This window comes from Schistocerca nitens, chromosome 4 (assembly GCF_023898315.1).
Source record: "Schistocerca nitens isolate TAMUIC-IGC-003100 chromosome 4, iqSchNite1.1, whole genome shotgun sequence".
In the NCBI taxonomy this organism is placed as follows: domain Eukaryota; kingdom Metazoa; phylum Arthropoda; class Insecta; order Orthoptera; family Acrididae; genus Schistocerca; species Schistocerca nitens.
This window is the reverse complement of record NC_064617.1, coordinates 283,954,187-284,098,365: the sequence shown is the minus strand read 5'-3', so window position 1 is coordinate 284,098,365 and position 144,179 is coordinate 283,954,187. Positions and strand designations below refer to the sequence as shown.

At 37.7% G+C, this 144,179-nt stretch overlaps 2 protein-coding genes and 1 long non-coding RNA gene across 3 annotated transcripts in view; 1 reads left to right on the top strand and 2 right to left on the bottom strand.

Moving 5' to 3' along the window:
* Positions 1-11,391, bottom strand: part of LOC126252773 (nucleolar GTP-binding protein 1) — a 67,977-nt gene extending 56,586 nt beyond the window's left edge. The window contains exons 1-2 of the mRNA XM_049953702.1: positions 11,223-11,391; positions 10,960-11,130 (exon numbers count right to left, since the gene is read on the bottom strand). Of these exons, the coding sequence (XP_049809659.1) occupies positions 10,960-11,130; positions 11,223-11,270 (219 nt within the window). The 5' untranslated portion in view covers positions 11,271-11,391. The remainder of the gene's footprint in view (positions 1-10,959; positions 11,131-11,222) is intronic.
* A 24,689-nt stretch (positions 11,392-36,080) lies between these two features.
* On the top strand, positions 36,081-109,253 carry LOC126253142 (BUB3-interacting and GLEBS motif-containing protein ZNF207). The gene is made up of 11 exons (XM_049954287.1): positions 36,081-36,231; positions 44,494-44,616; positions 51,078-51,219; positions 72,779-73,022; positions 73,113-73,236; positions 74,755-74,852; positions 75,017-75,146; positions 82,705-82,797; positions 90,621-90,834; positions 98,898-99,011; positions 108,256-109,253. Exons 1-10 carry the CDS (start codon positions 36,187-36,189, stop codon positions 99,005-99,007), a joined length of 1,323 nt encoding a protein of 440 aa, XP_049810244.1. The 5' UTR covers positions 36,081-36,186; the 3' UTR covers positions 99,008-99,011; positions 108,256-109,253.
* Positions 98,654-112,130, bottom strand: LOC126253143 (uncharacterized). The gene is made up of 3 exons (XR_007545910.1): positions 112,001-112,130; positions 102,311-102,359; positions 98,654-99,086 (listed from the first exon to the last, which is right to left on the bottom strand). It is a non-coding gene; the product is annotated as an uncharacterized LOC126253143 (long non-coding RNA).
* Positions 112,131-144,179: the final 32,049 nt, after the last annotated feature.

Genomic DNA, 144,179 nt, shown 5'->3' with positions numbered 1-144,179 from the left:
CCAGGAGTTTGAAGCTCTGGATCTGAAAGAGAAGCGGATCAGTCCACCAATACTGCTGTACCCGTACTCTGAAAAGGGCTTCATAATTACCACAGATGCCAGTCAGATTCCTATTTTGGGGCAGTCTTAGGTAAAAGGAAATATAAGAAGCGACCTACCTGTCCTGTACACCTTGGGGGCACTGAATAAAGCAGAAAGAACGTGCAGTACGACTGAGACAGAGGTGTTAACCATTTGTTGGGTAGTCAAATGCTGTAGACCGTATTTTTTGCAGAATGTTTCTGATATATACTGACCACAATCCCTTGACATCAGTCATTCAGACTAATGAGATTTAAGCCAGAGCTGGAGAAATATGTTTGATGATGTATAAAAGTTACAAAAGAAATCAAGTTACTGATGCACTCTCATGCGGGAGAGAGGTCAGGGTGGCAGGCACACATCCAGGAGGTGACAGTAGCATAGTCAAGAGGCAGCAGAAGAGGAAGGTGTTACGCAGGCAAGCAAAGACAGCGAAACTGTAACATGTGCAAACAGGTGGCAGGTCCTAACACCAAGGATCCACAACAGGAGACAGCTGAAGTGAAATCGGTGGGAGAAAAACTGTGTACAAAAAAGCTGGAATATTGAAACCCTCCAGTGGGAGCCCACCAAGCCATAGAGAGAACCTATGAACAAATAAAAAGGCACTGAGTATGGAGCGGTATGAAAGAGGATATAGAGAAATATAACCAGGAATGTGAGAGGTGTCAGAAGAATAAACTCACTAAGAACCATATAAAGACGCCTTTAAAGATCAGAAATTCTCCTGAACACGTATTTGAGAAGTGTGACATTTATTGAGTAGGTCCTTTGAACCAGATGAGCCAAGGAAACAAGTAAATTAATACGTTTCAGGATGCGCAGACCAAGTTTAGGGCAGCTGAACCTATTGAACAGCACATCAGTGCAGGTGCAAGTCAAGAGAATTACAGTAACATACAAAATATTGTCAGCACTGTTAAGTGACACTGGAAGCAATTTTATAAGCAAAGTCATAAAAAGAATATGCAAATTGTTGTAGACTGAGAAAATACAGACTGACAGCTACCATCCTCAAACAAAAGAAGCATTAGAGAGGTCGCATTGAACATTAACAGAGATGTTACAACATTATGTAAATAAATCAGACTGGGACAGTTGGGTTCTGTATGTCGTTTTTGTGTACAATATGATACCACACATTACAACGGGATACATGCCACGTCAACTATTCTTTGGAAGACTGCGTAACATTCCTGGGATACTACAAAAAGATCCGGCTGGACTGATGTATAATTTTGATCATTATGTGGTACAACTGAAGGAGTGCATGCAAGAGATGCACCAATGCGAGAGAGAACGGAATCTGTAATGCAAAACAAGGAATATTATCATAAAACACAGAATCCTAAGCAATTCTGTTTTGGTAATAAAGTTCTGTTGTTTGATGAAAGCATACAATGTGGCAAATCATGTAAACTACAAAACAACATAGAGGATAGTACACAGTAACATGACTGAAGGAGTCCAACATTATAAAGTGCCAGAAATGAAAGTATCTTAAGCTTCATGCTAACAGACTGAAGAAATTTTTCTAATTCCAGATATTGCCATTCACAAAGACAATGAAATTTCATTAATCACCTGGACTGTATTATGACAGTATAGGCAAAGTTAAAGTTTACAGTGCAGCTTGGAGAACAGCGAGTTATTTCAATTTGATAGAGCAGCATGAACCATGGACCTTGCCGTTGGTGGGGAGGCTTGCGTGCCTCAGCGATACAGATGGCCGTACCGTAGGTGCAACCACAACGGAGGGGTATCTGTTGAGAGGCCAGACAAACATGTGGTTCCTGAAGAGGGGCAGCAGCCTTTTCAGTAGTTGCAGGGGCAACAGTCTGGATGATTGACTGATCTGGCCTTGTAACATTAACCAAAACGGCCTTGCTGTGCTGGTACTGCGAACGGCTGAAAGCAAGGGGAAACTACAGCCGTAATTTTTCCCGAGGACATGCAGCTCTACTGTATGATTAAATGATGATGGCGTCCTCTTGGGTAAAATATTCCGGAGGTAAAATAGTCCCCCATTCGGATCTCCGGGCGCGGACTACTCAAGAGGACGTCGTTATCAGGAGAAAGAAAACTGGCGTTCTACGGATCGGAGCGTGGAATGTCAGATCACTTAATCGGGCAGGTAGGTTAGAAAATTTGAAAAGGGAAATGGATAGGTTAAAGTTAGATATAGTGGGAATTAGTGAATTTCGGTGGCAGGAGGAACAAGACTTTTGGTCAGGTGATTACAGGGTTATAAATACAAAATCAAATAGGGGTAATGCAGGAGTAGGTTTAATAATGAATAAAAAAATAGGAGTGCGGGTTAGCTACTACAAACAGCATAGTGAACGCATTATTGTGGCCAAGATAGACACGAAGCCCATGCCTACTACAGTAGTACAAGTTTATATGCCAACTAGCTCTGCAGATGATGAAGAAATAGATGAAATGTATGACGAGATAAAAGAAATTATTCAGGTAGTGAAGGGAGACGAAAATTTAATAGTCATGGGTGACTGGAATTCGTCAGTAGGAAAAGGGAGAGAAGGAAACATAGTAGGTGAATATGGATTGGGGGGAAGGAATGAAAGAGGAAGCCGCCTTGTAGAATTTTGCACAGAGCATAACTTAATCATAGCTAACACTTGGTTCAAGAATCATGAAAGGAGGCTGTATACATGGAAGAAGCCAGGAGATACTGACAGGTTTCAGATAGATTATATAATGGTAAGACAGAGATTTAGGAACCAGGTTTTAAATTGTAAGACATTTCCTGGGGCAGATGTGGATTCTGACCACAATCTATTGGTTATGAACTGCAGATTGAAACTGAAGAAACTGCAAAAAGGTGGGAATTTAAGGAGATGGGACCTGGATAAACTGAAAGAACCAGAGGTTGTAGAGAGTTTCAGGGAGAGCATAAGGGGACAATTGACAGGAATGGGGGAAAGAAATACAGTAGAAGAAGAATGGGTAGCTCTGAGGGATGAAGTGGTGAAGGCAGCAGACGATCAAGTAGGTAAAAAGACGAGGGCTAATAGAAATCCTTGGGTAACAGAAGAAATATTGAATTTAATTGATGAAAGGAGAAAATATAAAAATGCAGTAAATGAAGCAGGCAAAAAGGAATACAAACGTCTCAAAAATGAAATCGACAGGAAGTGCAAAATGGCTAAGCAGGGATGGCTAGAGGACAAATGTAAGGATGTAGAGGCTTGTCTCACTAGGGGTAAGATAGATACTGCCTACAGGAAAATTAAAGAGACCTTTGGAGAGAAGAGAACCACTTGTATGAATATCAAGAGCTCAGATGGAAACCCAGTTCTAAGCAAAGAAGGGAAGGCAGAAAGGTGGAAGGAGTATATAGAGGGTTTATACAAGGGAGATGTACTCGAGGACAATATTATGGAAATGGAAGAGGATGTAGATGAAGACGAAATGGGAGATAAGATACTGCGTGAAGAGTTTGACAGAGCACTGAAAGACCTGAGTCGAAACAAGGCCCCGGGAGTAGACAACATTCCACTAGAACTACTGATGGCCTCGGGAGAGCCAGTCATGACAAAACTCTACCATCTAGTGAGCACGATGTATGAGACAGGTGAAATACCCTCAGACTTCAAGAAGAATATAATAATTCCAATCCCAAAGAAAGCAGGTGTTGACAGATGTGAAAATTACCGAACTATCAGTTTAATAAGTCACAGCTGCAAAATACTTACGCGAATTCTTTACAGACGAATGGAAAAACTGGTAGAAGCGGACCTCGGGGAAGATCAGTTTGGATTCCGTAGAAATGTTGGAACACGTGAGGCAATACTGACCTTACGACTTATCTTGGAAGAAAGATTAAGAAAAGGCAAACCTACGTTTCTAGCATTTGTAGACTTAGAGAAAGCTTTTGACAATGTTGACTGGAATACTCTTTCAAATTCTGAAGGTGGCAGGGGTAAAATACAGGGAGCGAAAGGCTATTTACAATTTGTACAGAAACCAGATGGCAGTTATAAGAGTCGAGGGGCATGAAAGGGAAGCAGTGGTTGGGAAAGGAGTGAGACAGGGTTGTAGCCTCTCCCCGATGTTATTCAATCTGTATATTGAGCAAGCAGTAAAGGAAACAAAAGAAAAGTTCGGAGTAGGTATTAAAATTCATGGAGAAGAAGTAAAAACTTTGAGGTTCGCCGATGACATTGTAATTCTGTCAGAGACAGCAACTGACTTGGAAGAGCAGTTGAACGGAATGGACAATGTCTTGAAAGGAGGATACAAGATGAACATCAACAAAAGCAAAACGAGGATAATGGAATGTAGTCAAATTAAGTCGGGTGATGCTGAGGGAATTAGATTAGGAAAGGAGACACTTAAAGTAGTAAAGGAGTTTTGCTATTTAGGGAGTAAAATAACCGATGATGGTCGAAGTAGAGAGGATATAAAATGTAGACTGGCAATGGCAAGGAAAGCGTTTCTCAAGAAGAGAAATTTGTTAACATCGAGTATAGATTTAGGTGTCAGGAAGTCGTTTCTGAAAGTATTTGTATGGAGTGTAGCCATGTATGGAAGTGAGACATGGACGATAACTAGTTTGGACAAGAAGAGAATAGAAGCTTTCGAAATGTGGTGCTACAGAAGAATGCTGAAGATAAGGTGGGTAGATCACGTAACTAATGAGGAGGTATTGAATAGGATTGGGGAGAAGAGAAGTTTGTGGCACAACTTGACTAAAAGAAGGGATCGGTTGGTAGGACATGTTTTGAGGCATCAAGGGATCACAAATTTAGCATTGGAGGGCAGCGTGGAGGGTAAAAATCGTAGAGGGAGACCAAGAGATCAATACACTAAGCAGATTCAGAAGGATGTAGGTTGCAGTAGGTACTGGGAGATGAAGAAGCTTGCACAGGATAGAGTAGCATGGAGAGCTGCATCAAACCAGTCTCAGGACTGAAGACCACAACAACAACAACAACAGAGCAGCAGGAGAAATTTGAGCACACGGAGATTCTTGTGAGACAAGCAATCTAACTCTGTAAAGGAAGATTGGTTGTGCTGAATATGAGAGCAGCAGAACGTAGAAGAGTGGAACAGGTATCATATCTGAATGTAGGAAAAATTGAAAAACAACAAGGTGCCAACTGGCATGGTGCACATTTAAACTTTGCGAGAGAAGGAACTAAAATATTGTTCAGAACATTAGGTGAGGATGACACCACTTAATTCAAGGTGAAGGCACATGTAGTAGAAGGGGAATGGAAACAGTTGCTCAGACTTAAAAAGGAGCACATGGCAACATTTAAAGCAACCTTAACTAGTCTTAATCGAATTGTTACCTCCCCAGAAAAAAGTGAGGAAATTTTAATGGGCCGAGTGAAACAGCTGTGCTGACATAGCAGAACATGAAAGCAGCGACAACAGATGGTTGCCGAGAGAAAATTTTTTTTAACACTGTTAATAAACAGCTTATACAACTTACCGGCATTTTCAATGAAGTAGAATGGGAATAAGACACTTTAATATCAGCAACTGTAAATACACAGGAAGGTATTCTAGAACCTTATCTGATCAATCCAGTTAAGATTGTAAAGTACTTAAAACCGATCAAGGATGACATCAAGGATGAAAGGTTCCCTGTCTCCCTTACGCTGGATAGCTGTAAGCAACTGAGCAGAATTATTCACCAGGATTTTTCATTGCTGGGAACATCTAAAGTTGTGTGTTCAATATTCCATTAATCGAAGACTGTGTGAATAACCTGTACAGAATACTAACGTTGCTGTTGGAAGTGGACAGATGGAGGCATTTCTTTATACACATTGCCCATGAAAAGGAGATACTGTTAACTGGTTATGCAAAACAGAAATATGTGAAGCCTAGCAGCGTGCAACTACAGCTAAAAAACAATCAAAATCTCAGAGTCTGTAAGGAAGTATTTATACTATGAAAAGGAAAGTTGCCACGCACCATATAGCAGAGTCGACTCAGCATCTCTGCTATATGGTGAGTGGCAACTTTCCTTTTTCATAATACTGTTACATTCCATCCTGGATTTTCCATTGTTTGACATATTTATACTTGACCATGAGATGTGTGAAGCTAAGATGCTGCAATCAGTCTGAAAAGTTCCAAAGGACTGCACGTAAAAACTAAAGTTACCAGACAGAAGTTTGATAAATTGAACAGAGACCGAGAGAAGTACCACGAGCTCTGGCATAGCGACTACAGTTATTATATATTGTCTCTGTAAATAGCATAAGTGTTGTAGAGAGCACTGCATTCAAGCAGTGTGTGACGTTTATTGTGGGAAAATATCTGCTAGGCATGTGCAAAGCGATGCAAGATATTTGAGAGGTGAGGATAAAACACAACCTTTAAATTTTGTAGCAAAAGTAAGAGTAAAATCATTGTCAATACAATTGTAAATAAAGCATATACTCATCCTTTCCAGGAAACAGAACTGTAATCATGAGAGAAAGTGTACATTTATTGTTTGGTGGATGTCTGTCTCTTCCAGGAAACTGAATCGTAAAGCGATTATGTACTTCTTTTTGTCATCACTGTAAAAGAACTTTTTTTTAAAAAATAACCAAATAAAACTTTTCTAAAAATTTGTAGTCACTGAGGACACCCCCTCAAAAATTTTTTATTTGAGTGAAGGAAGGTATATGGATAATGAAGCACCAGAATGACAAAAGAGCAGGAGGCAGGGCAAGCAGTTTCTGATTGAGAATACAAATGTGCCACCACAGGAAGGTAGCTGGCTACGAATAGGCCAGATGCCAACACGAAACTCTTCTAAGGCCACCATTGGTTTGACCACACATGGTCATACGTGGACTCACTTCAGATGATGCCACTGGGGGCCAGCTGGGCGGAAGGGCACAGCTGCCGCAAGAGAATATAGGACAGCGGCACGCCACCCACACGTCAATGAGGAATTCACAGTCATCCCAAGAGAGATCTTCTAAGGAGGCAGGCCTCGGGTTTGGACTTTTTAAGAGCAATAAGAAGTTAGAGTTAACGGAACTTAGCTGAAGTAGTCAGTAGCCCGAGTAGGCCAGGCCCCAGGGTATGCACTTAGAAGTTTGCTCTGCCTGCATTAATACTTAGTCACATACATCCCCCCAGGAGTATTTACAGTTAGTACAGATAGGAATAGTCTACATTCATTCATTCATTCATTCACTCACTTTGCTCAGAAGAGCAGTAAATGTTGTTTTTGTCCAAGTATTGTATTTTGGTTATATTTCCCGATGAAATTCCACAAAATATTCAATTATCAAACACCGCAAATATCTGAACAGACCTTTCCCAATACACTGTACCATTTAGTGTCTAGACCACTGTTTCTCAACCACCATATCACAACACATTGGTGTGCCATGAGACTGTGTGTGTACTCATCTTCCACAGATAAAATATCCGGAACGTAAAAAATTGACCATCAACTCGTTTCTTGGAGTAGTCCGATTTGCAAGAAGCTTTATCATTATACATGATTATAAACACAATAATAATAAAATGTGTTGTTTGTATTTTATATTTTTGCTTTTTGGTGTCTACGAAAACAAATCAAATGTAAGTGTGCGGCATAATGCACTCTGCTGTGACCCAAAGGAAGGAAAGGTTGAGAAATGCAGGTCCAGACCACTCACTGGATGCAACGATCAGTCTCCTATTCACCTCACAAGATGGAATTAGTGTACCCATCTGTGGCTAGAATAAACTATTTGCAAATGTGAGATTGCTTTCTACATGTTTGCACAGAATGCAAATGTACAGAATGAAGCAGAATGTGAGCACCAGACAGTGGGATGAGGTAAACCGGCTAAAAACCACATCCAGGCCGCCCAGCACACTAGAACTGTGAGCAAAAATGTGTTATAAATATTCATCTGTGAGCTCATTGTCTTCCATAAAGTATCTTCACCAACCATTTCTTTTAAAAATTGAATTGTGTGATTTACTCGTTTAGTTCAACCAAAGATGTAGCATTCACATTTAAAAATTTCCATTTGCTTGAACTACCTTTCACACTCAAAGTGGTAATGGAATCAATTAAAATGGTTTGCAGTGTGATTTATTACATGATCCATTTGAGACACTTTCCATTTTGAAAGTCACTTTTAATGCTGGCATGATTTCATTAAGTAGAATTTCCATCTATTACTATGAATGTCACATGCTAACACATGTAACCCATCCCGTGTCAATTTCCTGCTGATAAGAGGTTAATTATGGATACCAAGAAACAATATCTTCAAAGTAAGTAAGGTTAGTTAATACTTGTTTGTCAGTATTGTGTTCTCAATGCTTCTAATTTTTTTATGTTTATAGAATGTGTTATGCCAGATTGTTGTGAAGAAATGTACACACACTGTAAGGTACAAGGGTGGTGGTGTTCTTAGTGTGCCTGTCCGCTTCAGACATTGGCTCTGAAGAACTGTTACGCATTGCAACTGATAAAGACAGAATAGCCATACTGATGACATCACGGGTCAAAGCAGACAGGTGGAATCAGACGCTTCTGTAATCCCGAAAGTACACACATCACATCACAACCAAACAGGCACCCACACATACTCTCACCATACATATAATGTAATATACGGTAATACTCCTCACTGAGGCAATATTTGATCTGCTGACTTCATTTGTCAACTTGGCCAAAACTAATGGGAAAATGTGTTGAACATTTACATTACGCATTGGAAAAATGAAAACTACTCAATTATTGTACAAGAATGATGTGCATACAGCAGTGATGCAGTATCAATGGCAGTGTGTAAAGTAAAGTGGCAATCCCTAGTAGGGGCCCACTTGGGTTATGTGGCTGGGACTATAAATCGGGCAACAGCATATAAGGATACCATACACACAGTTGTAAAAAAAATAAGCTACAGATCATCCCACAGGTCCTGGAGACACAACAGCCCCATTGTTTGCACATCACCACACATCAGAAAAGCAGCCCCAATTAAGATCCTTGTTGCAGTTTGCGTGACAATGACCTGACTCGGGCCTTCCTGAGAATGTAGGACCCTCACATTTTTCTCAAATTCCTATGAGATTTGAAACAGAAGGTTAAAATGTAAGAAACATGGTAAACATAGTCACACTCAAGTTACTATTTCAAAACCACATATATCATGAAGCATGCTGAATACATTACGCGAAAAGAAATGGAAATTTGAGCATAAGAGAAGTAAGGAAACATCAACATCCCACTCAAAAGAATTGCAACAAACAAGATTTGCAGGATAAGTTAGAAATTTGAAGGTATTCAGTTCATTATAGAGTAATTTAATCAAAGAAAATGTACATATGATACTAAAAGAGCAAACTCATAGGACAACCTGCATCTTTCAAATTATACAGCGTCTCCAAGATGAGTTTAAGAGAAAAATCTGAGGGTCGACAGAAGCGTCCGATCCCACGCGTCGGCTTTGACCCGTGACGTGAGGGTGTTGTCGTGTGTGACGTCATGACGGCGCGGAGTTTGGTTTGAGTGTGGCTGTCTCCAGTTCTGTTTTATTTCATTTACTTTTCTGATCTGTTCGTTCTATCTCGTGAGATTTTTTTTTTTAAATTTAAAAACACTTATTATTTATTTTAATTATCTGTTTCCTCCAATTTCTGTTTTAGTTTATTATATTTATCTTTCTGATCAGTTCGTTCTATCCCGTGAGATTTTTTTTTTTAAAAGACAAAAGACACTAATCAGCTACTGAAGCATCTTTATCTTCTATGGGTTGCGACCCCTGGGGAGGTGGGTGGGTAATCATGCACGGATGTCTTCACTTACACGTTGTAGCTACGCAAGGCGTCTAAATTTGTTTATAATTAGTTTGCCCCCCACCCAAAACACCCCATTTCCCGCGCTTGTCCCATTAGTGTCATTAGGCTTCTTGTGGAAAGTGTGTGTGTTTGTTTTTGTTTCCGCCATATTTGTGACGTCATGGGTCAAAGCAGACGGGTGGGCTCGGACGCTTCCGTATTTCCAAATCTGAAGATGGTCAAAACAATCCAACAGGAGTGAGACTCCTTCCTTGTAAGGATTTAATATTTTATTGACTGATGAAGCACTAATTCAGAGGAACTGACAAGTCTATCCTGACATTTGCCTGAAGTGGACCACAGACATAACATTCCAAATCAGAACACACGGGATTGTGGTTGGTAAATCATTGCAAATTTCAATCACCACTGCAGGTATCAAACAGCAGTGTGGTGCCCTCACACTGTGGGACATCATGTGGTCCAATACAGCCATTTGAAGGTGGGGGAGAAAAGTTCTATAGACAGATTTCATGCAAATGTATTGTCTGGGACATGAAACTGCCCTTGAACTGATAATAAACGAATTATCCAAATTAATTCACAGAGTATTCAACTTTATACCTTCCATCTGAAAACCATCCATGAACTGGCTACCAGTCTGACTTGGAAAATCAACTTTCATTGAAACATCTCTTATTAAATGTGCAACATGTAAATGTGTCGCAACACTGGGCAAGCAACCATTAACGAAAGGGACAAATTGAATATCTGTAAAATACTTAACAAAACTAAAACCTGTGGACGAACTGGATTAATAATAATAAATTAAATGGAATTAAAATGTAGACAATAACAAAACCGAGAGAGGCACTTGACACTAAACTTTTAAGAGAATTTTTAAGTGTCGTCCAAATAACTTCAATTCGAAAAGCCGTGACAAAAACTAGTGTTCAAATTTTTTTCCTTCAACCTACATATGCAAACACACATCACTGAATCTTACATACGAGTCATCATTCAGGCACGTTTTTGTCATAAATTAAAAGTCAAAAATTTTTATTCAGTTCGTCTCACTCTGTAATATAAAATAAAGCAAAAGGAAAAAAAACTTACGTCAAGTTTCGGAAAGTCCTGTATAATCTCGGAGAGCCTATCGTGGAAATTCTGTTGTGTGAATTTCACCTTGCGCATATAAAACTGCCTTATTCTTGATATTTTGTAGTTCTTGTGAATAACAGTTGGCGTCTTCCGTTGTGTTTTTGAGAGGGTAATATCTATAAAATCCTAAAATGCAAAACAGTAGTATATTTCACTGTATGTTTCGACGTAAACAAGTTATCATTTTTGACATTGCACCAATTAAAAATATATTTTACCTTTGCTGGCGGTACGACAGCAATCTTTTTAAAATTATACATCGCCATGTTTAGAGATTTTTGGACAACAGTTCCGATAACTTCCGAAAGTTTACTTTTTATCTACAGATTCCACCACAGTACACTTCACCACATGTTCCACTCATTCCCCCACCCTTTAGAACACATTACCAGAGATCTCTGCAGTGTGTGGAGCAAAGACATGCCACTGCGATTGCAAAACCAGAACTAATACAAAGAACTTTTTCCACAGATATCTGAATAAACATTGCGCAAGCAAAATTTCAAAACTCTAGTGCTTTTAAACCAGGATTCCGCAGACCTGAATTAGCCGGGTTCACAAACGTTATTAAAGTGACACAGTTGCTTGTGTGAGCAACCTGTTTTCAGGGGTATCCCTCAAGAAACGCAACTTCCTTCACGCCACAAGAAGTCCAACTCGATTGTACTTCGTTTTGCAACTAGTCTTCTCCCTACCTCTGAATGTCACCTTTTGACTGTTCGCTGGTCGCTATATCTCGAAATATCACATTCTACCGCAGTTCTCGTGGAATAATTACTGTTGTACATCATCGATTTCAGTGTGTTTTCATTTTCTTACTGTAAAAGAACTTGAAACAGTGGGCTGTAAATACACTTTCGCAGCTTCTGAAAATACAATAATAACAATGTGATATACAGCGTGTTCATTTAAACTGAAGATATTGAAATATCGGATCAGTAAAAGTTATAATTCCAATTTTTTTGTCTCTGGGGGGGGGGGGGGGCATTCAACTATACCACACTCGACCCTCCCCCCGTCCCCCAACCTTGAAGTCTTCAACGGTAACCCCCGTTTTTTATTGCAAATTGCGATACTACAGCAAAATATACACATTTTCGTCTCAAGCATTTTCTTTATTTCGCCACAGATGACGCTATAATCTGAGAAATAGAAATGGGTACACAATCGTAATTTATGACATGCCATTCAATGGCCCTTTAATATCCAATGTCATGTGGTATCCCACCTCCCTGCTGCAAGGGTAGGACAGGCGAGTATTTCAGAACTTCTAATTGGAAACCCCTTTCGCAACGTTGAATTCCACCGACATATCGAACAGGGGACTACTCGACATGCCACTGTGGCCATGTAGCGAGCTACGACGTTTCTTAACAGGCAGTACACTGTAACGGGAGCTCATGTATTGTACAGACGTAGGATAGATAGCAGCTAAACACTGCAAGAATTGCGCAGTCTTTAATGCCTGCACATTTACCTATTATTTTGTGAACAGATGTGCAAATGTACAATGAATGCTGCAACCACAGAAAACAAAACTGAAATGATCCTGATTTGCGAAGAATGCATGAGATATGGCGAGGCTGTCATGCCTCGTATGCAGAATGTTTTCCAGAGAAATCTCTCTCTCGTTCGTTATTTTACAAGATCGTGAACGCTATTATGTTTGATGGGAGTTATAGACTGGAAAAAGGAAACGAAGCAAACACGATGCAGGAGAAGCTAATGAAATAGTTGTACTAGCAGCAGTGCACCATGAATAAGCGATTCCGGTATGTCTGTAGGTAGTGTTATGAGAGTACAGCATCGTCATAAGTAACATCCATACCACATGTCACTGCAACAAGAACATCATGGCGCCGATTTCCATAGCCGGGTAGTGTTTTGTGAATGGGCATGTCAACAACTGCAAACGACCCACACGTTCTTTTCCAGGATACTATTTTCCGATGAGTCTACAGATACCACAAACGACAGTATCGTTAACCGACATAACTAGCGTTTCTTAAGTGTAGACACTCCGCGCTGGTTACAGCAAGTTGACCACCAAAGTCCTTGGTCGGTTAATATATGGTGTGGCATCTTGGAAAACAAATTCAGTGGTCGTATCTTATCGACGTCATGTTGAATGGACGCAAATATCGAACGTTTCTGGAACAGGAACTACCGGTATTACGGCAGGATGTTGCTCTGGACGTTCTACAATGCATGTGGTTTCAGCATGATGGTTGCCCAGAGGATTCCGATACCTAAGCAAGGAAGGTATTAGACCACGTTCACACTGGTCAGTGGATCGGAAGAGATGGCTATATTAACTGGACTGCTAGATCGCCGGATTTCTTGCTGTGGGAATATTAAAAAGATAAGGTGTACCAGCGATTGCTCCAGTGCCAACAAGCTGTAAAGACATCGTCGCAGCATGGAGGTGGGATCCCAAGGATCATTGGCTATTCAAGGGCCACTGAGTGGCATGTCGAAAATTATGATTGTGTACTATTTCTATTCCTCAGATAACAGCATCATCTGTGGTGAAACGAAGAAAATGCTTCAGGCAAAACATACGTATATTTTTTTTTGTAGCATTGTAATCTGCAATAAAAATTGGGGGTTCCCACTGAAGATTTCATAGTTGCCCCTCACTTCCTTCACATGGAATGGGGTGGCAATTCGAGTGTGGTATCATTGGATGTACCCCTCTGAGACAAACGTATTGGAATTATAACTTTTTTTGATCCAAAGTGCAGTTTTGCCCCCATCGGCATGCCTCCAGCACTACCCTTACACACAAGTAAGCAGTCCTTAGAAGTACTTTTTGGGTGACACTCACTTCTCCCCTCGTACAATAGTTGACATGCTTGTGCAGCTTTCAGTCGACGAACTTAAGCCTGGTTTCACAAGTAACAAAAGTGACGCCACTTGGTCACCACTCGAGTGGCGTTAATGAAGTTGAGTATTCCTGTTGTGACATTTGTAGCATTACTACAATAGTCGTTTTAACTTGTAAGGCCACTTTCCTTCTCACACCACTAATCAGCGTCAGAAGCAAATAGAACAGCCACCACCTTCATTTCAGTGTCCACAAAGGAAAACTGTCATATTGTGAAAAATGATGTTTCAATGATACACCACCTTAAAGTTCTCTCCAAAATGCGTTGTATTTAATATGGTTTGCTGTACTACAGAGGAAGGAACTGTGACTTCAGTACGTAAAAACTTCATGGGCACACAATTGTTGATTTATGTGACGGAAATATATTATTTCTACTACAGAATTCATGTATACAAGATTTGTGTGTAAGTAAGCAAGTGTTTCACTGGATAATTAGTGAAAGGAGATTTGCAGTTTTACAGCAGCTAACTTAATTCTACCAGACCTGCTCCGAAATTTCCTTTTGTTTCCTTTACTGCTTGCCCAATATACAGATCGAATAACATCAGGGACAGGCTACAACCCTGTCTCACTCCCTTCCCAACCGCTGCTTCCCTTTCATGCCCCTCGACTCTTATAACTGCCATCTGGTTTCTGTACAGATTGTAAATAGCCTTTCGCTCCCTGTATTTTACCCCTGCCACCCACAGAATTTGAAAAACAGTATTCCAGTCAACACTGCCAAAAGCTTTATCTAAGTCTACAAATGCTAGAAATGTAGGTTTGCCTTTCCTTAATCTATTTTCTTAGATAACTCGTAGGGTCAGTATTGCCTCACGTGTTACAACATTTCTGCGGAATCCAAACTGATCTTCGCCGAGGTCGGCTTCTACCAGTTTTTCGATTCGTCTATAAAGAATTCGCGCTAGTATTTTGCAGCTGTGACTTATTAAACTGATAGTTCGGTAATTTTCACATCTGTCATCACCTGCTTTCTTTGGGATTGGAATTATTATATTCTTCTTGAAGCCTGAGTGTATTTCGCCTGTCTCATACATCTTGCTCACCAGATGGTAGAGTTTTGTCAGGCCTGCCTCTCCCGAGGCCGTCAGTAGTTGCAATGGAATGTTGTCTAATCCCGGGGCCTTGTTTCAACTCAGGTCTTTCAGTGCTCTGTCAGACTCTTCACGCAGTATCGTATCTCCCATTTCATCTTCATCTACATCCTCTTCCATTTCCATAATATTGTCCTCAAGTACATCGCCCTCTATATACTGCATCCACCTTTCTGCTTTCTGAGCTCTTGATATTCAAACAAGTGGCTCTCTTTTCTCGAAAGGTCTCTTGAATTTTCCTGTAGGCAGTATCTATCTTACCCCTAGTGAGATAAGCCTCTACATCCTTACATTTGTCCTCTAGCCATCCCTGCTTAGCCATTTTGCACTTCCTGTCAGTATCATTTTTGAGACGTTTGTATTTCTTCTTGCCTGCTTCATTTACTGCATTTTTATATTTTCTCCTTTCATCAATTAAATTCAGTATCTCTTCTGTTACCCAAGGGTTTCTACTAGCCCTCGTCTTTTTACCTATTTGATCCTCTGCTGCCTTCACTATTTCATCTTTCAAAGCTACCCATTCTTCTTCTACTGTATTTCTTTCCCCCATTCCTGTCAATTGTTCCCTTATGCTCTCTCTGAAACTCTGTACAACCTCTGGTTTAGTCAGTTTATCCAGGTCCCATCTCCTTAAATTCCCACCTTTTTGCAGTTTCTTCAGTTTTAATCTACAGTTTATAACCAATAGATTGTGGTCAGAGTCCACATCTGCCCCTGGAAATGTCTTACAATTTAAAACCTGGTTCCTAAATCTCTGTCTTACCATTATATAATCTATCTGATACCTTCTAGTATCTCCAGGATTCTTCCATGTATACAACCTTCTTTTATGATTCTTGAACCAAGTGTTAGCTATGATTAAGTTATGCTATGTGCAAAATTCTACCAGGCGGGTTCCTCTTTCATTTCTTAGCCCCAATCCATATTCACCTACTATGTTTCCTTCTCTCCCTTTTCCTACTCTTCAATTCCAGTCACCCACGACTATTAAATTTTCGTCTCCCTTCACTACCTGAATAATTTCTTTTATCTCATCAGAGCTAGTTGGCATAGATACTTGTACTACTGTAGTAGGCGTGGGCTTTGTGTCTATTTCAGCCACAATAATGCGTTCACTATGCTGTTTGTAGTAGCTTACCCATACTCCTATTTTTTTATTCATTATTAAACCTACTCCTTCATTGCTCCTATTTGATTTTGTATTTATAACCATGTATTCACCTGACCAAAAGTCTAGTTCCTCCTGCCACCGAACTTCACAAATTCCCACTATATCTAACTTCAACCTTTCCATTTCCCTTTTTCAGTTTTCTAACCTACCTGCCCGATTAAGGGATCTGACATTCCACGTTCCGATACGCAGAACGCCAGTTTTCTTTTTCCTGACAACGACGTCCTCTTGAGTAGTCCCCACCCAGAGATCCGAATGGGGGACTATTTTACCTCTAGAATATTTTACCCAAGAGGTCGCCATCATCATTTAACCATACAGTAAAGCTGCATGCCCTCAGGAAAAATTACGGCTGTAGTTTCCCCTTGCTTTCAGCTGTTCGCAGTACCACAACAGCAAGGCCATTTTGGTTAGTGTTGCAAGGCCAGATCAGTCAATCATCCAGACTGTTGCCCCTACAACTACTGAAAAGCCTGCTACCCCTCTTCAGGAACCACACGTTTGTCTGGCCTCTCAACAGATACCCCTCCGTTGTGGTTGCACGTACGGTATGGCCATCTGTATCGCTGAGGCACGCAAGCCTCCCCACCAACGGCAAGGTCCATGGTTCATGGGGGTAGGAGTTAATGCAATAGTGACGGTATATTCAGATTCTAGTAGCCTTTCTGCCAACTTCAGTGCTCTTTCACACTTGGATTTGCGAAAGAACGTAACTAGGTTTTTGGTGGCAGTACAATTTCAGATTCAGTGTCACTTCTGTAAAAGGAAATAAACTATATTGTTCCATCTTTTAGTGCACGTTTACAAAGATTAGCTCCAAAATCTGAGAATAATGTTTATATTTTGTCTTATTTAAGTGATCTCGGGTGTAAGAGTGAAAATATCATCTTTTAAATGAGTCTTGAGGGTACTGTAAATAGCACCACAAACAAAACACGGTAATTGTAGTGTTGAGTATATGGTATAAATGTTGGTGAGATAACAGATTATCATATCAAAGTGTCACTTGCCATTTCATTCGAGTAACTACTGCATCTCTAATGTGAGTACCAGCTTTTTCTAACCCTAGAAAGGTCAGGCGAAAAATACTTTCAAGAATGGTTGGGCTGGTTTGTGGGACCCAATAAATAAAACACTTATAACCAATGACAAACAGTGTATTTACATCAAATGATGTATTTTTAATTCCTTGACGTAGTATTAAATGTTATAGTGACTTTATTTTTACTTTATGAATTATACAATAATTATAAAAAAACTGAAAACATATTTCTTTGTAGAACTAAATATAAGTGAGCTGGAAATACAAGTAAATTTGATAACAAATAAATTTGATTGAAATACAAATGTAAATAAGATTTGTAACTAAGAAGCAAAAATTCTGAATTCCCATTATGTAAATAGAAATTGTGAATATAATGAATAGTTTGTGAGACATAGTCCTCTAAATTATCAATTTTCAAAACAGTCACTGCGAAAATTATTTCAGCCCAAGCAAAGCATAACCACACCTTGGAAACGATGCAAAACAATTTAGTTGCACTGTCCTTGTATTTGTCGCAACTTCCCCTTTTCCCTGATACTGGATCTTCAACCATTCCTCGGCCTTAGGTGCCTGAGAGCTTAGAGAAAAGCCTGTGAATCTCGTGGGGAAGGTTTGGATGAGTTGCACACATTGTCGAATATGGTGTTATGAGAGACTTTCCTAGAGTTCTGAGGTATTCTCTTCTAACTAAAACGTTTTTGTTTGTTTTGAATACAATGTATCCATTGAGAGCTGCAATGTTCAACAACTGAAAAAGCAGACAGCGGCGGCATTGTCTAGTCCATCTAGCAACAGTATATTCAGCATAGATAGTGTCAACGATAACTTCGCCACTATTTGTTTTGTTATATTGCTTTATTATACTTGTACTTTTCTTTTCGCCTCTGTCGCTGTCTGGTTCATCATCATCATGCACTGACGAAATAAATAGTACTGATTTGTTTCATTTTGGTACATATGAAAGTAATGTCATGTCTTCCTGAAATCCAAACATATTTGAGCACTCTTTTTTCGGTTTTTTTGGGTAAAAACTCAACTGGAATTTTAGGCTTATTTTCTTGACGTACCAACAACAGTAATATACTTTTCTTTTTTTGACGATTCAGCAAGATGTAAACCCATTGTCTATTGTCAGAATTGTTCCAGACTCTTTTCCTGGGTCTACAAGATGCAAAACAACATCGTCTGCTTATTACTGCCTCTGTATGCTCTTTGCGGTTGTGCACCTACATAGACTTTCAAATGCTTTACATAGAACCTTTTTAGCTTAAGCCAGGATGAAAACCTAGATCCCATACTTTGATGTTTTATTTGGGATATACATCCTGTACCTGCATCTGCCTCTGTATGGAACGAGCATTTCGTGCGAAGTAACATTTTCTGACGGAGCAACATGTGCACTGCAGTTGGAGACAAACACATTAAGAATGGATCTTATGGCAGCAAGATTATCTTGTGCTTTTTTTTTCTTCCCTCATATGGATTTTGTCAAATCTGATACAGTGAGTCAAATATCAGAACCTTTTCAATGAATTAAGTTCAACAAGTCAAAGGACAAAGCAATTCCATTTCTGATAGTGACATCATGGCGTTGTGAGTACCTACAACATAGAAAGGGAAACAAAATTGCTCACAAAGTAATCAAGTTTTGAGATAAACGAAAACTAACCTTTCCTTAAACTGTCACGAAACACTGCATCAGTATCACCACAATAAAGAACAAACTGAATTGAGATGGGGAGTAATGAATAGGTCGAAAATGAAGTGTGAGTCGTACATGAAATGCGATTTTGAGGGTGATGACATCAGAACCAATTGAGAAAGTAACCAAGGAAGTGTATTATTATCATTGCTTATATAGGGAATAAAGCTGATAAATATATATGGCACAGCAGCAAAGGTCAGATCTGATTTCCTTTTCAAATTACTTTCATCATTGGTGTAAGAAGTGCCAAATTTTTGTCACTCCCCATGAAAGTGAAATGATGTACATAGAAACTTGATATACAGTAAATAAAAAATACATATTGTTTCTCAACATGGTTGACAAGTGCAACGTAATGTACATTACTATACCTGTGTGTTAGTGCTCACAAGCTATTTCTGTAACATATAGCATTACTGCAACCAGCGTAAGTGTTTCATCTTCAAGCTCATTTGGTTCTGTGTACTTATTTGTCTCCTGAATAGAATTTATTGTAAAGAATTTGTTGGTATTACATGAGACATTGTTTTCTTTAATCAGAGGAACTATACAAAATTGTAGCAATAATATTAATCAAATAATGGGATACTTGGAACTATATATATGCAATTATTTTGTCAAACAGCAAATTGATCCATTTAATTGACAAATAAGGGTAATACTATTAAGTGCTTTATTTTATAGCATGAAAAATTCATAGTTTTTTCATAAATTTATAACACAAAAACGATATACACAACAGAGATATTAGTCATCAATAATATCTTCTTCACTATTAACAATAGTCTGCCAATGCAGGGACTGAGCGAAGTGGCACAGTGGTTAGCACTCTGGGATCACATTCAGAAGAGCGACAGTTCAAACTCGTGTCCAAGCATCCTGATTTAGGTTTTTCCATGATTTCCTTAAATCGCTTCATGTAAATGCCAGGATGTTTCCTATGAAAGGCCATGTCCAACTTCCTTCCCCATCCTTCCCTAATACGGTGGGACCAATGATCTCGCTGTTTGGCCCTCTCCCCCAAATCAACCAACCAATGCAGGGGTAACTATTGGATTGTGCAACTGTAGAAATCGCGTGATTTTGAGGCGAAGAATTTGTCGAGTCATGTTTGGAGCTCATTTTCATCCAGTAAGGAAATTTCTTGAATGTTGTTTGGCAGTAAGCGAAAAAGGCGAAAACCTGAGAGCGCAAGGTCAGGTGAAGAACATGGTGAGGAATGACTTCCCAATCCAACTACCATACAGAGTTTTTTTGTCAGTGTAGCAGCATGCAGCTGGGCATTATCAAGGAGCATCACCGTTCCACAGTTTTCTTGGTCATTGTTTTTGGATTGTGTCTGCAAGATGTCTCAGCTGCTGACAGTAAATGTCAGCAGGGAAGGTTATACCTTGGGGAAGCAATTCGCAGTAATCATCACTGTTCCATCAGATACATAACATTATATTTTTAAGCTGCAAGCAGGTCTTTGTATGGGGAGGTTGCTTCTTTGTTTGGGCTCATCTATATGTTAGCATGAAGACAGCGTTTCTTACCACCAGTAACGATAGGGGTAGAACTGTTCACTGTTGTTCACAAGCCAATTGATAATGTGCAAGCAGATATGCACATAATGTTCCCCTCTAATTTTTGTGATTGTGTCTCAGAGCACGTGGTACCCTTACATCCGATTTTTGAACCTTCCCCACAGCATGAAAATGTCGCACGATGGTGAAACGATCACAGTTCGTCACATTCACTACTTCTCGAGTACACTGAGATGGATCATGGTCAATTAATGCATTTAAATGATCTTCATGACACACCGAAGGTCTTCCTGAAGGTGGAGAGTCACCAATGTCAAAACTGACCCTCCTTTAAATGCGAAAACCATTTTTTGGCATTATCCTATTAGGCGGCGCAAATGTTTCTGACTGACTTCGCTACTGTCACTTCTCAACTGAACTCAAACAGAAAAAAATGTTGAAAATGTTCCAGTGTTACACTTGACTCTCCACTTCCTAGAGTCCAGAGCTCTATTCACTATTTCCAAATGACAAAATGATAACATGTAAACTCAAACAACAACACTGAACTACAAACAAAAAATAACAATAGATAAATAAGATTAGATTAGATTAGTTTTTCGTTCCAAAGATCCATGCTGAGGAGATCCTCTTGGATGTGGAATATGTCAATATCTTTTTTTTCTTTTTTTTAGCTGAAATAACAATGCTAATAGTATTAATATATACAATACATCATTTGTTTCTATTAAGAAATTCGTCAATGGAGTAGAAGGAGTTGGCCACTAGTAAGTCTTTCAAGCTCCTTTTAAAGTGATCTTTATTTGTAACTAAATTTTTTATGTTTGCTGGCAAATTATTGAAGATGAGTGTTCCTGAGTAGTGGACCCCTCTTTGAACGAAAGTAAGTGCTTTTAAGTCCTTGTGCAGATCATTTTTGTTCCTGGTATCGTACTTATGAACTGAGGTGTTTGTTGGAAAATGAGATATATTATTTAGGACAAATGTCATTAAGGAGTAAATATACTGAGAGGCAGTAGTTAGTATACCCAGTTCTTTGAAGAGGTAACCAGAGAACCAAAATGCAAAACAAGAATGATATGAACTTGTGCACCAAGCTAATACAACACTTTCTAGTATCAATCATTACTCAAAGAATCCTACATATGCAATAAATTCCAGATTTTGAGTTCAGCCACTGAGTGGTTCCATTTCTATATAACATAAATATCCATGAGCTGTTTGGGTTGTATCTTTATTTCTGCAATGAATTTGAATCAAAATCTCTACTGACATGTGATCCACTGTACATAACATTTCAACAGAAAATACCTGGATTATGTAAATGGGTCCATTGTCTCTTTCTTAATCTTCTTATGCTTCTAACTCAAGTTTTGGCTATAATGAAGATGTTATAGTAAAAATTTATTTGCTATGAATTGGAACTCCAACAAGCCTACTAAGGGTGAGTGAATACTCTGGGGATGGATATGTGAAGAAACCTGGCTTTAATATTCTCAGTCCATATCCTGTCAAGTAATCACCTTTTGTTGTCAGTTAAGCTCAAAACGTATTGTCAGATCAGCATTGAAATTCCTAGTACCTTACTCCACAGCAATTACATACCATTAAGATTGGTACCAATTTCACAATCTGTCTTGAGTAACCATGTCATTAGATTTTTTCTGTTTGTTTATCTTTTAAGCCAAACTGTTGTAGGAGCTTCATGACATCTTTCACTGATTTCCAGGGTCTGTGATGTGGAATCGTCCTCCAGCCCTCACACAATCACAGCCACATGTTCTGACCACCAGAGTCTTCTTAGTGATAATTTTTCACCAATGTTAAAATTTTTTCATTTCTACTTATAGCTATGGGTTCTTATTTCTTCTCAAATCATCAGTTTATTTCCCTGGACCAAAGATTTTCGACAATACCTTACACTATAAATTAATAGTCTCTAGTCATGATTATTACACACAAGGCGTCAATATGTCTCAGGAACGATGGAAAAATTACTGCATTATATGCACTTCTACTGTTTTACATTCAGCATTGAGATGTTGTGATAGTCGAATTAGATGCCAAGATATCTTAAGTTTTCTATTCAAGAAAATCTCAAATCTCCAAGGCACAGTGGTGCCTTCTGCATTGGTCTTTCAAAAGCATTTGGGATGACTGAAATTCAAATCTCAGTAGGGGGAATTAAAGCTTTTGGTTTTCCGTCATTTGCCTAAATCATTTAAAATAAATATGTGGATGGTTCCTTTGCAAGGATTTGGTTGATTTCCTTCCCCACTCCTCCGCAGTCTGAGCTTGTGTTTCATCTCTAGTGACACTGATATTCTTTCCTTCTAATGACTTCATCATCTAAGGGCTGTTAAACCCTAATTTTCCTTGTTCTCCTGGAAACCAACATTACTTATGTCTTCCAAACATTAATTTTTAGGCTGGCTTTGTTGCTTTTTATGCATATTTCTTGCAGTATCAACCATCTCATCCCCTTAAACTTCAAGGACTGTAATACCTTTTGCACATGTTAACGTATGAGTTCTGCCATCTAGAGTGATTACTTATCAGTTTATCATTATTTATCAGATTATTTTCCAAAGCACTATGTTTTGGTATTTAACTCGTTAGATTTCTTCCCCTATTGATTCACATATATATCTGATCCTATAGCACAGGCTCTCATCATACTCACTAATTTTTTTAGTATAACATGTTCCCTCCTGATCTTGTAGAGGCTTAACACAAGAGAACGTCTTGGTAAAGTTGTCAAAGCCAAACAGCTTTATGTAATTCTAAGTACTTCTCCCAATCCTGACTAAAATATTTTGATGTTCTTGCAAGCATGCAATACAGAAATAATTGATGTTACATTATTAATTGGTTTGAGTATTTACAGTGCTTTTGTTCAAATTACTTGAAATTATATTGAGATGATAAAGCGATTTTGATTTAATTTCAGTACAGTTATACAGTTTATACAGCGAGAGAAAATCCCGACAATTAATATGGACTTGGTGCAGTGTCTTTGCACTTCTGCCATAACCAAATGTGTAACATGATTTTGTTTGCTTTTCCATGCTAGTGCCTCAGTATCGTCACTGTTTTAGGTGATTATGGTTTCCAGTAGTATTGAGGTGTATTTTGCCCAAGAGGTTTGTGTGTTCATATTTCACAGATTCTGTAAGTGAATCCTGATATTTATATGGTAATGGCTTGTTATAATACTAGGAAAACTAATTTTGGCAATGGGGATTCACTGAAAGATCAAGCAGATGAAATTTTATTAGATTATGGTACACATTGTAAGGATAAGGTTTAATGGTGGTTCTTTGACAGCAATCAGTAAAATAATCAAAAAAATGACAGAAGCATTAAATATCTACACAGAGAAGACAAATGGGAGAAGACTGCACATTGAACTTAAAGCCCTGTTCTTGTGACTTTCAGAAAGAGAAAGAAGAGATCGTACCATATAATAAAGATGGACAATTTTGATGAAAATTAAAGTAGGTAGCACATATACACATCATACAGCAGGAAAGAGTGCCCAACACTTTGGAAATTGGTTCATCATTGTCAGAATGGGAGAATGACAAGCAGTGACATACTTTTAAAGAAAATTGGCTCCAGTTGTAAATGTTTTTCAGGGATATAGGGGTTACCTTAGAGAAAGAAACGTCGTTTGCTCCCTGAAATGCTAGCAGAGAATCTGGAAAATATAATATTGATTGCAGTACCATGTGTCATACAGTGTGTACAATCACTTCTGTTAACAGGCAAAACGCGCCATAGAACAAGGAGTATACCAATAGAGAATGTTGAAGAACTGGTTATTTATACATATTACCTCCATGAAGAATTTTCTGACTGATCTATTTTGATTTTTCAGTAAAAATACTATTGATTATCATGAAGAAGTGAGTGCTGGTTAATTTAAAGAAAGTTCATTTCTATGTTGGTTCCGGTCGTCTATATACATAGTGTTTTGGTAACGGATAATTCGTCATATCATTCAGTTCAGCTCAATAAAGCACAACCTGTGGCCACAATGAAGGACAAAATTTTAATCTGACTGAAGCAAAGTAATGAGACTTTGATCAGAACATGCTAAAAACATAATGTTTAGAAGTGATGGATTTATTTAAAAAAACAGCAACTACAGTATGTAACTGATTAATAAGTACAGAACGACAGTCATACAGTTATAAGTCTTTGTCTGTACTGTTACTGCCACATCAGTGACACTCAACGTGTCTGCACTCAGCTATAGCAGATGTTACAAGATGAAAAACATTTCCATTGCAACACATAGAGAAATTCATGAACGAGTTTGAAAAGCCAATAACTCCAGAGAAATGAAAAAAGACTGTGAACCACTGTTGGAATGAAGAGGGTATAAGAGATAAGACATTATTAAATACAGTGGTTTCTTCATCACTCGATGAACACAGCAGCTGTGACTGAGTTGGCACTGTACTCATGGGTGTGCGGAAGACAGTGTGGCAAACAGTGCTAGCACATGAACATTTTATCAATAAACACATAATTTCGGTACTTGCTTCGGCAGTTTACACTTTTTGCTTTATACCTGAAGCGCTGACAGAAGAAGTATAGCGATATTCACAGTCTGCCACTAACCAGATCACACTACAGAAGCAAAGCATTAAACTCATCATTTCGCAACATACCGATATAGACATAAAATTCTTTTGACTTTCTTATCTTATTACTGGGTGGCATATGGTCATATTAGTCCCACCGTTTTTCCTTATTAAATATAAACATTTCGTAACTAGTATGAAGTCATGTGTCCACAACCAACGAAAACTTGTACATGCACCACCCCAACATTGCAGTCAACAAGTGAAAATACCATACAGTCTCACTTTCATGCCATCTGTCATTGCAGTAGAAGGCTTTATTAGCCTCGTGCAACTTTCTCTACTACTGCCAAGATTTTCACCAAGGGCTGGGTGGATCTGTTCTCAACCTCTCATTCCGCATTTGTCCATTCAGTAACACGAGTTCTGAATTGTTAGTGTGATGACCGACAGTTTTTTGACTTACAGGGGTAGTAATCGTAACAGAATTGAACTTATTAATTTTACATATAAAACTGAACCGTTTAAGTATGTTGGAGTTTTATAATTAATAGTTTAACACTGCAAGGAATAAAAAGAAACAACAAAATAATGTCAGTACCAGAGGGAATCACATTCAGGTCCATGAATTGCTATTGTATGCATTAGATTACTCGGCCACTGTGCTGTTATGACAACAGCTAATCATCCACCCCGCATAATCTATGTGTTAATCTTTAGAGAGCGTTTTACGTTTTTCTATGGCCTACTCAGGCGAAATATTCTAGAAACTTGAAAGAGGCATCTACCTGGTTCTATTCACGTAGTTTTACTTTATCTGCAGTGTCTGGCAATGGAATTAATAGCCTTTTGGAAATCAACAAACGTCTTTTGAATTCAGTAATCTGTAGCAAAAGGTTGACTTCATATTAAATATTTTTTTAGATCATGTTCTGCCCTTCCTAAAGCCATCTCGATATTCATGTAAATTACTGTCCAGTGTTCCATCAGCTCTGTTTAGCACAATCTTGTAAAATATGCTATATGCAACTGGTTCCGAAGAAATTCCTCTGTAGTTTGTAAACATTTTATTTATTGACCTTCTTATGTAGTGGATGTATAAAGGCCACCATCCACTCTCCCAGAAAATTTTCTGCTTTCCATGTTTTCTCTAAGATTAATTTTAGCTCATTTTTTTGGTTGGAGATTATTTCAAAAGTTCTGGTATAACAGAGTCTTCTCTGCTAGCTTTATAAGACTTCTTCAATTTATTTGGTAGTTGGTGGTAAATCTTCTTCTAGGTCTTCATGAGTGTTGGAGTATTCTAGTTTACAGATTGGTTCTGGACAATTAAGAAGCTGACCCAAATGTTTTTCAAGTATTTTCGAATTTGAGTCTTATGTAATCTTTCAAATTTGAGTCTTATGTAATCTAAATTGACGAACCTTGTCCCATGCTCCTCTGTTAAATTTACATTTGACGTACATCTACCTAACTCTTTAAATCTTACTTTCCCCTCCAATTATCAACTGAAAAAGGGCCTTTTAGCAAATCATCTATAGGAAACACATTCATACTAAATTTCCTCATATACGGGTACTCGCGTTTTTTTTTCTACAATCTGGCCTGTTGACTTTTGTCTCACAAGGGTAGTAATAATATCTAAAGTGAATATGCTAATTTTATGCATATAAACTGAACTGTTTAAATACATTTAAAATTTAGGATTAGTAGTGTAACACTGCAAAATAAAATGAAAAAATGTTGGTAATGGCAGGAATCGAATTTAGATCCACAAATTACCACTGAGCACATTAAACCACTTTATTGAAAAAAAGTTTGATATTGTAATCCATTAACATCTACAGTTCATATTTCTCACACATTACATACTGGTGTACAATATACAGATGTCAATAACAATTACAACATTTGTAAATGTTTCATTCATCTCATGACAAAAAGTGAACCAAAAATTTAATCTCATTATCAACATCATTCAACAAATTCAAACTGCTTTCCAGTGATTTCTAATCTGGTAGTACGTGACAAACTGAAAACTGCAGAGTAAGGAGCTTTCCCCTAAATAAAATTCCATAGCGTAAGTTTTGGGATTTCGGCATGACTTCATGCAATGTCCAAAAACCAAAATCTTGGCTTTGGGGGGAAAAGATGCACAAAAACACAAATTTCATCTGGTTCAAATGTAATTGTCAACATGTCTGTTCAATTCGTTTTCAGGTCTGGGAATCCTTTCATTTGCCAATAGGCCCTTGGAATGTGATAATGTTGTCATCACCATGTGCATCTGTGCAAAAACTCTGAGTGAGGGCAGGGGAATATGTCAGTGTTGCAGTTGGTTTCTAGGCTTCTTGCAAGGAATGCTATTCTCTTCCTGACTCTTTTGCAGTTCATTAAATATCAACAGTAAGAGAATATATGTTGCAGCATATCCACTTGACCGTATCTGAGGTGTTTGTCAGTGTCACTTAATACATCCCAATAGCTTTTCATTTGTTGCAACTGTGTTGTTCACAATTTTATATAATGTTGAAACTACTCCTGATGGATGAATTGGTAAACTAATTTTGTACCAAACAGTCTTCCATATTATACTTGGGTGCTTCAACTTAATTTGGTTTGGGCTGTCAGTCTTCTTTAGTGCATCAACCAACTCATTATTTGTTAAAATGGTCTTTCGTAACACATTTTCACCTACATAAATTAGTTCAAGGTAAAAACTCCCTGATTAGTTTCAGTTTAATGTTTAACTTTCCTAAATTTTTTGATGGATGCATATCTTGCAGCCTATGCAGTGTTGAATAGCTTTGAACTGATGGTGTCAGTCTCATTGTTAATGATCATGGGTGTTCTTCTTGTGAATAATATGTTTGCCTTCCTTCTGGTGTCTTGATTTTGTGAGCATGACATAGTTTAATTTGAAGATAATGTCTTTCCACCCAGTCCTGCTGGACAGTTGCATTATCCTTTTGGCTTTCATTTTTCAATCGGAAGTATCTGCTTTGCAGAATACAAAGGTGTAAAAATTCTTTATTTTTTTGGATGAGATTCTTGGACCTTCAGACGTTTTCTGTTATGACACCTTGTACGTTGTCTATAGTCTGCTTCCAGTTTTTCATGGCCGTTTTAATAGAAATCAGTCTATTACAATTCCTAATTTTTGTAGTTTTCCTCCATCTTCACTTATGATACACATCAAAGAAGATTACTGTTAATGAAGTAAAAGATCCTCGCAGTGGACACCAAACGAAAAAGCTACTCCTTATGTTTTTGATCTAGACTGCCATAAAAATGCCAAGGAACTGTTAATCAGAACTCAGGGAGAAGTTGTAGTCTAATTCCCAATTGATTTACTGATCTTAAACAAGCCAAAACAACAAAATTATTAAAGAAACATCATACAAAAATATTTATTTAACTAAAGCCTTACAAAAATGGGATCTATGGTGGACAAAGTGATCTGTTGGGGATCGACACACGACACTAATCGCAACACTACTCGCTCTATCTCACTTCATACACGTGAATCCAGGTTATGGCATCAAACGACGCCACCACCAAGCACCTATATTCTACCGTACAAGAAAAAGGAAGAATATGTTTCGAAAGAATGGGATGCTGAGAAATGGATATTATAGCCTCACTTCGCAGTATCGAATACTTTACCATCCTGCTGGTCAAGGCGCCACACTACGATGCGTTTGGCGACTGAAGTCATAGACGGCGGCAATCTGTTATTAAATGCTCGTTCCCGAAAAATGCAAGTACGCGGCCTTGCGTTCGGTTAATTCAGGATGCAGGTACTTCCCTAAGAGCATCTGAAACCCCAACGGATTCCAGTGTGCTGGTGGACCTGATTGCTGGTCTACCAAACTAATTTGACTCCATGCCACGACTGTGCATGTCAGAACACGTCAAATGTTTAGACGGCCGACTCAAAAGAAGTAAGTACACCCACGCTTCACTCGTTGTGACTGTGATGATATAAGCAGTACCTCTGACGGTTCAGAAGGTGACTGACACAGGCTCTAAGTCGCGCCCTAGCAAAGGACACAAGTCTCACCAACTAGGTAGAGACCTACAGTTCTTCACTACCTAAGTGCCAGTACACGAGACTTGTACAAGAGTGGGTGATGATCTCCCTTTCTCTGTGTTGCCTCCTCAGCTCGGTTCCAAAAGCACATTTCTCTTTTTTGACTTCCCCCAATTTCGCACAAGCCAATCACGAGCTGGAGCCCGGCATCCTAAGCTCAGTGAAAGGTCTTTGCACTGCAAACCAATTTGACCAATCAGAGACTTAAAGTTAACTGGCAGAAAACAGATAAAAATTCAGCTTCGTGGCCTCTTTCCCACACGTTTGCCGTGTCTTTTGCTAACACAATACAGGGTGGCAGCACAGACCTCCATAAACAGCTTGTTATCTCCCCTGTTGCGTCCATTTCAAAGTTTGCAAAGAATGGCCATAAACTAGCATTGACAAAACATGTTTTGAAACAGAGTCTGCACGTCTGGGCGCCAGTTTTCCTGTCCCACAGACATTTGCAGAACGTTTACATTTCTTTTGACGGCTTGCTCGCTAACAAGGCCTACAGTGCGCTGTCGGCGACATTTCGGCGCTATGTCGTATGCCTGGACATCTGGCGCCAAAGCTAATGTGTTTTGCACTATACGACCACAGCAGGGGGCCATCTGGAAATGTCTCTTCATCGTTCTCCAGAAAAAACGCGCTTTGTCGCCCCATTTTTACACCTGAGACTGCACTGTATTTGTCAATTTCAGTTTTCAATCTGTGTATGTCACTTTCATGACATAAGAGATTCAGAACATCATTGGTGTCAGTTCTTAAAGTGAGGTTCGCTCCCGAAATGGTCAGTAAAATTTGTTTTACATCCAGTCTCCAGAGAAGTGATCCCAGTGACAGCACAAAAAGCAATGTGGAAAGCAGACTAGCTTATGGTATAGCTCTCTGTATTTTGATGGCCTTTGTCATTTGTCTGTTGATGGTGATCTTCGCCGTGAATGCTGTTATCATATTCTGGATTTCTTGTACAGTCCTTTCTTCGAGTCCTATTTGTTTCATTAATTTTTCTAGATAGTGGTGATTTATTCAGTCAAAAACATTACAGAAGCCTACAAATCGTTACTGAGAATGGTGTCGTGACATAGCATCCCAGAAGGTAGAATTGATGTTTTTTTATAATTTTCTCAAGTAAAGTCCTCATTCTGCTGTTGACTGATTTGGTAATTGTTTTATAATCGAAAGTTAATGAAGTTATCTATTTAGTATTTAGTAGGGTTATCTATTTTCATCTGGCCTTTTCCCTTAGGCACTAGAACAATTCATCTTACTGTGAAATCTCTGGTAATAGTACCATATCTCATTATTTCATTTAAAATGTCACTAAAAGTAGATCTGATGATATTCTAGAATTTAGGATAAAATTCCTTTGGGAGGCCATTCTGTCCAGGTGATTTCCACTGTACTAAAATCAGCTAAATCAAATATTATCATTATTTGTGAGCTCCCCGTTAAAAACTTGTATCATTTCACCTATCTAAGCTGCAATTGTTTCATTAGATAATTGTTCGTAATTTTATAGGTTTTTGCGAACAATTTCGTTTTGGTTTGTGAGTAATCTCCCTCTGCCTGTTTCCAGACCTTCAGAAACTGTTAAACAGAAATTTTTCTGGTACCTGAATAAATGATATACTTATGTCAGTTCATCTTTAATAATTGATTTGGTGTTTTATTGGATCTTGGTACCTTCCATTTTTTTCCATTTAATACTCACCAGTTTAGAATTTATTTGTTATATTTCCTGAATGAGTGTGTCTGTCACACTGAATTTGTCATATAGTCCCTCAGTACGTGCAGTAGAGCACAAATTTCCTCTTCATGTCTCTTGCTTTTTGAGATCTATAATAAATTGAACTTTGTCTTAATTTTTATTTGGCTAAACTGGTGCAGCATTCTGCTTTAGAAGAATATTTGTTTACTAAGTGTAAACAGGCATCCCATGTTTCGCTAACGGGAAGAGGAAATAAGTCTTTAACGTCTCATCAGCAATTAAGTCATTAGAGACAGAACCCAAGCTCAGAATAGGGAAGGATGGGGAAGGAAATCGGCAGTGACCTTTCAAAGGAACCATCCCGGATTCTATCAGAAGCAATTTAGAGGAACCTGAATCAAAATGGCCAGATGTTGGTTTGAACTGACGTAATCCACAATGTTTTGCTATAAATTCGACTACTTTGCTATCTTCCAAATGCGAAATGTTGAGCATCCAGTGGGACTTACACATTTTGGTGGGGCTATTTCTCTAAGTTTGCATTTACTTTTAGATTAGATTAGATTAGATTAGATAAATTAGATTCAGTCTTCGTTCCATAGACCCAAAAATGAGATGATTATCGTGGGTGTGGAACAAGTCAGAAAGTATAACATAAAAAACATAAAACATTTGAATATAATACTCACTATCCGGATTATTTATTATGAGACTGTCAAAATACGTGAATACATTACTGTAAACTGGAACTGTTAATATTTACAGCAATAACTTTAATAAATTTATCATACACAAAATACCTTATCTTCACTGTTGTGACTAAGTGCTCTCAAAACTGAAATCAAAGACATTGCTACTTAAACAGTTCTAACAGTCCGTGTTAAGATAGTCATCTCTAGAGGTAGTAGGTGTTGTCTACCCAAAAGTCTTTCAAACTCTGTTGAAACTGTGCTTTATCTGAAAGTAAACTTTTAATGGTTGCTGTCAGTTTATTGGAAATGTGTGTTCCTGCATACTGAACCCCTTTTTGGACCAAGGTAAGTGATTTTAAGTCTTTATGTAGGTTGTTCTTGTTCCCAGTATTGCCATTATGGACTGCAGAATTGGTTGGAAATAAAGATTTATCACTTGTAACAAATTTCATTCAAGAATAAATATACTGAAAAGCAGTGGTTAGAATACCGAGTTCCTTGAACAGGTTTCTGTATGGTGTCCTTGAATTTACACCACAAATGGATCTTATTACTCACTTTTCCATACTAAATGCTTTTGCTTGGTTTGATGACTTACACCGGAATATGATCCCATATGACGTAATAGAATGAAAGTAAGCAAAGTTTGCAAGGTTTTTTTGTTTTGTATTTCCTACATCTGACATCATTATCATTGCAAATACAGACTTGTTTAGGCTCCCGATGGTTTTAAGTCTCAATGGTCAGAGAAACAAGCTGCAAGGATTCCTTCACACGTAATTTAGAATTCATACATTCTGACTAGCTGGCTGCACGAAGTTGAAGTGAAAAACCTGTATTTCACTAAGGTGAGATGCTTCAAAAACGTGTATTTCACTAAGGTGAGTTGCTTCAGTTCCCAAGTGTCATTCAGTTTCATGTAGGTAACTAGGTGACGCAGCTCCTTGAAAAAGTTTAAGTTCACAGACTGATCCTTTTTGTTTAATACATAGTAAAAATCACTGGCTATTCTCCAAGATAAATAATATCTTCTTTGTAAAAAAGTGAGTTTCTCTAACCTTTTGCTGTTAATAGATGACATGTACATGTTTGTTAAGGGGACATCATAAACAGAACAATCTAACACTCGACCTGAATTTAAAGTCTCGATAATGTATACTGGAACGCCGTCTCTTGATAAGATAACTGTACCTGTGCAGTGTTCAAGTGCTGCATTCGATATTGTTTTAAAACCTAATATTGATAAATGGAAAACAGTAACTTCGTTTAACATAAAACTGTAGTAAACATGCAGTTTTTAATTCTATTAATATTCAGGGAGATTATTTCATAAGCTTGACTCATAGTCACAGAGAAGCTCAGTAATGTTGACTAATCGATCGTTCTCTCAATCCATATCCATTTGAGTTTCAGACTGGAATTTCTCCTGTGAATTGCAGTACTAACATCTTTAGAGTCTTTGTTTTTGTTTTCTTCTGTACTACCTTGACAAGTGGTTGTATTTATTTTACGCCACCCACCACTCGTGAACTTCTCAGCAGGTGGAGGTGTCAGAGGGCATTGACCGATGTCAGAATCCATTTGTTATCGAATATTTTCTTGTGTAATCATCACACATGTATTTTCCTCAACAGGCAATCTGCTTCCACTTTCCCTTTCGTTTCCTTCTTGTTTGTTTTCACTAAATCTTTTGTCATGGTGTTTATGGGTTTGGAAGGGACACTTTTCTATTAGTGCACAAGCACTGATATCTTTGTTTTGCTTCTCTAGGGATCGTACTTGCGGTTGTGCTTTTTTTGATTTGGCGACTTGCAGTTGCATGTGCAGCGTCAAACTGACCTATTATAGCGCAACACCTGCCTGTGGGTTTGTCAGTGTGGTGTCCTGAGCTGTTGCCTCCCTTGTCACTACTGTAGGTTTTGCTCCATTCATTTCATGGACTAGTTTTGGACTCTATTGCTGCATGATGTGTTCTAAATTGGGTAAGTCATTGTCTGTTCTGCTTATGTCATATGCTCGACGCCTCTTGTTTTCAAGCAGTTGTGCATCAGGTATAAAGAGTGGCTTTTTTGCTTCTGGATTTGAGAATAACAGAGGAAAACATGCAGGTGGTAATGTTGGCTCCTGTTGTACTGCTGCACTAGGACTTGACCCTTCCTTATTTACCACTTGGTTCACTATCACGAGATCAGCTAGCGTCAGCATCTTGCATTGCTGTAACGATTTTTTTCTAAAACGAAAACTCGTCTGGGGCAATTCGTTCTTTCATGACCACTTTCATTATAGATAAAACATGTGTCTATTTGTCCTTCATAAGTAAGAAGCACCTTGTATTCACAAGCAAATAGATGACAGTGAACATTTTGCCTGACATGCGCTTCAGCCGACCTGATACCGCCAAAAGTTTGAAATTTATGTTGCCTGTACCAGCATTAATCACAGATTTGTTACATTTCTCCATAATTTGTTAAAACCTCTTTTAAGTATGGTAACTATTCTCAACTATAGGAGGCAGATTAAATGCGTGTACATTTTTGTGCCCTATGTCAGCCTTTGAAATCTTGCTCACAGGGACCTTGCAGTGATGGAATCTTTCCTCCATGTGTTGTGAGCAGAATCCTTTCTAGCAACGCAGGGCTTAAGAGTTTCACGAAAAAACAGTGGAGTGTTGTATCACAGTAAGCATTATGTACTTGATCTGATGTGATTCCAGCAACTTACATGCTCCAGTCGTGGACTTCTAGTAAACTTGGTTGAACATTTCTTGTTGGCTTGTCAAATTCGAAACAGAGTGTGCTGGGAAACATTCTTTATAGCAGGGCCTACTAATTTTTTGAATACTGTTACGTAAGATTGTGTCACAGGACAGTTCTGAGGAAAATTATGCTAGCAATTTCTTTTGCATGTCAGCATAATGACAGAGATTTCAAAATACAAAGCAAGCAGCATTGAGAATTTTGCTTCAGTTATGTATGTGCTGTCACCTCAGTTATAAAGAGATTTCTATCAGTAGCATTGAAAGAGGAATTGTATAAAGCTCTGTGTTGATGTCTGCAGCCATTTCCCTCATCCTTGCTCTTAGTTTCTCATGAACGTGTGACTGCTATCTTCTTCCTCTTCTTCTTCTCCTTATCCATCAATAGAAGATAGCGACGATATGATGCATTCATTTTTATTTATTCTATGAACCACAGTATGTATTAGTCGATCTGCACTTGATAATCCTGTTCACTGCTTTATTCTTTTTTCCTCAATGACCTCGTCTATTATCGACGGCATAAACGTGTATTTGATGTTAAAAAAGGTATGTCGTATGTATACAGTTTTTCTTCTTTTAAATGTTGTTAATATTTCTCTATGTTTGCATTTTCTTTGCAATGCTTTGGTGATGGTTCCTCTTGCTGTCCATGATATTTTAGGTGTTCTGTGGTAAATTCACAAGAAAAGCCTTTATCTGCCTTACCATTATCATATTTAGTGTCGATCCTTCAGAAATACATCGAAGTGCAGTACAGACCAGATGTAGCACCTTACACACTGAAATGTAAGATTTAGGTCAAACTATGTACTTGTAAGAATTTTCTGAAAATTTATTAATGGCTTATGCGTGTTCTCTATGTAACACTTTCTCTCCATTTTTCTGATCTGAAGTCCTCACAGAGCGACGTTCCAGGGTAATTAAACTTGTCTACTCTTTGTATTAAGGAGTCTTTGAATCGCAGATTTGCATTAGTAGAGGAGCCAGGCTGCCGTGTGACATTCACGATATTCGTCTTTTTGGTGGTAATATTGTAACCTATAACTTTGCTGTAGCCCTGATGTCCTACTAGACTAGTTGTTGAAGTTCATTTAAACTATCAGAAACAAATACTATATCGTCAGGATAGCGAATGCTGTTGATGAAGACTCCGTTATCATTTTTCCCTTTTCCTATATCGTCAAATGCTTCTAGAAATATCTCTCTCGGGACAAATTGATTTGTGCTTGTAGGACAGTTCTACAGATATTTATCAAGTCGGTGAGCTGATTATCTAACTTAAACTGTGGCACCTGATTCCAATGTAAGCTCTCTATAAGGCAGATGTCTTTCTGATCTATAAGAATTCAGCTATACAGTTCAATAAATTCAGCTTAAACTCTGTAGAGCAGTGACATGTATCCGCCATTTTAAAATCCACTGCTCACATACAGACAAGTGACGCTAGGCTGGACAAATAACTCACTCGAACGCAACTCGCACACCAGATCTGTGGAGATCTCCTGTCTAAACTTTACGACCTATCAACGTTTATGTGACTGGTATCCACAGTTTTGTGCTGTTTTCCAAGTTTGCACACAACTCGTATATGCGCAAATCTCCTGTTCAAATGCAACAATCTGTCTGCGGAGACGTTATGTACACGAATAGATCGTTGAATGTAATGAGACGCCAGGCAATAAGTCTGGAACAAGTAGTTGTTGCGTATGCATGTGCAAGTTTACAATGCCTGCTGAAACGTTGTGTCAACGTTAAAATCCTTGAGTGTATAATTTTTATCTTTGGACGTTTAGGCATACGTCAAAGATGCGAAATTAAGTATATCCTGGACGCCATGTTACTCAGGAATATTGAGTGCCGTTGTTAACAGATTTAGTGTAATATAGTTTCATAAAGTGTAAAAATTTAACTTTTTTTGATATGGGTCGCAAGAAGAAGAAGCTGTCCAAACCTTGGTGCTGGTATCCTTTAGCATAATTTACACATGTTTATTGTAATTGCGTATTTGTTCCGAATTAGCTCCAATTTTAGTATTAGTAAATAGATTTATGTGTAATCAAGTTGAGGTAGTTTGTAGACTGGGATGTTTCAAAGTAATAATTAATACCTGTGCATCCGTTGCAAAGTTTTTGAGTGCTAACATGTGAAGTTTTGGAGGGTATTATTAACTATCATAGACAGTGTTTATGTTGTATAACTATTTATTTTGAGAGCTAAAGCTGTATTTAAATTTTGTATGTTCACCCCATTGGTTTTGTGGAGCTCAAGCTGTATTAAAGTTGTCTGAGTTCATCTCAGTGGTTTTGTGCTGTCTGGCATACAGTAGACCTAATGGATTCTTACATAGTAGTGGTGTAGAATGTTTGACAGAGGCATTGTTGGTTGATATAAGTGGAATATTGGAGTTATAAAGTGATTCTCTCGAAATTATAATTTTATATCTGCTAATGGGTATTAGTTAATTCTGATGGTTGATGAACTGTAAATATAAGAAACATTTATTATAGAGTTTGTGATTGATGTGATCAAATTTGTTATTGACAAAGAAAGTAGTTATGTTGCACAAACTCTTGTGGATTGAGAGAAGCAATTCGACTATTTTGTTAAGTTGTAAGGCAAATTATGTGTACTATTTTGGTGACACGATGAGTAAAGCAGTTCTTTGTGTGGCATCACTAGATGCTGTTGGCCTGTAGTTAATAGCAGGACCTGTACATACATTGCTCATTCTTTGAGTGATTGGTATTTAGAAGTATAGAATTTTGCTAATATATTTTTAGAGGGAAGTCATTTTTTATTTGAAGGTTGCATAGGATGCAATATGAAATTGTTTTAGTGGATTCTGTCAGAGACATGAGTTTTACGGATCAAGTTTCCATACCTTTCACACTCTAGCCAAAAAATAAATATCTAGGATATTCAAAGAATGCAAACCATTTGACTGAAGTAGAGCAGATTTTCCATTATATTTCACCTATTGACTAAAAGTATTTTTAAGTAGTTCACAACAATTTGCATGAAATATGGGTTGAGGAATGGAGTTTTTTGTTTGTTATACAAATTACCTTTCAACTGTTATTTTTAGCTTTAAGTGTTAGGTATTATTTACTGGGGCAACCAAATTTGAAAAATTAAAACAGTGATTAAATGTCTTTAAAAGGGAGCACTACTTTTTACCTGATAGTTAACAGGAACACCAGAATCTTCTACAGATGGTATCATCGGTTGTGGTATGCACTTGCCTGGAAGTGTCTGATGTGCCCATTTGTGAAAGCTCTGTTGTTTAAAGTGGACTCTGAACCCTGGTTCAACTTTGCATTTTTCATTGTCATGTGTGAAAGAAGCAGTGAGTGACAGGAAACATCCTAGCGTTGACTAGGGATTGAAACTTGGGAGAAGAGGAGTATTCTGTACGAGTTGTTGTTCCTGACCATTGACGTAGGAAACATGCAGCAAATGTCATAAACAATGTGGCGACTAAAACATACCAGTGATGATTTTCCAAATGGGCTAAGCTACATATCAGTCTGCACAGCAACCAGGTTTTTTAGTATCACATTCAGTGGCTTCACTAACACCACCAACAACTTACCAACTTAACCTAGACCTCAAGCAAAGCTACAGATGAGTCTTTCACCAAAACAAGGTTTTTTTTTAATTTCTCATTTGTTTGATTTGCCAACTAATAACAAAACTGCAAATACACACACCAAAATGTGACTTCACAGCAATTGTTAACATTGTCATTAGGCAAAGCTGATGATCCTTTTCTTGTTGTTCTTCGTGGCCCGAAACTTGGCTCTATGTTGCTGAAATCTAACAGTTAACCACTGTGCACACTGGATGAAGTGGTAATATACTAAGTATTTCAGAGGAAAGTATTGTTGTTTTAGATAGTACTTTGTCATGTAACAAATACTTCTCAAATATGTTAAACTGATTTGTAAGTGTGGGTTCAAACATAAGGAAAGTTTATAATGATAAATATTTATTGTCAGTAGGCAGGCCTCTTCTGATATCCAATTTGTGATACATTTTTGGGTGAACTTCACAAAGAGCTCCATTTCTTGGTGGTATCGAGCATATGTTGCTAATGCATCAGGTTGGAGGTAGCCAATCAACATCTGTTAACGATATATGTCTTCATGCCTTGGACATGCAAATTAATCTCATTTTGTGGATAATCTTCCACACTGCTTTTACCCTGTATACAAATGTAAAAAATTAAGATATTCACTTGTTATGTTGAAATATTGTAAATGAACTTGTCTGAAATATGAGAATCTTTGTTGTGGTGACGAAATTATGATTTACTCGCATTGCATGGACAGCCATTCTTTATTTCTGATTTTGCTATATATAGGAGTTCCTTTGATTGATGTATTCAGTACTGCTGCACTGCCTGCATTGAAATAAATAAATGATTTTCTCTCAGAGGTGGAATCTACATTGTTGTGACAATGATCTGTCCCATAGCTAGAGATCTGGGTTATGTTGGGAAGTGAGTGTTTCGCTGTGAGTTGGAGAAGACAACAGATATGATTACCAAATCCATGTTCTGGTGACAGACTGTAACTGGAATAAAATAACTATAATGTATCGTAAACTCCTTGAACATTAAACAGTACCCAGTAAGTGAAAGAAAGCACTGTTCAGACATGTCTACAGCAAGAGTAGCGGAAGTGACCCCTGGAACTACTGTTCTACATCCTTGACATTAATTTGTTGTTGTAGATTCTGAGAACTTGTTCTGAGCTCAAACATGCTGAGGTACGGTATGTCAAACAGAATGACCTCCTCCTGGCGAGCCAACATAGATTCTAAAAACATCAATCATTTGAAACCCAACTCGCACTTTCCTCGCATGCCGTACTGAAAGCCATAGATAAAGACAGTCAGGTAGAGGCAGTATTTCCCTATATCCAAAAAGCATCTGAGTCAATATCACATTTTGGTATGGAGGACGCTACAAGTTATATTGGAGAGCCACCAACAGGCATAGAACAAGGTGTATATGCTCCGGGACAACTGGGAAATCTGAGAAAAATCCCATTCATTTTTTCGTCGGGGAAAGACCTGGGAATTTCTCATTGGTTTGGTTTCCAGTTAAATTTTTGTAATTTTGACTGTAAGAACTGCTACTCTTAACAGTTTTCCTTTAGCCCACTACTGCAGAATAATACTGCAGCAATAAAACACAAATGAGAGAATAACAGCAAAATAAAACTTTCGTTGCAAAGAAAATGCACCATGTACAACAATAAAATGCGGTGGAGATAAAAGTGCCTGCTGACAGCAAAATGTGTAAAATGCTATGCAATACTTTGTAACAACAAACTGCTTTCAGTGCCTCGTTTCAATGAGTGTGATGTCGCAAATGTTTATATTTTCAACAGTTTGCAGGAAAATATTGTAATAGTGGTTTGAGAAGTGTTACTTTCAAAGTAAATTTCCTTTTATGATAGATGAATTATGTTACATTTGAGAATGAATGATTAATTTTTTAAACCACGGAGTGTTAGACTTTCATGCAAAACTAAACACTGGGGGCCAGACATTTAAAAAATTTTGAACCCATAAGACCAGTCATGTACGGCATTACTTAAAATTTTTGGCTTATTTGTGTTTGTTATATCTTAAATAAACAGCTGAATGCAAGGGGAAGCTACAGCTATAATTTTTCCTGAGGACATGCAGCTCTACTGTCTGGTTGAACGATGATGGCATCGTCTAGGGTATAATATTCTGGAGGTAAAATAGTCCCGCATTTGGAGCTTCGAGTGGGGTCTACTCTCGAGGACGTTCTCATCAGGAGAAAGAAAACTGGGATTCTATAAATTGGAAAGTGGAATGTTAGAGCCCTTAATTGGGTAGGTAGGTTAGATAATTTAAAAAGGGAAAGTGATAGGTTTAAAGTTAGATATTGGGGGAATTAATCTGGTGGCAGGAGAAACAGAATTTCTGATCAAGTGAATTCAGGGTTATAAATACAAGATCAAATAGGGATAATGCTGGAGTAGTTTTGATAATGAATAAGAAAACAGGAATGTGGGTAAGCTACTATGAACAGTAGTGACTACGTCATCTTAGCCAAGATATACAGAAAGCCCACACTGACCATAGTGGTATAAGTTTATGTGCCATCTATCTCCACATATGAAGAGATTGAATAAATGTATAATCAGATAAAAGAAGTCATTCAGGTAGTTACGGAAGACAAAAATTTGTGATGGGGGGACTGGAATTCAATAATAGAAAAAGGAAGAGAAGGAAAAATAGGAGATGAAAATGGATTGGGAGAATGGAAAGAAGAGGAAGCCACATGGTAGAATCTTGTACAGAGTATAATTTAATCATTACTACCTCTCGGTTTAGGAGTCATGAAAAACATTGTATACGTGGAAGAGAACAGGAAACTTTCCAGTTCCAAAGAAAGCAGTTACTGACAAGTGTGAGCATTATCGAACTACCAGTTTAATGTCATGGTTGCAAAATACTAACACGAATTCTTTACAGAAGACTGGAAGAACGTGTAGAAGCCAACCTCGGGGAAGATCAGTTTTGATTCGGAGAAATGTAGCAACACGAGGCAGTTCTGACTCTATGGCTTAACTTAGAAGATAGGTTATGGAAAAGCAAATCTGTGTTTATAGCATTTGTAGACTTGGAGAAACCTTTTGTCAGTTGACTTGAATACTCTATTTCAAATTCTGAAGGTAGCAGGAGTAAAATACATAGAACGAAATGCCACTTACAACTTGTACGGAAATCAGACTGCAGAAATGAGACTGGAGAGACATGGAAAGGAAGCAATGATTGATTGAGAAGGGAGTGAGACAGGGTTATAGCTTATCCCAGATGTTATTCAATCTGTGCATTGAGCGAGTACTAAAGGAAACCCAGGAAAAATTTGGAGAAGGAATTAAAGTTCAGAGACAAGAAATAAAAACTTGGAAGTTTGCCGATGACATTGTTATACTGTCAGAGGCAGCAAAGGACTTGTAAGAGCAATTGAACAGAATGGACAGTGTCTGGAAAGGATATAAGATGAACATCAACAAATGCAAAACAAGGATGACAAATGTAACAGAGTTAAATCAGATGACGCTGAGGGAATCAGATTAGGAAATGAGACCCTTATAATAATAGATGAGTTATATTATCTGGGCAGCAGGATAACTGATGATGGCCAAAGTAGGGAGGATATAAAATGTAGATTGGCAGTTGCAAGAAAAATGTTTCTGAAGAAGAGAAATTTGTTAACATCGAATGTAGATTTAAGTGTTAAAAAGTCTTTTGTAAAAGTATTTGTATGGAGTGTAGTCATGTATGGAAGTGAAACATGGACAATAAAAAGTATAGATAAGAAGAGAATAGAAGCCATTGAAATATGGTGCTACAGAAGAATGCTGAATATTAGAAGCGTGAAGTGAGTTTTTGAACAATTTCACACGATTGGCTTTCCCATGGAAAAGTTGAAGTGGTCAACGGAAAATGTATTCTGCCCGGTAACCCATGAAATCCTAAGTGCACTGCAGTGAAATTTATAATCCTGCTTCTCAGAGATTTTCAACTTCAATTGCAGCTGTGCTCTTGGGATACTGCCTATCCACACCCTCAGGGAAAAAAACTAGAAAAAATTTTTGATGATCCATATCATATGTGAAAGCTTAGCTTTTCTTGTAGCTGTGCTGTATGTTTATATATTTAAACCATTAACTTTGCCCATTTAGTGTTTGTGCTGCTTAACAATGATGTTTGCTGCTGGATGGTGAGATCACGTGACATGAGCTATGATTGGCTGACAAAAACATATGGCAATATAGATTACAGTGCCTCGGAAGATATCGTACTGTATTTCATGGAATTGATGTGTATACTTTCATAATTCGAAAATATGCTGTGGAAATGTTGCCACACATCAAAGATCTTTTCCTCGTTTTTTGCTGGGTTTCATTTCCGAAAGTGCCAGGAAGCTCTATGCCAGTGTATAAAATCTTTACAACTCAAAGGATGTGTAAGGTTTACAGCTCTGAGGGGATATTTTCTGTCACTCAACACAGAAAAAAAGTACTTTCCCCAGGGGTATAGTGTATTTTCACCTGGAAAAAAGTATATTTTCATCCGACAAACCGAATGAGGTGGTGCAGTGGTTAGCACACTAGGCTTGCATACGGGAGGATGACAGTTCAAAACCGCGTTCCACCATCCTGATTCAGGTTTTTCATGATTTCTCTAAATCACTTCAGGCAAATGCTGGGGTGGTTCCTTTAAACGGGCATGGCTGATTTCCTTCTTTATATTCCGTAATCCAACGGGACTGATGACTTCACTGTTTGGTCCCCTCCCTCAAACCAACCAGTTGCCTGTCAAAAAGTTTTTTTTTATGTGGGAAATATTTTTTCTTGTTCACTTATACAGACTGTAGAGGTAACATCGGGTGTGCCCCAGGGAAGTGTGTTGGGATGTTTACTGTTCACATTTTATGTTAATGACCTTGTGAACAATATTGATAATCTTGGACACTTCACAGATGATGCAGTTATCTATAATGATGTACTGTCTGAAAGAAACTGCATAAATATTCTGTCATATTTCAAAGAGTTGCAAAAAATTGGCAACTTCCTTAAATGTTCAGAAATATAAAATTGTGCAATTCACAAAATGAAAAGAACGTGGTATCTTAAGACTGTGGAATAGAAAAGTCATGTACCTTAGAATATTGCTTAAAGAAGGGCAGCATGAATTATCACATGTTTGTTTCACCCATAGGAGAGTCACAGAGACTAAAGAAACTGAACTGGCAGACTCTTTGAAGGTAGATGTAACAAATCCTGAGAAAGCCTGCTAACAAAGTTTTCAAGAACTGGCTTTATATTATGACTCTATGAATATACTGCAGCCCCCTATGTATTGCTCCCATAAGGATCATGAGGATGAGATTGGATTAATTACAGCATGCACACAGACATTTAAATAACCATTCTTCCCACACTGCACACACAAATTGCACAGGGGAAATACCTAGTAACTGGTCCAATGGAACATACACCTGCCCTGCACTTAACAGTAGTTTACAGAGTATAAATGTGTATTGTATTGTGGAGGGGGGGGGGGGGTGGCACGATCTGGCATGCATTCAGCCATGCTAGATAATGCTCTTTATGTACAGGCAAAACACAAAGTATGTGGCTCTAGAGAAAGAACAACAATTGGCTCTTACCATTCAGCTCACTGAAAAATTAGCCACAAAATTATTTTTATCGGAGTATAATCGTAGTATAGTTTGAGGTCTAGACCTGATCCGAGCTAGCTGTTCACAGGACATCTACCAGTGCAGCAACCAATCAGAACATGAGTTGGCTAGCTCATTTGTCAATTACTAGTCAGCTGGGGATGACAATTGCAATCTTCAACACAATTTTTCTTTTTGTACTGGCTTAGTTTCTCTTTACAGTATGTTCTGTTTACTGAACGTGCTAAGCTAACTGAAAGTGTTTAGGTATGTGGCACTTCTATTAGTACCATTTGAAGTGAACTTAATATTGCACGTTAACAGGGGACACTTGAACATAATTGGTATAGAAACACACATGTGCTGTTCTGAAGCCATATTAGACTTGTGCATAATGGTGAACAGACCATGAGCTCACTAATGTGCTCAACATACAGTTACTTTGTTGTTCTGTTCCAGGTATAGGTTAGGTTGGAAAGTGACAACTAGGTTGGCTGTTGCCGAAGCCAATGAATGTGAATGTGAAATTGTCGTTGAGGTGATGGACTGATGTATAGTGTAGCCAGAGGTCTTTTTTGTCCGGAAGCTAATAGCTTCATTTTCCAATATTTTCTGTTTACTTGCTCCAGAATCCTGCAGTATATGTGGCAGTGACAGAAATGCCAAGTCATTGCTCGCAGGAAATTAAAACTCAACTAATAATTTATTATGTGCTAGTGTGTATTTGTTTATGCAAATGAAAGGTTTTCCATAAAAGTTCAGTTTGAGCACCTTCTAGCATGTAGGATGTTAAGGTGTTGTATAATAAATACTTAATGCTTACTCTGTGTGGTAAGTACTAGTCCATCCTTCCCATATTATTATTATTATTGTTATTATTATTATTACATGTAGGTTTTATTAATTGTAATGTCACAGTGCTGTCTTCAGCTTAAGAATGTTGTTTTGCTCTGTAAACTTTTTTTATGTTATTTCCTTAATAACTTTGGTATTGTAACCGAGAATTTGATGATGAAAAAATTCTCATCCAGCATCAAAAGGCAAAACATTTTAAATGTCACATTTGTCACAAGAAACTCTATACTGGACCCGGATTATCGATACATTGCATGCAGGTAAGAAATTTTGTGAGCATTTGAAAAGAAAAGAGTACTGTCGCACTCTGTGTGGACACTATCTGTATATTTTTGAGAGATGTATGTGCTTTTACATTATGCTATCAAATTTTATCAGTATCATCATGCAATATGGCAGTAGGCTGTTATGGTAATAAATGTGTTGCATAGTGGACGTTGGAACATACATTGTCAGTTTAAAGTTTAAGATGATTTCCTAGCTTGATTTTTCACAAAGGAAACTGGTTATTGCAGAATTAATTCATTCAATGTGACATTTTGGGTGCAGATTATGTTGGCTTCTCAAATAATTGGCTTTTGTCTAAAGGTGTTTGTACTGCTTAATAGAAATTCACTTATTTTAAAATTTTTGTTCAAAATTTCAAAACAAACTTATAAGAAATGTTGATCAGAGCACACTAGACAAAATTTCTATCTTCTGAGGACAGTCATTTCCTTGGTAGATGTGAAATTCATTTTAATCTTGTTAAATTAAATGTAGACTAGAGAAACAAGGATTATAAACACAAGGTCTTTCGTTAGCAAAAGATTCAGTTATTCATTTGTTTCGTTGAGTTACCTGAAGAGCTGTGTAAATGATATTATACAGATGTAAAGAGGGCAAATGTGTGATAATAGCATCAGTAAACACTATTAAACAATTCTGTAAGCTACTTAATTGAAGATGGTGCTTTGAAAGTTTTGTTCATAGTATGTACAGTGTCATGCCCATGGCATAACAATTGGTTTTGTGTGATAGGCTGTCAGTAGTCCAGAGATACGGAAAGTAATGTTGCAGTTACTGTGTTCCTCAGCGTAACCTTTCAGAGTGGAACGTGATTTGAATAGTTAGAACATTGTCTGAAGTCCTGTAATACTGGTTAGGTTCAAGCTCTACTAGATTATGGGACGATTTAAGATCCTTTTCTTTTTTTCTTTTCACCATTGTACTCAAGAAAGATATTACAGCTGTGTGAATCGTCACCAATTAAATACAATTATAAGGCCTCGCAACAGCATGTAACAAACAAAATAGGTATAAAATGTCTTGCTTTACACCCTGTACCGAAAATACCAGACTGGGGAACCATGAATTTGTACCAACTGCAATTGTAAATTTTACGAAGGTTTACTAATCTGTTGTTAATTACCATTTTATGAGGGGAGTAAGCATTAAGATCTTGTAGAACATTCTAGCTGTGTCACATTTTATTTCTTAATGTTTGCCAATATGTCTCAATTTATTATATCTGAATTCATTGTTTCAAAATGATTGATTGATACCATATTGTGTTCTTTTACACAACATTGCATTGTTTGGTGTATTGTTTAATATCTTTTGTAAACACTTATTCCCTTATCTACTTAACCATTACCTTGAAGAGGATAGATTGCTACTCACCGTACAGCTGACATGTTGAGTTGCAGACAGGCACAAAGAAAAAAATGTTACACATTGGCCTTTTGCCCAAAGCCTTCTTTGGAAACGAAAAAAAAAACACGCACACATTCACAAAAGCATGCACGGATGATCTCCATCTCTGGCCCGAGTAGCTGGTGGCAGCAGTTACTTGTGCATGATGTGTCCTTGCTTGTGTGTGTGTGTGTGTGTGTGTGTGTGTTTTTTTTTTTTTTTTTAAAAAAAAAGAAGGCTTTGGCCGAAAGTTCATTGTGTAATAGTCTTTTCGTTGTGCTTGTCTGTAACTCAACATGTCATTCTTATTGTGAGTAGCAGTCTATACTTTTCATAATAGTGTTGATGTTCCAACATGGACTTTCGTTGGTTAATGATTACCTTTGTACTAGTGTGCACTAATGACCTTGTAAAAGAACATAAACAACATTATAGCTGAGGATGTAGCAAATTTCATCAAATTAGCAGCATTCTCTTAAAGTTGGAGTTCACAAAAGTTTGTGACTAAATGAAATAGTTGTTTTGTTGCTCAATAGTTAGCTACGTTACAGAAACACTCTCTAAAAAATTTGGGGTATTGACAAGGTGGTACAATAATTTTATTTCAGTGATATAAAGAAACATTAAGGTCTTGGAACACTGTTTTAACTCGCTGAAATAGCTACCTGTTGGTATGTTCATATTATATATTTATCATGTAGTAGCAGGCATAGCCTTCTAACACAGTTTCTCAGCTTTCCTGCTATACATTAAAGTGTAGCCTAAATCTGGAAGTGCAAGTGGCTGTGGTTTAAATTTAGAAACCCAGACATTTTATTGTAAAAAATTGTACCAAAAATGGTTTTTCTTGATAATCTGTAACATGCCAGGAGCTCAGAGTAGTATATTTTGCTAGCGTGTAAATGATACAAAAACCTTAAAGTACGATATCATAGTTTTAATTGTGGTATTGTCCAGTATAGTGTGAAAAGTAGTTGTCAACTAGCTTCAGTTGTTCCGGCTGTGAAATCATTCATTACCCCCTGATGTGCATTAGAACAAATTTGACAATTGTCAAAGATTGGTAGTTTAAAAAACCTCTGCTATCATTTAGGAAAAAGATAACATTGTTATGCACACAATCAAAAAAGGTATCTAGATACCGGACACTAATCATGATGGAAACCTCGACTATTATAGAACTTGGTCATGTTGCTGAGAGATTAGTTATTTTTGACCATTCGATAACAGTATTTTAGACTTTTGGGCCACAGCTTTCACCTGTATTTGAGTGTAGAGGCAAACAGTTCTCTAAATAGTCAAAGTTCTCTTTGTTTAATTCTAATGTGTTTTCAGTTTAGTGCTGCTACATTGACATACACTTTTGTAGACATTGTTACAGCCAGGCAGGACAGTGCCAAATCCCCCACATACTATACATAATGGCATTCACTGTAATTGAGTCCTGATTTATCTAATGTGAAGTAGAAGTAATGCAATATGAAAAGATCTAGTTAAGAAATTGTAATAACTATTGTTTATTAGTGTTAGTGGGTTGCATTAACTCTTAGGATCAGTGATAAACACGACAGAAGAAATTAATTTGTAGACAAGACACAATAAAGAAATGACTAAATACATCTGCAAATGAAAAGGTGCCATGAATTGTCTGCAGTCAGTTTGTTGCAGAGAAAGGAATGGCTTTGAGCTCCTGAACTATATTTATGTTCTTGCAAGAACAATTTTATATTTTATAAGTTTAGATGCATCAACATTATTTGCTGATTTTTTCACTTTATACATAACTGAAGAACCCATTCTGGTAATCAGATCCCAGTTTCAGTTCTTGTACTTCAGTTAAATAATAATTGTGATTAAAGATCACAGCTTTCTTTAGATGTCCAGCATGCTTCTTTGGCATACCTCCTTCAAACATTTCCTCAAATCATCAACAGTAATACCCTGCCCAGCAGGTGCACTTAGCTGCTGCTTTTTTGCTCGCCAGGAAAAGGAATTAGGGTTGTAACATTTCTCTTGTGAGTATTGTAGAAAGGCATCTCCTGTAGCATGACGTGCCAACCCTTCATGTTCCTGAAATAGCTTGGAGGCTCTCCTAAAATTTAAATATTTGTTGTTATATGACCAACATTCATTTTAAAATGAAAGACAACCTAGTAAATCAATATTTTCTTACCAACTTTGTCAGGAAAAAAATTATATTTTAAAATGTTACGCAGCAAGACTATCTCATCCCAGGTGGTACTGTTGGTTCTACACTGCAGCCTTTCGTTATTTTGGTGGTAGTTACATACCAAGTTATCTTTCTTTAAACCTGGAGTTACTCACGATTGCCAATATTTTATAGTGTACAGAACATTGAGTTTGTAGTGACCTGAGTGAGATATGCTCTTTTTAATGTTTCCCAGTTGATGCTTTAAACAGGTTTTTTCAGTTGGCAATATGATTATGAATTACTATGAATGAACATTTCATGAAGAATTTCGACTAATTCAATAGGGCAAAGTGTGAATTTGGGGGCAGTAGTGAGTGTACTTTTGGAATATTAAGTACCTGTAGTAGTCCATCCAGGCCTCTTTATCTCCTATTGCATTTTTCTGTAGGAGGCTGCTTGCATGGACTGTGCTCAATTTTTCATTTACTGTGAGTACTCATTAGCTCTACCTGTTCCCATTTTTCAACACAACACAGCCTAGTGCAACCTTGAGAGACAGGAACATACTACTATTTGTTAGGCTGTGCAATCCATAGTAAAGAGGGGGAAAAAATGAAGTGCTCATTTCAGATGTATCATGGGCTGTGGGTGATCAGTGTGCATGCTATTGCAAAGTAACATTTTATGTAACTGGTCTTTATTACCAACAGTCTCCCTTGGATTCTTGCGGTGTTTTCTTTGTGGTTCATTTAATAAGTACTACAAACATTTGCAAAGTCAGTGCCTCAAAAGTTTGCTCCTCTCCCCCCACCCTCATTTTATAATGTGGATTGTCTCATATCATCAGAGTATTTTGTTTACCCTGTATGATTGTACACTGCCTTGTTTACCTGTCCATTGTGGGGTGACAATTATTTGGCATCTGTTGATGTTTTGGAACTGGTTGCTGGGAACATAAAATTTTGATCAGTTATATGTTGGCATCAGCAATTTGTATCAACACTTCATGGGTATATTGTTGCATTTGTAAAGCAGTCGTTTTGGGCATTAGAGTTTGTTGAATGTGTGTGTTGTCATTGAATGTTTGTGGCACAATTTATGTTTATGAAATGTTAATTAATATTGGTTGCAAAGTGCAGCTGTATAAACATCATTTCAAATACTGTGCTAAGTAACTTTTCAGATAATGTTCATTTTGACTAGAATATGTTTTGTTCAGGAAAACATGTGCCTATGTTTTAGAATTACATTGTTTTAGTAGGGGACAAAAGCTCCACTTAATGGAATAAGAGCACATTTAGTAGTGCAGGTTGGTAAAGGTAAGGTATGTGACAATTGAGGGTTCCCTTTCGTGCAAGTTTTTAACCGTTGTTCATCTTCATTGAAAGTAGTTACTGAAAAAATATGGCAAATAATATTAAACACCTTATGCCAAAGTTGAATAAATTCACTTTTGGCCTCTTTTTTACAGGGGTTAGAACGTCATCTAGCACACCACCCAGAATTATCACTCTATAACTTGCTGTTGCCACGCAGGTTTGACGAGAAAGTTCATATTTTTGAGAAACTTCTAGCTATTATTACCAAGAATTTTTAAGCATGATATTAAGAATTTATGTGACTTGTATTGTTTATGGCTTTGTTTGAATCACACCGCTTTTTTGTATTAAGAACATTGTAACATTTTAGGCACTATAGATGTTTTTCTGCTTGGTGGGGTTTACTGTGAGTAAATTAGGGAAATTGGGATTACTTTGATTTAGTGTAATTTTTTTAAAAAAAATTTCTGATTGCCATTTTGGAAAGTAAACTAGCAAATCTTATGGAAACACACAATGTATAGAATTAATATTGCATTTATGTTTATGTCCATTGAATTCAGTGTAATAGATTAGATTACAGGCAAATAATTTGATAATTTTACTGCACAGTCATGAACAGAACATTGTCATAAAATATTTTCTGTGTATATATACTGCCCTTAATTTCAGCAGAGCTGTAGATCACTTTTAGACATATGAATTAATATTATACTTTACATTCAAATTTTATGTTTACTGTTTTGTATCTCATGTGTTACAAATCGTAACTGTGTTGTGCAGTATCATAGTATATGATAAATTTGGCAGTATATGATAACTAAATGGACAAACTGGTTTAATATAAAATATTTGGCTACATTTTTATGTTAAGAATGTTTATTGTTGTCTTGGAATATGGGTTTCTTGGTCACATTTTCCTTTTTGTACCGGTTTTCTTTTTGCTACTCCATTTTTCATAATTCCACCAACTCATTGTACATTTATTGAGTGTATAAATTATGGGAAGAAGAGTTCTTTGTGCATAATGAAATTTAATCAAAACCTGCTATATAACAGAATTTTCTTTGTGTCCACAATAAATGGAAGTAAAATATTGCTCGAACTAAGCAGTTCAAGGTCTTTATAAACAGTATATTCTGTGTGTCCAGCATATTGAAGACCTGTTATACATTATAATAAAATTGTCTCAAACTTCCGGCTGCTCTCAAGTGAACATTGATCCACTTGATCCAGATGGAAGCTCAAATTTTGTTGGTAATATTACCTTGACCCCATGCATTTGTTATACATTTCTTAGTGGTATAAAAATTTGTCATTTATACACGTCTGGAAAGTGTAAACATTTATTTTTGAGCAGAATTCTGTAGAAAATTGTGTATGTTTGGATTTTCTTGGGTGTATAATTTCTTTCTTGGTGTCGCAGTGGGATTAATGTTTGCTAACTTTCAGGGTGTGCCTTAATTGTTTGCATGCGTAATACAGTGTTTCTGAGTAGTGGTTTCTTAACCTCCACTCTTAGGGAGTCCTAATTTACTTCGTGTGCATGTTTGCCAACTGCAATTTTCTGTTGTAGGTCCATAAAGAAACTATTGATAAAGTACCAAATTCATTACCAAATAGATCTAACATAGAAATCGAAATTTATGGTATGGAAGGCATACCACCAGAGGACATAAAAGAACACGAGAGGCAGAAGCAAGGGAAAACATCTGGTGGTAAGTATTTTCGGCTCTATCCACTTTTATTTACCCTAAAATTGTTTTAATAATGTGTATCCTGCAACCCCCCCCCCCTCTCTCTCTCTCTCTCTCTCTCTCTCTCTCTCTCTCTCTCTGTGTCTGTGTGTGTGTGTGTGTGTGTGTGTGTGTGTGAGAGAGAGAGAGGGGGGGGGGATTGCATGCATGAGCATGTTTCCAGTTACCTTTACTGTAATGTGAGTCCGTTCCTAATATAATATTACAATAACTGTAGAAAAGCTTAATTCTCAGATGTATAGTAACATTAATTTTAAAGTTTTGTGGCAAGGACTGTATGTAGACGGCAGCAGATCCTCATGCCTACGTCATGTTATTCCTGCAGATTGAGATCATTTGTGTTTCAGTCTCGCACTAGGTAGCAACATGGATTTGGTGGATAGGGAGATGTATCTATACTTCACAATACTGATTCAGTGGTAGACTTATGGTTGTGTAAGTGTCCTATGTATGTACTTATGACCATTGGTTACAGTTCAGTCTGTAAAAAGTACTAATGACTATATGACTTCATCTTATTCGCTTGTTGTGCATGTTATTTTGTTTTCAGGTATTGACTAACTCATCAATTGATACAAACGAAATGAAAATTCCATTTGTCTTACCTGGAAATTATTATCAGGTAACAAAGAAAGTACACAGGTTTGGCACAAAATGTTTGTACATTGCTGTTTTCTCAGGTGGTAGCAGTAAAAGTTTCTGTGATTATAATGATCAGATATCCTGTCTCTCTTTACCAACCAAAATTATGAGAGTCACACTTCACACAAGCAACAGTACTAAATAAATTGTAAGGGAACACTGTGGAAACAAAAGAAAAGGAAACTGATGTGAATAGAAACATCACACTTCCCTTTTCTGCATTATTAATTTTCATATGCTTTTCGTTTCTTACATTATTCATTTTTGTATGCTTCTTTATTATAGTTGTACAGAATTAATACTCATTGACATTAAAGAGAATTTTTGTGTCCAGTTTTGAAGTAATAAGTGTTATCCCTTTTCCTGAGATGATATGCATCTGTATTTCGTGTGCTACTTGCTGTGGCCAGTTTTTTATGCACCCAAAGTTCTGCTCATTGTTATTTAGTTTTCACATTGTAGGTGAACTATTTGTTTGTGAAACTAGGTAATTGCAAAAGGCATAATGCACACCCTGCTTCTGTTGTAAGGCTGCCACATGACACACTAAAGTGAGTAGCTGCCATTTACTTAATAAGCCAAACTGTGGCTACAGCGAGCTGAGGTGACAAAAGTCTAATATTGGATCACCTATTTTTGCCCGGCACAATTAAACAACTTAATGTGGCGCGTACTTTATAAGTTGTTAGAAGTCTCCTGCAGAAGTATTGAGCCATGCTGCCTCTATAGCTGTCCATACTTGCAAAAGTATTGTGGTTTAGGAGTTTGTGCACAAACTGACCTCTTGATTAAGTTGTATAAATGTTTGGTGGGTGGCCAAATCATTTGCTCGAATTTTCCAGAATGCTCTTCAAACCAATTGTGCACAAGTGTCACTCGGTGACATGACGTAGTGTCAAGGTAACATGAAGTACATGGATGGCTGCTAATGGTCTTCAGGTAGCAGGTCATAACCATTTCCAGTCAATGATTGATTCAGTTGGACCAGAGGACATTGTCCATTCCATGTAAACACAGCCCACACCATTATGGAGCCAACAGCAGCTTCCACAGTGCCTTGTTGACAACTTGAGTCCATGGCATTGTGGGCTCCGCACCACACTCGATCCCTACTATCATCTCTTAACAACTGAAATCGGGCCTCATCAGACCAGGCCACAGTTTTCCTGTCGATTGTCTGTTGCCATAGCACATTAACACCACAGTCTGCTGCGGTGTCCTAATGTATATGTTCGTCATACGTCCCACATTCATTTCTGTGGTTATTTCACTCATTGTTGCTGACTGTTAGCACTGACAACACTATGCAAATACTACTGCTCTTGGTCGTTAAGTGAAGGCTGTCAGCCTCTGCGTTGTCTTTAGTGAGAGGTAATGCCTGAATTGGGTTTTCTTGGCTCACTCTTGACATTGTGGATCTTGGAATATTGAATTCCTTAATGATTTCTGAAATGGAATGTCCCATGCATCTAGCTCCAACTATCATTCCACATTCAAAGCCTGTTAATTCCCATCGTGCAGCCGTAACCACATTGGAAACCTTTTCACATGATTCACCTGAGTACAGTGTTAGCTCTGCCAATGTACTGCTCTTTAATACTTTGTGTACACAATACTACTGTTATTGGTATATGTGGCTATCCCTGACTCTTGTCACCTCAGTTTAGTACTCAATATTTGTTAATCACTTCAGGTCTTCGTATCTGGATCTCCTGCTTTTCACATGAAGGCATTTTGGCAGAGTGTGTAAGTGAAAACTGTAGGGTAGAAATATAGTGGAGGTTGTTTGCCACTGCCTCTACACCAACCTTAAATATCACACTCTTTTATACAAGGTGTTTGTGTTACTAAATTAATCCGGTTTGTCACATGAGCCTTACCGTATTTACTCGAATCTAAGCCGCACTTTTTTTCCGGTTTTTGTAATCCAAAAAACCACCTGTGGCTTAGAATCGAGTGCAAAGTAAGCGGACGTTCTGAAAAATGTTAGTAGGTGTCGCCACAACTAACTTCTGCTGTCAAATATATGTAGCGCAACACAGGTATGCTTTGCAGGCACAAAGATAAATACTGGCGCCAAAACCTCTGCGTCAGTAAATAAATTAAAAGAACAGGTAGAAGAATGTAAACATTATGCCAGGTATTCTTTCGTGTTTGCTGCTGCCTCATTTAAATCCTGTCTGCCTAATAAACTACGAAACTAGACCGAGAACACACGGAAGAATATACATATCATATCATGTCATGTTTATATTCATATTATTCTTATGCTCTATAGTGATACAGTCAGAAATGAAGCACGGCAACTGCCTAAATTTTTAAATCTAAGATGACTCTAATTTCTGTGCAGACTGTAATGTACTAAAGAGGCGTCTGCAAAGATTTTCTAACGGAGAAAAATTTTCGCTAAACTCTCGTTCAGAACATCTTCTATTATACGCAGCTATTATTTGGTTCTTGTTGATCATTATCAAAGAAAGCGGCAGTGTAAGTAACAACAAAAAGCAGTCTCTTGCCATTGTTTCGCTAATGAGATAATTTCTCTCTTTTTTTTATTGTAAGCGGCGGTAGTGCGCACTAAGCAAGCCACGCCGCGAGCGGCGACAGGCCGTAAACACTCGTTATCAGAATGCGACAAACAATGCACGACACAGTACAATAATGCATTTTCAGCTTAGAGTGACGTAAACAACTATAACAAAGAGAACGGCACTTATCAGATCAAAGCAAAATAAGCAATCGATTCAAACCAGACGAAGCACGTGAAAAAGGAAGGGTACCCATATAAACACGGACGGAGCGCCTGACACACAGCAATAGCTACTTGGTAAAGCTTAACTGTTGAGCTTACGACTCGAACCAAACTACTGTAGCTGTATCTTCATCCATTCGACCTCAATTTGTTTCACGTTACAATGGACCAACTTTGTTTCGATTTGGAGGGGCGGTCTAAAACTTTTGTCTCACCTTGAATTTCGAGTCTCAAATTTCAGGAGCGGCTTAGATTCGGGTAAATTTTTTTTCCTTGATTTCGAGTCTTATTTTTTAGGTGCGGCTTAGATTCGAGTGCGGCTTACATTCGAGTAAATACGGTAATAGTGTCTGTCATACGTATTGGTTTCTGTAGTGATGCCTTGAATGCATCTTCAACACCTTTGTTTACACTTCATGGCCTTTATTGGACAGCTTTACTTAATTTATAAAAACAGGTTTTCATTTTCCTTTTGGTCCGGCACATTTTTGTTCTCTTGGATCTCTATTTATTCATCTGAATAATTGTTTGTTTGACTTCCTTATCTTGTCTCTTTTGTTTTTTAAATCTTCATTGTAATTTCTAGTTCTCTCATGTAATTTCTAGTTCTCTCATGTAATTTCTAGTTCTCTCATGTAATTTCTAGTTCTCTCATGTAATTTCTAGTTCTCTCATGTAATTTCTAGTTCTCTCATGTTTACCTTGATTTCCGTAATCCATCCTATGTTGCACTTACTGTCACATAAAATCTGTTATTTTTGTGATGACTCTTTTTTTCTAGTAACCTGATCGGATGTCCAAAGATCAAAATATATTTATTCCTGATTGTGATCATTACCAGTTCCATTTCCTTGTTTTCTTCATTAGAATTTAGTCGCCAGTCCATTTTCTTGGTATCTTTTGTTTATGCGTTAGATTTCTCTGTAAGTGGAGTATTCAGTCTGTTTCTGCAGTGTAAGTTGTTTCACTTGAATATGTTATTTTTGAATGTGTATCTGCTTTGTAGCATTTTAAGTATGTGTATATTGACAGGTCTCTCTTGTTGCATGTGTTCTGTTCTGCTGTTGTCACAGTTTTGATTTCCTGTTATTCTGTTGTGGTTTTGTTTGCAAGTGTTGCATCAGTTAGTATAATTTCTGTATTTGCAAATGACATTGTTGGGTTTATTTTCTGTACTATTTCTTTAGTGATTTAACTTGATTTTCTTGAATGCTGTGGAGGAGAAGAGTAAGGTCAAATAAAATAAAAAGAAACAAACTTTAGGAGGCATGAGATATTCTGGGGCTGCAAGGGGGGAGCGAGTGTATCAGGTAGAACTAATGCCCGAGACCTTGTGTCGGTTTAAGTGAGTTTCACCAGTTTTACTAATTTTGGGTGCAGCTCAGAGTTTTATAAGAAGCCTGCTCTCTCTCTCTCTCTCTCTCTCTCTCTCTCTCTCTTTCTTTCTTTCTTTCTTTCTTTCTTTCCCAGCTTCCTAATTGGTCACTACTAAATGTGTCTACATTGCTGTGTTTAACACCCGGTTTGTGAATCACATAATATTGAAATTCACTGAGTTTCAAAGCCCACCTCATTAGATGACTTGAAGGCTCTTTTATTCGTAGTAGCCATTTTAAAGCTGCATGATCAGTAATCGCTGTGAACTTAAGTCCATAAACATACCATCTAAAATATGAAATACCCTCTAATAATGCTAACATCTCCTTTTCACTGGTAGAATAATTTTGTTCAGCCTTATTAAGCTGACGAGATGCATATGGAACTGGGTGTTCATTCCCATCAGTGATCTTCCCTAAAACCACTCCAAAGCTGTACCACATTTATCACATGACAATATGATGTACCCTATTTATCACATGACAATATGAATTCCTTTGTGAAATCTGGAAAAATCAAAACTTGATCTGAAGTTAATATATTTCTTAAATTTTGAAATGTCTGACACTCAGGTGTCCAGTTAAATGTAATACCTTTCTGCAATGATTTTGTTAGGGGTTGTGCCACTTCAGCAAACCCCCCTTCACGAATTTTCCTTAGTAATTTGCTAATCCAAGGAAATACTGTAATTGTTTAATGGTCTGAGGGACCAGAATGTCATATTTTGCTGAAGTAAGGTGTGGATCTGCCCTTAATCCATCTTGGCTTATTATATGCCCCAGGTAGTTTACTTTTGATCTTGCATAATGACACTTATCAACGGTAAGCATAAGGCAAGCCTGTCTCAACCTGTCTAATACCATCTCCAACCACTAAACATGCTCTTCCAAGGCATTCGTGAATATAATTATATCGTCGTGATACACCATGCATTTGTTTGGTTTTAAACCTCTGAGGACTCCATCTAATAAATTTTGAAATGTAGCTGGTGCATTTTTCAACCCAAAAGCCATCCTACAATTATGGTAGTGACCAGAATTTGTGGTGAGTGCTGTTTTGTATCTATATTTTTGAGGTCTATCCTCGGGGTGTACCTCACTGTGATGATATCCATTTCGTAAATCTAGGGTTGAAAAGAACTTGTATTGACCCAGATTATCTAATGTGTCAATAATACTTGGGATCGGGTACACATCTGTTACTGTTTTTTCAATTAAAAATTTGCAGTCTCAACAAAACTGCTATTTCTTTGTTCCTTTTGATGGTTTCATACCCACAGTCACGATACTTGCTGACCTTGGACTATCACTATGGTCTATAATTCCATTAGATAACTGCTGATTCACCCTTTCCTTTACTGAAGGCTGTAAATGCTTAGGTAGCAGATCCTGTTTTCTAAATACAGGCAGACTATTGTCTGTCGGTATTCTATGTCGTGTGATTGGTGTAGCATGTAACACTCCTTGTGGACTGAACAAACTGTTATACCATAGTACCACTGATTCCATTAATGCCCTGTCTTTACACAAAAGGCATTTAACATTCTCTTGCCATGTAGGTATGTCGACAGTTTTTTCTATTCTACCTTGTACCCTGCAGTCCTCAATTTCTTCATCTTTGAAAACATCAAATGTGGCTGCCATTAATCCTTTTGGAAGACTCACTTCATATCCCCCAAAATTATCCAGGCATATTGGCACCATAACCTGACCATTAATACCCCTTCTGCGTGTTATACATCTATGTAAGAAACAATGTAGCTCATCCAACATGTCATTACTTGTTAGTGGTTCTCCCAAACACACTACACCCTGTGGAATGTTACTGTCTAATACTGGTACCCAGAATAGTGTTCCTGTACCTGCTGGTACTCTTGTCATGTAGAACAACTTGTAATGCACTTATAAACAGTTTATTCAATGCCACCTTTGCAATGGGTCCATCTTGTGAGTTAGAAACATTTGCAACTGTTGTACCCAACAGAAATACTTACCATTGAGTTCAGTCATCCCATCGCCCAAGGTTGATTCTGCGTGATGCCTAACCAGAAAATCTAACTCAAGTATTGCAGTGACATCTTGTCCAACAGTTGGGAACTCTTCCATTTGCTCTTGAAACCCAAGCCATATTGTCCCGTCTAAATCAACTGCATTGCCGCCTATTGCGCACAACCTGTACCTTGGTCCTTGTAGTCTGCTCTTATCCACGAGATCCAGACTAACAACCAATGTGTGTACCCCTGCATCTACCAAAAATTCATATTATTTCCCTTTCAAACAAGCTACAAACGATTTGTCTCCAAGTGTGCATTCAATGCACTTCTATTTAATAGGAATGTTTCTCAATGGAAGGAAGATTCCTGTTATTTAACGATTTCTTCCTCCCATTATGCCCTGTTTCGTGACCAACACTCGTATGCCTTAAGACCAGTACATTGACAATTAAAACAATGCTGTTGAAAACACTGTGCTTTAAAATCATCCTTTCTTCCAAACGATAACATTCTTTGTTCGACACAAATATTTTCTGATCATTCCGAGACTTAGCAGCACTATCTATCTCTTGCAGATAATTGGCTATGTGCAGTGACTCTTCTACATTGCGTGGATTTTCCATTCTCATTGCAAGAAAATTCTGGAGAAATCCCCCTTAGGAAAACATCCAGCCCTATCCTCAGCCTTTCTCAACAAGACTGTGTCAGCATCTGGTTTGTTAGCCAGCTCATAAGTTTGGGTGCTCAACTTGTGTATCCTGTCTGAAAATGCTTACAGTCTCATTTGGCAATTGTCTCAAATTACTTAACTTTTCTCTAAAGAAACGAGTATTATTTATTTTTCTGTACTATTACCTTAAGCCATTTGCCAACTCGGTAAATGTGGTTAATTTGCTTAAAACCTCACGGTACGTGATGTATGTCTTAGCCTCACCCACCAAGTGCAATTTGCCCATCCATAGTGATGTTTGTTCAGACCAGTTGCACAAGCTGGCTGTGGATAACACTTCCTGAATAAAAATAGTGGTATCTTCCGATGTTTCGCCAGAAAAAAGCAAAATAAGACAAGCGGTTACAGAATTCATGGATGCGGAAGGTACTGCCAGTATTGATTTAACTTTACTGGTACCTGATTATGAAGGATCTCCCAGTTGGCTACGTAACTGTTGTGCTATTTACTCTTGTTGTTGTTGTTGTTGTTGTTGTTGTTGTAGTCTTCAGTCCTGCGACTGGTTTGATGCAGCTCTCCATGCTACTCTATCCTGTGCAAGCTTCTTCATCTCCCAGTTCTGTTCTTTTAATAATTTCTTGTGTTCCGTCAAAGCTGACACTGTGTATGCTGCAGAAGCTGCTCGCATTTGTGTCATATCTGTGCAGTTTCCGTGTCTATCACAGTAAGCCTTATACACTACACACAATACACACTATATTGAATGTCAAAATTTACTTATTACTCACTTCATTGGCACTCAGTGACACTTCACAAAGCTCTCTTATGCATGACCATATTGTTAGTGGGATAAACCTGTCACGAGGTGCTCTATGGCAATACAAATTACAAACTTTATAATCCACCGATACAAAATACACTTTACTGCAATTCCCTGAAAAGTAACTCTGAACTCACTGTACCATATTCCGAATGTGACCGCCACCAAAACATACTTCAGAGAGAGAAAAAGCTTCTCAGCGACATGCTCAACAGTTGTAACTGCTGGTGTTCTTTTGTACAAAACGTTTCATACAGCCTCCTGATGTAGATGCTGCAAGCGTCAGAAGCTTGACCACTTTCTGTTACCAATTTTGCAAGAGGTGACTGTTGGGAGGGCATGGTTCTGTGTCAGGAGGCAATCTCCCCGTTCACTCCTTGCCCATTTTCCTCAGAAGGATGATAGTGACCTGTGGTTTCCAGTAGGCACAGTGAAAGAAGATTCAGAATTCTTTATTTATTTCCATAAAAATATGGATAGTGCCTTGACTTATGGTTGGCATTGTCTGTCAATGCCCGCCGAGGAATGACATCATAAGTGGCCTTCAGCCAGATCACGGCAGCTGATGCTGCACCCTTCATTCTAGCTGGTTGCTGCACTGGTGGTGTGCCGTGCTGTTTGCAGTGGCACAGCTCCGTCTGTACCATGACGTTGTGGCATTGAGTGATGGCAATGCGTATATTGAACTTAACACATGCTGACTTGAGAGGTGCTCTGTCCCCTCCCACTCACCACCCTTAGTCATCATTCATTGAACCACAATGGCGGTTGCCATGTAGCCATGCAATTCTGGTGATAATGGCCTGCCGTCCAGTTAGGTCCCATTCAGTCCACTGGAAGGTCAAGAATGCTGATGTTATAATCCTGGTGGGACTGAAAGACCTACAGGTGCTCCCACCTGTGACAAACTTTGGTGCTGAACTCTGTGCCTGGTGACTATGGCGAAGTAGCCCTCTCACCCAGTAGTGGCTGTGTCCATAGCGTGGAAGAAATCTAAAACAGACTTGTGCCAGACGTCACTTTGCTGCAATAATGGAATTGAGTGCGAACATCATTTACCCTCTCGATCCATCTGACTGACTTACTTATGAGCTAAACCACTGCAGTGTTCATGGAGCAAAGTAGTAGCCAGTGTTTACCTGACATCATTCATCATGACCGCATAGGGCTTACTAATATGAAGGTATCAGCAGTTTCTCTTCTGCAGTTCTTGCTTAACGAGTTTGTTATAACATAGAACCGGTTCGTAAGAGCTCTTGGTACTATTTGTTGCAATTGCCTTAGCCTTTCTTTCATCACATAATGAAGGTGACACGACACTGTTTGGCTGCTCTGGTCCACTACATTGCACTGAATTCTGTTGCCTGGCTCGCCAGAAAAGCCGATATTGTGTTTTGCTCTGACCCGGTGTTGGTAGTAAAATGTTTTCTTTGCCACCACCTCATTTTGATATTGCCAGCAGGTGGACATTTTATGAGTCTGCCAAACAAATGTAAATGAAACTTGAATTACTACTGTCGGAAATAGTGTCAATATCTGCAGTTTATTAGTGATGATTGAAATGATTAAAAGCATTTGTTTTTCATCAGACAATGCAAATTTTCAGAAAAACTCTCTCTGCATAACAGTTCGCTCAAAATCCAGTGTGATATTCCTGTCAGTCTTACTATATTTCAAAAACCAAACTTCTGGATGATGTCCTCCATAAGAAACTATCAGGCCAAAATACATTCAGCTGCGGGTCTCAAAAATTAGTGCTACAAAAGATGCCAGTTCTGAAAAAAATACAGCAAAATTGCAGTTAGGAGTGTTTATTTCATGTTTTAAGATAAGTAATTTACAACAAAAAAAAAATAATAAAAGATAAGTAATTTACAACAAGAAAAAATAATAAAAGAAACTGCTACCCGTAAAGCTAAACCTCAAACTTAGTCGTGTTCTTTTTTCATCAGTAATTAAAAACAGAAAAGTCAGTTAAGTAGTAGAACCTTTCTCTGTTCCCTATTTGTTCTACTTGTCAAAGGGGACCTAGTTTTCAGTAAGGGGAAAACCTGTGTGGTTAATCCCCAGCAGTGGTAGAGAGCCTCCTTTCTTATCACCCTAGAAATTAACACTACCAACTTGGGTTCTGCAGAACGAAACAGAAGATTAATGAATTCCCTGGTCCAGTTGTCAAATCCCACATGAAGTATCAGTTTTCGATCTGTTGCTGTAACGAATATGGTAGAAGCATTTCTTATGTGATGAAGGAAGAAGAGGTACGGTAAGCTGGGAAGAATTACCAGTCAAAAACAGCATTTTTCCAAAATGTCGTCCATATACTGTAGTGATACTGCAGTACAAATTTGAAGTGTTAGTTAACAGTACATTCTTGGTTAACATATTAATTTATTTTTAATCCACAATTGCACTCATTATTTTAATTATTGATCGGTTTCGCCTTGCAAAGTGGGGTGCACAAAAATAGAATCAGCTTCCAGTGCAGTGAATCTGATCACTATTTGGAATTTAAATAAAATATATTGGTGCATTTTCAACGGCATATGACATTTGTAACCTAAACACGTTTTTATAGGTGGATTAAATTCCAATATTGCTGCTATACTTGCGTTCAAGAAAGGTGACACAGATTCTGTCAACGTGAAAGATATTTATTCAGTAATCGCAATCATTTACCCATTCAAATATATATTTACCTTGCCTTCCCTTTTCTGGCACGACTTCTTTAATAATTTGAGCTCTTGCTACCTCAGTTGCATCTTCATTTTCCAGAAAGACAAAATAACTATTACAACTGAGAACTTTCTTTCTCATAAATGTTATTTCATAAGTTTTCTTAAAGACTTGTCAGTTTCACCGATAAAAAGCTTGAACCTTTTTTTTATATTAAATTTCTCTAAGGCAAAATAATTTTTATTGAATCCTTCATTTTCATTTGACTCGTGCTGTCCTACATCATTGTTAAGGTGTTCAGGAGACTGAATCAGAATAATAAGGTAGGGACACTCTGCTTTCAGCTGAAGTGTTAGAAAATAGCACTGTACCATCAACTTCACTAACAATCTGTCACTCTAATGGCCTTTGTGATAACTCCTACCTTGATTATTTTCTAATGGTTGCCTTCTAGTTTTTCCTTGACGCAGTGGACCTACTGTGCAGTGCCACTAATTGTACAGTGGGACTTCTTTGCAGCCTGTGGAGGGCTGAGGGCTGTAAGAAGCTTCAAACTATATAAACTAGAACAAAATCATGTAACCACTTCTGCAGCACTTTGTAGTATTGTGTTTCTTGTATTTAACATTTGAAGCATTAGGTGACGAATCTCGTATTAACTCATATGTATGAACAGCATCTCAGTATCGAACGAATCTCGTACTAGAATATTTCAGAGTTATATTGACGTTCTTCGTGAAGTCTCTTCAACTGTTTTATGCCAACGTTTACATTGTCCCTTGTTTACTCTGTCCCTTCCAAAACAGCGTCACCGCTGACACTACAGTATAAATGCCACCTCCGTAGCAGGTGGAGAGTATTAACAGCATCATGCCTTACCAGTGTTCTGTACTCTCATCTGTTTCCCATTGTAACTGCACAAACCAAAATAAAAGCTCATACAGTGAACAATTATCTACCTAAATAATGTTTTTACATGATCATCTTTCATCCAATTGTGAGGTAGAAGTGGAACATGTTACACCACAGGCCTCGCCACTAAGATAAAAGATGTGGTGTAAAATAACTTACTTAACTAATTACAATCCTTTTATAACATCCACCTTTTGATAAATTATGATTACTAAAATTAATGTCTCATGAGACTGAATTCAGTTTTATTTCTCTACACAACAGAACGTGTATGAACACACCTCTTAAGTCAGTCATTTTTAATTAGTAATTGCTTGGTTTACCTAGAGTAAGGTGTAGCTTATGTTTCAATTTTTGGATAGTTGTTTATGGTATTCAGCTTCATTGACAGAAAAAAATATCATGTCATTTTAATATGTCCATTCTTTTTTACCTGAACTTTTTCAGATTAATAGTAAAAACTGATTCAGATGTGTGGTTGTTTTTGTTATTATAATCTAACTAGTGATTATGTCCTTTGTAATTCTACCAAATTATTGTCAACAGCCAATCAGTGCATTCTCATAAAAAAAATTCGTGGTTGATTCTGCTCTATCCTTGGTTCATTATTTTTATTCAAAGGTAATTTCATAGAGGTTATAAAAGGATTGTAATTATTGCAGACAACCTTGTAGGTGGTGCAACCACAGCTATGAGTAGTCACTTTGTGTATCAATAACTGCTTCAGCTGTATTTAGTCCTTTATTATTGGATCACTATTGTTTTCATGGCACTAAAAACCTTATCTTCAGGTGAACATCTGTATAATAATAAATCCAGAAGGAATAACAACCGTGAGACGTACACTGGTATGGCAACTTGTTTCATTGCTTATGTGCACATCTAAGCAACACAATTTAATCATTAACAATGGGTAAATATTTGTTTTGGTCTACGATGTTAATTCTATTTCCTTTATGTCAAAGAAGATCAGACATGTTCTGTTTGTATTTATATTTTCGTATCAATCTAGTGTAGGCCAGGAAGAGATTAATGTAGAATTAAAGACTACAGTATAGTGAAAGTAGTAGAAACAGCTCCAGGGAAAATGGAAAGTGAAATACCGTAACAGTTAACTTGAAAAAGTAGTTACAATAACAGAACATGTAAAAACTTTGCCTAGGTCTCCTGTTCGAGTATAGGCCCAATGCACAGTTTTAATCTAATTTCTGTTTAGGTTCCTGTGGTATTGCACAGAGAACTAAGTGTTACAATGGCAGATTCAGCTTTATGTTGTACTTTCTATTCCATTATGGGGGTGTCCGTTCCTCCAAACTAGTCAAGTATTAGTCTCATTATCTACCCCCCATGAACCATGGACCTTGCCGTTGGTGGGGAGGCTTGCGTGCCTCAGCAATACAGGTAGCCATACCGTATATGCAATCACAACGGAGGGGTATCTGTTGAGAGGCCAGACGAACAGGTGGTTCCTGAAGAGGGGCAGCAGCCTTTTCAGTAGTTGCAGGGGCAACAGTCTGGATTATTGATTAATCTGGCCTTGTAACACTAACCAAAATGGCCTTGCTGTGCTGGTACTGCCAACAGCTGACAGCAAGGGGAAGCTACAGCCGTAATTTTTCCCAAGGGCATGCAGCTTTACTGTATGGTTAAATGATGATGGCGTCCTCTTGGGTAAAATATTCCGGAGGTAAAATAGTCCCCCATTCGAATCTCCAGGTGGGGACTACTCAAGAGGACGTCGTTATCAGGAGAAAGAAAACTGGCGTTCTACGGATTGGAGCGTGGAATGTCAGATCCCTTAATCGGGCAGGTAGGTTAGAAAATTGAAAAAGGGAAATGGATAGGTTAAAGTTAGATATAGTGGGAATTAGTGAAGTTTCGTGGCAGAATGAACAAGACTTCTGCTCTGGTGAATACAGAGTTATAAATAAAAAATTATAATGCGTGAAGAGTTTGACAGAGCACTGAAAGACCTAAGGCGAAACAAGGCCCCAGGAGTAGCCTGACGAAACTCTACCAACTGGTGAACAAGGTGTATGAGACGGGTGAAATACCGTCAGACTTCAAGAAGAATATAATAATTCCAATCCCAAAGACAGCAGGTGATGACAGATGTGAAAATTACCGAACTATCAGTTTAATAAGCCACAGCTGCAAAATATTAACACGAATTCTTTACAGACGAATGGAAAAACTGGTAGAAGCCGACCTTGGGGAAGACCAGTTTGGATTCCGTAGAAATGTTGGAACACATTAGGCAATACTGACCCTACAACTTTCTTAGAAAATAGGTTAAGGAAAGGCAAACCTACATTTCTAGCATTTGTAGACTTAGAGGAAGCCTTTGACAATGTTGACGGGAGTACTCTGTTTCAAATTCTGTAGGTGGCAGGGGTAAAATACAGGGAGTGAAAGGCCATTTACAATTTGTACAGAAAACATATGGCAGTTATAAGAGTCGAGGGGCATGAAAGGGAAGCAGTGGTTGGGAAGGGAGTCCCTGATGTTATTCAATCTGTATATTGAGCAAGCAGTAAAGGAAACAAAAGAAAAATTCGGAGTAGGTATTAAAATCCATGGAGAAGAAATAAAAACTTTGAGGTTCGCCGATGACATTGTAATTCTGTCAGAGACAGCAAAGGCCCTGGAAGAGCAGCTGAACAGAATGGACAGTGTCTTGAAAGGAGGATATAAGATGAACATCAACAAAAGCAAAACGAGAATAATGGAATGTAGTCGAATTAAATCGGGTGATGCAGCGGGAATTAGATTAGGAAATGAGACACTTAAAGTAGTAAAGGAATTTTGCTATTTGGGGAGCAAAATAACTGATGATGGTCGAAGTAGAGAGGATATAAAATGTAGACTGGCAATGGGAAGGAAAGCGTTTCTGAAGAAGAGAAATTTGTTAACATCGAGTATAGATTTAAGTGTCAGGAACTCGTTTCTGAAAGTATTTGTATGGAATGTAGCCTTGTGTGGAAGTGAAATGTGGACGATAAATAGTTTGGACAAGAAGAGAGCAGAAGCTTTTGAAATGTGGTGCTGCAGAAGAATGCTGAAGATTAGATGGGTAGATCACATAACTATTGAGGAGGTATTGTGTAGAATTGGGGAGAAGAGGAGTTTGTGGCATAACTTGACTAGGAGGAGGGATCAGTTGGTAGGACATATTCTGAGGCATCAAGGGATAACCAATTTTAGTATTGGAGTGCAGTGTGGCGGGTAAAAATCGTAGAGGGAGACCAAGAGATGAATACACTAAACAGATTCAGAAGATGTAGGTTGCAGTGGGCACTGGGAGATGAAGAAGCTTGCACAGGATAGAGTAGCATGGAGAGCTGCATCAAACTAGTCTCTGAACTGAGGGCCACAACAACATCTGCTTCACTAAATTCTTTAATATGTTTACACATCCACGTGTACCTGAGATTTGGTTACCGTATTCTTTCGCCCTCCAAGTTGTCTAGCTCAATTTTTAACTTCTTAGGTAAGTTTACTTAGTGTGTTTCTGCATCAGAATTTTTTTTTTATTTCCTCTTTAGAAGAGTGTATTTTAGAAGATACTTCGTGTTCTTGTTCCTTTAAATCAGACATACTTCATTGAAATTATTCTGCTTTTCTTCATGGGAGTGTGTTTGGCTTATAAGATTTATCACACTATTAATCGCTTTGTCTACTTTCTTACTATTTTCTAATAATTCTTCTAATTTCCCTTATTGGTTTTTGTTTTGTTTTTGTAGACCAATCAAATATTTCTCCAGTGTTGCTTCTTAAGAACCTTCCAGTCTACGAGTGGTGAAATATATACACTCAATAATTCTTCACTACTAGGCCTGTGGTTTGACGCAGCTGCACACAAGAAGTTAAATGTGTTTCAACATTTTTTTTTTATGGCATTAACCACTGCACTAACATCTGGAAGAGGCACTTTGTACAGCCCATCAAATTAGTTATACAAACGTGGTTTGAAAAGTTCTTGGAGCGGAATAGAAACTTTTGTATTTTTCAGTGTAGTGCCCTTGTAGATCAATGCACTTGGTCCAACGATGTTCCAGTGCCTTGATACCATCTTGAAAATTAGTTTCCTCCATGCCAGCAAAATAGTTGTCAACTCAGGCTATCAGTTCTTTGTTTGAAGTGAATCTTCATCCAAGAAAAATTTTCAGTTTCAGGAAGAGATGAAAGTCTGATGCAGCCATATCAGGTGAATAAGGCGGGTGTGCAATAATTCATACCTTAATTTGTGTAATTTTGCCATAGCGACGGCAAGTGTGTGGGTGCCTATTGTCTTGTAGCAGCACCCACCTTGCAGATAATTTTTTCATTTCTAATTCTTCAGTTGAAGTGTGATATACTCTTTTAGAAGACATCTGGCAAGTGTGAGCAATTTCATGCACTTTCAGTCGGCAATCCTCCATGACCATTTTGTGCACTTTTGCAAAGATTTCTGGAGTAGTGACACATCTTAGCCGACTGCTGCGTGGATCATCATCTAACCTCTCCTGACAAAATTAAATTAATTTGTCTACTTTGCAACAGTTGAATATGAAGGAGCAGAGGCCCCCAGTGTATTCTGGAAATTGGCATGAATGTTCTTTGTTTTCATACCTTCCTTTACAAAGTACTTATCACTGCTCGAATCTCGATTTATTATTATTATTATTATTTATTTTTTTTACTTTTTTTTAATTCCCCCTCCCCCATCTTCGCAAATCACTACGTGGGAACAACAACAGAGCCACGTCACTGCCACAGCTCTCCCAAGAGCACTAATGTGGCACATGTTTACAGGCAACAGTCCAATGAATAGCACGTGAACAACTTGTTGCGCTAGTGCTGACCTCTCATGGTGATTCTGAGAACTTTTCAAACCACCCTCGTATTAGTAGTTGCACTGCATTGCTATTGTGTTGTTCATGTGCACAGCAATATATCTCTAGTCAACTGACCATCCACTGCGCTCCCAAGTGATGCTGTGCTGCCGTCGTGTTGATTGACTGGCGTCAGAAGTTGCAGTTGCCCTTGTAGACTCGGAATCAGCACACAGAGGTCTTCCATTTTGTCGACGTAATTTTTTTTTTTTTTATACGGCTATTTCAACATACAAATATTTCTTGACCTGATTCCTGAAGTCAACTAATCTCATTTCTCTATTCTGTTGTAATCATTAACACTTACTTGGTTGAATTACTTATTTTTCTTAAATATTTTCACATTGGACTACAGTACAGTGTGTGCTTATTATTGCTGTTTAAATAGGTTGTTCTAGGCTACATCGTATTTTCTTGTGTTACTTTTTTGGAAATTCTGTTGATAACTACAAAACTCTGTCAGCACCTCATCCGTGTCACAGTTGCCAAAATGTAACATTAAAAAAAAAAAAGGCCTCACGTAATGGAACTAAACGAACAACTTCAGTAATGATCTGTCATCCTAATTCTCTCATGAGAACTTTTACTTTGATTGTTTTCTTACAGTCACCTTCTCATGTTTTCTTGATGCAGTGTACTTGCTGTGCTGTGTCGCTAATTGTGCCATGGGACTTCTTCGCTGCCTGCAGTGTGTTGAGGGCTGTAAGAGAGGTTCAAACTATATAAACTAGCTAAGAAATTGTGTAATCACTTCTGTGTCCATGATTTACAATGCTAGGGGACAAATCTATTATTAACTTATATGCCTGAACTGTTTCTCAGTGCGAAACCAGTCTTAGTGACATTTTTTGTTAAGTATCTTCAACTGTCTTTACGTTGTCAGCAGAGGTGCTTGCTCTTGCCTTCCAAAATACTGCCAAACTGTGATGCCAAAGTATAAATGACCATCATCTGCAAAAACAAGTATCAAAACGCCCACAGTGGAAAAATTCTGTACCTGTGAACTATCTAAAAATAGCTTTATATTAGCACTTTCTTCTAATGTGAGGAAGAAATGGAACAACGGGTTTTCACAGCACTGGCACTGCCACTTTGAAAGTCTATGATAACAATACCTTTTCCTGAATTGAACTCTAAGCACTTTGCCCGGCGCCAAAGTCCTTTCGTTTCATTAGAACAAACCTGTTTCAGTTGCATTGTGACGGCTGTTGTCAAAGAAACTTTTGGTGAATTGGTGTTACATGTGTCTGTTCTTTCTGGATAATGTGAAATTACTTTATCAGGGAAGAAAGGAAAACTTCCTACTCTTCTGAACTCAGATATAACATTAATCTAAGTGATAGTTACCTTTTCAAAGGCTGCTTTCAACCACCTAGGAAATTCGGATTTTGCTACAACCCCTCTGTTCTTCCTTTTCCAGTCGTGTAGCACTTTTCTCCAGGTAAGTTTTAGAGGTCTGAAAAAAGCCCACATCAAGTGGCTGACACTGATACATAGTGCTTGTTGTATTGAATGTAATGTTCTTGGCACAGTTCAATTACGTTAACTGATGAATGACTCGAGAGATTGTCCTTTTAAATGTCGGGCATAAGAGATGACTTGATGTGGTGTGTGTACTGTATGACCTTCGGTACACACACCAGCAGATTATTTGACTTGTCGCTCTAACGAAGTAGACGAGTGTCAGCAATATGTCTCGTGGTCTTATCGTGGTGTGTTTATCTTCTGCCATTAGGTCAGACGATAGAAATGCCACTTGCACGCTTAGAGTAGCAGATTGACGGTGACCAACTTCAAACAGAACTTGATTAATTTTCACACACATTTATTAAAATAATAAAAAATGTAGATATTACGTAACTTGAGTCTGGATGCTGTTTACAACTGACAATCCGAAGTTCCTTTGGTCTTGGTACGTTAATCTTACTCTCACATATCTCTGATACATGACAAAGTGTCTATACATTTCTCTTCATGGCTATGTACAGGAATATGATAATCTTATTAGGCGCAGACTGAAACTTGACTATAGACTGGTACAGACAAATGCAGACTGGTACGGACAGGGGCAGACTAAGGCAGACTGACTAATCGGAGGTCTGTACACTCGTTATAATACCTCGCGCGTTCAGGTATCACTGCGTGAGTGTGATCCGCGAGGAGAAAAGGTTCTATGTTAGCGGCAATCTCATTGGCTGCGTTACATATTAATACGCGGATCGGTGGAAGCAGAATTTGGTCCGTCTCTAAGACAGCGCCATCTCGTAGTGCAGAGACAGATGAGCACTGCGCCTGTGCTGTTGTGCTTAGGGGGGCGCACTCTAGGGGGAAAGTTGTGTACGCACTGACTTCGCGAAACTATGTACACAACACTTGAATAAACCAGGCTTCATATGTTATTATGGTAAACCAACAACTTTGATTCCTGTTATAACCTGCACCACCTAACCTCCTTCAGTCCAAGTAACTGTAGAGATATTTTGCCCCATAAACTGTGTGTGGTGGGATGACTGCACCATCACCAGCCACTGTTACGATTACAGTGATGCTTGACTTAAAACTAGCCTCAGTTCTTTTGGAATGTATTGTACCTCACTTTGCTATTACCTTTACTTGTCCAGGACCATTGCAAAAATTGGTCTCATCATACTTTATGATGTTGGAAGGAGGAACACCATTCAAGGACACTTAAAGGTTCTTAAAATAATTACTCGAGGTTTCTCAAGTAACTGCTGCCCCTGGCCTTCTTAAATTTTCAGTTACTCTAACCATTTGTTCCTTATTTCTTTTCAGAAAACTTTATACTCACTTGCAACCACATCAATTGTCACGAAATCTTTTTTCAGTCCACCTTGCTCAATTTAAAGATGCTAATGTGATGTCCCTAACATAATTATTCCTCAAAAGAAACCCCCATTTTACATAACACAATGTGCCTTCAATTAGATTTTTCCTGTGTGTTCTTGAGTTTGTCATGTGATGTTGTATAAGAAATTGAATGTTGGACTAAAGCTTAGTAAGCACTTAATATTCCTGATTTGGCAGACTTTGTAGTATTTAGAAGAAATTCTGGGTTGTTGTTGGATTTCCAGGTAGATTCTTGAACCGTCTTGTATACTCACATTATAAAATTCACCCTACAAAAATGTAATTTTGTAATTCGGCATGAATAGTGTCTAACTTGTATAAAAATAAAATAAAATAAAAATAAATTGAAGCAGGAGCACTTGATGTTCATATGCGAGTAAAAATATTACTGCTTACCAGAACTACATTATGCCAGCAGAAGTTTTCATGCTGATATGTTTACTTCACAAGTGCAGGACATGAATTACATAAATACTGACAGTGCCATTAGTCTGTATCGCATGCCCCAACATGCCATTGTTGTAGACAAATCAGTCAAGAATTCACAACAGTGGTCATTGGTGTTCTTGTTAAGATACCTTACTCAGATACCCAAATCTTGAAAATATCGGATTCGTGCCACCTGATCATATTCACTTTATTTTACCGTACTCTGAGAAAGTATACACTTAATTATAAGGAAAGTGTGACAAAGGGCTGATGAAGTGACATCACTAAATAAACAAATCAGACACAAAACAAGAAAGGGAGCTGAATTATGGTCTAACATATAAATGAAACTGTAGAGTACACTTGGAATAACGAGCACATTTTCTTAAATAGTGGTGTGAGTTGGTCAGTACAATCTTGTTCGGTCGATAATTAGAAATCCCTGAAGGCGAAAGAGCGAGGTTTGAAGCAACTAGTATAAAGCTGTTTTTCAGTATATCTGCGAGTGTGTGTGTGAAATTGTTGGTAAATAATATTCTCAGTTGCTGTTAGTACTCTTAAGGTACCTTAGTTATTTGAATATTTGTATTCCATCTCCCCAAGGTAAAATAAAATGGACTGCTTCATAACTAATTGCACTGAGTACCCTACTGGGTGCCACCAGCTTTCCCCTCCCATCCCTCATAAAAAGGCGAATCTGTGGGTTTGAAACAGTTCTCAGACATGAATGAAGTGTTACTGTGGTTAAAGCAAAGCTATTGTTTTAAAGCATAAGACCTCGATTTTTCCATGTTGTTATTGTGGTATGTGAACATGAATTATCCAACATGTACATTTGCAGCGCACACGTGCTGTGGGCTACTGTTGCAGTCGCATTTTGTGCTAATGAGGTGTTGTTGCCAATGTTCAATGTAATTGATCGGCATTTTCATAATAGCATCCTTCAAGAAATTATGCATCATTATGCTTATATATATCAGCAAAACAGTTATAGATCTCCTTCACTTTCTGCAACAGTCAGTATAAAATATTTAGATGAATGTATTATTTAGACATTTGTCACATATATTAGAATGGTACTTTGTAATTAGTGTCATTCAGCAAAAGGTTTGCCATTGTTTCTAAAAAAACATATTCATGGAAAAATGTGGTGAAAAAATGAATACAGTTCATATTTTTTGTCATCTGAAATAGTTTAATTCCGTTTCAAAACCAAGTTAGCATGAAATATTTATAGGTTTCTTAGGTTTTTGTGTGTGCTGTACACACACACACACACACACAATATATATATAACATGTTAGAAGAGCACCACCATAATTTTTGGCGAAGTTGCAACATTATAGGATCACTTTCATTGTTAAGATACACATCTGTATCAGTTGTTTTGCAGTGATTAGTGGCTGAACCCTCCCCACTTCCCTCAATTTCTCATTCCTTCTTCCAAACACACTAAGCCATATAAAATAAAAAGATTTATGTGCCAAGGAGTGCTTAAATAATTGTTTAGGGAGGACGTCACCAAGCAGCGGTGAGGAAGAACCACCACCAAAGAAGGCAAAGCCAGAAGGCCTGCTTGGTAATGGACCAGGAGCTCTTCCTCCTGGATCTGTAATGCCAGGTATGATGACACCACACCCTCAGGCCCCTATGCCACCACATATGGGACCTATGGGACAATTTGGACCTCCCATGGGACATCATATGATGGGACCTATGGCACCTCATATGGCACCACCATTTATGGGACCAGGGTAAGATGACTATCTTTCTTTTTCTTTCCAATTGATGCTTGTTTTAGTTGTTGGTATTCTATCTACCTTCTTTCATTGTTACATTTTTAGTGGTATGCCAGTGATGGGACCCATGGGTTCCATGGCACCTCCTCCAGTGAACATGGGTATGAATGCATCAGTAACAACTACTCAAGCAGCTCAGAACAAACCACTGTTTCCAAGTACTGCCACTGTAAGTATATTTGTTATTATGTTACTCTGATAGGTATATAACATTTCAGGGAGATAGTTTTAAATGAGAGAAAGGTACCGTAGCGAGTGGGGATGGGTGATCATGGCATTGATATTTACGCCGTTATGAGAGACAGTACAATAAAATCAATAATGGAGGAAGAGGACAAGCTGTGGTAACAAGATAATAAACATATACATATAACACGTCAGCCTCAGTTGCAAATAAAGATAATAATGTTCTAAATAATGTAATGGCAAGGGAGATGTTCCTTTCCATTGAAGCAAAGCCAAAAATATGTAGCTTAAGAATTATTGAATTAAAAGTTGTGAAGTGTTGAAGAGGATTTCTTTCTTCATCAACAGTTCTGAAGCAAGGATTTGTCAAAGGAAATACACTTGTAATGCAAGTGACAGAATGCACTTTTGAGGCATTGCTGTTGTGTTGGTCATGACAGTGTAGTGCTCCTTTGGCTTTCTTGTGTCTTGAAAACTTAGTAATAGACATACTAGTGCAGGTGGCAAAATATTATTTATTTGGCCATGAACCGGCTTTCGGCTTCTTGGGTAACCACAACAGAACATCACAACCACATATCAAATCGTGTGCGACTTATTACAGGTGACAAGATCCGCATAAAACTTTTTTGTTGTAATTGGAAGGTTATGATTTCTGTAATGATTTTTTAAATAATTTCTTTTGGAAACACTCTCTATCTCATTGTTTTATGTATCTTCTGTATCTGTGTAAGTAATACAGCATCTGCATAAGTCACACATCATGTTATGTGTGGTTGTGACATTCAGTTGCCACCTGATGATGGCTTAAGAAGCTGAGAGCTGGTTTGTAACCATATAAATAATAAACAACAGAATCAAGAAAGTGCTACATACTGAGTGACAATAAGAAGAATGGGAATTCTATAAAGATAGGCATTTTATAACTGGTGACACACAAATCAGTACTGCTGATACACATGAATGAACTCAATAGAGAAAATGACTGAATTATTTATTATGTAATTGAGAAAACCCTTTGAGAACAGCAGCTGTGTCGACTTGGTATTTTATTGCTGTAAACTTCATTAGAAAGATAGACAACGATTCCATTGAAGAAAACTTTGTGTATTGCTTTGATGGAAAATGCTTGGATAGAGTATGTTTAATTATGGATAAGCATAATTTTTAACTTATTGATAGTTGTCAGGTAAATTGTATCATTGTATATTGATACAACAAATCATTATATGTATAAATTTGTGTGTTTGATTATAAATATTGGTAACTTTTATTGAATGTGGTTTTTCTTATTCTATATACCTTTACGTTACTCACTATCAAGAATAATATTTTTTTTCCAAAACTTCTGTTAGTGTTCTAAAATATGTTGAATACATATGAAATAATGATTTTTTTTAATATTTATGTTTTTAATCAAACGTTGTCTATAATGACATAACTAATTTCTGGTGCCAGTAAACAACTTGTAAATGTTTTCTTTATAAACCTTCCTCATTAGCCAACAACTTCAGTCAGCACGACTGCTACACCTGGAGGAACTACCACCACAGCTAATGCACCCATAGGCCCTGTGAAACCCACATTTCCAGCCTACAGGTAAACAGTTAATATAAGTTTGTAGTTAGTATCGTGGTACACAAACTATATGATGCAGTTTATAATTGCAAATTGCATCAGTGTGACTGTCTTGGTAATTTGTATTCAGAAATTATCTGCTTGTCATTATTACTGGTAATGTATACAGAATTTTCTCTCTGCAGTACGGCAACAACTCAGAGCAGTCAAACTACGTCTTCACCTGCTGTTAATGAGAGCCCACAAAAGGTTGCTCTTATCAACACAACTGGTGCCTCAAGCAAAATTATCCATCCACAAGAGGATATTTCCCTTGTAAGTAGCACAGTGATTAAGGTGTAATTTGCATTTATGGGTAGTGAAAATTGGGCACGGGATATAGCTGTTCCAGGAAGGGATTAAATCATTATTCTGTGGCTATTTGTGTGATTGTTTTTTGTACATTCTTGCGGAGTGTTTCTGTCCATATTTCAGCTTTGCTTTAGTATGTAACAGTCTCACATAAGTGTGTTGAGCCATTTTTACAGAGACAGAAACTCATACATTATTTGTTGCAACTTCTGTAAGAAGGTTGGGGGCAACCTCAATTCATACATTTGCTTTTGTTGTCCTGTCATGTAAAAGTGTGTGTTCATTCAGATGCTCTAAAGTTATCATGTCATTTTTAAATGTTGGTGGTTACAAATAGAAATTGCATAGACAAGTAAAATTCTGTTCACATTTTCACCATATCCGCATATATGCATCTGGAATAGCATCTGCTAGTCTGTGATCTGTAATTGAAAATATTGTAGTGTAATAGGTTAGAGAACTAGTGAACTGTGACTCTGTTTCACAAAGCTAATGTTTTTCAGATTAGGAGGGAGGGGGCACTTAAATTGGTTTTGCCCAGTCTTCAAGGGAGATATCAGTACATATACACTATGTGATCAAAAGTATCCAGTAATCCCCAAAAACATGTTTTTCATATTAGGTTCATTGTGCTGCCAGGTACTCCATACCAGCGACCTCAGTAGTCATTAGACATCGTGAGAGAGCAGAATGGGGCTTTCCACGGAACTCACCAACCTCGAACGTGGTCAGGTGATTGGGTGTCACTTGTGTCATACGTCTGTACGCGAGATTTCCACACTCCTAAACATCACTAGGTCCACTGTTTTCGATGTGATAGTGAAATAGAAACATGAAGGGACACATACAGCACAAAAGTGTACACGCCGACCTCGTCTGTTGACTGGCAGAGACCACCGACAGGTGAAGAGGGTCATAATGTGTAATAGGCAGACATCTATCCAGACCATCGCACAGGAATTCCAAACTGCATCGGGATCCACTGCAAATACTAAGACAGTTAGGCGGGAGGTGAGTAAACTTGGATTTCATGGTCAAGCGATTGCTCATAAGTCACACATCACGCCTGTAAATGCCAAATGACGCCTCACTTGATGTAAGGAGTGTAAACATTGGACTATTGAAGAGTGGAAAAATGTTATGTAGAGTGACAAATCACGGTACACAATGTGGCGATCCAATGGCAAGGTGTGGGTATGGCGAATGCCCAGTGAACGTCATCTGCCAGCATTTGTAGTGCCAACAATAAAATTTGGAGGCAGTGGTGTTATGTTGTGGTCGTGTTTTTCATGGAGAGGGCTTGCACCCCTTGTTGTTTTGCGTGGCACTATCACAGCACAGGCCTACATTGATGTTTTAAACACCTTTTTGCTTCTCACTGTTGAGTAGTAGTTCGGTGATGGCAATTGCATCTTTCAACATGATTGAGCACATGCTCATAATGCAGGGCCTGTGGTGTAGTTACACGACAATAACATCCCTGTAATGGACTGGCCTGCACGGAGTCCTGACCTGAACCCTATAGAACACCTTTGGGATGTTTTGGAAAGCTGACTTTGTGCCAAGCCTCACTGACAGACATTGACACCTCTCCTCAGTGCAGCACTCGTGAAGAATGGGCTGCCATTCCCCAAGAAACCTTCCAGCACCTGATTGAACAAAGGCTATGGGTATGCCAACACCATATTGAATTCCAGTATTACCAGTGGAGGGCGCCACAAACTTGTAAGTAATTTTCAATCAGGTGTCCGGGTACTTTTGATCACATAGTGCACATGTCTCATCAGCAAGCCATTGTTCAGTGCATGTGTGAGATACTTTGTACCAGTGTTAATGTTGTTTTTCATTTGTGTATTGATGTAGGAAAATTAGTTGTCCCATGTCTCTCTATAAGCCTAATCTTCCTAATCATAATTACATGATCCCTGTGTGAGAAGAGTGATGGTGGCAGCAGAATAGTCACCCAGTCTTCCTCATATACAGGTTTCCTAAATTCATCCAATATGGTTTTGTGAAAACTGTTGGCTTTCTACCAAGGATTCTTGTATAATTTCTCCAAGCATCTCTAATACACTTTCATATCACCTGGCCTGAATTGTTTTTAACCTAGCTGGATGTCTTTGAATGTGTTTGGTATTGGCTGTCGTGCATATTTGATAAGGACTCTAAAATTGATCACACCGGTGTCTTGTTCGTAGTTTCCTATAGAGGTGCACTGCACTTTCCCAGAACCTTTCTAACCATTCTGTCTTCCATTTGCCTTCCACAATTCTGATTTTACCTGAAAACCCATGACATCACTTCTTAGTATTACCCCTTAATATTTGCAAAATATGATGTGCTGAAAATGTTCACCATTTATCTTGTAAGTAGACACTATTGAGTTCCTTGTCTTTGCAGTTGGCTTTATCTTGCATTTATCCATATTTAGAATGCTCCTATTCATTACACGCTAAGTGAAAATTTTGTCCAAATCTTTCTGCATTTCCGTACAATCATATGAGACAGTACTTCCTTAAAGATAGCAACGTCATCACTGAACAGTCTTACAGTGGTGCTGACCATTTCTGAATATTGTGAATGCATATTGAGAAAATTAGAAATCTAGTTACACTTCCGGGGAGAACATCTGATGTTACTTTTACATGTTTAACATTCACCAGCCACTGTCATGTACAGATTCAAATATCCATCACACCAGTCATATATCTATGAAGATACTCCTCATGATTATATCACCATTACTAGTCAACAATGTGGTACAGTGTTGAACACCATATTACAGTCTACCGGTTCATGAGCATTTGATATTGTCTATGAATAAAACAAGTTGTCTCACTCAAAAGTTGTTTTCTGAATCTATGCTGATACTTTAAGAGAAGCTTATTTTTGTTCTGGAACATTGTAGTTTTTGATCTTAGAATAAGCTCTAGGATCCTGCAGCAGGTGGACTTCAGCAATATTGATATATAATTCTGTACATCCAATCTGTTACCCTTTTTGTATTATTTTCCAATGACTCTGCTGCTTAGGAAAATCTTGACGAATATGAGCTAGGAAAAGAACTAATTCTGCAACATCTGTAAATCTAACTGGAATCCTGTCATGACTTGATCATGGGGTTGTTTTGAGTAGTTTTAATTGCTTTTGAGTATGAGGGTGCTAGTATCAATATTTCTCCTTTGTGAGTCAGTGAAGTGCTGAAATATTGGTACAGCAGTATCCTCATACGTAAATACAGTTTCAAATGTGGAATTCAATATTTTTGCTTTTCGTTGACTGCCTTCAGTTTCAACAGCAGATGAAGCCACTACAGATACAATGGACCAGCACTTCTTAGGATTTTCGGATAGATCTTTTGTGAGGCTTATGCAGTGAAAATTATTGTACGTTTCACACACAGCCCCTATTAATTCATGAGCTGCTACTGTGTTTTCTGTATTACCAGTGTCTATCATAGTGAAAGTGTAGCAGTCATGTTCTTACAATTTTCTCCACAATGGTACCATTAAGCTGAGGTGGGTCTTTGCCCTCTTTCATTTCTTTACATGGTGTTTATGTATTGGTAGTGCAGTTTGTAACTTCTCTCAGCTTTAACCACAATGATTTTGTGTTTATGGCTTATCTTTTACAAGGGGGTACCCAGAAAACCTGAATTATTTTTTAAAATCTATATGTTTTCAATTTTTTTTTTTTACAAAACATCCTTATCCACCTCAAAATACTTCTGATTACAACTAATCCATTTGTCCCTTTGATGCTTCCACTGTTCAAAACATTTTTGTATAGTCATATTTAGAAATGGCTGTCAGCTCCTCCCTCATTTTATCTTGACTTCTGCAGTGTTGTCAAATTGGTGTCCTTTCATGCCCCTTTTCATGCATGGGAATAAGAAAAAGTTCCATGGAGGCAGGTCAGGCAAGTAAGGTGCATGGGGCAGCAGAAACATGCAAATTTTTAGCCAGAAACTGTCTAACAGTAATGGTTGTGTGCGCATGTGTGTTGTCATGGCAGAAGAACCAGTCTCCTGTCTGCCACAAATCAGGTCTTGTTTTTATGAACACTGTTGCACGCTCTTCTTAAAATTTACAAATAAAAAGGTTTGATTGATGGGCTGACTGGGAGAACAAACTCTTAATGAACTACGTCCTTGACATAAAAAAAGCAAATAATCATTGTTTTGATATTTGAATGGAATTTTTTTGGACGGGGTGATGATGTTGTCTGTTAGTGGCTTTGACCGTTGCTTTGTTACTGGGTCGTAACCATAGCATCATGGCTCATCACCAGTAATGACCTTTGACAGAAAATCTGGATCAAGCTGTTGTTTTAAAGCATGACATGTTTAAACTCAACATTCCTTTTGATTGTCACTCTGAACCCAAGGAATGAACTTGGCAGCAACCCTTTTCTTTTCCAAATATTCCATTAAAATTTGCTGAACCAAGCTCCAAGATAACCCACTAATCAGCAATGTTTTTTTATCCTCTGATTAATAAGCTATTTGTGCCTGTTGTAAAACCAGTCCTATCCTGGCATTCTTGATGACCCTTTATCTTTTGCGGTCATTGTTCCTGTAATAGCATTGTGAATAATAATCCCTCTCTCAATGGTGACGCTCCCAAAAAGGTTTAAAATATTTCTTTCGTATTTTGTTTGTCTGATTTTAAGTTGCCTGCTACTAATGTCACTGTACGTAGTGCTGATGCCATGGGATCTGAAGCTCTACTGACAGTTTTTAACATTCACTGTTTGATATCAAATCTGGTGATACACTACAAAGTCAAATACGCATGAACTTAGCCAAACAGAAGCACTTAAGGAATAATTAAAGCAAGAACAGTGCACAGCTTTTAAGTCTCCAGTTGCTAGAATTGTGTCGGACATTACAGCTTCTAAGCTATTTAAAGTGGGAGTATTTAATAGCAAATCAAACAATTTCTTACCAAAGTAATCACTGAAATTTTAGATATATCTAGAAAAAATTAATTTGTATATAACTTGTCTCTTTTTCGTGTATTCAACTTTCTGCAGAGATGTGGCTCGACATGTAAGCAAAAATAGCATGCTCTTATAATTAGACTGTTTCAAGAAAAAATGCTCATGTTAAATATCTTTCCAAAGCCTAATTCTTTCTTCTTCTTTGTTTTCTAATTCTTAGATCTGCATCTTGGCTAATTTTTTTTTGTGTTTTTTTGAATAACTACACTATTGAAAGGATGGGGTGCTACTTACCACATATAGGTGGCATTGAATCACAGACAGGCACAACACCTGAACTTACATCGTTTGATTTTGCGTTTGTACGAAAGGTTATTAGTTTTCCGTGGATCCCCAGAATCTATGTTTGGTTCACGTAATTGTATTAACAAGTACATGTTGCATTAAGTGAAAAATGTACCTTCATTGGCACATGCGCACACACACACACACACACACACACACACACACACACACACACTGTTTGTGGAATGTAAAAAAAAAAATATTTATGTAAATATTTGTACTTGACAATGAGAATAAATTATCGAAATGTGTTGTGCTAAGCATGAAAAAATACTTAACTGGTGCAGTGTTTCATTATTTACACCAGAAGCATGTGGATTCTAAAGAGAGCAAAGGTGTCACCTAGTGCTACTAGTGGCCAAACGACAACAAATGCGAAATATACTTTCAAGAAACGCAAAGATGTCTTGACAATCGGGAAGCTGCGTGTACACCGTAGAGACAGGTTGAATTGAAAACGGTTATGAACAGTCTGATAACTTCATTCAACTCCCATCAGCCACCACATCAAGTAGAGCTTACCAGTGGCAGGTGACAAGGCATAAAATCATTCAGACTTTCACCGATTCAGGTATGCTGAGTGGAGTGGCCTGGCAGCAATAAACTTCACCGTATAACATCTGTAAACAAAGCTTGAAGGTCAATGCCATGCTAGTGTTATTTTATGTCAATTTCATCCGTTTTTTCTATAGGGAAATTGTTTCATTAAGCGTAAATCGTGGAAAAAATTATAAACACAAATGCAAAAATAGGTGCAAATTGACATTGTGAACATAAGAAATTTAACAGGTGTGATAAAAAAAGTTGTAAATGGCAGGAAAACGTTAATTCTGGGAATGTGAAAGCAGGGTTATACTGCATTTCATTACTATCAAAAGAGGTCTACAAAGATGGATAGTTTCCATCACAGAAACAAACAGTATCTGAGGTATGTTGACACTTAATTGCTTCCACAGAAAACATGCAAAAGAATCTTTTTTTTTTCCTTTTCTTTTTGTTAGCAAAATAAACAGCAACATACTGAAATATAGCGCAACACTAAGAAACATTTAATGAGTGTTGCTAAATGTTCCTTTAGTAGAAATAGCTTTTAGCTATGCATGTTTACCAAAAGCTGCTTCCAAACTTTATGGCTCTCTTGTCAGAAGCAACAGTCTACTGTCCCAGCTTCTCTCAGGTAATACAGGGTGTACCAAGAGGAACGGTCAACACCCAAGCATATGATAGGAACGCTCATTCAAAGCAAAATAATCTCATAAAACGTGCTCAAAAAAGTATGCCTGAAGAGCTATGAACACTACTACTTCTTTGAAACTGTGAAACAAATCTCTTACTGCAAGCTCTATGTTTTCTATATTTTGGGAGGAAGTAGTATGGACCAAAACAACAAAAAAATGTCTAGTGAAAATGGGCTCTAAAATGCATGCCTTAAGAGCTACGATCACTTGTTCAGTAGAAAAGATTTTTCACAATAGCAATGATGGGCAAGTGCTTGTAACTCTTCAGGGATCTGTTTTAGAGCCCATCATTACTGGACTATTTCGTTTCGAATTAGCGTTCGTATCCCTTCATATTGACCATTGCTCTTGGGAGACACTATATATTACTGCTTCCAGTAACCTGTTTTGATGATTGTGGAATCAAAGTTGAATACATCGGCTGCTTCCAGTAAGGTGTAGACTGAATAGTTTTGAAGAGGTTAAGTATCAAATTAGCAAAAGTAGTTCCTGAAATTGAATGTCTTTTGTAACATTCCATAGAAGTGAAACATTAATCCTCAGAAATCCAAAGAAGAAATTTAAAACATTTGAAATAAAGAATTTTACAAATCCAGTGAACAGATAAAATACAAAATACTGAAAAGAATATGCAAGGAAAGAAATCTGTGTGGAAGACATGTTCCAGAAGAAAAGGCAGTTACTGTGGCATCGGGAATAGTTAACATGTTGCTGGTAGTAGTTAAAGCAGTATTGACACACCAACAGTAGTGTAAGCAGAAAAATTATTGAAGACATTTGATGTAATTATGTGGAGATTATAAGATTCACAGAAGATTGGGAAATATGGAGGAAAGTGTCAGACCATTAGAAAGATTGATAAAAAGAAAGTTTCTGAAATGTATTTTCTGACAGCGTAGCAAATAACTGCAGATTTATGAATAACTATATTATTATGTAAATATCACTTGTTTCACTTTATATGTGTGTATAAATGTTATCTTGCTGTTGGATTGCAGGAGGAATACCGTGCAAGGCTGCCTAAGTATCAACGTCAACCACCACCCAAGACTGTAGATACGTCAACATCTACTCCACAGACAAGTGCAGAGGTAATTGCTACATATAGTTAACACAAAGATTATGATTCTACTATGAAACTTCTTCTTCTTCTTCTCCCCCCCCCCCCCCCCCTTTTTTTAAAAAAGGGCTATAAACTTTAGTTTCAGTGAGGCTATGAGGCTCAGGGGTGGGATCAACTTCAGGAAACCACCTACAGTGTGTGATCAAAAAATATAGTGACTAATTTTATTATAAACAATGTAATGAGCTTACATGGAATTTGAAATTGTCTCCTTCAAAGTACTTTCCTTGGCTGCAAAGCACTTAGCTCAGAGGTGAATCCTTGGTTGGAAGCATTTCTGGAAGGCTTCTTTTGAAAGGGCATTCAGCTGCTCTGTCGTGGCCCTCTTAGTGTCAGGAATGGTGTCAAAACATTTTCCTTCAAATATGCTTTTAATTTTTTGGAAGAGCCAGAAGATGCATGGTGCTAAATTTGATGAGTAAGGTGGATGCGGACAGACAGACAAACAAACAAACACTTTTCCTGGCCAAAAACTCGTGATTCAAAAATAAAGTGTGGCACGGCACGTAATCGTCATAGAGGAGGAATCCATTAACCAATTTTTCAGGTCTCGTACGTTGTACATAGTTTCACATTCACAGATGTTGCATGCACCCTTGTGAAATTTGCCATGTACAGTTGTTACCCTTGAAACGAAATTTGATCGCACTGTGCCGTCAGTATTACAGTATTGGAAAAACAGAGAGAGTATGATTTTTATATTTGATTTTGACCGACATGCCTATACAGGGCAAGGAGATTTGGGGGTTTTCTATTGGGAACTGGAAATTTTTGTCTCAGCGTCACACCCATAGACCCATGTTTCATCTGCTGTTAATGTTTTGGACAGGAGGGCTGGATTTGAATGAAGATGATCCTTCAGCTTCGTGCTTATTAATACACAATTTTCCTTTTGTTCATCACTAAAAAGGCTGGGAACAAATTTTGCGCTCATCACATTCGCAGACTGTTGGTTAAAATGCTTTGCCACGGACCCATGTGAAATGCTAAGTTTTTTGGTAAGGTCTCAAATAGCTGAGAGAGGGGGGGGGGAGAAGCTTTTCTTTCTTTCCCTTCCCCTATTGCACACATTGCATGCACTTCGCTTCCATTGTTATTGCAGGATCTGTGCAGAACAACTAATTTTGATACTCAACCTTTTTTTTTATAGTTGTTTAGTTACTCGCAGGCGGCCTACACCATCACATTGTTTACATTTCATTATTTCCTATATCAGAAATAAGATGCCCACATCAGCAATAACAACTCCACTACAGACAGCATCACTGTTAATATAACATTTACAGGTTTAGGAATCTAGCAGTGTAACCACTATACACTATCAAACAGAAACACTGGAAGCAAACATTTTTCAGTTCTTGTGAGAAATAGTAATGAATTTTCTTTGATTGAAATAAAGGGCATAGCAGCGTACATGATGTCAACTCTGAAATTTAGTATATAGGGGACATTCCTCATTCCAAATACAATAACATATATATCAAAGTACTTAGAACAGGCTGTAGACATTAATAACATTATAGAAAATTGATTTCCCATTATTCACATGTATCCAGTCCTGCTTATTTCTTCGAATTATCTTCTGTACTGTAGCAGTTCTATGTATGGTCCGAGTTTCATCTAAGGTCCAAGTTTCATTGAGCTATGTTATTTGGCAGTGACACATCATGAGAAAGTTACTTCTGTCTCTAATTTTGCACACTATTGTGCATTATGATGGTATCTAACACAGCTATGGGGCCGTGTCAGCTCATCTGTACCTGCGCCAACAAAACAAGGCACTACACAGTTTGCATTACATCGAGTGAAGTTGACTACATTGCAATAGCGATGTTGCAACAGTGGTCTCTACACACATAGCAGACAATAAGTTTTCTGTTCCATCTTGTAATTGTAAGCTATTGAGAAATAACATTATATATAAGAATTCATTTTTGGCTTGCTACCACAATAAGAGCAAATACACGACCATGTAATAATTTGTATATAATTATAACGAAACACGTGCTTTCGATAATGTAGCAAAGAAATACAGAAAATAAGCATTTTGTTATGACCAATATCTTGAAAACCATGCAGTACAAGATTTACAAAATATGTAATAACTGAAACTGTAACTGCTTGCTCTACATCTTATAATGATGATGATGATGCAATAAATAATTGGTATTCCTAGCTTTTCACTCACCATTTTATGGCAACAATGGCACAATTCGATCCAGCTCCCCATTGTTACTATAGATGGAATCAACGCCAAAACCAGCTTCATGATTGTCATCACAAAAACAAATAACGAGCCACGACATCATGCACATTTTCTAACAGGACTTTGCGTTCATGTAGTGATTTGTAAGGGAAACCCGTACTTTTCAGCATTATTTTTAGTGACGTTCCCACCCCTGAGAAGTTCACTTTCTTTTAATGACACTGTCATAGGCTTCTCTTTCCAGCTGTAGTAACCGTAAGTATGCCTCTGAATTGGACCAGTCTTAAAAGAATCCAAGTCGATGACAGTGTGAGACTGCTTTTTCCTCTTTCCAAGAGTCACTAAAAATACATTATCTGATTCATATGGCTCCGAATTGTTAGGGCTCATGTCTGCATCTTTCAACTTTTGCAATAACACTCCCTTGATTACTACTCTTCCAAGAACTTTTTGATGTCCGTTCCACAACTTCATTGGCAGGAACTGATGGCTTTCCATTATTACTTGGGTATTCTTTCTCCTTTTCGTAAGACTTGAGAGTTTTATCAGAATTTGCTGAACCACCATGTATGAAAGCACAGCGCAACACAAGCACATGGTAGAAGCGATACGCAGTGCACATTGTTTATGTTCACACCAAACAAAACCAGCCACATGGGAGCTTTGACATCACGACTGGCAGCGATTACCATGCTGAGATTGGTTCACATGCCACACCTGGTGCCCCTTGCTTCTCGTTCTTCACTTGCCAACCTGTTTCGTTGCCAGCTTGAAACGCATACGTCAAGTGCAAAGTATCAGCAACCTGGGTATAGGCCTCCCTGTTCTGCCATCATGGATTTTGATGAAATTTTGTGTGAACATTCATACATGTCCCCAATGAACATCAGTAAAGTTTAATGTTCATCAAGATAATATTGGCAATGATGTAGTAACTTGTTTGATACCATGTGCAGAGGGAACATGAATTTCTGGCAAATTTGAGCTGTTGTATTTTGGACAATGTTTCATTGAAAGAAATTAAATTTGGCCATTTTGTACAACTTTTTGCGTTCTCTTAGGAATAATACTGGAAAGAATTTTACGAATCATAGTCAGCCAGAAAGTTTTAGACAAATTGTCCAGAAAAATTTGTCCCAAAAAGATTTCAAAGTTTGGCATCTTATACCTCAGCATGTAGTAACCTAACACAAGGCTCTCTGTCTCATTTATGTGTCACATGCCAATAGTGAATACTGTATTTATCCTAGTATAAGACAACCCTGAATTATTCTTACTAATCAAAATTACGAACTTTTATTGACATAAAATATCTTCCTAAAATGTTAACGTTACACATACTCCAAACTTATGCCATGTATTTATTATTTACAATTTGATAATACAAGGAGAAATGAAAGAAACAAAAAGAAGTTGATCACATTAATTTTTATGCTCACTGGCTTTTTCGTTTACTTAGCCTATTGTATGTGGTATCACTATTTTTATCATCCTACCAGGACAGCTGTGAAATTTAAATCTTCATTGTCACAAATATTTGGCTATTTCTTCTGAATGTGTTGTGATTTCTCAGGTGGTGGTTACAGAGGGACCTACTGCTGGTTTTTTTTTTTTTTTTTTTTTTTTTTTTTTTTTTTTTTTTTTTTTTAACACAGCTGATTCCATTTCCATACTGATGTGAGAATGTTAAAATGTCTCTTACTTCCATACTCCCTGTCTGCCTGCCGTGCTGTCATTGGCTGTGTAAAACCAGCAACTGATATAACCCCAACCGTTCCCGTCGTACCTTACGGTGAGCATTGACAAGATTGCTGCAGGAAACATGTAAGTATTCCACTGGCCCCAATCCAAACTTGCAGCATTTCCTGCGGAATATGAGTATTTGTCCAATTTTAAAGTCAATTCAATTCCATGTACAAATCGATTCAGGCAAACTGCAATTTAAATAGTAGACATTCATAAAATCTCAAAGAACACAGTATAAATTCCTGAGGTTGGCAGCATGACAAAATTTCTGCCTGCTCAACACTTGGCTCCCTGCACTCAACTCAATTAAGCTGGTGTCACTGTTTCCCCTTCAATGTTCCGTAATGCTAGGTTTGAGCAACAGTGAAACACAGATGCAACATCTTCTTGGGTGTAGTTCACATGTAACAACAGCAACTAATGCAGAAATGTGAGATTGTAATGACAATTCAGTGCAATTCTCGAACTTTCGATCGTCTCTCGATTTGGTCATGGCTGTTGGTGAAAACTGATTAAAAGCTGGTAACATTTTTCCTCTGTAATCTTGAACCGTGGCAGAATTTCTCATTAGCAATGCACTTGATAAATCATTAGTTTCTCATAACCAAATGAAATACTAACTTTGGTTCAGAATGATGCATTGGTTTTTGAATGACAAGGTTTTCGCCTTTGATGTTACGTTAATGTTTAAAAAAAGCATAAATACAGGTATATGGTGTTCATACATATATGATAACTTTTATTGCAGACCTCTTCAAATAGAACAAAAGCTTATAAGTGGATAGAATTTAATGCTGTTTCCTCCTGTGTTTCACAATATTGTCAGTTTTTAAGCAGAGCATTAGATTGTTGCTGTGGCTAATTCGTAGTTTCTCATGTATCCATCCCGTGCGTTATTGTTGCTAGTCAAGTGTTGTGTGGTTTTTCAAGTGTGGTCAGTACTGGTTCAAGCGAGGTTGATACTGACTCAAGCGCTTCATCATATCGTGAAATCACAAGCCTATTCAGACATAAGTGTTGTTTGCTAAGCCCCACTCTTCACAATTCTTCAAATTAAATTTGTATGAAACCTCATTTCTAAATGTAAGATGACCTGTATCTGGTGAACAGTTTAAAAATGTTGACCTGAGTAGCAGTGATTTAATCTGTGAATATAATATGACCTCATATTTTTTTGAATAACGAATGTCGGAAAAAGCTTTGATTTATAATCGGGTAAATAATGTAAATGAAGTGCAAGGATAGTGATGATGCAAAAAGACAAATTAACCGCATTTTGAAAAAAAAAACTGTTTTATGCAACTTTTCAAACTTGTCTCATTAGAAAGACCATGGTTGTAACTACCAAAAAAATTTCATTGTTCTTCGCAGACTAACAACGCTAAATAATTTGAATCAAAATTGGACGTGAAAATCGTGGAATGAAAAAAGTGCAAATTTGGAATTTTTATATCTCATGAAGTAAACCAATGCTGACCATGAAACTTAATACACAATAGGTCGATAACACAAGTATGGGGAATACAAAATTTTCACTTTTTCACAAAAATCATTACCTTTTTGGCAAATTATTAGATTATTTGGGGAATAGTAGGTGAATGCTCTAAAAAATGTGATGCTGAAGATATGTGAGCTTGTAATTTGCTTCTCGTTTACCTACAATAGCACAAATTAAGTCAACAAACAAGAATCGGTTGTTGGTTTGGTTTATCTTTTGCATGGATTCAGATGTTACAGGAATGGAAACAAGTAAGAAAGCTCCATACCATTATTCAATGTGTAATTCTTTTATAGGTAGAATAGATCTTAAAAGTCATATAGAAAATGGCAGAAAAACTATTTAAATGAATGTTTTGAGGTTTCAATGCATTTTCGATTGGTGGGGAAATAAAATGGCACAATTTTTTATTGGGTCACAGCAAAGGAATTGGTCCAACAATTCATGTACATTTCACTGTAATGCTGGTTTATGAAAAATCCTGCACCTTACCTAAATGAGCGTCAGCAAGCAGTTCGACATTTGAAAGTACCATCAATAGAGGAAAAATTCTATAGTGACAAGTTCAGTAAGAGGGGGGGGGGGGGGCGGTTACAGTTTTTGCTTTTGGATAATTCATTTAAACCTCTACATTGCTGAATGTAGTTTTTAAACTAATTAGTACTATTAGTTGCTCAGGCACAGTAAATATAGTGTTCAAAGGAAGAAGATGATACACCAACATTGCCATTCTATGATTTACTTCTCATTGGCACTATTTTCCTAAAGCTTGTGTCACAACATAAAGATATCTGAGGCCAATATTAATTTATAAGCTTGCAACTAGGCTGTTCTCAAGATATAGAATATTTCTGCTTAGAAGTTATTGTTGAGGCCTTGATGTGCATAGAAAAGTTTGCTCAGTTTACTTTAAATGGGAAATGTTAGTCATACTGATGATAACTTGTGGACCTGAGGATTGCTTCTATCAGAAGAAGGTATGAGGATGGAGGAAAGGGGCAAGTATCATTGTAGGAAAACTCACCCTATACTGCAGAGACTTATTGAGCGAAAGGAGAAGAAATAAAATATTGCTGGTATTGACAAGATTTGAAGAACTGAGAACTTGTTAGTGGAAGAGGTGGGAGCAGGCAAAGAATATATTGTAATGAATCAGAACATGGGGAATTAACAAGATCGTCACACCACAATCAAACTTTTGTAATTTTTTATACTTAGGTATCTGAAGTTCAGAACTCAAATATAAATTTCTCAAAGCAGTTCAATGCAACTCTCAAAAATTCTGCTCAAAATTGACTTCTGAAGTTTTTCAAGCAACCTTAACTCACTAAAGTGAGGATGACTTTTCAATGGGCCTTGTGGTTCAATTGATAGCACTCAAGACTTGTAATCGTTAGAAACCACTGATTTGAGTCACGTTTCAATTATTAGTTTTTATTGTCGTTGCGTGCACCCACCCCATGGAGGGCAGCCTGATTAGTTTTTATGTTTATTTCAGATACCTAAGTCATTTAAATATGAAGTTCGTCAAGTATATGCTAAGTAACACATCTGATTATAATTTTCTTTGTGAAAAAACATGAGAGTTCAAGGGAACAGTACTTGCTATCTGTGTGTGTTTACAAACAGTACAATATGTGCTTTACTATTAGTTGACGATGGTTTCCTTTATTTATACACTTTATGTAGACTTACAGAGTTACAGCACAGTAAGTGAAGGAAATGGCTGTGCAGTGTGTAATTAGAAACAAGAAGACCTCCATTTTTCATAAAAAATGATAATTATGTATCTATTAATTAGCATAATGTTGAGGACTTCCATATTTAAATGAAATAGGTATTTGAATTGAATGGGATAAATTTGAAAAATATATAATGATAATAACCAAAACAAGACTCTAACCAGCGATCTAATGATTGCCCGTCTCAAGTGTTACTGATTGAACCATGCGGTCTGTGATAAAAAATTGTCCTAATTTTAGTGAATTAAAGTTCCTTAGAAAACTTAGAAGTCAGTTTTCTTGAAAAGTTTTGCGAGTTAACATCAAAATACTTTTGAAGATAGATATCTGAGTTTTGAATATCAGAAAAACATACAGAAATCTGATTGCTTCATGATCTCTTTGGAAATGCAGATAAACACTAAACAAGAATTGTCATTTTTAAGTGACTAAATAAAACCCTAAAATCAAATTTTAATTCAAAGAAAGAATCATCTACTTTTAGATGTGAAGTATACAGTATTTAAAATATATGTTAAAACTTACGAATTTATTATAAAATTAAATGTTTGTCATACCTTCATTATTATTAAATTATAACGAGCCCATTCTGTTTTCAGGCTGAACGACCTACAGTTATGCCTCGCTTTCAGCGTCCGCCAATGGCTGTGGCAGCTGTACCTGTATCAATAGCTCCTCCAGTGAGTAGTGTTGCTATAATGTCCCCAATGGCTGGACCACCTATAATGAGGCCCGCTGTGCCCCTAGGTCCCCCAACAATGATTGGAGGTAACATGAACATGATGCGACCACCCCCCATGGGGCTCCCTCCAGGTAATTCATTTTGATTCCATTTTCTTTTCCAAATGTGTTAATTCAGCTTGTTTTCTGTGGATTAATAATTTTGGTAAGGTAAGGAGTGTAATTTTAAATATCTGAAAACAATCGAATGTATTATGGTCAGTTGTGTTATTGTGCTTGTAATGCATGTAGAAAGTGGAACAATTTTTATATTAAAAGTATCTTAGTTCCTTAACCTCCTCACACTACCACAGTTAGGTGGAAATCTGTGTTGAATGTCATTAACCAATGTTATTCTATTAGTAGTGTGAAATGAATAGTTCTGATTGTCCAAGAAAACCATATAGAGTTACAGCGTCAAGTTTTTGTGTTATATACTCTTAAGGTTTTACAAAATTAGCAGTTATGCAAGTTGTCATATTTGCCTGGTTTGTTCCAAGGGGTTGACTGTATTCTGTAGAGAACAATTACTTCATGAGAATTACACTGTATAGAATGGCTAAAGGAGTGGTAATTTGTCTGGGAAATTTGTAGTTAAAAATTGATTTTACCTGGAACAGGCACAAAAAATCTCAGAGACTTCTGAATTACTTTGAGAAATCTCAGTGGCATAAAATATTTGTAAATTCACCAATGATTTCAACTGTTTTTTGACTGAAGCAGAGGTATTTAACGATTTTGTTAAAATTGGTTCTGGAGTCTGTACTTACGATAAGGTGAAGTAGTGCACAAGCTGTTATTGTGTTTGTTGCTAGACTGCTGTTGCCTCTGCTGTGCATGCTTGCCTTGGAAGTAATGGTTATTTGGCAGCCCCATCTGTTGTACATTGTGTAATTGTGTGTGTAACATGCATTACAGAATTTGTCCCGTAGATAATTTCCTCATTTGCATAAAAGTGAAGTTGGAAATGTTATTGATCAGCAGTGGGTATTCAGCAATAAATATTTTAATAACAATATAAACTAGTAATTTGCTGTGTTTCTATTTGTGCCATACTTCAGCCAACCACCGAACAAGGCAGCGCAGTGCTTAACACACTTGACTTGAATTAGTGAGGACATCCAGCTGTGCAGGTTTTGTGTGATTTTGGTATAAATTGCTTAAAGCTGTTGCCTAAATGGTTCCATTGAGAAAGTATGGCTGATTTAGTTCCCCGTCCCTCCCTAATCTTAAATAGTGTTCAATCTTTAATGACCTTCCTTTCAAGTATCCGATGATCACAACATGTCGAACACCTGGTTTTAAAGCATGATCCTGCAGTCTGTTGATGTTGCATTCCAATGACAGCAGTTTGAAGTATGTTTTTCTGAGATTCATCATATGCGTAAGCACAGGACAGTGACAGATAACAGTAGCCAAGGGCTTTTTCTGTAGCTTCGAGAAGCAAGAGCGTATGGTATTTGACCAACCAAAGTGTGTGTTTCGTAACGATTTGTGTGGAGAACTGTTTAGCGTTAGCAAAAGGAGAAGCTACCAATGCACTAAACACAAATGGAAAAAGGCACACGAACAACAATGTTTTATAGTTCCTTTTATTTTTCTTTGCAGAGATTGAATAGAAATTTATATGGGACAAAAGTGACTTGTCTCTATTGAATGCAATAAAGAAAGTAATTCATTGAGGAGTATAAAAAAAACACAGGGTGCATTAAGAAATTAATATGGGACAAAAGTGACTTCTCTCTATTGAATGCAATAAAGAAAGTAATTCATTGAGGAGTATAAAAAAATACAGGGTGCATTATTATTAAAATTGAACGTTTAATTTTAATGCTATGGATCCTGCCAGTCTGCAAACATTTTCATAGAGCTTCCAATTGTATACACCAGATTGTATATGGCATGAATAGCTAAGGTTACCATCACACTCCACTGGGGAGCACCTTGAGTTGATGTTACATGTGTTGATTTGACTCATTTGAGAATAAAATGCTAGGAAGCCCTCTGCGCAGTTGTAGAGGTGGCAGAGTATTCCACAATCTTGTATTTTGTTCTCGAGGCAACAATGCATAACTATTAAACATCTTCCAGGACTTTCTTTGTATTTCAAGTAATAGTATATGAGCACAAAATGTTCCATAATTTAAAAAAAAAAATGTTTGCGGTATAGACCTGTAATTATGTGCCTCTGCCTGACAACCCTTCTTAAGCACCAAGAGAGCCTGCACCTTTCTCCAGTCACACAGAACTCTTGATAACCCATGATTAGGGACCTGAAGATGTAGCATCTGTTTTTTCCAAAGTTAGCACCTATTTTTGGTAAAATTCTAATCTATTTATTTATTGTAAATAATTATATCCATAGATTCAAAGAATAGAATATTTTTATTTGCCTTTCAGTATTTTTCATACAATTGGCTTCGTCAAAGTTTGCAATGGAGTACAGTTAAGCACAATAAACATTTACATACACAGAATTATTTAGCTTATTTAAGAATTGAAAACATCTCTTTATCACCCATTAAAAGCTTATATTATAATGAGTATCTCCGAGAAATTCTTCAACTTTATAGAATTCACTGTATTTTAACCAATTTTGCAATACACTCTTGAATTTATTAAATGGGGCTGTACGGGCTGAGTATGATAACTTATTAAAGGAGATCATGCTACGTGTTCGAGGAGCCAGCCTTATTGTATTGAAATTTACTATCAAAATGAGTGGCGATTGGGAAGCTTTTTGACTGGAATGTTTGCTTTTGCAAAAACTTCAACAGTTTTTTTCAAAAATAGTCGATGCTTTTTCTCTTCTTTTGGCTTTTCTTAAGCTTCCAACAAATGATTGTTCAGGTTGAGAATCAGCAACATTTTCCTGCTGGTGAATGTAGTAATTCTTTGATTTAATGTGTCTCTTGACAGTATTTCTTCTTTTCCACCTAATTTGATAATTATGAAATAGAGAGAATATTATTTCACTTTGTAGCAGTTCATAGCCGTCCGATCTCTACTTGACTACACTGCTTATAGAAGTGGTAAAAGTACTTAGTGTTGAAGTAGGATCAAAATAATTCTGTTTATGTGTCAGAATAAGACTTTCAGCTTGGATAAAATACATTGCAAGGTTTTGTTTTCCAGGCTGTATATTGCAGACTGCGGAAAGTATAAACCGGCAGTTAGTCATGAGTGCAAACAAACTATAATTATGGCAGCCAGAGGGGATTGTCATAGAGGTTACCGATAATTTCTGGTGTTGTGGGGGGCCCTAATCTAACTTTTTGATGGACTAGGAGCAGTTTTTTTAAAATAAGAAATGAAAAAATGAGCATCACACAACACGAAGCATTTGGTAATAGCTACTGCACAGTTGCTTACTTTGGTTGGCAGAGTCTTAACGAGGTAGTTCTGACCCAAACTCTACCATTACCCAGTCCAAGCACACTGCAACACACTGCCATCTAAAACTACTATGTTAGTGTGTCCACATGCACTTTGTTCACATGGGGCTCCAAAAACTGGTTTTATAAACCGATTTCCCAATTCTGCCTCTGGTTATTCATGTAAAAACTCCAATATTGATTCTGGAAATGTTCTAGTTGCCGGATTTCAGCTCCCACAGTTGACTTTTGCTCCCATGCTGGGTTTTTAAACACACAAACATTCTTGAAACATACTTGGTTTGTCAGGTTACTTCTTGTTGATTAAAATTTTCAGCTAATGTGGAGGGAGTGGCTTTTATGCTGTGAAGGAGAAGTAAATATATTAGACTGAGTATAAAGTTGTCTACATCCAATATTTAATTGAAGAGAATCAGCCACTGTGCTAACTAAATCAAAAACTGGAACAGTTGATTTGTGGATGCAATAATTGAATGGTCTGACAAAAACTATTTCAGCCCATAACATGTATACATGACAGTAATAAACGGTTCCCAAAATTCAGTTTTCACCTTCCAGATGTCGCATTCATTGTGCTTGTTGATCATGGATAGTGATTGCACGAACTTTTGAAACTAAACTAGCAGGCAAATATATGTGTTTCTTTGTTCTAAGGTGCTAGGTCCCATGGCTGAGTCCTACATTGCATTACATGGCATGTATAGAGACCAGTGATCATAAGAGACCACTCAGCCACTAGCAACTGACATGATCGAGTGCACTGATAGGTCATGTTCATGCACTTTGTTTTATAAACAAATTCTCATGCGTATTATCTTGTGAAAAGTCCGGTTGTTCTTCCTAGTTTAGTATTTTTATTTTATTTTCAATTCTACAGGCTCATATCTTGACGTCTGTCTTTTGGAATATGTGTAGTGATAGAAAACTTATCATCCATTGTGAAACAATGGGACTGAACTAAGTGTTTTGGCCTTCGTGTTGTTATTATCTGTTTTGTGTCAGTACAATCACTGTTGAGAGTAGTGGAAAGGTGGTGTATGTTAATTTTTATACTGTCTTTACATGATGATGTGTTATCTTATGGTTATCTGTCAAATTGGGAACCAAAAAACTTGCCCTTGAATTCACCTTGCATTCATTTTGAGTTTATTCAGGTTTTATTTGTCATTTCAGTCCATGCCTTGTTGTGAATAAATGTAAAATTCTGAAATGATCATTTCAATTCAGGGTACCTAAAAGCGGAGAGAAATTATTCCATTTCAGTCAGCATGACATAATCATTACAATGCTAATTGAAGACATTATGTTTGGGAGGGAAAAGACACACCAAAGATTCTTTAAGAATAGGAGTTAGATACTAAGGGGATATTTTCAAGCATATATGTTTCAAGTAAATAGTCACTATACTCACTTGTAAGTGGCACAACGAAAATGGCGTAACTGGAGACAGTACTTTCTTGATGAAATGCAGCTTATTTCTTAGATCTGTGTGAAGCCTATTTGCACTGTGGAATTTCATTTTAACTACTGACACAGCGTTACATTTAGGCACTCTTGGTTTCAAATGTTGTATCAGCAATTGTTTCTAATTTTTATGCCTGGTTTGGTGGGTATTCTGTAGAACTTTAAAGTTTGAATAGGGCCACTAGACTGCTGCTTATCTACAGTAAATGTAGAATGCATTCATCAAGAGACCGCAGAGGTTATAGATTGCGGAGATGTTTGATATTTGATGTGTATATACTTTTCAGTTGCTATAGCTGAATGTTCAAATGTTCTCCCCAAGACGCAAGAAATCTTACTGAAGGAGGTTACAGTCCACGTGTTCCAAATATTGATAAGTGGGTGAATAGATGTAACATCCTGTAGAAATACTTGAATATCAGTATTGCTACATTCTGTTAAGTATTCTTAATATAGTGGTGTCTTGTTAATATGTTTTTAAAAAAACCATATACCCTGAATGTCATAAGTGGGAAAACGTACTACAAAAATAATACCTGATTTGGTAACGATTTGATTTTTACGAGACTGAAAATGCGTAATTTGGGGTGATATGCGTTCCCATAACAGCACACTCCCTGACATGCTATATCCATAAATTATAATTTATTATAATTCTAAACACTCTTTATCGATAATATATTTGGAATATCACACCAAGAAACTCAAGCCATTAGTATACAAGAAGCAAAAATATTTTAAATATAGTGACATTGGCGACATTCAAGCTGCCGGACATGTATACTTAAGCCAACAGCCAATCGGGATGCATGTGACTGAGACCATAGCCTCTAGTCTCCAAAATACAAACCTATATTTTAGGAACTTATCTAAAAGACTTATATATCAATATTTAATTTCAATTTGAATTGATTGTTTATATGTGAATATGTATCTGTGTATATATTATATGTGAGTCGATTGTTTATATGTGAATATTTGTCCTTAGTATACAGTAACACATCAACATCCAATTTCAGTTTTACTGTGGATAGTAACACCAATACCTATCTGTGTCTCATAATACATAACACTATGTATAAAAATACCATCACCCAAAGCAGTTTGAATAAATAAATACAAAATATGAATTTATACACAGTCAGGCAGAGTTTACACAGATTTTCTTAACAGAAAGAAAAGTCGTTCATTTACTTGTTTCTTCTGTCCTGATTTTGATATCATATTGTCCATCATTAATGCATTCACCGCTACTTCATCAATTTCAAAGCTTAACTTATGAAGTTTGTGTCCACGGCTTCAATGGCTTTAGACAGTGTAGGAACTGGCGAAGGTTCTGTTTCATATCTGTCTTCACCTTCTCATTTCTCTGCCATCTGCAACTGTAACACTTCATCGTTATGGAATGACAGATGGCAACAGGCTCGCAGTATTTTCTTCTTGCCACGTCATTTGCTGCCACTGTTCAGTTGCAGTTTCATTGTTTTCTGACCTGATGTCTTCTTCTGCGATTTCATTGTTTTATGATGTGATCCCTCCTGTGAGTGCCAGTATCCATTAAAGCTAGCCCTCTGAAAACAGTTCTAGCACGGAATTCTATGTGTTTCTGACAAAATGCTTAGCATCTGAGATTGTCTCTTTTTACTTGTTATTATGAAAATATGCGAGCCTCTTCTGTAGAAGAAGTTTCTGTATTTTTATTTCATGCCTTGGTCGAGTGGCTGAAGGTGTCTTGTGCAATTGGTAGGAAAAAACACTACATTTATATTACAAAGATACAACATATCTTGAGGATGAGCTTCACAGTACTCAATAAAGAGGATGATTTTCCTGTTTTTGACTCCCAACCTTGCATCGCAAAAGCACAAATATCATTCAAATATACTTGTCGTTAACTGAGATTTTGTATTAGATGTATATTTGCATGGGAATGTCAGCATGATACATGGAAGAATATTTCTCCGTGACTCAATAGTTTCAATATTTTCGCTTCCAGCCTCACCTCGAACACATTTACAGGCTCAATTGTGTCGGCTCTTAAACTTTTTGGCCCAACCATTGGATGCCTTGATATGTAGCTTTAGCAAAAACCATACTACCACCAACTGGTATGTTTTGCTGTGCCAGCTTGTTTAAACCACTTCAGAATGGCAATTCCCAGTTCTGGAAACTGATAATTGTGCTCGTTTTCTTTTGTTGTTTCCTCCTTCCGACTATGCAGCTTCAATTATTTTTTGCTTGCTCACTATTTTAGTTTAATGTTGACGGAGGAATATCAACATGCTTCATGTATATAGTTTTGTCCACTTTCTGAATAATGTTCCAGTTCTCTTCATTAATGAATCGCCTCACTATCTTTTTATCCATGATGTATCAGTACACTTTCTGACACAAAAAAGAAAATCGCACACTGAGAGGTAACCAAACATCCATTCACAGTATACCATACATAAACAAAGAACAACCAGCAACTGATTTATATGTAGTTTATCATTTATATATGGCCACTGCAACATCACTCCTGCCTCCGACCTGCACTTGTCGATAGGTTGCAAGTCGTTGGTGCTGCTGCCAGCCTATCTGAACTACAGTACTGCACTACACTTCTATGTGCCAAATTTGTCATGTTTACCATAACTTATGATGTGTACAGTTGCCAACACTGAAAAAAAGAACACTGAATTTCAACATCCTAAATGGGGAGGCTGAACATATAAATGAGTCATATTAACATTTAGTCTGGTCCCTTCAACCTCCGCACAAACCAACCAACCATATTAACATGCATTTAATGTAATTGGGATTGGAACTTCCAAAAATGGACTTACTATGTGGGAAAACATGGTAATGAGGAACGAACTAACCAGACTCCTCTGTAAAAAATTCATTTTGTACAGTCTAATAATGAAATTCACAGAAAGATTGTGCAAAGTAAATGCAACTAATTTTGTGGATTTGTGGTGAAGACTTGAGTAATGATGTATAGTGCTTTAAATTAAGGTTTTGGTATAAAGTAACATTTTTTAAGATCTAATTTGTCAGGAGATTCATTTTTTAAAAATCATGTATCCAGTAACAACAGAATATTTTTAGAAGTACTCATACAGCAAAAGCAGTGTGAATCGTTCATGAGAGCTTATTTAAAGTTTTGCGTATATTATGGTTGTTAAAAGACTTATTTCCAGATTCATTCTCTTGTCACTTTCAGCAGTGTATTTTATTGACTTGAATATGCTTTCTTTAGCACTTTTCTCATTAACAGTGGAAGTAATAGTATTTTCTGTGCACATTTTAAAGGCATCATTGGAGCACTTCCACCAGGAGCAATGCACCCATATGCAACACCACCTATGGCATTTCCTGGTCCACCTATGCTGACTCCGATGATGCATCCACGCTTCAGATGATCAGGTTTGTTGGGGGGGCTCTGGCTTCTGTGGTCTGGTGGCCTTTAGGTTCACCCCTCCCTTCAGCTCATTTGTGTGCCTGTTGAAAGAAACCACCTGTAAGCAGATAACAGCATGCTAGCCACCAGAAATGAAAGGCATAATTATATGCATTTTTTTCTCTTTCCTGTCACGAGTTGTAAATCTTATTGCACATAAGGAATGGACCAATTAATACATTCCATAAACTTGTTGTCCATCTAGGCAAGGTAAATGTAACATGGCACAAGTGTGTGTGTGTGTGTGTGTGTGTGTGTGTGTGTGTGTGTGTGTGTGTGTCCTTTCATTGTGAAATACCATGTAATATATTTTATATTTCCAGGATATGTAGAAGGAAAGTCTGATTTCATTAGCCCATTTTGTGAACTAAAAACATTTGGCAACGCTAGAACATGAACTCACTTTTTTAATCAGTTAATTGCATAATTGTGTCATAGTATATGGTACAAATTGATGATGGGAGCATTTTCACGTACACTATCAGTGTAACAATTTTTTCGAGTTATCTTATTGAATATTGTAAAGAGGAGGTAAGATTATTCTATTGCTGTCACTGAATACTTTGTTGTTCTCATCACCCTCTCCCTGTTGTAGCCAATGATGCTTTAAAACCTGTACAGTGCTTGGTGTATAATTGCCATGATTTCAAAACGTGTGTCTGTTTTATAGCAGTAAATAATGAAATAGACATATGCATTGAAATTTTGAAATTCAATAATTTTGCTTGTAGTTATGCCAGAAAGAGATTCACAAAAACTGCATAAAATGTATAATTCACGAAGTTGCTGATGAAGCCTATAAATCATTTATGATAGCTACAAGGAGAGACTAAGGCTTCGGTGCTGCCATTAAGGTGATTACGGTTTCTAGTCTGTCACATACAGATTTGAGTAACTTCACTTGCATACCTTCCCATGTCGACACTATGTCAAAATCTACCAACGCTCTCTTAATTGTTGTAAGAAGAGAACATACAGTGCAGGCTGTTAAAAATAGCCCAAAAATATTCCATTAAAGTGGTTTGTTTTTCCATCATAATTTGTGGTGGTCTAAAACTTCCCCGTTTCATCATGAGTAGAGCTTCCAGAAAGTTAACTATTCCCATCTGAGCCTCTCTGCATGTTTAATTGAGGGAAAGAAATGGAATTCTTGTAAACTACGTCATTGTTGTTAGGGTAACAGTTTATCCATATGTTTCTGTTGTACCAAAATTTTTATTCACTCACGCATGCGTCATACGCGCGCGCGCGGCCACACACACACACACACACACACACACACACACACACACACACACCCCCACACCGGTATCAGCTGTGAATTTACTGTGCCTGTTTTTTTATTTGCTTAGATGGAACAACTGTCTGAAAAACTTCATAGAAATTGGTGGTTGTATTGGTCCTTTCCTTTGACTGCACTGTTTTCCAGTAAAACTATTTTATATTTATTGAACTCTTCAGTGATGCAAGAAATTTTTACTATTTTGACAATGTTTGATTGGTATTGTAAAACTTTCTTACATTTTGTAATATAGCTATGTACCTTAATTTTCTGAAAAATTTTAAAATGTTGAATCTGTAATCATTGAAATGTTTTTTCAAGAATTATCTTGCACAGTTTTTATGGAGTGTTTGTATGTATTGTTGCTACTTAGATACACAAGGGTGACTTCTAGAGTACACATATCTAACAGATTTGGAAATCCTTGAAGCAACTCTGTATTGGTTAGCCATGTGCATGTTGTGCATGTGAATTTTGAAGTATTTCAGCTACAGAAGAGTTCAGTAAATCCCAGAGATAATGTGTTTAAGACACAAAAGAAGTTCATAAACTGTTCAAAGTATGGCAATTCTTAAGCAGTTGAAACAAAAACAGTGTAAATTTGTTTCATATTTAGAAACTTGGTCTGTAATCATACAGCAGAAGCTATGCCACGAGAAGATTATTGATTAAAAAAATAAGCCCTCACTTGCTTTACTGTTGTGCGCTTGCACCATTTGCATTTTGTATTGGCATTGCATCATGAAATTTTAAAAAATCATCCATAAGCTGAAAGAGAATAATCTGATCTATTAGCTGCCCCAGCAACTGTAGTGTGGGCATGTACGCACGAGTTTTGTGTGTTGAAGGGAGAGCCGCATGTAGAATCCATGGTTCTCTTGTCTTCACTGTGGAGAAATTATATCAGGTAACAAATGTAACATTGTTTTTATACAGTCTGCAAGCTGCAAGTTTAAATGAAAACGGATCAGGTAAGGGCCACTTTTCTTTAAAACCCTGTGTAATTTTTCTGTTCATTTATTATAAATCCCAGAAATGGCCTTTATCATTTGTGTTATAATGAGTAATAACTAAAGAAGTTGAAGACAAGGAAAACCTGTGTATTAATTAAGTGTATGAATCTAATAGTTAACTGTATATACCTTGAAGATCAAATGCAATTAGGGAGATCCATAGTCATATGTACAAACAATGTCAAAGATACTAGTTTATGTTTTCAGCCAGTAAACTTACTTCTCTACTTCATTTGCAATAATTCAATTATTTACTATAATTATTGGCAGTTGGAATACACATTGAGTATCCTATCACGTTTAGAAATATCAAGGTTTTGAATCTTCAGGACAGGTTTAAACCATGTGCTGGACTGGAACTTGAAAAGAAATTTGCGGGCATTGCATACCACCTTACATGCTTGAAGTTAATGAAGCGTCTTGAATAGAGCCTGCCGTTATTTGTGTATATTTCTCATTCTATTGGTTAACATGAAAATGAGGAAGCTTAAGTGCGTAAAGGTAGGCATAGTGATAATGCTTATCATGTCTTGGAGAGACTGCTTCAAGTCCCAGCCTGGCAGAAAGTTGTAACCTCTCATGAACGTTTACTTCAGACACTGTTGGCCTGTGAGGAATTTCACTCAAAATAACATGTGTATCTCCTTTGACAGAGCTAACAGTTTTGTGGTAAAATTAATTGTTGCATTCCTTAGGGATCTCCTTTTTCTGTAGCTGTTCCCCCCCCCCCAAATACTTCAGATACAAATACAGATGCAAGTCCATAAGATGTGCTCATCATATTTTGGACTGAGTCCATGATTTTGAGATCTTTCTTATATCCAAAACAAACACACACACACACAAACACGCACGCACACACACACACACACACACACACACACACACACACACACACACACACCTTGTAAAATAGTTACAAATTTAACAACAAAATAAAGGTTGACTGTCACTATGTAAAGAACTTTACCTTTTGCCTCGTTTTCTGACTACTTAGAAACAGGTTAGCAGTGCATTTCCTAGAAACAAGACAACAAACAACAAAGTCAACCAATAATAGGAAAATTATTGTTACAGCAATGGTATAAGATTCATAAATAGTTTATTCCAAATGTAAGCTATGAGATTATGGTGCTTATTACACACTACTGTTTATAGTTTACAAGAAATTGTGCATTACTGACAAGGGGAGACTCTGACGTGTATCAGCGATTTTGATCAAGTTTTGCAAGGGCGATCTGTATTGAAAATGAGGGACACGTGTTTTGATTTTTTGGTAAGACATTCTAGTTTTTGAACAAAACGAGGTCAAATTTGATGGCAGAAAATTGTATTTTCAGTGCAGTACATTGCAATATTGTCAAAAAACAATTTTTATTAATATCATATGGGGTACAAAGTTAATAATCTAGAGTCATTAACACTTTTGTGTTTTGATACTGTATATAGGGTAACCATCACTCTTAGGCATGTACAAGAGCAAGCTCGGCCATCGAGTAGTCAAGGCATTTGACTACCAAATCATTGATCAGTGTCTGATTCTTGGTCGTCGCTCTATTTTCATCAGTATTTTTCAAGTGTATGCAATGTATTGACAGTTATTTTCATTATGATACCTATATAAAAATAGACCTTAAGTATATTATTGTGTTATCCTAACTGATCATCTATTTGTGAGAGTTTGTCTTGTAGATAGACACAGACAATGCATGAATTTTGATGCCATCCACTCTGTCTTGTAATTCTGTGCTCTGCTGTGACATAGCATAATTTTGAAGTCATGCAGTGAAATTCTATTGCTGTCAGAAAAAAATAAATCTCGGTACATTTCAGTGGCATTACTTTCACGATGCAGGTCAGTTGAGCATCATCATCTAGAAGAGTCTTATCCTAGCGTGTTATGTATCTCAATGAAAACAACTATCAGTATATTATGTATACTTATTTTTATTGTTAATCATACATCCTGATGTTATACTTTAAAAAAGAGCAAAGCAATAAAGCAGACACCGATCTCACTCTCATTGATGCATAGAATGAAGAATGACGGGTATCTTATCTACAGCATGAAAACACAAAAACATTAATTGTGTGACCATTATTAATGTTGGACCCCCAAGTTATATTGATAATAGGTTTGTTTTTAAATGATATCTCATTGTATGGCATTTACAATATGATTTTCCTTCATCAACTTTTTGTAAGTTCACTTTGGTTTAGGTCCACATATTTGACTATCAGATATTGATGTAAGAAGTGATTATCCTGGTTGTTATTGCTGCAAGAAAACAGCTAGAAAAATTCATCGAATGCACATCTTTCCTTCAAGTTTTGACATTGTTTTGTGATGCACCTCTGTCAGTCATCCGCAGAAAAAAGTTCCTCCAAGTATCTGCCAGTCACCTGCAAGAGTTGACTGCAGAAGTGAAATAAGGTGGCTGCTGATATATTCATGATGCATTTACGTGATCTGTTGTTCGTACATTATAGCATACATCTACATGCGCAGTAGTCAAGATTTTTTTAGGGGTCTCTTAATGTATGTAAACCATTAATTACCCCCCCCCCCCCCCCGTGTGTGTGTGTGTGTGTGTGTGTGTGTGTGTGTGTTCACAGAGGAGATACATGTTGAGGGCTGTGTGTGAGGGGATACTTTCTGGCAGATTGAAACTGTGTGCCGTATTAGGATTCAAACCTAGGACCTTTGCCTTTCGCGCACAAGTGCGTAATCAACTGAACTATTCAAGCATGACACATGATCTGCCCTCCCAGCTTTACAGCCGTGAGAGTACCTCAGATCGTACCTTCCAAATTTCTCAGAAGTTATTCTGCATACCTTTAAGGGCTAACATTCCTGGAAGAAAGGTTATTGTGGATACAACTTAGACACAGTCGAAGGGATTGTTTCCAGAATGAATTTTCATTTGGCAATGGAGTGTGTGCCGATCTGAAGTTTCCTGGCATTTGAAAACCATGTGCCAACACACAGTTTTAATCTGCCAGAAAGTTTCAAATCAGTGTACATTCTGCTGCAGAGTGAAAATTCAGTCTGTGTGTGAGTGAGTTTTGTAACAGCCAGTATATGAAAACTGTGTAGGGTAAGGAATTATATAAACAGGTATTTCCGTGTGAAGGACAGTCATGAAATGCCCCATAAATACTCTCATTATAAAGACATAACTTACGTACGTCATTCGTTCTTGAGCCTTCTATGAGATGTGTGTGAATTCTGTATTACGGGAAGACAGTACATACAGAATATACAAATGTGCTGAAAACATAAGAGGTGAAAATGGAAGTAGTGTTTGCATAGAGTGAAGAACGGGAGAGAATAAGAACAGAGTTTGAGTCAAATTCCAGGAAGAAAGGAACTGGACAAAAGAAGGAAAACATAATGCTAGGGTTGGTCAGTTGTCTCCTCCGTTTGGTGGGATTTCTAATGGGAAACCCTTGATTCTGCTTAAATTGGCTCCCTGCGTGTAAAAATAGAGCAAGACCGCTAGTAAGGATTTTGCATTACACTTAGAAACCACATATCGGATCGCTTTAGTGATTAAATGAGTGCGCACACACACACACACACACACACACACACACACACACACACTTTCCCTCCAACCAGTGTCTCTTCTGACTACATGTTTCTCTCTTTCCACTATCACATTACTGCTTCGTTTTTTCAAATCTCTAGTACCAGTGTTTGTATCAGGTAATTGATACAGTGCAGTGTCACAGTGGACTGAAGGGAAATACTGTGATGGGATGAAGTAGTTATTAATTAGTTTAAGGGAGATGTATAGCGTTTGTTTTCTTCGCTACTTCTCTCCCTCTATTCAAGCATGGTTGAGCACTTAAAAAAACGGGGTCCTTGGTCATAATTTGAGTTGTCCTACAAGCTTCAATTCCAGTTAGTGACAAATATTTCCCTTTCTGCTTATTGAGATGGAAACTAGTGTGCCTCCAAATTTTATAGTAAACACCAATAGAGTTGGAGCATAAAGTCCACCATTTACAAGAAATGAGTAACATACGTTTTAAGTTGATCAGTGTAACTTTGATGAATTGGCTGTGCCCCACAGATATTCTCATTGTAAAGTCACAAATTTTCTGCTTCATTTGTTCTTGAGCCTCCTGTGAGGTGTGTGTGATCTCTGCATTTAACCTTTTTTTCTTTTAAATTTCCATAATGTAAGTACCATGTTTTGTTATACAGATTTAATTGAATAGTTTTAATGTAATTTGCAGTTATGCAACTGCATGCTAAGTGTTAAATTTCCTACCCATGGGAAGTATTTGGGATTTAGGGTCCTATTATTTTATTACCTATTCAGTCCATTGTGGGCTGACCCTGTACACTGTCTACTCTCCCTCTTTTTGATCCTCCCCCCCCCACCGCCCCCCCCCCCTCTCTCTCTCTCTCTCTCTCTCTCTCTCTCTCTCTCTCTCTCTCTCTCTCTCACACACACACACACACACACACACACACACACACAGTTACACCATACTCATGAGCACTATCTCCTGGTACATGCACATGCAGCAGTGAAGGTGATTGTTGGAGAGGCAAGTAAGAGAGAGTTCACCTGCCTCTCTCCTGCATACTTCTTACATTGTCACATTCTTATCTCGAGCCTTTGAGTTGAAATAAGAGGCCACCGGGTACATAGTATATTTGATATAGCACCTGCTAGTCTTTACAAAGGATCAATACTCTTAGCATAGTAGTAGCCAAAGCTTCTTTGTTGATCCTTACAGTTTTTAATTTTGTATTTTTGTGAGAACTCTATTGTATGTCATAGCAAAACCACTACTTTTGCACATCTGTCAATTTATAAAGCAAATTCGACTTCAGTTACATGAAACATTTAAGTATATTGCTCTGCATGTCAGTTACAACCTTGGCACAAATACAGTCCAATTTCTTTTGTAAGCAACAAGTGAGGCATGGCGCAGCAGCTGTGTGCATAAAGCACAGTGAAGCCACTTAAACCACATTAGCAATAGGTGTCCATATTTAGCACTTTGCTTGTGTGATAGTTACAGTGAAAATGACAACACAAGCATTTAAAGTAAAATTTGAAAAATGGGTTTCTTATTGGCATTTACAGAGAAGTGAATTTTAAGGTTTGGAGAATTGACTTCCATCTCCTAGCCCTTTATCAGGTAGTCCACAGAACGACGACAAGGATCATATTTAATGACTTGATTAATGCAGAATATGAAGAATTTGTTGGGAGTTTTGTTACTGATGGTCATCACTATTGACCGTGGGTAGTATTTACTATCCATACACTCACTAGTTAGGATTGCAATACCTGTCTATAGCAGCTTCTTTTAAATGTGCATAGGAATTGATTTTTTTGTAGTACTAACTACAGAACTGTTGACCTATTTCTTGTCAGTTATCATATGTTAAGTAGAAAAACTTTTTTTCACTGTGAGCAAGAAGTTGATACGTGATAAAAATTGTGACATTAGTGTTTGAATAATTTCTGCAAGCAGCAAGGCAAAAGAAGAAATCATTTTAGCTCTGCTGAAGCAGAAATGAAGAATGTAGTTTTCATTTTGACAGTAGTGAGAAGAAAAGGATAAGTAACTGATATTAATTGCAGAGGAGTAAATCTTTCATAGCTAACAAGAGATTAATAATGATCAGTCCAGATCTTGTATGACATTATTCCTATGTGTAATGTGCAATTAAGGAAGCTTATGTGGTTTTATTAGAAACGGGTGGAATTCAAAAACAGAGGGCTACAGAAATCAACCATATGTTTGTCAACATGTAGGTATTTTGGTCATAGTTCTTTGTAGCAAAGCATTACCCTAAAGTGTTAGTGTAGAACTTCATAGCTTTTGATGTGATTACAGTAGGGGCTATTGATCTGTTACATAGCTGAATTATGAGAGACTGTTATCAAGACTCATCAAAGTGCCCTCCTTTCCTGTTGAAAATAAAGTTTGATGCATTGTTGAAACTGGTTAAAGCAGATGAAGAGCTCTTTTTAGTTTCCTGTATATGTTAAATTCTGTTGTGGCTGACACTTGTCTGAAGCTGCTTACTTCTCTTTGTTTGTGTCCTCGTGTATGAGTAAGTTGTGTGTTGTACTCAATTGCAGTAACACCACCCAACAGCCATTTTTAGACAGCATTTAAAATTTTTGAAGTAATATTTTGTATTCTGTCTCTGTTATTACTGCAGTTGTTTGAGAGCTTTTGTTGCACTATAGTAAATTTCTGTATTTTTAGTTTACAAAAAAGTAAACAAAACCTCAGCTATCTCCACTGTTGAGGTAAGCTTACATTACTGCTCGTGTATATCATTTATCTAGATATTGGGGTCCTTTGTGTCATAAAATATAAATTGAGTTATAGTGTTTCAAATTGTTCATGAAATTTGCACTTTTGTCACTGTACCTCCCAAAAGTAGGCAATTGTCACCCACTGAGTGATAACTGAAAAATATAATTAATGTTAAGACTAATTTATGTGTGTATAAAGAGGAAAATTTCAGTGTAACATGGATGGACCCATCTGTATTGTTGATTATTTTTTATTCTTGTCATGCTACATGTTTATGAATCATTTTTAATTTTTTGACACTTTGGACTGCCATTATATATACTAAGGGAATAGGACACTCTGTTTTGTTTAGCTTTATTTTTTTCTTACTTCCAAATTTTATTTTGTAACACTGGTAGGTTCTCACTTGCATTTGCAATAAGTTTTTACTTTTGCCAGCACCAAACAGTTTTCAAGTAATTCTTTAACAGCTTACACGTCAATAACAAATTTCCTCTATTTTCTCAAAGACTGAAATATATTTACTCATTTTCAAAAACATATTGTGTTTCTGTTTTAACATCCCTTAAAAACTGATAAGCTAACTTCAAATGCTATCTTACCATTTTTTTCCAGCCAAGCCAAACTTAGTCCTGGAGATTTAACAATAAAAAGAATAAACGATCAACTTAATCCAACTTACATCTTCAAGCATCTAGCCACCAGGAAATCCATTTTATCTTATTTGTTGTGTGTTTGTGAAATATTAGAAGCACTCCGTGTACTATAGTGTGATGTTAGTATCAAATAAGCAGCCTTTGTTACCTAATTATCATATACAGTGTAGCTCATATGTAAATCACTGTACACTATTTTTGTATTGTTAAGTGTATCACTCAGTTTACTGGACATTCATCTACTGCGGCATTTATGTTCCAGTAAACACTGTTTTTGATCAAATTGGATTGAAACCTTTGTGGTGTGAACTAAATTTTATTAACTTAATGTTTCACGTTTGTGAAATTGTAATGTGCTGAAAAATAAGATTGAGGAGTCCTATTCCCTGTTAGAGGGAATAATTATTTAAATAGTAATATAATGGTGGTGGTGGCAAAGATCAGACATTCCACTCACAAGGTAGTAGCAACAATCACAGCACTGTAAGCTGTTGGACTCCAAGTCCCCTGCCTTATTTAGGCAGGCGATTGTCTTTATTATCTTTCATTCAGTTATAATTGTCAGCTAAAGTGCTAATGGACATTGCCCCCTGCTTTCCGACAGGTGATTATTTTCATATTATCTAACCAATCACAGCTCACAGCTGTTGGACAGAAATGTCCCCTGTTATGAACAGGCGATTGCTTTTGACCAATCACAGCTGAGTGCTGTTGGACTATTAAGTCCCCTGTCTCATGACAGGCGATTGATAGTTTGTATTAAATGATTTTGAATTGAAAAGTTAAGAAAAGAAGATGTGTGTTAACTGCCAAAATGAAAGGCAAGTACATATTTATAATTTAATTGCTGCTGTCAGTCATTTCAGAACAATATTCAGTTTTCACTGTTGTGCATATTCATTGTATAAGACTTGTAGAAACACTGTTTCTAAATAAATTTTGTTAGAAACTCAGAAATCTGTTTGTCGGTTATGTGTTTTTTCCCCCTATCTGTTCCTCTGCCGTGTACTTCATGATGGTTTGCAGAGTAGATGTTTTGTCAGAAGGTCATATTACCTGGTTGTTTATGTGGACAAAAATCTTACAATTACATCATTGTGCGAATTTGTGATCCAATAGGACACTAATGTTTATAGTGTTATTAAAATAACTTGCCAAATGGACATTTACTTCCCTAGAGAGGAGATGACAGAACTTCTCTCTGCTGTCAGTGGTGAATAAACTGTCCCTTCACAGCACAAATAGCGTGGTTGGTTGGTGGATCCTGTAGTAGTCATGCCATCAGTACATAGAAGCATATGCTGTCCAGCATCAGTGGTAAATGTGTGATGTGGTGGCATTAACACTCCTTTTAGCACATGCAAAATTGTCAGTCGTGAGTTGTTTTAATATCACTATAATGTGTTGGTGACATCTTTATATACTAAAAAGCTTTGCTACATACAAATCAAATCATGATGTAACATTTAATATTTCCTATTTTTAAACTTTTATTGTGAAGAATTGACTTCTGTCAAAAGTACAGTAACAGTCTATAAGTGACAGAACAGTTTTGCCAAAAGCATTTCATTAAGGGGTGCCAGAAGCTTATTCTAAGAAAATGAAATAACAAGGGATGGAGTTACGCTGTTAACAGTGAAATCCTTGAAAGTAAAGTTAGATATGTACTCGTATTACATAGTAGAAAACCACAAGAAGGCAGTGCTTTAACTTTTCATAAAAGGTGTTGAGTTACAGACAGGTGTAATGAAAAATAATGCTAGATACATTCTGCTACTAAACTAAGTCCTTCATCAGACATACAAAACATACACATGACGTTATAATTATTTGGCAGTTTCATAACAACAAAAACTCCAGGAAAGGGAGTTAAAGTACCGTGTTGCAGTCTCTCTTTCACACGTTTTTCATCAATAGGGGGATTATGGTGGTTGCAGTGGTTGCCCCAGCATGTGTAGGCACTGTGGTATCTACTGTGGCTCCATAATTCCACATTTAAAGGGAAAAAATTGCAGTAAGGTAAGTGTTCAGCCACAATTATTTTATTAAGTGGAGCATAGGTGTCAAAATATGGTGAAAATATTTTAGTGGTACAGTAGATGCCAGTCTATCATTTACCATTAAGGGAAAAAGAGTGTCTGAGATTTGCTTGTACAGTGCAGTTTTAGGCTAGTTAGGATAATGTTTAGAAGGATGTGATGAAACTATACTTTTGCAGGCTGACTAGCTTCACAATTAAGACTTTTTCCTTTCCTCTTTCCCAGAAAGCTTAGCTGTAGTGGCTGCTGTATCATTGTACTACTCTATCCACGAGCAGTTGAATAGACTGGCTCTGTTGGAAAGTGAACTGTAATTATATCTGTATCTGAGATAAAAGTATTTTAGTATTAACTGGATGGCAATATATTCATTCCTTTGTTTTCTGTCTCTTTCCTCATTTTATGCCTCTTCCAGTTATGAATTATTCGTCGTGTTATGGCTTGGGATGCACTGCAGAATAACACATTACTGTGACTGCAATAGTAGGTCCCCATTTGATTGCAAAAAATGAAAGTACAGGGGTTGGACAAAAATATGGAAACACCAAAAACACAACACATTATCATGTGTACTGTAGCATAGGAAACCTGTTGGCATTCAAAACAGCTTCCACTCATCTCAGAATGGATAAATACATGTCCTGTATGGTTTTCAAGGGAATCTCATACCAGTCTTCCTGCGAAACAGTGGCAAGTTCTGGTAGCGATGATGTTTCACCCAGCCTTTCCTCCAAAGTAGATAATAAAGGCTTAATAATTTTGAGATTTGATGACTGGTGGGCATGTAAGATGTGACAATTCATCCTTGTGCTTACAAAATGAGCCCTGAATGATGCAAGCTTTGTGGTCAGGGGTCCTGTGATCTTGGAACACAGGGTCACCATTGTGACAAACTTTGTACCATGGGATGGATCTCATGAACGAAAATGCTCACATAATCCTTGGGTACTAAATCGACCTTGCAGGAGTGACCATGGGACCCATGGAATACAGTGATATGGTAGCCCAAATTATCAATGAAACCCTGCGATGTTTCACGAATTATCAATGAAACCGTGAGATGTTTTACGCAAACTCAACCAGAACTTGGAAATGGTGTGAAACAAGACTCATTCGACCGAATTACTTTCTTCCATTGCCCCATAGTTTAGTTTTTATGGCGTTGGCGCCATGTTTTCCTGTAAATGGCCATTAGCATCACTGGTGAGTGATTTTGGAATTCCAGCTCGTTCTGAATTCCCTGCTTCAAGCTTCCTTTATGACGTTTTTGGTGCTGACACGGTTTGATGGTGCAACATTCGGTTTTGCAGTGACTTTTAGCGGCTGTCGTCGTCTTTTCTCGTTGCAGCCCTCTTCGGTGACTGTCAGTAGCACTCAACACACACTTTCGTCCGCGTTGTGTAACTCAATGGATGACGCTTTACTGCTTTCTCTGTATGCTGTAAAAACCTTAAATACGGTGCCTCTCCACCAAAGACCTCGGCTCCCTTGGTTACTCGTCATACGAGTACAATCAATTTACTCCCGTTCAGATTCACTTAGCTTCGACATAAAGCACTGACTTCACAGAACACTGATATGATCGCGACTGACATTGTGACGTAATCAGGACAGTGCACAGACGCAGTTAATAATCAAATTGCAGGGTGTTTCAAAAAGAATTACCTGATTTTGGACGGTAATAGTTACGAAACACGGGACGTGCCAGTAAGGAAATGGAATGTTGAATGGGCGTGGCTTAGAGATTCAGAAACTCGCCTCTAGATGTCAGTCAGTGCGTCTCCCCAGTTTGCAGTCTTTGTCAGAAGAAAGGCCGTCCGCTCAGCAGAAGACGTTATGGTGTACTGCAGCTCGCAAAGAGTGAGTCAGCGATTTCTGTATTGACCCGTCTGCATAAAAAAATCATACGTCGTTGGTATCGCCAATTTTAAGAGACAGGATGCTTGCGCAAAGGTCAGCTCGCACGTCTGATGACATCGTGGAAAGAATTCGGCAAATGGTTGAGCGGAGTCCATGAAAAAAAGTCTACTCGTTGGGCAAGCAGAGAGATGGCAATGCCTCATATGACTATCTGGCGAGTGTTAGGCGTCGTTTGGTGTAAAACCATACAGACTGGCACTAAAAACTACGTCGGTTTCTCAGTAACAGTCTGCCTTAATGCTGGATAAGGCGCAAGGACCCCCTAAGACACTGCTCTGATTCTCGGTCTCAAAGGTTACGTTATTTTTGTTTTTTAGCTCAGTGTCAAACGAAGCAGCTGCAAAATTCGCTTGGTGGCTGCCGCACTCGACTGCGTATATACACTATGTGATCAAAAGTATCCGGACACCCCAAAAAATATACGTTTTTCATATTAGGTGCATTGTGCTGCCAGGTACTACATACCCTGGTGATAATCCTTTTGAGTGCCAGGTCCTTAACGTACTGCTGTCCCACCCCTCCCCCTCTCCTTCGTCCCAACCCCTCAGGGAACCTCCAACTCTCCCTCGCTGATACCGGTAAACTTCCATAGCTTGGTTGTTTGAATAGTCCCTCACTTAATCAATTTTATTGACTGCTTAATTAAATTGATTGATGAATTAATCACACCCCTTTGGTAAACCCTCCTCTCCCCTCCCCTAACTGGAAATCGGCGGCTCCATGTTGTAGAGGAAGGATCTCACGACAAGAAATTTAATTATGTAGCAGAAAGCATAGTGTTTATTTATAAAAAAAATTCAGTTTGCAGGGGTTGGATTTCTCTTGCTCATCATTCTCTGCTGTTTGGGAAGATGCAGGACTGGTAGAGAAATAATTAAATCGATCGCTTTTTTCATTCCGATCGCACAGTGCAAGGAATACCATCATGAAACACACATCACACATAATTAAACTTTTAAAAACTGTTCGATCACGAAGCATTCACCGTCCACTGCACGACACACCACCACCCGTGCATGTTGCCGGACCTCGCAACCCAAGCGTGAGCGTGCTTGGGCCCTGCCACTGACACACTGGATGCCACGCTAATCCCGGAACAAAAGTACCTGAGAAATTCCTGTCGAAACACGTGCCCATGTGGAATACCAATGCATGCGAGAACTCTTGCCAAGACAGATTCCTGACTAAGGTTGGATTCCGCCATGGGCTCTAAGTTACCATCTCTGTTGGAGAGAGAGGATCTCACGACAAGAATTTCAATTATATAGCATAGGCTATACTGTTTATTTACAAAATTTAATCTGCAGGGGCTGGATCTCGCTTTTATTTGGTGGGAAAAGCTTAGGATCCTGTAACTACATGTCCTAATTATGTAATTACCCTGCTGAAGATTGAATGTGTCTTATTGGAAAATTTTCTTGTGTGCCTTCACCTTGACATGCAGGGATAGATTAAGCTAGTGGACAGTGCCACCACCATGGGAAGTGCCCCCCATCCTTCCCCCCTCCCTCCCAACCTCTCCCAGAAAAAAATAGTGGGAAAAGACTCACTCTGTGCTGGAGAACGATCTCACGACACGAAATTCAAATCAAAGTAAATAATATAGTGATACATATTTATTTAATCAGCTTGCAGGAGATGGGGTCCCTCAAGTGCGGTAGGCATCATTACTGCACCCCCGCCTCTTTCTCCCGATGACATAACTGTAACCACAAGGGAATGGAATGAAGTACGATATAATAGCCTCTGTTTGGGGGTCTCCCGTGTGTGTGTGTGTGTGTGTGTGTGTGTGTGTGTGTGTGTGTGTGTGTGTCATCAGGATGCTGCCATGAAGGTCAAAATAGCCCAATGTCCTAATTACAGATCACATTACTAAATACCACAGACCGGATATCGACCTCTTTGATCTCACGGCCACCAAACAGCATCAAGTGGCAGCATTCTGTTGATTGGCAAATTCCAGACTCGCTTCTTGCCTCTGTCACTCTCAAGAATCTACTCCCTGCTTGTTTGTGTGAACCAACATCTTCAAACATGAAGATCTCACCTCAGAATACTGTATTCCTATTGGCTAATGCTGGAGACAAAGGGAAAGCTGACACAATTTCGATATCAAAAATAGAGTGAAATAATCATGTGCACTAACCTGTGTAATTGTTTAACAATTTACAGATCACTTCCAACATTCACTTCCAACTTTACAATGATCCATCTTCGCAGTAAATCATATTTTCAGCGATTTTCACACGCAAACATTATGCGAATCAAGTAATGAAATTTCCGTCACAAATAGATCGTGGCGCTAAACAGTCAGAGGTCTTGGTACGCGCCCTCCACCACCACTATGTTTCAACGAAACGTATCTGACGGAAAAAAATGGTGTTGCAATAGAGAGAACAGCAAATACCACTACAAGAGAGAGCCCACTGCATTGTATTGAGAAGCACTAAACACGACACATTTAAACCGTGATTCAGTCCATAGCAATAGTTGTCATGGCTTGGTGTTGGAGATATCTGAAAACACGTGCACACCCCACGCGCTCCCTTCCCGAGGTCTCCATGTACAACACCAGCGCCGCATAGAGGTCAGTGAAAATTCCCGTCGTGGCTGCAGTTGTGGGCGCGCATGTATGCCAGAGTGCACCATCCCTGGCCATGGAGGACATCCAGGGCTGATTGGAGTGATAGAAATCCAGATGCTATTGATACGTCAACTGTAAATGCCCATCGTTTTGTATGTGCTGTCAGGTCAGACACGTCCGCTTCTGCCACGCTCACCCAGCACACTGGTAACTTGGCCAACCCTTGCTGCCTCGGGCAAGATCAGAAAAGTGCATTCTTTGTGCACGTCAAAGGCTGAGCTTATCTGTTATCCCCGGTTGCCTACTCCTCGTGACGACCCCAGCCACGGTGCATTATGAAAGCAGCAGCTGCAGCTTGAACGTATACAGTAGTTCTAAATAATTCCACCCCGACGTAGAGCATACAGTTTAAAAACCCCACTTTACCCAACCCAAGGTAGCGATGTTGTTGACCACACACCTCAAATTTCTCATGCAAAGTGTAGATTCCTCCCGTTTATACGAGTTATTTTCGAAGATAGAAGAAATATACACATTTCGACGCCGCTGAAGTATTGTTACTAGTGAAAATCTTGTACAGGCCTACGGGATAGGCTGTATTCTCTCTTAAGTATTCTTTCATCAAGTAGAAAAATATCTTTCGTTTTCTGTTTTGACATGCATCACAGGGATAGGATATTAACCCAGTTTTGGTTCGTGATGGAGCGCTAAAAGATCTACCACAGCCACAGGAAGCCTTACTTTCAGACTCTCTTAAGGTAAGGCCACAGTAAAGTTGTAAATATAAGTTTTATGCTACATATCGCTTCATAAATCCGGTAACACATTTTATTACCACAGTTCTCTCTCCCTGTATAGGCGAGACATTCAAATATCGTTAAAAGATATCGCTGCAACGAAAAAACACCAATTCAAGAACCGTATACGTGGTCACTGATATCAAACTGATAGTCTAATATATTAAATTGATCATGAGTCACTTTGCATGGCGAGTAATTTTTCTTTTTCAGTAGTTGGTTTGCACTCACCAGGTAGTTCAAATGGGAATTCCTGGAGGGAAGACGATGTTCTTTCCGAGGAACACTATTGAGAACCGACGTTTGAAGCTGACCACAGAAGGGTTCTATCACCGCCAACAAATATTACGCGTAAGGATCGCGCTATTAAAAACACGATCGCAACTATGTTGTCGTCATCCTGTATAAAAAGCGGTCTTGCTTCTACAGGTACACACAAGTCGCTGATCATGTAACGCTTTCTGGTAGAAATACTGTCAGCGATTTGGAATGAAGTATCTCCATTCAGCCACTTTGAAATATGATTGAAATTACTTAACTGACATTAAACACAACTGTTACAATGGGAACGGTGCATGAACGTGTGATTTATCTTGTCGCTTATGCGCACTATGCCCAGTATTGAATTTTTCTGACTGCGAGTATGTAAACTGTCAATAACTTTAAACCAAACCAAAACTACATGACTTATGTAACACAAAAACTGAACCATACAACATTATTGATTTGAAATTTGGCTTGATAATAAAAAAAACTTTGTCAATTTGAAAATAGTGGTCCTTGTGCTTAATGAATGCTATCTCTGAATTAATAAAATTTCTTTATCTGCGAAATGGTAACGCTCTTTGCAGTGCTCTCTGTTAGTACTTTAAATTGCATAGTTAGCAAACAGCTATTGTAGCATACATTTTAATTAAATCGAATATGACCAAGGCAGTGATTTACTGAGAAAAATAGTGAATAAAAAATGATGTGGATCTGGGAAGTGGTATTGACTTGGGGTAAGTAACAATGTGGCACTAACTTTAAAACTTGTATTTTGACACTGAAAACTAATAATGCTCAAAATTAACACACTCGATTAGCTGATTATACATCAACAATTATCTTTACAAAATCGTTGGATATGAAAGCTATACATTGCCTCAATCATCAGTTATGAATATGCACATTGCATTTGTAACAAAATAACTTTCTTTACCTTAATGATGTCCAACTTCTGTTGAAATTCCTTCTACAGTCACCAAACATCGTAGTATCTTGCAAACAAATCATTACTGTCCGTAGCGAGTAGTACATATATCCAGCACACATCATTTACAACATGTCCTCACACTTGAGTCCTCCATACATCTCTAAACGAGTCACCTTTTTCGATCCTATCTGCTACAGTAAAACTATGATGTAGTTTTAAATAGTCCCTATGCAACTTGTAAATGTTCCTCAGTCTCTGCCCCCACAACCTCTGCAGCTTCGCACATGCGATCGCCCCAATTCAAGTCGGGACTGAGAAGTCGGAGAGTGCTATATCTACCACGTTCTGCAACCCATGTAGAAAGAAGGTAAGCTGAGTTCATGTGACAGGATTGTGTTTTGACCATTCGATGGAAATGGGAACACGGCTGTCTAGCTTCGCCAATCGTGTACAATGTGTAAGGTAAGCGCCAAAACGAAGCTTTCTTCAGTGACACGAGGTAGTATAAAAGCCAGTAGGAACAGTTACAGTGATGTTTCTTATTGAGAAAATTATGAAGAGTTATCATACAGGAACTGGAATAAGGACGAGGATTTTGCTACTACATTACAATGTGTTAATAAAGTACATACAGTACTACAGTCTGAGAGGGATCTACGTTTCTGCGTTCTTGTCTGTCACCCAAACATTCTGTCATCGTTATTTTGTATCATCCAACTACGAATTATAAAAGCTCCGCTAACTTTATTTCAGAGAACTCGATAAGATTTTTACTGCATCTCTCTATGCTGATGTATCGATAGCAAATACAGTCTGCTTGCCAGCATCGAGTATATATGGTCATCCCATTAAATATACAGGTATTGATCGATTGGAGCTGGTGGCCCGTGATCGAAGTCACTTGCACAGACCAGTGTAAAGTTTCATCATCTGTGTTGTAGAAGGACCACATCCCATACACTATCTGTCGCAAGAGAGGGTCCTGTTTTCTTGATTGATACACCTTTTCTGCTGTAACACTCTTTGTATGCCACCATACATTTTGTTTTTCTGTGACAACTTCAAGGTCTGTGTCAGGTTCTAAACTGATACTAACATGTTTTAAGCCATTGGCTCTCGCAGAAAACTAGACATCGCACAGTGTAATTTATATTGTTGCTGCTGCTCCCAAAACACACACACTGGATGGTTTTAAATAAGACAGTCACAACATATGGAAACTGGAACAATTTTATGGCGCTGTGGAGTGTTTCCAGACAGCTGTCTGAAGGTGCTGGACGCCTTCTACATTTAGACTCACGTTTCACAGGGGTAGCTGATTGCTCGGGGTTCCATTTCGATTTATTTCTCGTATTCCACTCATGTAGCTACAGGATTACTGTTTCGGTGCTAGCCATCCCCGGATGATGATGTCCTCCACGAAGACTCTTTCTCCATCTCAAACGCCGGCCGCTGTGGCCGAGCAGTTCTAGGTGCTTCAGTCCGGAACCGCGCTGCTGCTACGGTCGCAGGTTCGAATCCTGCATTGGGCCCAGATGTGTGTGATGCCCTTAGTTTAGTTAGGTTTCAGTAATTCTAAGTCTAGGGGACTGATGACCTCAGATGTTAAGTCCCATAGTGCATAGAGCCATTTGAAACATCTCAAACAAGTGATGTCGTTCAGTCATTATGTCGTAATCAACAGCATACCAGTGGTCAAAAAGGATGGAAAAGACACCATCTTTGTACTGTAATAATAAGCATCTCAATTGATAGTGCGATCAATTTTGGCAGTTTTACCAGTTTTATTACAATGCTGTTTAGCAGCAGATTGTTCTCTTTTTTCCTGCTGTCGCGTACTCGTTCCCACATGTAAGAATTGTTCTGCAGCAAGCGGAAGGCATGGAAGTACTCCCTCAGTTTCCCGCATTTCGACGTATTTTCCCTCAGTTTACTCTTATTTTTCGTAATTTTATCGTTTTTTGTAGCTTCTTCCCCTTAAAATATTACTTCTTGTTCCGTATTCTAAAATTGCTTGTAAATGTAGTACAGTTGCCAACACCCAATGCACTATTTTTCTGGTCAGGTGACATAGTACAGCACTGTAGTCGAATCCATCCAGCCACCTCCAACCACATATTCTACAGTTGTAGTGTGTTTTCTATGTTGATGAGTTTATGGGATAGCCAAACATCTAGCCCAACTACTAAAACCACTTGTGGGTCACAGCCCATACCATGTAAAGAACTCGACAGAATTTGTTAAGGTACTCCAAGAGCTCTGCATAGATGAGAAGGACCTACTAGTCAGCTTTGCTGTCGTGTCCCTTTTCACCCATGTGCTGCTGGACGATTGCTTAGCGCTTCTTCGATGAAGACGCAAAGAGACTCTTCCGTCACATGCTAGCTACCAATTATTTCAAATCTGGTGGGGAAATTCTATGAGCAAATAGACGGGGTTGCCATGGACTCCCCCTTAGCTCTGGGTATTGCCAAACTTTCCATGGAGCACTTTGAAGATGTAGCACTTGACTGCCTGTTTTATAGATACGTTGATGACACTTTTGTGGTGTGACCACATGGCAAGGAAAGCCTACAGGAGTTTCTGTGTCATCTCAGTGGCATACATGAAAATATCAAGTTCACCATGGAAGTAAAAGAGAATGGATGCGTACCCTTCCCTGATATTTTAATTGAGAGAAATCCGTACAGTACATTGGGACGCTCGGTCTACAGGAGAAGGACACACAAGGACCATTATCTTAATGCTCAGAGTTGCTACCATCCAGCACAACGCAACTGGGTACCAAACACGTTTGTACATAGAGCCATGTCCATCTGTGACAGGGGGAGTTTGCCACAGGAGTTGCAGCATCTGTGGGAAACTTTCGGTAAGAGTAGCTACAGAGAGGCGCAGATAAGATGCGCATTAAAGATAGACAAGAGGTGGGAGGACAAGCCAGGAGAAGACGAACCCAATCGAGTAGTGTTCCTGCCCTGTACTGGCCTGCCCGCAGCCAAAGTCGCATAATATTGAAAAAGCATGGTATAAAAGCCATCTTACACGCAACTTGAAAAGTAATGGACATACTTGGCTCGACCAAAGACACTCTAGGATTTCAGACGCCGGGCATCTACAGTATCAAGTGCGAATATGGAAGGCAGTACATCGGACAAACACAGTGGTGTATATCACATTGCTGTACGGAGCACATCAGAAACGTGCGCTTAGGATAAATAAGCAAGTCTGCGGTTGCAGAGCATAGCGTTAACGAGGGGTACACATTTATATATGAAGAAACGAAAAATATATGCAGTGCTAACGGATTCTGGGATTCCGCCTTCAAAGAGGCAGTGGAAATACATCTCCACAACAATCTGGCCAACCGGAATAGCGTATTTCAGTTTCATGCAATTGAGAAGATACGTCAGGGACGCTCAGTTGTGAAAGTGACGGGATCCGCGGACAGAATGGACAGCGACCCGGACCCAACGCCCGCATCAGAGCCGCGCCGTAGTCCCCCACAACCGGCCCCGCAGTGAACCACCACCACCGGCCGCGCAGCTCCTCACCCGTTTCCGGAGGTACCCGCCTGCAGAAGAGGACGACGGTCAAGTAACTATATAGAAATGTACAGCACAGAAAATGGACTGAACCCTATGACACCAGGACTTGCAACATGAAACACGTGGGCCTGCAGATAAGGTGTGCACTGTGTGGGAAAAACCATGCGGCAGGGTACCAAGGCTGTGAGGTTCACAAAAAACACACACAGAAGGTAAAGGATGCGAAGGCCGCCCCCCCCCCCCCACACACACACATGTAAACAAGACACCACCACCCCATCAAACTAAACAGAGATACAAAACAGGACAACACATACAGACAAAACTTGGGCAAAACCAAGGCCTTACACACCAAGAGCAACATATGCAGAAGTGGTTTCCCCACCAAAAACTATGGAAACGTCGAGATATCGACACAAGCCCTATCACCACACACACACACACACACACACACACACACACACACACACACACACACACACACAAAAGAACAACACCAGGAAAAACACAATGACCAGCTCCACCAAGACAGAGGAAGTTCTAGGGAACTTCACACTCAATCCACCCTCTCAGATCAGTTGTTAGGCATTATGGTCAAGACCGTGAACCTCATCTCGGAAATGATGAAGGAATTCACAGAGGCCCAGAAGCAGAACACTCAGATCCCCATTGCCCTTCAGGCAGCAGTCCAGCAGTCACTCCCCTCTGCGACTTCCTCAGTAGTTTCAAACCCCCATCATGGATAGATGACCAATTATCCAAGGCCTGACAATGTGTGTCTTTAATGCAGATGGCATTGTTAATCAAGAGGTCGAGTTCAGAGAACTCATGAAGGAGTTCTCCATCGACATATACATGATGGGGGAAACCCACCTAAAACTGGGAATAAAAGCAACAGTTCCCAACTACGTTAACTACCATAAAGACAGGCCAACCCAAGGTGGAGGAGTGGCTATATACATCAAAAGAGGGATCCTCCACCACCAGGTATTCTTACCAGCTACCACTAAAATCGAAGCAGTGGCGGTGGAAGTAACCACTGCCACTGGACATTTTTCAAAAAATGTAGGTAGGTCCAATGTGTTAGACATAGCCTTCACTAGAAGGATCATGGGGTTTGTGGCCGCAAGGACAATCAACAGAATGTCCTCTGACCGCCGGCCGAAGTGGCCGTGCGGTTAAAGGCGCTGCAGTCTGGAACCGCAAGACTGTTACGGTCGCAGGTTCGAATCCTGCCTCGGGCATGGATGTTTGTGATGTCCTTAGGTTAGTTAGGTTTAACTAGTTCTAAGTTCTAGGGGACTAATGACCTCAGAAGTTGAGTCCCATAGTGCTCAGAGCCATTTGAACCATTTTTGTCCTCTGACCACAACCCAGTGATTCTAGAGGTCGATGTGGGAGAATGGGTAGTACTCCCATGGCTCCAGACGTCCTACAAACGTACAGACTGGGAGCGATACCGAGAATCTGTCGCCTTTTATGTTGCTCGCACTCCGCCACTTACTGCCAAAACAGTAGAGCAAGCGCTACAAGACCTAACAGGAACCATCTTGCAGGCAGCAGAAGATGCCGCTCCCTCACAAAGGAATGGCCCGCCCCCGCAAGTACAACTCTCGGAACATTTGCTAGGCCAAATCCTACACAAGAACAGAGTGGCAATAGAGTGGAAGATCACCAGAAATCTGGCCACCAGGAGGATGCTCAATCGTCTACAGAGAGAGCTGAAGGTAGCGCTCAATGAGCATAGAAACCAGCAACGGCAAAACCGCCTCACAGCCCTCAAAGTAGACGATCACACACTATGGCAAGCAACCAAGCAATTTACCAAAAGTCGCAATAGGTTCCCGCCACTGCATGACGAGAGGGGGGTCTGGCCTACAGCCATTCTGGAAAGGCCAACGCCCTTGCCGACACTTTTGAGAAGCAGTTCCAAGCGGCAGAATCCCAAGATGACAAAGAGGTAGTCCATCATCAACCGGCTGTCTTCTTCAATGCTGAGGAAGACCCAGAGGACGAATCCCCACTTTTCGGCCCCAAAGACATTGCAAAATTAATTAGGTCCCTCCCAACAAAAAAGGCGCCAGGACATGACAGTGTCACCAACCAGCTAGTTAAAAACCTTCCACCCTCGGCTATCGAACACCTCACGAATCTCTTCAACAAGATTACTCGTACCCGCGAGTTCCCAGCTTACTGGAAACGTGCGGAAGTAGTTGCAATACACCAACCAGACCCTTTATTCCCACAGCACTACAGGCTGATTAGCATCTTGCCAACTCTCAGCAAGATCTATGAGCACCTCCTCCTAATTAATAACCCTCTGAGATGACATCACCAACAAGTGACTTCTGCCAGATTTCCAATTCTGATTCTGACAGAAGCACTCTGCCCCCAACAGATCATGAGACTGGTGGAGTCAGCCACAGAGGGCTTCAACCATAGAGGCTACTGTGGGATAGTGCTACTTGATGTAGCCAAAGCCTTCGACTCAGTATGGCATAAAGGGCTATTGTACAAGTTATACGCACAGAGGTTCCCCAGGAGCATAGTCAGGCTAATCCAAAGCTATCTCATGAACAGTACTTTCACTGTCAAGGTAGAAACAGCCACCTCCACCAAAAGGTGTATTGGTGATGGGGTACCACAGGGATTTGTCCTGGGGCCCGTTTTGTACAGTCAGTACACTTCAGACACTCCCACAGCCCCCCTGGTGCACACTGCACAGTATGCTGACGACACAGTCTTTTACACTCGTATTGCGAATAAGGACTTGGTCATTCACAGACCACAGAGGGTTTTAGATAACACAGAAACATGGGCCCGTCGCTGGCGCATCACCATCAACCCTGAAGAGACGCAGGCTATGCTGATTACCCAGAGGCTCAGGAGACGGGGAAACATGGAAACCCCACATAGACGAGGTCCACAGGAAGATCTGCACCAGAATGTCTATCCTATACCCAGTCCTCAATACAACCAGCTCCCTTCCCTGCTCTGTAGGAGTAAATGTCTATCAGGCACTTATACTCCCAGTAATGGGGTATGCATGCCCTGTCTGGGGATAAGCGCCAAAGCAGCATCTGGACAAACTCCAGAGACTGCAGAACCACGCCCTCAGGAAGGCACTGCATCTACCCATGGGATTTCCCATCGACGATCTTCACGCCGCTGCCGAAATCCCCCTCCTCAAAGAAAGATTCCAAGATCTGGTAAGGGCTTTCTATGAGAGCTCTTCCAGATCTGGAAATAACCTCATCCACTCCCTAGGTCGGTATGACTTGTCCCGTGATAAACACAAACGCCCTATGACGATCTTCAAAGACTAAGCCGAAGAGAAAAATCTCAAAATCTCCAAATCCTAATACCAATCCTTAATCCTTAAAATACACAACATCTCGCCAACTTCAGGCAAGTACAAGACACCATCAGAACACGACCACAATCTACATCTACATCCATACACCGCAGGCCACCTGACGGTGTGTGGTGTAGGGTACCTTGAGTGCGTCTATCGGTTCTCCCTTCTGTTCCAGTCTCGTATTGTTCGTGGAAAGAAAGATTTCGGTATGCCTCTGTGTGGACTCTAATCTCTCTGATTTTATCCTCATGGTCTCTTCGCGAGATATACGTAGGAGGGAGCTATATACTGCTTGTCTCCTCGGTGAAGGTAAGTTCTCGAAACTTCAACAAAAGCCAGCACCAAGGTACTGAGCATCCCTCTTGCAGAGTCTTCCACTGGAGTTTATCTATCATCTCCGTAATGTTTCCGCGATTGCTAAATGATCCTGTAACGAAGCGCGCTGCTCTCCTTTGGATCTTCTCTAACTCTTCTATCAACCCTATCTGGTATGTATCCCACACCAGTGAGCAATATTCAAGCAGTGGGCGAACAAGTGTACTGTAACCTACTTCCTTTGTTTTCCGACTGCATTTCCTTAGCATTCTTCCAATGAATCGCACTCTGGCATCTGCTTTACCGATGATTAATTTTATATGGTCATTCCATTTTAAATCACTCCTAATGCGTACTCCCAGATAATTTATGGAATTAACTGCTTCCAGTTGCTGACCTGCTATATTCTAGCTAAATGATAAAGGATCTTTCTTTCTATGTATTCGCAGCACACTACACTTGTCTACATTGAGATTCAATTGCCATTCCCTGCACCATGCGTCAATTCGTTGCAGATCCTCCTGCATTTCAGTACAATTTTCCATTGTTACAACCTCTCGATATACTACAGCATCATCCGCAAAAAGCGTCAGCGAACTTCCGATGTTATTCACAAGGTCATTTACATATATTGTGAATAGCAACGGTCCTACGACACTCCTCTGTAGCACACCTGAAATCACTCTTACTTCGGAAGACTTCACTCCATTGAGAATGACATGCTGCATATCTAGGAACTCTTCAATCCAATCACACAATTGGTCTGATTGTCGATATGCTCTTAATTTGTTCATTAAACGACTGTGGGGAACTGTATCAAACGCCTTGAGGAAGTCAAGAAACACGGCATCTACCTGGAAACCCGTGTCTATGGCCCTCTGAGTCTCGTGGACGCGAGCTGAGTTTCACACGATCGTCTTTTTCTAAACCCATGCTGATTCCTACAGAATATATTTCTAGCCTCCAGAAAAGTCATTACACTCGAACATGATACGTGTTCCAAAATTCTGCAACTGATCGACGTTAGAGATATAGGTCTATAGTTCTGCACATCTGTTCGACGTCCCTTCTTGAAAACTGGGATGACCTGTGCCCTTCTCCAATCTTTTGGAACGCTACGCTCTGCTAGAGACCTACGGTACACCGCTGCAAGAAGGGGGTGGGGGGGGGGGCAAGTTCCTTCGCGTACTCTGTGTAAAATCGAACTGGTATCCCATCAGGTTCAGCGGCCTTTCCTCTTATGAGCGATTTTAATTGTTTTTCTACCCCTTTGTCATCTATTTCGGTATCTACCATTTTGTCATGTGTGCGACGATCTAGAGAAGGAACTACAGTGCAGTCTTCCTCTGTGAAACAGATTTGGAAAAAGACATTTAGTATTTCGGTCTTTAGTCTGTCATCATCTGTTACAGTGCCATTTTGGTCACAGAGTGTCTGAACATTTTGTTTTGATCCACCTACCGCTTTGACATAAGACCAAAATTTCTTAGGATTTTGTGCCAGGTCAGTACATAGAACTTTACTTTCGAATTCATTGAACGCCTTCGCATAGCCCTCCTCACTTTACATTTCGCTTCGTGTGATTTTTGTTTGTCTGCAAGACTATGGCTATGTTTATGTTTGCTGTGAAGTTCCCTTTGCTTCCGTGGCAGTTTTCTATCTCGGTTGTTGTACCACAGTGGCTCTTTTCCATCTCTTATGATCTTGCTTGGAACATACTCATCTAATGCATATTGTACGATGGTTTTGAACTTTGTCCACTGATCCTCAACAGTATCTGTACTTGAGATAAAACATTTGTGTTTAGCCGTCAAGTGCCCTGAAATCTACTTTTTGTCACTTTTGCTAAACAGAAAAATCTTCCTACCTTTTTTAATATTTCTATTTACGGCTGAAATCATCGATGCAGAAACCGCTTTATGATCGCTGATTCCCTGTTCTGTGTTAACTGTTTCAAATAAATCGGGTCTGTTTGTCACCAGAAGGTCTAATATGTTATCGCCATGAGTCGGTTCTCTGTTTAACAGCTCAAGGTAGTTTTCAGATAATGCACTTAAAAAAATTTCACTGGTTTCTTTGTCCCTGCCACCCGTTATAAACGTTTGAGTCTCCCAGTCTATATCTGGTAAATTAAAATCTCCACCCAGAACTGTAACATGGTCGGGAAATCTACTCAAAATATTTTCCAAATTTTCCTTCAGGTGCTCTGCCACAACAGCTGCTGAACCAGGGGGCCTACAGACACATACAATTACCATGTTTGAGCCTGTTTTAACCGTGACCTACACCCAAATTATTTCACATTTCGAATCTCCGTCAATTTCCTTCAATACTACTGCACTTTTTATCGCTATAAACACGCCTCCCTCTTCACTGTCCATTTGTCTCTGCAGTATACATTCCAATCTGAGTTTAGATTTTCATTACTGTTTACATCTGGTTTCAGCCAACTTTCTGTCCGTAGTACTATGTGGGCATTGTGACCGTTTATTAATGAGAACAGTTCTGGGACCTTTCTATAGACGCTCCTGCAGTTTACTAATAATATTGTTATTCCCTGTTGCGTTTTTCGTACTGCTTCCTTGTCACGTCTCAGGAGGCGTCTTGTCGGGCCTAGGGAGGGAATTCTCTAACCTAAAAAACCCACATGTGCACTCCACACGTACTCCGCTACCCTTGTAGCCGCTTCTTGCGTGTAGTGCACGCCTGACCTATTCAGGGGGACTCTACATTTCTCCACCCGATAGCTGAGGTCAAGAAATTTGCACCCCAGATCTCATCAGAATCGTCTGAGCCTCTGGTTTAAGCCTTCCACTCGGCTCCAAACCAGAGGACCGCGATCGGTTCTGGGAACGATATTACAAATAGTTAACTCAGATTCCACCCCGCAAGCGAGGTTTTCCGCCTTCACCAACTCCGCCAACCGCCTATATGAACTGAGGATGACCTCTGAACCCAGACAGCAGGAGTCATTGGTGCCGACACGAGCAACAATTTGCAGTCCGGTGTACACAGTGCTCTCTATCGCCGCCGGCAGGGCCTCCTCCACATCTCGGATGAGATCCCCCGGCAAGCAGAGTGAACACTGGCCTTCTTCCAGACAGTCAAAACAATCCAAGGAAATCAAACACACACAACATACATTGTGGAATAAAAGCCCACAGTCTACAAACTCCTCCAAACACTTCCCCAAGGAGGGGAAAGTAAAAGGTAAAGAGAGAGAGAGAGAGAGACAGAGACAGAGGGAGGGAGGGAGAGGGAGAGGGAGGGAGTCCTGACATCTCGCTTGAGGATGATGGGTACGAAATTCACCGAAACATTGCGACAAGACGACGCCACCACTCGGCTGCTCAACCGAGAAGAGTTAATTAATGTTTAGGTTTGCTGTGATTTCCCTAAATCGCTTCATGCAAATGCCAGGATGGTTCCTTTGAAAGGGCACTTTCGATTTCCTCCCCTATCCTTCCCTAATCCGAACTTGTACTACATATCTGATGACGTCGTAGACGGGACGTTGAACACTAATATCCTCCTCTTCCTCCTCCACCTTTTCCTCCTTCTCCTCCCTCCCCCCGCCTTGGAGTATTATAAGTAATTTTATCATTTCGACATTTTATATATCTAGTATATGCTTGCCAGTACTTTTTGTGGGGACAGGCTTAAAACTTTCTTTTCCTGTCACTGCTTAAGCCACCATAAAATTCTTTTCCTCTGGTTTCGACGTCCTTGTTCCCATCATTTGGTAACCAACCTGCCCTATTGTGTAGCAACGAGTGTGAAGTAGTACTGTAGACTCAGTGGCAACTGTAATGGGTGTATCATTTTGAGCAAATCTGGACATAGCCAGCGAAGTTTCTAAATAAAAAAATTTGTAAATCAACTTCGCAAGATCAAAGTAGAAGCGAAAATTCATAGTAATAATAATAATAATAATAATAATAATAATAATACCCGTGGAGGCCCGGGAAAAGAATAGGCCTCCGGTATGTTCTGCCAGTCGTAAAAGGCGACGAAAAGAACAAACCACTAATAGGGCTAACCCCCCTTTAGTGTGATTAGTTGGTTCAAGACATAACTAAAGAAGCCTCGGACAAGCGCCGTCATGGTCGGGGACGACGCTTGAACCCTATGCCCGCCCACAATGGTAACGACACTGCTAGCCAACTGGAAAATGATTTAAATCCAAATAGAGGTGTTTTGCAGGATATGCTTCCTGCAACCACCCTAGAAGGAAAACAAAGACAGAGGATGAGATGGTCAGATGAAGTTAATCGACACCTCATGTTCTGTTATTACCAAGCAACAAACCTAGGAACCAACACAACTGGATACAGATCACAAGTATACACAACATTTATTACCAGATACCCAGAATTAAAATTTTTAACAGAACAACGACTAGCTGATCAGATCCGTGTAATAATCAAAAATAACAGGATACCCCAGTCAGAATTAGAAAACATCAAACAACAAGTACAACAAATACTGGAACAAAATAATGTGCAATCAGAAGAAGAAGAAAATACAGTAATGGACTCAAACATCCCAGAGCAAACAAACAAAGAACAACACGCACCAATTAAACAATCAGAGGAAAACGAAATCTTAAGACAGCCACCAGAACAAGCACAAATAGAACACGAAGTGACACACATGTTAGATATAGAAGAAAAATTTCAGCTGACATATATAGAATACAAAGACACAAATACAGACATAAGACCATTCTTGCATAGACCACCAAATAACCCACAAGTCGAAACAACAATAAAAACTATCAACACAATCATACACAACAAAATAAATGAAAACACAACTATGGAAGAGTTACAACTACTGGTTTATATAGGAGCACTCACTACACTAAATATACACACTAGACAGAGATCAGAACCAACCAACACACAGAAGAAACCCACAAAACCAGCATGGCAACACAGGCTACAGATCAGAATAGAAAAACTGAGAAAAGACATCAGACAGCTAACACAATTTATAAGAAATGAAATCTCGGAAAAAAAACGAAAAAGGTTAGGTAAAATCTCACAACAAGAAGCGACAGAGCAATTAGACGAAAAGAAGCAGAAATTACAAGCATTAGCCAAACGACTCAGAAGATACAAAAAAAGTGAAAATAGAAGGAAACAAAACCAAACATTCAACACAAACCAAAAGAAATTTTACCAGACAATAGATAACACACACATTAAAATAAACAATCCACCAAACATAACAGACATGGAACACTTCTGGAGCAACATATGGTCTAAGCCGGTACAACATAACAGGCATGCACGGTGGATACAAGCAGAAACAGACACATACAAGATGATACCACAAATGCCTGAAGTGATAATTTTGCAACATGAAGTCACCCAAGCAATTAATTCTACTCACAATTGGAAAGCCGCTGGAAATGATAAAATAGCAAATTTCTGGTTAAAGAAGTTCACCTCAACACATTCACATCTAACTAAATTATTTAACAGTTACATTGCAGACCCATACACATTCCCTGATACACTTACACATGGAATAACTTATCTGAAACCTAAAGATCAAGCAGACACAGCGAACCCAGCTAAATATCGCCCCATAACATGCCTACCAACAATATACAAAATATTAACTTCAATCATTAAACAGATATTAATGACACATACAACACAGAACAAAATTATAAATGAAGAACAAAAAGGCTGTTGCAAAGGAGCACGAGGATGTAAAGAGCAACTGATAATAGATGCAGAGGTGACATATCAAGCTAAAACTAAACAAAGGTCGCTACACTACGCATACATTGATTACCAAAAAGCTTTTGATAGTGTACCCCACTCATGGTTACTACAAATATTGGAAATATACAAAGTAGATCCTAAATTGATACAGTTCCTAAACATAGTAATGAAAAATTGGAAAACCACACTTAATATCCAAACAAATTCAAATAATATCACATCACAGCCAATACAGATTAAGCGTGGAATATACCAAGGAGACTCATTAAGTCCTTTCTGGTTCTGCCTTGCTCTGAACCCACTATCCAACATGCTAAATAATACAAATTATGGATACAATATTACTGGAACATACCCACACAAAATCACACATTTGCTATACATGGATGATCTAAAACTACTGGCAGCAACAAATCAACAACTCAACCAATTACTAAAGATAACAGAAGTATTCAGCAATGATATAAGTATGGCTTTTGGAACAGACAAATGTAAGAAAAATAGCATAGTCAAGGGAAAACACACTAAACAAGAAGATTACATATTGGATAACCACAGCGACTGCATAGAAGCGATGGAAAAAACGGATGCCTATAAATATCTAGGATACAGACAAAAAATAGGAATAGATAATACAAATATTAAAGAAGAACTAAAAGAAAAATATAGACAAAGACTAACAAAAATACTGAAAACAGAATTGACCGCAAGAAACAAGACCAAAGCTATAAATACTTATGCCATACCAATATTGACCTACTCATTTGGAGTAGTGAAATGGAGTAACACAGACCTAGAAGCACTCAATACACTTACATGATCACAATGCCATAAATATAGAATACATCACATACATTCAGCAACAGAAAGATTCACATTAAGCAGAAAGGAAGGAGGAAGGGGATTTATCGATATAAAAAACCTACATTATGGACAGGTAGACAATTTAAGAAAATTCTTTATAGAACGAGCAGAAACTAGCAAAATACACAAAGCAATCACTCATATAAATACATCGGCTACAGCACTACAATTTCATAACCACCTCTACAACCCTTTAGACCACATAACATCAACAGGTACGAAGAAAGTAAATTGGAAAAAGAAAACACTTCATGGCAAGCACCCGTATCATCTAACACAGCCACACATCGATCAAGACGCATCCAACACATGGCTAAGAAAAGGCAATATATACAGTGAGACAGAAGGATTCATGATTGCAATACAGGATCAAACAATAAACACCAGGTATTACAGCAAGCATATTATTAAAGATCCCAATACCACAACAGATAAATGCAGACTTTGTAAACAACAAATAGAAACAGTAGATCACATCACAAGCGGATGTACAATACTAGCAAATACAGAATACCCCAGAAGACATGACAATGTCGCAAAAATAATACATCAACAGCTTGCCTTACAACATAAACTTTTAAAACAACAAGTTCCTACATACAAGTATGCACCACAAAATGTACTGGAGAATGATGAATACAAATTATACTGGAACAGAACCATTATAACAGATAAAACAACGCCACATAACAAACCTGACATCATACTCACCAATAAAAAGAAGAAATTAACACAACTAATCGAAATATCCATACCCAATACAACAAATATAAAAAGAAAACAGGAGAAAAAATTGAAAAATACATCCAACTGGCTGAGGAAGTCAAAGACATGTGGCGTCAGGATAAAGTTGACATCATACCAATTATAGTATCAACTACAGGAGTCATACCACACAATATCCACCAGTACATCAATGCAATACAGCTACATCCAAACACATATATACAACTACAGAAATCCGTAATTATTGATACATGTTCAATTACCCGAAAGTTCCTAAATGCAATATAACACATACCGTACAGTTAATAGGAAGTGACGCTTGATCAAGGTCCGCGTCACTTTCCATTCTCAACCAGACTTAACGTCTGAGAAAGTAAAGAAATAATAATAATAATAAAAAGAAGAAGAAACATTACCTCCACTATTAGACAGTCCAGGAAAAAGAGACTTAGAACCCTAAATACGAAATTAGTTCTTACTCTGTGCATGTAACTTCACTGCTACTACTGTTCTCACTTGCTGTTTTTTCTGGATTTGTAGGAGAGCTACAATTAAGCAGGTATTCCAAAAATCTTCGGGAGAAATGACAAAAGCATGGAATGGGTGAACTGTGGCGTCCTGATTTATACCATACCAAAGTAGCTGTGGTACTACTGAGTTTCACAGTGTGGCGGATTGCTGTTAATGCAAGGTAAATAATGAAACAATTTTGTTACCGCAGTCAATCGCTCTCAGGAATGAATCATCGCTTTCATGCGCTACTTTCAGCCAAGAAACAACTTTTTTCTTAGTAAAAAGATCGTATCGTAAAATCTGTCCATTTTCATGAACTGAATCTACAACTAAGAACCTCATTCGAACGCTGGGAGATACATTAAGGTGACAAAAGTCATGGGATAGCGATATGCACATATGCAGGTGGCGGCAGAATCACGTACACAGTTTATAAAAGGGCAGTGAATTGATGGAGCTATCATTTGTACTCAGGTAATTCATGTGAAAAGGTCTGTAACGTGATTATGGTCGCATGATGGAAATTAACAGACTTTGAATGTGACATGGTAGTTGGAGCTAGATGCATGGGACATTCGATTTCGGAAATCGTTAGAGAATTCAATATTCCGAGATCCACAGTGTCAAGAATGTCCCAAAAATACCAAATTTCAGGCATTATCTCTCACCACAGACAAAGCAGTGGCTGACGGCCAAGGGCATCAGCATTCTTGTAGAGCTATCAGTGCAAACAGACAAACAACGATGCGTGAAATAACTGTAGAAACCAATCTGGGACGTCCGAAGAACATATCAATTAGGACAGTGTGGTGGAATTTTGCTAAGAACATGACTGTCCGCAGCACCTTTCCTTGGATCGTGGACATATCATTTGGTCCCTAGATGACTGGAGAACTGTGGCTTGGTCAGATGAGTCCTGATTTCAGTTGGTAAGAGATGATGGTAGGGTTCAAGTGTGGCACAGACACCAGGCAGCCATGGACTCAAGTTGTCAACAAGGCACTGTGCATATCTAGTAGTGGCTCCATACTGGTGTGGGCCATATTTACATGGAATTGACTGGGTCCCCTGGATCAACTGAACCAGTCATTGGCTGGAAATTGTTATGTTCAGCTACTGGGAGAACATTTGCAGCCATTCAAGGAATTCATGTTCCTAATCAAAGATGGAATTTTTTATGGTTCACAATGCACCATGTTACTGCATCACAATTATTCTTGATGGGTTTGAAGAACATTCTGGACAGTTCAGTCGAATGATTTGGCCACTCAGGTTGCCTGGCATGAATCCCACAGAACATTTAAGGCACATAATCGAGAGGTCAGTTTGTGTACAAGATGCTGCACTGGCAATACTTTCGCAATTATGGACAGTTGTAGAGGCAACATGGCTCAGCATATGTGCAGGGGACTTCTAACAACTTGTCGAGTCCATGCCATTCGAGTTGCTACAGTACACAGGGCAAAAGGAGGTCCAACACAATATTATCGCATGACATTTGTCACTTCAGTGTATGTAGGAAGCAATAACAATGTGCTGTGGCTGCATAGAGTTTTGGATTTAACACAGTAGTGTTTACCACATCCAAAACACACTATAATAGTTACACAGTAATTTAATCAATTTTTTTGCTGCTATTTTAGTTCATTTTCTTTGTACATAAATAGAAATTCGGCATTTTGTTGGTAAGAACAGATACGCTGGGACTCAGAAATAGCAGTTGATTGAAAAATACAAAATCGACAACTTGTCAGTTACACAGTATTGTTTCTTCACTGGCGATTTGTATTCAAGCATGGATTTCTCCCTGTGATTCCATATTTTTATCCAATCCCTGTATAACAAGCAAGTCAAAAAACATTTTTCTAGTGAGCCTTTCGAAGTTTTGTTTGAAGTTTTTTTATACACAATGGCTACTGTTTAATGTTCTTCTTGTTGTGCAGGTACCCTTGCTCTGCCATCAGAAATAATTGATGTTATGCTTGGTTAGTGAACTCATAATGCACATTTGTTAACCGAGTACATAAGACACACAAAAATGATGTTTAAAAAAATGAGATGTATCATAAAAACTAAGATGTTGGTAGAAATTATGAGAAAGTGAATGAATGCCACTTGCTTTGGCTATGCCCCAGCTGGGACTCATGTCTCAGTATTACCTCGCCTAGTATTTGTGTGGAAAGAACCTTATTCTACAATGGGTTAAATGCAAACAGCCTTCTCTAACTCCCATCAAAGCAAATAAAAAGAAAAAAAATAATATTTCTTACTTGAGATTCTAATATTTTTCTTGCATTTACATTTTGGATGCAGTGTGTTTAAACGTTATGAGTGTTATTTTACTGTTAGGAAACGGGTTATCAGATGACATGTTGTCGACTTTGATTTAATAGAGAGGTTGATGCGCTGGAGGGAGCTCAAAAAAGTTGGCTGTGGGTGGGGCTAGTGCCATGCAAGATAGTTGTTTTCTTGTTTCAAGGAAAACCGTTTTCCAGTGAAAGACGATCTCCCTTCAGCGAGACCTGCAGGCTTGGATGAAGAACGTTTACATTGTTTCATCCATGATGATCCACTCATTGTGATGAATTGCAAATGTGAAGAACTGAGACCGTTTCATCTTCATGTGACATCTGCGTTAATTGGGCAAGATTCAAAAATTGAGTAGAGGTGTATTGCATACTCTTATTCTAAACAACAAAGATAAATGGCTGGCCATATCTTTTGGGTTGTATGGCAGTGGTCCATGGAACTCTTCTATCCCTGACATTTCGTCCAAAGCTACGTTGGACATTTCTGGAGGTGCTTCTGGTTGTGCTGAGTCTTGCCGACTGACGAGTCGGACGTCGAAGGACTGTGGATGTGGTCGTGGTCTGGATTTCACGTCATAGCAGAGATAAACCTTGTCAAGGATAAAATATAACTATCGATCATAGTACGTCAAAGATAAAAACTTCTCTTCGATTCTGTAGCGCCACTATCCATATATCGCTGAGTTTTATAGCTTCTTCTTTTCTGTTAAAATCATCCTCATGTTCACATGTTTCTATGGCTTCTCTATATAGAGGCTAATAGTTCGTCATAGTACATAAAACTTCAGCCTCCAAAAAATTCACTACGTGATCACCCGACTGAAGAGCAGTTCTGCCACAGCTGACTTGTCTGTTTTCCCTAGTCGGCAAAGACTTTTATGTTCCTTCAGCCGTGTATTCACACTTCTGTTCGTAGTTCCTATGTAGACCCTATCACATGTGCACGGAATCTTGTACACACCACTTGCAGACAGAGGGGGACGTTTATCCTTAACGGAATGAAGTGCTTGGCCTATTTTCTTAGTTAGTGTGAAGATCGGTTGAACATTATGTTTCCTTAAAATCTTGCCAATTTGATCCATTACTTTTTTGATGAAGGGTAGATAAACCATGTTCTACCATAGTTGTGTCCTATTGTTGTCTTTAGGCCTCCTATTATACAGTCACGAAACTCTATTTATTTCCTTACTAGACTACCCATTCTTCTCAAAAGCCTGCTGTAGAAGACTGTAATCTTAATTATAAAAATCCTGAATTTATTCCAATTTATATTCATAATTTAACAAATTACGACGTTCTTTTGTTTATGAAAGAATTACCAATAGAGAGTAAAGATACTGATCTATTCCAAATAATGAGAAAAATATATTTCTTTTAGTAAATATGTTGAAGAAGGATTGATATTAATATTTTTAGATATGATGGTATTTATGGCTTCAGGTGTTGATAAATTATCTTCTAATCTTGCAAAAGAACAATTTAGAAAAACAGCAAAATTTTTTGCAGGTGGGCAATGAAATTTAATAATTCAAAAAGGAGTTTATCCTTATGAATATAAGGATTCTGAAGAAACCTTACAAGAAACTAAATCACCTAAAGAAGAATATTTTTATTCAAGACTTAATAAAGATAATATTTCTGATGATGATTACAACCAATCAAATACAGTTTGTGATGAATGCAATATTAAAAGTTTAGATGACTATACAAAATTATATAACATATCTCATGTTTTAATACTAGAAGACATTTTCGAAAATTTTACAGGTACATGTATTAAATATTATAAACTGAATCCATCTTGGTTTTTTAATGCACCAGACTTACCTTAGAATGCTGTATGGAAAATGACAAAAGTTGGATTAGATTTATTACAAAATTATGATATATCCTATTTCTTGAAAAAGGAATGCAAGGTCGAATTTCTCAAAGTATTTAAAGATATGCTAAGTCAAATAATAAAAAATGAAAAATTATAAGCCAACAAACCAATGAAATTATGTTGTATATTTAGATGCAAACAGTTTATATGGTTGATCAATGTGTCAGTTTTTAATATTTAAAGATTTAGGTCAGTTAGAACCAAAATGTTTTCATGCTGAAGAAATACTTAAAGTATCAAACGACCATAAACATGGTTATATTTTAGAAGTTTATTTAGAATATCGAAGATATTTACATAACTTACATAAAAATTTACCATTCGCAACAGAAGGAGGTATAACAATTTTAAATAATAAAGAAACACATGTTTTACATGATAGATATCTTGAACAATGTTTAAATCTTGGATTAAAATTAAAGAAAAGTCATAGAATTTTATCATTTGAACAATCAGATTGGTTGAAGAAATACAAACATTTTAAAACAGAAATAAGAAAGAATGCAGCTTACGGTTGTGAGAAAGGTTTCTACAAGTTAATGAATAATTCAGTATTTGGAGGAAAATCGAAAATGTTAGAAATAGACACCATATTAAAATAATAACAAATACAAGAATATATGAAACATATTTCAAAACAAAATTTCGAACATACTACTTTTTGTTTCAATAAATCTAAATGTGGTTCATATGAATAAAAATATTGGTCAATAAATCAATTTATATTGGAACGAGCAAACTCCATATTTCAAAAATAAAAATGTACAATTTTCACCATTACGTTACGAAACCGAAATAAGATGGTAATATAGGTTTATGTTATGTGGATAGTGATTCTTTCATTTATGATATAAGAACTAAAGAATTCTATAAAGAAATGAAATCGATGACTGATTACTTTGAAACAAGTGATTAACCAAATGATTACATTTATACAATTCTGCTAGTCAATAAGAAACTTTTAGCAAAAATGAAAGATAAAACTTGTGCAAAAATTCTATTAGAGCACATTTGTTTAAGATCGAAAATGTATCCCTGTAAGGTTGTCAATCAAGCAGAGAAAAAATCTAAAGCATTTAAGAAATCCATTCTGAAAAATGCAATTACTTTCGATAATTATAAAAAATTTTTAACTGACAAAGTAAAGCATAAAGAACAATAAATTTCATTAGGTCATTAAAACATGAAATGTATACAGATGAATGTAATATAAGTTTTTTTAAGTTCTGTTAATAATGAAGGTATTGTATAACAAGATGGAATTAATACATTACCATAAGGTCGTTATAAATTAAATCCAAATAAATTAAAATATGGTAAGAGTGATTTCTTATGAGAATTAAGCAGTTGCCAGAAGATTAAATAAAATAAAAAATTAATTATTTGTCATGTTCTTTCATGATAGGGTAATTTTTGGTGTTTTTCTAAATATATTTCACACACAAATTTTAAATTTTTTGATAATCTCTTTATATTGTTAGTAAATTTCAGCTGTATTCTCATTTTGTAATTTGTCACAGTTACGAATATATTTAGAGTATGTATAGATGAATTTTTAATTGTCTTTTCCACAAATAAATGTTTTTTGTGGTAAATAAGCAGCTATTCTTTGTGTTTCTGTTTTTACAATCATCTCAACATTTTTTGGGAGCATATTTCGTTTTCTTATTTTAATTCCTTTATTAATTTCATTTTCTATAAGGCACATTGGACAAGTAAAAATTTATTGGAATTAAAATTACTAAATTTTTAATTTTCAATAGTTTGAACTCTCAGTGACACTCTCCACTTATAGATAAAATTTTTCTTGAACATTTTAATAAATTACATTATTTTTATTTACCCAACTATTGTGTGAATTGCCAAGCCCTAACCATATTAACATATAATTACTATTAAAAACAGTCTTGATCACGATTTATTTAACAAGGTGACCGGTTTCAACCACTACTGTGGTCATCTTCAGACCTATAAGTTGTATACAAAGCTCTAATAATGACATCATGTAGTCAGAAGTGGGTGGAGCCTCCATTATATATAGTAAGACGTGCACTGGTTTCTCCAGTAGTGATTCTTCAACAGAAAGAGGTTCCTACTCAATGGTAATTCAACGTTTTATAGCTTTATAACTTTATGTATTTTGTTTAATGTATGTAACCCTCTAATTAGAACTTTGTATACAACTTATAGGCCTGAAGATGACCACAGTAGTGGTTGAAACCGGTCACCTTGTTAAATAAATCGTGATCAAGACTGTTTTTAATAGTAATTATCTATAAGACATTGATCACTGCTGTGCCCATAATGTATTCAAAAGTAATTCATTTATTGCCAAGTCAGGTATTGGGAGATTACAAGAAGTTTAGAGGGTTACGCACTAAAATTATGAAACTTAATTCCAAAATATCTTTTAACAAACAATGCCTAATGAATAATGTGATTCCTAATTATGTAAAAATTAGTTTTAATACCAGATCCAATATAGAAAAGTTTTTACGACAGAAGAGTAGCATTCTGTGGATTAGATCTGAAATTAAAGATGCGTATAAAGAAAAAGGTGCATTAAATCTTGAAATGTACAATTTACATTTAAAAATTAGCAGTCTGTTGTCACCATTAATATTTTCACAGCTACTTAACTTTACAGATGACAAAATTAATGCAGTGCGAGAAACTATTCTTAATAAGCATAGTAAGAAAATTGCAGCCCTTGTTAGTCACCAAAATGTGTGTTCACAAGATGTTTCACCGAATGTACATAACTTTTATCCAAGAGTAACCAATCTAACCAAAATTTCTTTTACTCCTGCTGAGACAACACTTTTAAACAAAGGCCTAAAATATAATTTAGCTCCACAATTGAGCAATGCAAATATTAAACGTGTGATTGCTGATGTAAAGATTTCTGCGAAACATGCACAATTTAGTAGGTCTGAAATATGTGACATTGCACATAAAACTAAGAATGTCATTACTAATGAAAAAGATAAAAATAAACATAATAATGAATTAAAACTTGTAAAGCAAATCAACCAGAAGTTAATAACTAATAAAGCTATTGCAATCAAGGCAGATAAAGGGAATACTCTAGTCATTGTTAGCGAAGATGATTATGTTTCTAAAACTTTACAATGTTTTAACGCTAATGGAATAACTGAGGTTAATAAAGACCCGACTTCAAGATTTCAAACAAAAATTAAAAAGCTGATTGATGATAGTGACTCTTTACTTTCACCTAAAGATAAAATAACACTTAGGGTTATGAACCCCTCTTTACCTAAGTTGAGATCGCAAATCAAATTACACAAACCAAATTTACCAATTCGTCCAATTGTTAACAATACCAACAGTCCCTCTTATAACCTGAACAAAAAGCTCAATCAAATCTTAAAATCCTTCTACGTTTATGAAGAAAATTATAGTATTAAAAACAGTTTCGAATTAACTAAGTTAATTTATGATGTGGATATTCCAAAAAACGCAAGGTTCGCATCGTTGGACATCACAAATCTTTACACGAATATACCTATTCAAGAGACTATCTCTATCATTAATGATAACTTAACGCATCACAAAATCATGAGCCCCAAAGAAATAGTAGAATTCATCGAACTGTTAAGAATTACTCTACATTTTAATTATTTTTCATTTAATAATAAAATATACATTCAGGAAGATGGACTTGCAATGGGGAATTCCCTGGCTAGCACTATAGCAGATATCTTCGTCAACTACGTTGAAATCCAATTTTTCAAAAATAATCCAGAAATAACAAATAAAATTATATACTACAAAAGATATGTTGACGACACACAGCAATTATATAACGGCTCTAAGGAAGAAATTGACGCTTTCGCTAACAACTTAAATAATTTACATCCAAAACTTGTATTTACAGTAGAACACGAAAGTAACAATAGTATTAATTTCCTTGACCTCACAATTACAAATCAGAATGGAAAACATAATATTTCTATTTATAGAAAACCCACATCAACCGACGTAATAATAAATGCTACATCATGCCATCCATTAAGATACAAAATGGCATTTTTTAAAACTATGATACATAGGATACTGAAATTACCTCTCCAACATGATGCAACCAAAAGGAAATTGATACATTAAAACAGATAGCAGTTGCTAACAATTATAATTCCCTTCAGGTTGATCTGTTATATCAAAAATTACAAGAAAAAAATGATGCTGCCATAAATTCCAAGAAGAGATTTACACAAATGACATACATGGGACCTATCTCAGATAAAATAAATAAATTATTTAAGAACACAACCGTGACAATAGCATTTAAAACTACTAACCCCCTACAGATGAAACTGAAACACACAATTGGAGACTCAAATAGATACCAAAAGTCAGGCGTTTATAAAATAATATGTAATGACTGTGAGAAACAGTATATTGGCCAAACTGGCCGTAACTTTTTAACACACTTCAAAGAACATACTACTGGTACTGCACGTATCAAATCAATATTTGGTCAACATCTCGATGAATACAATCACTCTGAAGGTTGCATTTCTAGCAATTTGAAAATATTACATACTGTGCCAAAAGGACCACTGCTAAAAACCTTAGAAGAAATTGAAATTTTTTCACTTCACAAAAGTACTCCATTATCTGTTTTAAACGAACAACTTCAGTTCAAAGACAAACATTTCTTTGAGCTTTTCGATGATCTGATTTAGAATGTTTACTCTTCTGTCCTTTGTCTTGAAAGGTTTATATATATATATATATATATATATATATATATATATATATATATATATATCCTTTTCATTATAAAGACTTTTAGCAAATATTTTATCTTTACATTAATTGTCTTTTACCAAACATTATTTTATGATTGAGCTGGCCGAAGTGGCCGCGCGGTTCTGGCGCTGCAGTCTGGAGCTGCGAGACCGCCACAGTCGCAGGTTCGAATCCTGCCTCGGGCATGGATGTTTGTGATGTCCTTAGGTTAGTTAGGTTCAACTAGTTCTAAGTTCTAGGGGACTAATGACCTCAGCAGTTGAGTCCCATAGTGCTCAGAGCCATTTGAACCATTTTATGATTGACTATCTGTTTTAGAATTTTGCTTTTATGCTTTTAGACTGCATATTGCTAATTCACATCGTTTTATTTTTGACACTGGCTCATAATTTTATAATTTTAAATTCTTTCATTTTTATTTGCTTATATTACTGGCATATAACTTGAGGAATAGCAATGCCTTAAAAAAGCACATGTAATCTACATATCAACTTCATAGATAATATTTCATACATACGGACAACTACTTTGTATCGTATTTGGACAGCATGTAGTATACATGTCAGCTACAGATTATTGTAGCTTACTCTTTTCGTTTCAATAAAGACAAGTTGCTGCTCAATAATACATCGTCTGACGCCACAGTCTTTGCCATTCTACTTCGCAACAACTTCGTTGGAAAGAAGCCTGCTGCCACATCTTTTCACTGGCGTTTGTCCCCACCATGGCAACCACTAGTTCGTCTATCGACCTTACAATAATTTCAGTGAAAAAGAATGCTGCTTCATCTTTGCAACGGCGTCTAACTTCACCATAGCAACAAGTGGTTCCAAATGGTTCACTGACAGGCCTTGAGAGGGCAACCCAAGTACTGCCAAACCGAAGTTAATTTTCCTACATATTTAAATATTTTTAACGCTTCGTAATTGACAATAGCTGTTTAATAAGCTAAGTTTAGTGTGCATTTATTTCTAATTCTTGACAATGTTCTTTTAACTAAGAAATTTTAAATTGTAATTCGACTTATAACTCATTGGTTAATAATGACATCATTTAGTCAGAAGTGGGTGGAGCCTCCATTATATATAGTAAGACGTGCACTGGTTTCTCCAGTAGTGATTCTTCAACAGAAAGAGGTTCCTACTCAATGGTAATTCAACGTTTTATAGCTTTATAACTTTATGTATTTTGTTTAATGTATGTAACCCTCTAATTAGAACTTTGTATACAACTTATAGGTCTGAAGATGACCACAGTAGTGGTTGAAACCGGTCACCTTGTTAAATAAATCGTGATCAAGACTGTTTTTAATAGTAATTATCTATAAGACATTGATCACTGCTGTGCCCATAATGTATTCAAAAGTAATTTTAACATATACTTTATTACCTTTATACTTCAAAACATTTCGATAACATAAATCAACAAATGGAATATTAGTTTACAGTAGTTTCTGCTCATAAAAATTCCTTTCATTTGTTCATCATTTAAATCTTTCAATTTATATGCGACTGGATTAAAATTAATAACATCGCCAATTTCAAAAATTTCTATTGATCAGTTAGCAGTATATCCTTTTCAAAAATTTCTTTTAATTTCCTTCTTGTTATTTTATCACCAATTTTATATTTAGCATCAATATCTAACAAAAATGTTATGTAAATAGTTTTCAATAAGATTTTTTATTTATTTGTTTACTTTTCTGTCGCCATTTTTATCATAAAAATGTTTTGTGTTATTATATTCAACAATTAATTTAGTAACTAAGTCAACCTTTCTTGAAGAGCAAATTTCTTCCACATCTTTTCTTTCAATATTCTATTAAATCTTTCAACAATAGAGCCTTATCATTCGCTAAAAGATAAACACTGATTAAAGTAATATCTTTTAATTTTTTCTATAAAAATTTTACCATTAATTGTTTGTCAATTTTTCGGCGATCTATCGATGTATATTTTTTCGAAATAATCAACTCTATTCTTACCTGTTTTACCTTTAACTAGAATACTGGGAGCAAATTTTGAAAAAACATCTATTACATTAAATAAATATCTATATCCTTTACTTATTTTTGAAATTTTTTTCAGATTACCTGAATCAATTTCGACGAAATTAGCTTGCCATTAATCATCTCCTTTTACTTTCACATGCTGCACAAAGATCTTAGATTTTTTGTCTTCAGTTTTTAGTTGTTAATCTGTAAGGATTACATGTTTCAGTACACGTTTTGTATTCAAGCAGTAAATATAATTATCGTTCCTCATTTACACAGAATAAAAATTAGTTAAATTATTTCCCCAGCAGAATTATCTTTACATCAACTAGAACAATTTTAACAAAATCTTTTAATGTTAAAGTTCGAAAATTTCGCTTGTGCACTATATTTATTAATTGAACTCCTGCAGTTATTAAACACTCATCCAAGTATCAAAACCATTAAATGTTAAATCTCTGTTCATGTTTTCTCTAACAGCAAAGACTTTTTTTAGAATAAATTCATATTAATTAAAATTATGCGGTTTTCGTGGCCTCCTGTCATAAAAGTAAATCAGTATTTCAAAAATAGATTTCACTCCTTACTAAAATGAGTTTTTGAAATAACTTCTTCAGTTTCCTTATTTGTAAAGTTTTCACTTAGGTCTTGTAATGCAATTATTGAGCCGTGTTAGAGGACTTCTGTATTCGGATTTCAAACAAGATTTGATAACTCATTCTGTAGTATAACCTCTAGTTACTTAAAATGGCATTTGATTCTTTCTGAAATTGTTTAATTACATTGATTATTTTTGAGTCCACTGATGATTGCATATTTTTGATGTTTGAAATTATTTCGTTATTAGTTTTTGGTTCTAATATTTGAAAATCTTTTATTTTTTCTAAACTTTATTTCCAAATACATCCAATTATTGAACTTAAAATGTTATGAAACTTATAATTCATGCATGATAGTTTTAAAACATATAAATACAGATGTCCCCAAATTATTTCATCATATCTCTTGATATTGTAGGATAGATATTTTTCCCTAATGGTTAACTAGTGGTTTCAGTATATTTCTTCAATACAAATCAAAAACAAAATCAATTTTTTTGTTTTATAATAACAAATCCAATGAATACTAATATGCTCATATGTATCTAAATTTACTGTTCCACATTATAAGTTTTTAGATTCATTGGGTAATTCATCAATCACAAAAACGCAACCAAAATATTTAATTATTAATTGTTTAACTAATTCTACTGTCCCAGAATTAGATAAAGGATTATTTAAATTCGGAATTATTTCTTTGCATTTTTTCCGCTTCCTTTCTTTTCCACTG

Coding starts and splice junctions, on each gene's coding strand:
- LOC126253142 (XM_049954287.1), top strand. CDS start 36,187: ATGGGTCGCAAGAAGAAGAAGCTGTCCAAACCTTGGTGCTGGTAT. Junction 75,147..82,704: donor CACAAGAGGATATTTCCCTT/GTAAGTAGCACA, acceptor GTTGGATTGCAG/GAGGAATACCGTGCAAGGCT. Junction 82,798..90,620: donor CTCCACAGACAAGTGCAGAG/GTAATTGCTACA, acceptor TTCTGTTTTCAG/GCTGAACGACCTACAGTTAT.